This window comes from Pristiophorus japonicus, chromosome 10 (assembly GCF_044704955.1).
Source record: "Pristiophorus japonicus isolate sPriJap1 chromosome 10, sPriJap1.hap1, whole genome shotgun sequence".
NCBI lineage: Eukaryota > Metazoa > Chordata > Chondrichthyes > Pristiophoridae > Pristiophorus > Pristiophorus japonicus.
The window spans coordinates 136,924,980-137,069,158 of NC_091986.1; the positions used below are offsets into that span (position 1 = coordinate 136,924,980).

Here is a 144,179-nt window from a genome sequence, read left to right on the forward strand (position 1 = left end):
CACGGTTGACCACGAAGCAGAACCCATCATCCACAGCAGCCCAGCAGGGCCCAACACACCAGGCAGCCCAGCAAGGCCAGCTGCACAGCAGCCCAGCGAGCGCCCAACAAATGATTCAACAATACCAGCTTTCACACCGAGACGATCAACCAGGGCAAGAAGGGTCCCAGATCGACTCACATTGTAAATAGTTACATTGTTGACTTTGTGGGGAGAATGTTGTTATATATGTGGACTTGTATTTACTCCATACAGCCACCAGAGGGCTCATTCCCCGGAGTCCCAAGGGATCGCATAATTCCTTGGGAGCACAGATATTTAAGAAGGCTTCACAGGTTGGAGAGGCACTCTGGAGACCTGCAATAAAAGACTAAGGTCACACTTTACTTTGAGCTCACAGTGTTCAGTCTGACTCTTTCTCCATACACAACTCAATGGACATGTATCTGGAATTTAAAAGGGAGCTGTGTTAGACTTTTGGAGGAGAAATGTGGACAGAAATATCTCACTATTAGGCGCCTTTAGACTAAACTAGGGCCTTTTAGATTGAGTTTGGACATTTTAAATTGTATACTGGGTCTGCATAGGGCTGCTAACCCATCTGGGAGGCAGGCCCCAGGGAGACATCAGCAGTCTAACAAAAGCCCACTTACCAGAGAGCCAGATACATACATACGTTAAAATTCTTAAAACGGCTATACAGAAAAACCCTGGCATCAACAAAACACACAATGGACAGTATCAAGACCTGATTACATTTGAACAGCACCATTTGAAAACACCATCAACACCTTTGGGGATCTTGTATCATGTTAATGACCAAACAGCAATGCAACAAGAAGAACCTAACAAGAAGCCTCAGAGTCTCTGAAAAACCAACAATCATCCAGCACTGACTCAAGGAAAAAACATATTTACCATCACAATGTCGACCAGTGCTAATACCGAAGACACTGCAACCAACTAAAGAATCTACAAGATTGAGGAGAGAGAAAGCAGTGTGCAACTGGTCTAAACTGTGGAGAAATCCTTTGGTGAGCATAGTCCCTGCAATTTCAGAGCCTAACTTAGTGTAGTTGTGGGAGGTGTTTTTTTTTTTCACTGCATAACCTCTGTATCCGTTGCGTATACGTTTCCCCCTTTTTCTGTACATTTTGTTATATGCTATTAAGTTAATTAGTGTGGTGTGCTATTTTCTAAATAAAATATTTGTTCTTTGCACCAAACAGTTGTCTGTCTACATCTATCATATCCCCTAAATAATTCCAAGCCCTAGAACCAGGGAGTGGGACGATTCGAACCGTCAAGGTCAGAAAAGGCTGAAAAACTCACCACCCCCTACACATGACTGGTGCCGGCTGTGTTCAAGGCAGGCCAGTTTTGCAAAGGCATCTCAAACAGGCATGAGGCCCATTTATTTGCATAGGTATAGGGCTTAATGCCTGTTACAGGCTCAACCCCTGGACGTCTCTTTTTCTTCCTTTACAAATGTGGCAGGCAGAACACCTCCGGTATTGTATGTGCATGCACACATTGTCCACCATATTAGAAGCTTTGCCACCTGTTTCATTCAACAACTAAACAGAGTGACAATTTGCACTGTGTTTTTTCTGCCCCTGCGTCCTCTGGACTCCGCCCCCAATGCCTCTCGCACATGCGCAGACTCTATCGAACCCGAAACCGGAACTGGAGGTGGGGCCCCACAATAACCATGTTGTTCTGACCTGATCTTCCAACAAGTTCGCATGGATTCCGCAGCTGAAACATTTTCTGTCGCTGGAGCCTCGAGCTTGATTTGCTTGCAGCTTTTGCATCGTTTGGAACATTTTCGCAGCCTTCTGTGGGAGAGAAAACATGAGAGGTAGTTGGAGAGAGGAGGTGGGCTGGCGGGTGGGGGGGAGGAGCGTGGAGAGAGAGAGAAAAGGGGTGGGGGCAAGAAGGAGACGGGGGGGTGAGACAGAGACACAGGGAGGGGGGAGAGAGAGATCGACGGGGACGGGAGGCGAAGAGAGGCATGGGGGGAGAGAGAGACTGGGGCGGGGTGGAGAGAGAGGAATAGATGAGTGGGTCGAGAGAGAGACAGGGAGGAGAGGGAGATGGGGACATGGGGGGGGAGAGAGAGAGAGACGGGGGTGGGGGGAAGAGAGAAACAGATGGGAGGGGTAAGAGAGAGAGCTGGGGAAAGAGAGAGAGAGAGAGAGACAGGGGGGAGAAGTGAGAGGGGCGGGCTGAGAGACAGAGCGGGAGGCAGGAGGGGGATCGGAGGGGAGAGAGGGAACTCGAGGAAGATGTATCTCGTTCTTCCAACCCCTTTACATGATTTCTCGGAAAGATCAGTGCACGTGTTACAAGGGATATCGTTGGAGTAGATGAAATGCGAAAATCACGACTGTCACTATTCACTTCATACCCAATAACCTGTTAACAATCTGTGACCCATCTATGGCGGGGGATGGGGGTCAGAAACTTGGGCTGAGGATGTTAGGAACTTCAGCCGGGGGAGGCATGAACTTGGAATGGGTTCAGGAACTTTGGCTGGGGAAGGCATGAACTTGGAATGGGTTCAGGAACTTTGGCTGGGGGAGGCATGAACTTGGAATGGGTTCAGGAACTTTGGCTGAGGAGGCTTTTGCTGGTTTGGGGAGCTTTATCCTCTCTGGGTTCTAAAGTCACAATGGCTCGGATTACACTTTGCAAAGTCATTCAGAACTTGGGCTAGGCCATTCCAATTACACATTCCAGAGAAACTTTTGGATGTGGCTTAATGTTATATATGCAGACTATAGATATACTCTCTGTCTAGTCATTGCATAGTTGCAGAAGATGCAGACTTGTTACCTGATGTACTTTCAATGGGTTACACTGTGTATATACTATGCTGACATCACTAGAGGGTGCAACTGGTAGAGACCAGGATTTCCTGCACCTGTGGCAGAGGCTGTCCACCAGAGGGCACTGTGGTGGGAGACCTGAAGGTCACCTGCATAGATGTGCAGGGCCCAGTATAAAAGGTTGCTCACCATGCTTGTGCCTCACTCTGGAGTTACGAATAAAGGACCAAGGTCACTACAGTTTGAGCACAACACATTGCCTCGTGGAGTCATTCATAAGTACATTACAGACATAACAACTGGTATTTTAGAGAGATTTGTAGAGGGTGATGATTGGGAAGCCTTCGTTGAGCATCTCGACCAGTACTTCATGGTCAACAAGCTGGATGGGGACGATAAAGCGACCAAGCGCAGGGCGATTCTCCTCACTGTGTGTGGGTCCACAATATACGGCCTCATCAAGAATCTGCCAGCACTGGAGAAACCAGTGGAGCAGACATATATAGAGTTGTGTACGCTGGTTCAGAACCACCTCAAGCTGAAGCAAAGTGTCTTAATGGCCAGGTATCGCTTCTACACGCACCACCGCTCCGTGGGCCAGGACGTGGTGAGCTATGTCGCCAACCTGAGACGCCTTGCGAGAACTTGTGAATTTGCTGGATTTTGGGGGGAAATGCTGCAGGACTTTTTGTGTTCGGCATCGGCCCCGAGGTCTTTCTTCGGAAGCTGCTGTCCGCCGAATCCCTGGACCTGAGCAAGGCCATCCAGATAGCCCAGGCATTCATATCCACGAGCGATAATACCAGGTAGATATCTTGCCAGCATCGAAGCTCACCGGCAAGTACTGTGCATAAAATAACATCACTAGTAGGCAGAACTGCATGTGGCAGGGCCTACACGTCTGCAGCTGCAAGACCTAGGATGACTCAGAGTCCACCATCGGACGTGAATGCAAATCCATTAGCACCATGTTGGCGCTGCAGGGGTAATCATCGAGTCCATTAATGTCGATTCAAGCACTACGTGTGCAAAGGCTGCGAAACAATGGGGCACCTTCAGCGAATGTGTAAGAGTGCTGCGACTCACCAAGTGGCAGAGTCGGCAGAGGATGATCAATCCGGCGTGGATCACACAGAATAAACAAGAGAGGCAACTCAACCCGAGGAAAAAGTATATGGGGTATACACCTTCACCACCAAGAGTCCTCCTATCATGCTGAAATTCAAATTGAACGGTATTCCGGTATCAATGGAGTTGGACACGGGGGCAAGTCAGTCAATTATGAGCCAGAAGGCTTTTGAGAAACTGTGGGGCAACAAGGCACAAAGGCCCAAACTGAGCCCGATTCAGACAAAGCTGTGCACCTGCACCAAAGAGCTCATACCAGCCATTAGCAGTGTGGCAGTTAAGGTATCGTACGATGTAGCTGCGCATGATTTATCACTGTGGATTGTACCAGGCGATGGCCCAATGCTATTCAGCAGAAGCTGGCAGGGAAAGATTTGATGGAACTGGGACGACATCAAAGCACTATCTTCAGTGGATGATGCCTCGTGCGCCCAAGTGCTGAGCAAGTTTCTGTCGCTATTTGAACCAGGCATCGGCAACTTCACAGGCGCCTAGGTGCATATCCATCTAGTTCCCGATGCAAGGCCTGTTCATCACAAGGCTCGAGCGGTTCCATATATGATGAGGGAGAAAGTAGAGATCAAACTGGACAGACTTCAACGAGAGGGAATCATATCGCCAGTTGAGTTCAATGAGTGGGCCAGTCCAATTGTTCCGGTGTTGAAAAGCAATGGTGTGGTCAGAATCTGTGGAGACTACAAGGTAACGATCAACCGAGTCTCATTACAAGACCAGTACCTGCTACCTAAAGCGGATGACCTGTTCGCAATGTTAGCGGGGGGTGGGGCGGGGGAGTCATTCACCAAGTTGGACCTAACCTCTGTCTACATGACGTAAGAGCTGGCTGAATCTTCAAAAAGATTGACGTGCATCAACTCGCACAAAGGACTGTTTATATACAACAGGTGCCCTTTTGGGATTTGCTCGGCTGCTGCCATCTTCTTGAGGAACATGGAGAGTCTGCTGCAATCGGTTCCACGCACCGTTGTGTTTCAAGATGACACTGGTCGTGACACCACCAAACACCTGCACAACCTGGAAGAGGATCTAAGTCGACTAGATAGTGTGGGACTCAGGCTGAAATGCTCCAAGTGTGTTTTCCTGGCGTCAGAGGTCGAATTTTTGAGAGAAAGATTGCGGCAGACAGCATCAGACCCACGGACTCAAAGACAGAGGCCATCAAGAATGCACCCAGACCACAGAATGTGAAGGAGCTGCGTTCGTTCCTGGGACTCCTCAACTATTTTGGTAACTTTCTACTCGTGTTAAGCACTTTGCTGGAACCGTTGCACATGTTGCTACGTAAGGGTGATGACTGGGTTTGGGGTAAATCTCAAGAGACAGCCTTTGAGAAGGCCAGAAACCTACTTTGTTCTAATAAGTTGCTTGTACTGTATGACCCGTGTAAACAATTAGTGCTAGCTTGTGATGCATCTTCGTACCGGTCGGCTGTGTGTTACAGCAAACCAATGTATCGGGCAAACTTCAACCGGTTGCATTCGCGTCTAGAAGTCTGTCTAAGGCTGAAAGAGCTGACAGTATTGTCATGTATTCAACTATCATTGTAACCCATGTATAAGCTGACCTAAGTTGAACACCTTGAGAACATTGACCACAAGGGGGTGAACTTGTGGCAGACACTCCTAACCTGGACTTTCAGGTATAAAAGGGGAAACTCCACCCACCTTCATCACTTGAGGTCTTGGTAATAAAGGTAACTGGTCACAGAGTGACCTTCTCTCAAGTATGGGCCTCGTGTGCATTTATACTGTAAGGACATATTATTGGCGACGGGAAACTGGGATTTAAACCACGCGAGCATGGCCACTAGCAGCACAGAAGACAGGTACTGTGTTGGTGATGATTGGGACGACTTTATTGAGAGACTACAGCAAAATTTTGTCACTAAGGAATGGTTGGGACAGGATTTGGCCGACAAACGCAGGAGTCATCTGACGGTTTGTGGATCCAGAACGTATTCCCTGATGAAGGACCTCCTAGCGCCAGAGAAGCCGGCAGACAAGATGTTCGAAGAGCTCAGTAAGTTGATTGGGGAACACCTTTAACTGGCGAGCAGCATGCACATGGCATGACATCAGTTTTACATGAACCGGCGGAGAGAAGGGCAAAGCGTTCCAGACTTCATGGCAGATCTCCGGCGACTGGCGAGCTTATGTAAGTTCCGAGATGCATGCAGAGCGGAGATGCTGCAAGACTTTGTTATTGAGGGCATCGGGCCGCTGGGGTTTTCAGGAAACTGATTGCGACCAACGACTTGACCTTGGAAGCGGCGGCTCTGATAGCCTATACATTTATCTCAGGGGAGGAAGAGACCAGAATGATGTATGACAAAAATCTTGGCTCAAATGCGGCAAACGACCAGGGAGTCAACATTGTTAACGTGGCACACAGTTCTCTAGGCAGGCAAGGGCAATCGGACATGCCCCAGCATGCAGTCGAACCCAAAGGGGGATTCCAACAGAGACAATGGCTAGCTGAACGGCGATTCATGCCATCGCAATGGACAATGCGGCCAGTAATGGGGCCATCAACACCTGTTAATGGTGCGCTTAAGGATAGTCACAGAGACAGTCAGAGACGATCGACTGGCAATGGACCTTTTGTTTCCAACAATGGGGCCTCCAGCTCATGCTGGAGTTGTGGATGCAAACACCCAGCCAGAGCTTGCAGGTATCAGCACTATACCTGCAGAAACTGCAACGTCAGCGGTCACTTGGCGCGTATGTGCAGGAGCCTGCAGCCAGGTTGATGTACGAGAAGGATGGACCCAATGTAAGCCCTCCGAGGCCAAATGAATACTGGGGGAAATCGCGGGAAACTGAAGTTCAGCGAGTTCATGTGGAGCACATATACCGTTCATATACCAGGACACCACCGATAATGATGAAAGTGCTCCTCAATGGCATCCCAGTGTTAATGGAGCTAGACACGGGGGCCAGCCAGTCCCTGATGAGTATCAAACAGTTCAAAAGGTTGTGGGTGTCCAAGGCCAGGAAACCAAAATTATTGCCGATTGACGCACAGCTACGGACATATACAAAGGAGATCATTCCGGTGCTAGGCAGCGCCATGGTAGTCGTGACCCACAAAGATTCGGAGAACAGGTTGCCACTCTGGATTGTCCCGGGAGATGGTCCCGCACTACTGGGGAGGAGTTGGCTTGCTGTCATGAACTGGAAATGGGGCGATGTCAATGCAATTTCCTCTGTGGAGCGAGTATCATGCGCACAGGTCCTGGACAAATTTGACTCCTTATTTCAACCCGGCATCGGCACTTTCATGGGGGCCAAGGTAGTGATCCACATAAACCCGGACACCAGGCCAGTACACCACAAGGCCAGAGCGGTGCCGTACGTGATGCGAGAAAAGATAGAATGCAAACTGGACCGCCTGCTGAGGGAAGGCATCATCACGCTAGTCGACTTCAGTGACTGGGCGAGCCCGATCGTACCGCTGCTCAAGGCGGATGGGTCGGTCAGGATATGTGGCGATTACAAGGCCACCATTAATCGGGTGTCACTCCAAGACCAATACCCGCTACCGAGAGCGGAGGACCTCTTTGCGACGCTGTCCGATGGCAAACTTTTTTCAAAATTGGACCTGACCTCAGCTTACATGACCCAAGAGCTGGTGAGTGAGTCGAAGAAGCTGACCACCATCATGACACACAAGGGGTTGTTTGAGTGTAACAGATGTCTGTTCGGGATTCGTTAGGCTGCCACGTTCTTTCAGCGAAATATGGAAAGCCTCCTCAAGTCGATTCCAAGGACAGTGGTTTATCAAGACGACATCCTCGTCACGGGTTGCGATACTGAAGAACACCTCCACAACCTGGAGGAGGTGCTACGCAGACTGGACCGGGTAGGGCTGCGACTGAAAAAGGCTAAGAGCGTCTTCTTAGCTCCAGAGGTAGAATTCCTGGGGAGAAGGGTAGCAGCAGATGGGATCAGTCCTACTACGTCCAAAACGGAAGCGATCCAGAGAGTACCCAGATCCTGCAACACGACGGAGCTGCATTCGTTCCTGGGGCTCTTGAACTATTTTGGTAACTTTCTTCCCAAATTGAGCACGCTGTCAGAGCCGTTATACGTGCTCCTACGCAAAGGTCGCAATTGGGTCTGGGGGAACAGCCAGGAAAGGGCTTTTGATAGACCATGCCATTTGTTATGCTCCAACAAACTGTTAATGTAATATGACCCGTGTAAGAAACTGGTTGTAACGTGCGATGCGTCGTCCTATGGGGTCGGGTGTGTGTTGCAGCATGTGAATGCCAATGGTCAATTACAGCCGGTAGCTTATGCCTCCAGAAGTCTGTCCCAGGCAAAAAGGAGCTACGGGTTGGTAGAAAAGGAAGCGCTGGCATGTGTATATGAGGTAAAAAAAAATGCACCAGTACCTGTTTGGCAGGAAATTTGAACTGGAGACAGATCACAAACCCCTAACGTCCCTTTTGGCCGACAACAAGGCCATAAATGCGAATGCATCGGCCCGCATACAGAGGTGGGCACTTACGTTAGCCACCTATGACGACACAATTTGGCACAGACCAGGCACTGAAAACTGCGCCGATGCACTCAGCAGGCTCCCACCAGCCACCACTGAGTGGGCAACTGAGCATGCTGCTGAGATGGTCATGGCTGTTGAAGCTTTTGAAAATGAAGGCTCATCTGTGACAGCCCGTCAGATTAAAGTCTGGACAAATAAAGACCCGCTACTCTCTTTAGTCAAGAAATGTGTCCTGAATGGGGACTGGACAGCCACGTACAGGGCATTCCCTGAGGAATTTAAACCGTTTCATAGACGCAAGGATGAACTCTCGATTCAGGCCGATTGCCTACTGTGGGGAAACCAAGTAGTCATGCCCCAGATGGGCACAGAGATGTTTATCAGAGAACTTCACAATGAGCACCCGGGCATTGTCATGATGAAGGCAATTGCCAGGTCATACGTTTGGGGGCCAGGGATAGATGCAGACCTGGAACTTTGTGTTCGCAGGTGCAACACGTGTGTTCAGCTGGGCAACGCACCCAGGGAAGCCCCCCTTAGCCCCTGGTCCTGGCCCACCAAGCCATGGTCACGCATCCATGTGGACTACGCAGGTCCTTTCATGGGAAAAATGTTTTAGGTTGTAATAGACGCCTACTCCAAATGGATTGAGTGTGCCATTTTAAATTCAAGCATATCCTCTGCCACGGTAGAAAGTCTATGGGCAATGTTCGCCGCCCATGGTCTATCAGATGTCTTGGTCAGCGACAATGGCCCGTGCTTCACAAGCACTGAATTCCAGGACTTCATGGCAGGCAATGGAATCAAACATGTCAGAACGGCACTGTTCAAGCCGGCCTCAAACAGCCAGGCGGAACGAGCAGTGCAGATAATCAAACAGGGGATGCTCAGAATCCAACGGGGTTCCCTACAAAGCCGCTTATCACGCCTCCTGTTGGCGAATAGATCTCGACCACACTCGCTCACAGGGGTCCCACCCGCAGAGCTGCTAATGAAAAGGACGCTCAAAACCAGGTTATCCCTTATACACACTACCATGAAAGAAATCGTTGAGAGCAGGCGTTAGTCACAATGTGACTACCATGACAGGAATGCGAGGGCGTGATGTATTGATGTCAATGACCCTGTTTTTGTCCTTAATTACGCTGCAGGGCCCAAATGGCTCGCAGGCACTCTGATTGCCAAAGAGGGGAATAGGGTTTTGGTAGTGAAACTTACCAATGGACAAATCTGCCGCAAACACGTGGATCAAACTAAAAGGAGGTTCAGCAACCCCATAGAAGAAGCAGAGGAAGAACACGACATAGAGTTTACTCCACCACAGGTGACCGAACACCGGTGTCATGTATCTTACATTATTATATATAACTGTATTCCAACATGCTATACATGACTGTAACAAGATATGACTTGTAACCTCCAGCATACCTTACCACCAGGGGTGCACTTGCAAGAGACAGGTATATAAGGACAGGTCTCAGGCAAGTACAGCATTCCAGAGCTGTGAAATAAAGGTGCACGTCCAGAGTGACCTTGACTTCACTACATGCCTCGTGTGAATCTGTACTGAGGGGACAGGACTTTACAGTGGCGACAGGTTATGGGATTACAGAATCCACAGAATGGCGAACAACGGATCAGTTGAAAAGTACAATGCGGGAGACAATTGGGAGGACTTTATAGAAAGGCTCCAGCAAAGCTTTGTAACCAAAGACTGGTTAGGCGACGATAAGGCAGACAAGAAAGAGCCCATCTCTTGACCAGCTGTGGCTCGAAAGCATAGGCTTTAGTGAAGGATCTGTTGGCACACGAGAAACCAGCAAGCAAGTCGTTTGAACAATTGAACAGACTGGTAAGAGACCATCTGAAGCCAGTGAGCAGCCTACACATGGCCAGACACAGGTTCTACAACTACAGACGCTGTGTGGGCCAGAGCATACCCGACTTCGTGGCGTAACTTCGGAGGTTGGCTAGTTTATGTGAGTTCTCTGATGAACTGAGGAGAGAAATGCTGAGAAACTTTTTCATTGAAGGAATAGGCCACGCAGGCATATTCCGAAAGCTCATAGAGACCAAGAACCTGACCTTAGAGGCAGCAGCACTGGTTGCACAGACATTCTTGGTAGGGGAAGAAGAAACGAGGTTGATTTACAATGCAGGTACGACAACTAACGAAATATTGGAACAAGAAGTTCACAGCACTAAACAAGCTGCTACCCCCACACACAGACAAAACCGGGAGAACAGGCTCTCGATAGCAGGCAGAAGCCATCAAGGGCCACAGGAACGGCCGTTCACACCTCATCAACCCACAATGCGAGCAATCAACTACAAACTGAGAGAAGCTCAAGAGAGATCAGCCAGACACAGCTCATTCTTTGGGAACTCTTTGAACAATGGAACAGGTCTGTACTGGAGGTGTGGGGGTGGGCACTTGTCAAGGGGATGTCGATTTCAGCAGACTGTTTGCAGAAATTGTGAATATACAGGGCATTTGGCCCGCATGTGCAAAAAAACAGCAACTCGGCTGGTATACGAATCGGATGGGGTTGGAAAGTGGACCAGAAGATGATGGGGACAGCACCCAGGACACCGGTGTACAGCGGATCAACACGATCAATGGCCACTGCTCCTACAACAGGACGCCTCCTATAATGATGAGGGTCCTACTCAACGGGATATCTGTCAACATGGAGCTGGATACGGGAGCGAGTCAATCTCTCATGGGGGCTCAACAATTTGAACAACTGTGGCCGCATAAAAGGGACAGACCAAAACTCACAAGGGTCGACACCAAACTAAGGACCAATACCAAAGAAATCGTACAAGTTCTCAGCAGCGCCATGCTCTCTGTCACACACAAAGGGACAGTGAACCGACTTCCCCTGTGGATTGTCCCCGGAGACCCCCCAGCACTGCTGGGGAGAAGCTGGCTGGCAAAACTAAACTAGAAATGGGATGATGTCCATGCCATGTCATTAGAGGAACGGACCTCCTGCTCAACAGTTATAAAGCGATTTGAACATTTCTTTCAGCCAGGTGTGGGCACTTTCAAAGGGGCCAAAGTCAAAATCTACATCACACAGGAAGCTAGACCGGTCCATCACAAGGCCAGAGCTGTACCCTACGTGATGAGGGAAAAGATTGAACACGAACTAGACCGGCTTCTGCGGGAAGGCATTATATCACCTGTGGAATTTAGCGACTGGGCAAGTCCCATCGTCCCAGTCATGAAGCCTGATGGATCCGTACGAATCTGTGGGGACTACAAATCTACCATAAACAGAGTCTCCCTACAGGACCAGTAACCGCTGCCCAGAGCGGAGGACTTATTTGCCACATTGGCTGGAGGTAAACTTTTCTCAAATTTAGACCTCACATCTGCGTATATGACGCAAGAATTGACCGAGGAATCGAAGCTACTCACCACCATCAACACACATCGAGGCCTTTTCATGTACAATCGATGCCCATTCGGCATCAGGTTGGCAGCTACCATATTCCAGCGCAACATGGAGAGTCTGCTCAAGTCCATCCCGGGGACGGTTGTATTTCAAGACGACATTCTTATCACGGGCAGGGACACCGACTCCCATCTCCATAATTTGGAGGAAGTACTAAAGCGGTTGGATCGGGTGGGCCTACGAGTCAAGAAATCCAAGTGCCTGTTTCTCGCACCCGAGGTTGAATTTTTGGGCAGAAGGATTGCCGCTGATGGAATCCGCCTAACAGAGTCCAAAACAAGCAATTCGCCTGGCACCCAGGCCCCGGAATGTCTCAGAACTGCGCGCCTTTCTCGGGCTACTCAATTAGTTTGGGAACTTTATGCAGAACTTAAGCACGCTGCTGGAGCCTCTCCACATGCTACTCAGGAAGGGGTGCGATTGGTTTTGGGGGGACGCCCAGGAACGCGCCTTCAATAAGGCACGCAACCTTCTGTGTTCCAACAGTGTTTTGACTTTCTTTGATCCAGGTAAAAAGCTAGTTCTCACATGCGTTGCGTCAGCGTATGGGGTCGGGTGCGTTTTGCAACATGTCAATAGTGCGGGCAAATTACAACCCATCGCTTATGCCTCCAGGTCACTTTCACGGGTGGAGCGCGGGTACGGAATGGTATAGAAGGAGGCGCTCGTGTGCATGTACGGTGTCAAAAAGATGCACCAATACCTTTTCGGGGCCAAGTTCACGTTAGAAACCGACCACAAGCCCCTCATGTCCCTCCTATCCGAGAGCAAGGCAATAAACGCCAACGCCTCGGCGCGAATTCAATGGTGGGCACTCATGCTGGCATCCTACGACTATACCATAAGGCACAGACCAAGCACAGACAACTGTGCCGACCCGCTCAGCAGGCTACCCCTGGCGACCACGGAAGGGTCTGACGAACAGGACTGTGAGATTCTCATGGCAATCAATGCCTTTGAGTCCACAGGTTCACCCATGACGGCTCGCCAAATCAGAGCCTGGACGGCCAGCGACCCCACGTTATCATTAGTAAAAAGATGTGTCCTAACCGGTGACTGGGCAGAGGCTCGCGATGCCTGCCCAGAGGAATTAAAACCCTTTCACAGGCGCATGCATGAGCTATCACTACAAGCAGACTGCCTAATGTGGGGCAGCCGAGTAGTCATGCCTCTGCGAGGCAGAGAGGCATTTGTCCGGGAGCTCCACCGCGAGCACCCGGCGATCATTCTCATGAAGGCCATAGCCAGATCCCACGTCTGGTGGCCTGGTATTGATGCGGACTTGGAGCTCTGTGGCCGAAGGTGCACCATTTGTGCCCAACTCAGCAATGCCCCCAGGGAGACTCCACTGAGCCCCTGGCCTACCAAACCGTGGTCGCGGGTGCACATAAACTATGCGGGCCCATTCATGGGCAAAATGTTCCTCGTAGTTGTAGATGCATTTTCAAAGTGGATCGAATGCACTATTTTAAACTCGAGCACAACCTCCACCACTGTGGAGAGCCTCGCAACCATGTTTGCAACGCACGGAATCCCTGACATATTGGTCAGTGACAATGGTCCGTGCTTCACCAGCGCAGAATTCCAAGACTGTATCATTGACCACGGCGTAAATCACGTCAAGATGGCACCATTCAAGCCGGCCTCCAACGGCCAGGCGGAGAGAGCAGTGCAAATCATTAAACAAGGCATGCTTAAAATCCAAGGTCCCACGCTGCAGGGTCGCCTGTCGCAACTGCTTTTGGCATACAGATCTCGTCCGCACTCTTTGACTGGGATCCCCCCGCGCAACTGTTGATGAAAAGGACTTTAAAAACAAGGCTCTCATTAATCCTCCCAGACATGCATGAAATATTTGAGGCAAAGCGCCGTAAGCTGACTGAGTACCATGACAGAAATTCGAGGGGGAGATGGAATGAGATAGGGGACAAAGTGTTTGTACTAAACTATGGAAGGATTCCCAAATTGCTTGCAGGGGCAGTAATGGGCAAGGAAGGAAACAAGCTACTGGTCGTACAAATGGACAATGGCAAAATCTGCCGGAGGCATGTAGACCAAGTCAAAAGCAGATTTACCAACAACACTGCGGAACCAGAGGTAGACTACAATGTGGAACTCACACCACACCTGGTGGACAGACAGAGGGAACAACCTGAGGAAAGGGCAATCCCAACAGACAGCCCAGGTGAGTCAACAACAATCACACCAATCGAAACAGACAGCCCAGGCGAGATACCAGCAACCACACCCAAAGGAAAACAGACACCAAGGCAAACAACTGAACCACAACTCAGACGCTCCACGCGAGAGCGTAGACCACCTGAGAGACTGAACCTATAAAGACAATGAGACCTTGGGGGAGGGTGATGTCATGTATCTTACATTATTATATATAACTGTATCCCAACATGCTGTACATGACTGTAACAAGATATGACCTGTAACCACCAGCATACCTTTCCACCAGGGGTGCACTTGCAAGAGACAGGTATATAAGGACAGGTCTCAGGCAAGTGCAGCATTCTAGAGCTGTGAAATAAAGGTGCAGGTCCAGAGTGACCTTGACTTCACTACATGCCTCGTGTGAATCTGTACTGAGGGGACAGGACTTTACAACCGGACCCAAGTGGAGGAGAGCCCAGTCACTGTGGGCAGTCCGGACAGGCCTGAGGCACCGCAAACAGCAGACACTCAGGCCAGCGCCCAACAACCGGAGCCCCAACTACAAGGGAGCATAAACCACCAGAGAGACTTAACCTGTGATCCCAATACGACTTTGGTGGGGAGGTGATATCATGTAATCAACTATAATTGTAACCCATGTATAAGCTGACCTAAGTTGTACACCTTGAGAACATTGACCACAAGGGGGTGAACTTGTGGGAGACACTCCTAACCTGGACTTTCAGGTATAAAAGGGGAAGCTCCACCCACCTTCATCACTTGAGGTCTTGGTAATAAAGGTAACTGGTCACAGATTGACCTTCTCTCAAGTATGGGCCTTGTGTGCATTTATACTGTGTAGTAAGGACATATTAAGTATGGTCGAGAAAGAGGCATTAGCATGTGTATATGGGGTTAAGAAAATTCACCAATATCTATTTGGACTTCGTTTTGAGCTTGAAACCGACCACAAACCGCTCATTTCACTGTTTTCAGAAAGCAAAGGTATAAACACCAATGCTTCGTCCCGCATCCAAAGATGGGCACTAACATTGTCCGCCTATGGCTATGTTATCCGCCACAGACCAGGCACGGAGAACTGTGCTGATGCCCTCAGTCGGCTACCATTGCCCACTACCGGGGTGGAAATGGTGCAGCCCGCAGACTTGCTTCTGGTCATGGATGCTTTTGAGAGTGAGGGGTCACCTGGCACTGCTCACCAGATCAGGACCTGGACCAGCCATTGAGTCTGTGGTCATGGCCCTCCAAACGGTGATCCAGGATTCATGTAGATTTTGCTGGCCCCTTTCTCGGAATGATGTTTTTAGTTGTAGTGGACGCTTACTCTAAATGGATTGAATGTGTAATCATGTCATCCAGCACATCCACTGCCACCATTGAAAGCCTCCGGGCTATGTTCGCCACCCATGGCTAGCTCGACGTCCTTGTCAGTGACAATGGAACATGTTTCACCAGCTCAGAATTCAATGAGTTTATGACCCGCAATGACATCAAGCATGTCAGGTCTGCCCCGTTTAAGCCCACATCCAACGGTCAAGCAGAACGGGCAGTCCAAACTATCAAGCAGAGCTTGAAATGTGTGACGGAAGGCTGCTTGCAGACCCACTTATCTCGGATTCTGCTCAGCTACTGGACGCGACTCCACTCGCTCACTGGGATTCCCCCTGCAGAAAAGAGTACTCAAATCCAGGCTCTCCCTAGTCCACCCGGATCTAAATGATCCTGTGGAAAACCGGCGTCACCAGCAAAACATGAACCACGATCGCACGGCTGTATCACCTGACATTGATTTTAACAAACCTGTGTTTGTCCTTAATTACGGTCATGGTCCTAAATGGGTCGCTGGCACTGTCTTGGCCAAGGAGGGGAATAGCGTGTTTATAGTCAAACTATTGAATGAACAAACGTGCAGAAAGCATTTGGATGAGACCAAACTGCGATGCACCGACAACCAGGAACAACATGAAGAGGACATCACCATCATCGATCCATCAACACACACCCAACCAGCAATCGACCGCGCTGTCACTCAAGAGGATGAACCCACCATTCCCAACAGTCCTGTCAGACCAGTCGCGCCGCAGTGCAGTAATGGTCCAACCAACTCACCCATGCCAGAGTTTGAACTCAGATGATCAACCAGAAAGCGTAGGGCCCGGATCGTCTCAACTTATAAATAATTTGTATCAAAGACTTTGGCGGGGGGAGTGATGTTATGTATGTTAATATTGTAACTGTGTAAGACTTGCCACCAGAGGGCACAACTGTTGGAGGCCCAAGGGTCACCTGCACACCCTGTGCAAGGGAGTATAAAAGGTTGTCTGACATGCTGCTTAGGCACTCTGGAGTTGTATTTAAGGGCCCAAGTTTCCACAAGAAAAAAAACGGGCGCCCCTCCGAGCTGGGCGCCCGTTTTTCACGCCTAAAACGGCGCCTAAAAAAATCCTCGGTATTCTCCACCGACTTACAGGTCCTGTTGCACTCGGCGCAGCCGGCACGAGCTGTGGGGAGGGGCGGAGCCAGGTCCCTGCACTGAAAACAGTGCCGGGACCTCTGCACATGCGCGCTACAGTCGGCACGCAAGTGCAGTAGCTCCAGACGCCGAACTGTGTGGGAGGGGCCCGAAGCACGCAGCTCCTAGCCCTGGCCCAATGGCCTCACTTGGGGTTGCGTGAATGAGGCTCCTCCCACGGCCAGCTCCTGCTCCCCGCCCGACCAGACCCGACACTCGCTCCCCCCCCCCACCCCGCCGAGCATACCCGACTCGACCCTGACCCGACACCCCCGCTCCCCACCGACCCGACACCCGCTCCCCCGACCCGACACCCGCTCCTGTTCCCTGACCCTCCCCCGCTCCTGTTCCCCGACCCCTCCCCCGCTCCTGTTCCCCGACCCCCCCCCGCTCCTGTTCCCCGACCCCCCCCGCTCCTGTTCCCCGACTCCCCCCCAGCTCCTGTTCCCCGGCCCCCCCCCGCTCCTGTTCCCCGACGCCCCCCCTCCTGTTCCCCGACGCCCCCCCTCCTGTTCCCCGACGCCCCCCCCTCCTGTTCCCCGACGCCCCCCCCTCCTGTTCCCCGACTCCCCCCCCGCTCCTGTTCCCCGACGCCCCCCCCCTCCTGTTCCCCGACGCCCCCCCCGCTCCTGTTCCCCGACCCCCCCCCCGCTCCTGTTCCCCGAACCCCCCCCCCGCTCCTGTTCCCCGACGCCCCCCCCTCCTGTTCCCCGAACCCCCCCCCCTCCTGTTCCCCGACGTCCCCCCCGCTCCTGTTCCCCGAACCCCCCCCGCTCCTGTTCCCCGACGCCCCCCCCTCCTGTTCCCCGATCCCCACCCGCTCCTGTTCCCCGACGCCCCCCCCGCTCCTGTTCCCCGACGCCCGCCCCTCCTGTTCCCCGACCCCCCCCCCGCTCCTGTTCCCCGACCCCCCCCCTCTCTTCCCTCCCTCTCTCCCCTCCCTCCCCTCTCTCCCTCCCTCTCTTGCTCAGCAGCACGAACAGCTGCAGCATTCTCCCTGGCTGAAGCACTTTCACACAGGTAGGAAGATGGTTTATTTAATCTTTTATTGGCTTATAAATGTTTATTCAGGTTGGATTTACTTGTATAATATTTGTAGAAGTATAAATAAGGATTTATTGTCGAATTTAATGAGTTCCCTTCCTCCCCACCTCGTTCTGGACGCCTAATTTGTAACCTGCGCCTGATTTTTTAATGTATAGAACAGGTTTTTTCAGTTCTACAAAAATCTTCACTGGCGCCATTCTACTTCAGTTTGGAGTACATTTTCACTGTGGAAACTTTCAAATCAGGCGTCAGTGGCCGGACACGCCCCCTTTTGAAGAAAAAATTCTGTTCTAAACTAGAACTGTTCTACCTGACTAGAACTGCAGAAAAAAAAATGTGGAGAATTGCGATTTCTAAAATAGTCCGTTCTCCACCAGTTGCTCCTAAAAATCAGGCGCGAATCATGTGGAAACTTGGGCCCAAAGAGACTAAGGTCGCATCAATTTTAGCTCACAGTACTCAGTCTTGTGGAGTTCTTCCATACTTAACAGTTTATTTAAAGTAGATGCTGCATTGAGGGGCCTTAATTATAATTGGGCCTTTCTCAAAGTACACAGAACGTAATAGACAGCACTACTCCAAAGAGGATAATATTCTATATGAACTAAATTAAACAAAAGGTTCCATGTTTTTAAGTGATTTTAAACATATTTAGGACATTTCAGAATAATGGGGAAGTCAATAGTGACATTAAAAAAAAAGAATTAACATTCCTTCCATTATGTGCCATAGTGTAATTGTTGTGTATTATTCTTTAATTATTGTACAATTCAGTCAATGGCATGAGAAACCTACAGTCAGGTGTCTGGGTTCAGATGCCGCGATTATCGATACTTTCCTCACAAATTCAGGATATTGGAGAAATACAGAAGCAGATTTCTTCACTTTATTGATGCACTTAATACATTGAAATACTTAATGGCTGAGAAAAATATTGAAATGCATTGTGACGCATTCAATCAATATTTACTATTCATTTATTTATTCATGCAGTGTAATAAAAATGTTACTTTCAAATATATTTTTACAAGATGTAAATGATTACAACAAGCCAAAGTCAGCTTTGTATCAGATTCTGCACGTGGACCTCTGTTACTTCTGCCGGGCTGCTCAATTGGTAAAGTAATTTACAACCTGTCCCAAATGTTTAAATCTGTACCACATTACTTCTACAGTTAAAACTAACCTCCAATGTTCTTCCCCTAACAATAAAGTTCATGCTTTATTGAAATAATGTACATCACTAGGTTTTGGTATTTGAATGTTATCATATTATAGGTACATTTAATTTTGGTTGCTGATTAGATTAAAATACTAAATTTTCACTTGAAAACATCCCAGTGCATTCATGCAAACCCTCTGTGAATTTGTGAACATTTTGTAAACTGTTTTTACCAAATTGTCTAAATTGTCAAGCTCAATCACAGGAAGTATAATTATGGACAATTCGCGCAACAGTACGTGATAGCCAGGTTGGTTTGCTTTAATACAGCTGCAGTCAAAGTTGCTATAAAATCTTTTGCTGACCAATTTGCTTCACAGATCCTTTCCACACTCAGGACAAAGGATGTCATCTCGTTCTGTGAGGAACCCACGTCCTACTAGTGTTATAGAGCATTTTTTGCAGTTGAAGCAATCATTATGCCACTGCCGTTCCTCAAATGAAATGTACTTGGTTCCTCCAAGACCTGAAAAAAATTATTGCAGAAAGGAAGGTAAACAGATAGATTAGGTTTAACTATATTATACAGAGGGTGATATTATATGGAACAGATTGCCCAAGGAAGCAGTGGAGGGAGATGGTACTAGGGAACTGAATAGATATTTGACAAAATGCAATTCAGGGCTATTCTGTTCTGCTTTTATGAGAAATTTCATGGGCTAGACTTTCCACTAGGTGGCTAAGGCCCCAAAAAATGGGCCTTATTCCAGCGATGTGTGATGTATCGCCCATGCTGATCAGCGGCATAAGGCTAATTTTTTTTGCGATTTTCCACTCGGCCTTACCCCAGCGATGTCAAATGGGTGATCTGATTTCTCAATGATCTCATGATCACCCAAAAAAAGAGGAAGTGAAACGGAAGTCCAAAAAAAAAGCTTCCCTCGCAACCATATTGTGCGCATGTCTGGGAATTAGTTTTTTGGATCGATTTTTTTTGCCACGTTTGGAGAGTTCATGGGTCATCGCACATGCTCAGAAGGAAAGGGAGGGTCGATGAGAGCGGGAGAGAGAGGAGAGAGGAGTACATCGGTAGATTGTTATCAATTATCATTACAGACATTTCAGCAATGGCCATGTCGAATCCAAATCCAAATAAAAGTGAAAGTGAAAGAAGAAGGGCCAAAGCCTTCAGTGAGGAAACTAATGAGGCACTAGTCCATGTTGTATCAACAAGGTGGAAGGACTTGACACGGGGTGGCCTTGGGAAACCTCCACCCCGTGCTTACAGGCGAATCTGGCAGGAGATTGCCAATGTGGTGACATCGGCATCCCATGAGATGCGGACATCTGACCAGTGCCGCAAGAGGTGGAACAGCCTATTGGCAGCTGCCAGAGTAAGTTTGATTCCACTAGCTTTTAAAACATATATAAAACTCATGTTTATAAATTATTATTATGTATTATTTACTTGATGTTTATTAATTGCAAACAAATTCCTCAATTTCAATTATTTATAATGTGAAGTTTAAAAACTACATTAAATAAAAAAATGACACTACCAATTACATTTATTCACCCTAATACTAAGTTGCATGTTATAGTATTAAAAATAATTAATATGCGGCCACCATAGTAAGTTGCATTGTAATATTTAAAAATATTAATATTTTTTTTAAATTGTAATATTTAAAAATATTTAAAAATATTTAAAAGATATTTAAAAGTCATATTTAAAATCATACATACATATGTATTGTATACTTACTGTGTATAATTACAATAATATTAAAAATTATTCATATGCAATATGAGGTTATGTAATAATGGAACATTTAAATCAGTCTTCAATGTTTATTGTCAGGAAAGGTAGCTTATGCCATGCAACGTTAAATTATCATTTACAGAAAAAGATAAGTTTAAACCGCGCGGAGCAAGGAAGGACGGGTGGCAGCCCTGTGGCAGTGCACATTCTCAATCCATACAAGGAGCTTGCGGTGGCCCTGGTGGGTCCTGAAAGCCATGCGGTCAACACTCATGGCGTGGCCGAGCCCACCCTTGAGCCTGGTGAGTAATGCGGAATGTGCAAAGTATCAAACATTACTAATAACATACACAAAATATCGTAGTTACGCATTTGTTATGCAATTATAATTCATTAGTTCAGATGTAGTCTGATCCACGAGTGAGGTCATGTTAATGCTGATCAACCCTTGTGCATTTGTAGTTTTGCAAAGTATTGCAATGTTTTGCATTACATTGAAATTATTGATATTGAAATATTGAAATATATTGATATATATTGTTTTGAGTTGTTTAGAAATTTCATTCATCTTTCTAAGGTGAAGTGTCCATTGAGCACTGCTCGGTGCCACTCGCAGAGTCTGGTTATAACAGCTCACAGGAGGGTGAGACGGTGGAGGACAAGCAGGAGGAGGAGCAGGAGGAGGAGGAGGAGAATGATTATTTTTTTTTTGTGGGGGGGTGGGGTAACAACCTGCAGCCATCTCAGTTGAGATGGAAGCATTGGGACCAAGCGGTGTGCAGGTGGCAACGCCAAGGTGCGTCATATTGCAAACGCCGACCCCACGGAGGTCCGGTCAGCGTGGCGAGCAATTGCCTACCTTGAAGGGCCAGACAGAGAGTTAGATATCCCTGTGCAGGGAGATGCAATCGCGACCTTATCCAGGGGTTTGCGGGATTCTGTGTGAACTGGAGCCAGTTCTCTGCGAACTGGAGCCAGTTTCCAGCATCCTGGAGTGAGTTCTGCACAAACTTCTCGAACTGGTCTTCTGAGCAGTCACAAGACCAATAGCCTACGGCATGCGTTGCTGGCTGGACATGGCGCTGCACCCCAAGGTATCGTGTCTGCTCGCAGCGAGACCCCTAGCACGCAAGCGAGTATGGAGGACACAGTTCCTCCTGACTCGGAAGTGGAGCCTCAGGCTTCTGTTTCCGCTCCATCACCTCCACCGCGGCAGGAAGTCTTGCCATCCCACTCTGCACGATGTCTTGGTGTCAGTCTGCGTAGACCAAAATGGGCAGGTGGGATGCGAACACTGGGTGGGGCTGGATCTGGAGGGAAACGTGGCCGCAGGTAGGGAGGGGGCGTTTTTTCACAGTTTGTTCACTTGTTCAACTGTTCTTGTTCCTGTTTTGTTAGTTTTGTTTGTTGTTATTGGTTAATTGAAAATTGTTAATTGTTAAGATTTTGTATTTTGTATTTGAGGGAAGGGTGGGTTGGTGCAGGGGGGTTGGAGGGATAGTTTTTCAATTTTTATTTGCGTTTTTGTTAATAAAAAAAACATTTCTTTAATTCAATAAATTGTGTGTGTCTTCTCTCTTAGTTAGTTATCAACTATACAGATGTTATTCCATATCTGAGCATTCTATTAATATACAAGTACTTTAGTAACACCTTCTAATAAATTCTATTATATAAAACCTATTCACTAAAAACAACGTAATAATACCTATATGAAAAATTACAGCTCTCATCCTCATTAAATTCTATTATATAAAACCTAATTATATAAAACCAAGCGTAATGATAACTACCGGTATATGAAAACTTACAGCTCTCAGTAAATTATACTATATAAAACCTATTTAATAAAAATAACATAATAATACCTATTTATATTCCCTGTCTCAATATTCTGAGTACAACTAGCTCTCTAATTAAATCACAACTAATCCTCTACCCTTCCATTGAAGTCAAAATGGGGTCCATAGTGCCCATTTTCCTTTTCTTAGGTCCAGAAAAAACAACTATATCTCAGCAGTTTTTTGGGCCTTACATCGGCCCAGCGATGTGCATGCTAGGTGCTGAAACTTGGGATGGGCCTTGTGTGGGCTATAATTTTGGCGATCTTCTCAGTGATCAAAGTGGAAACTTAGGCACCTGTTTTTCGGGTGATATTTTGGGCCTTGTTTCCACGTTTTGCTCAAAATGGATGATAGAGGTCCGTTTTGGGCCATATATGGGCCATAACTGGACGATGTGAAGTGGAAAATCTAGCCCCATACATTTAATCCTAATTCCATGAGCCTCCCAGGTTACTTGTTCAGGCTGAACTATTCAATGCAAAACCCCCATATGTTGCTCAACTCTGAACTGAGCTTCAATCCAAAATTTCCTCCATTACCAAGACCATCTATTTCCATTTCCACCATATCAGCTGCCTCACCCCATCTTCACCGAATCTCCCATCCATATCTTTGTCACTTCCAGGCTTAACGGTTTCAATGCCCTCCTAGATAAAATACCTTTGGTAAAGATAATGGAATGGAAATTGCGGTGAATGGTCTTTTACGAACCTTGGGCAGTTACACATATATAAAGGATCTGGGTTTAGGAATCAAGAAAACAATATTGAAATGAGCTGCAGGCATCAATTTGGGGAGGGGGTAGGACATTTGAAAGACTGTAAGAGGACATTGTGGGAATATAGACAGTTGGTGGCAGATGCTATTATGCTATTCAAATACAGAAAAATGTCAAGTAATATATTTTGGAAGTAAGAGCATGGAAATAAAACAAACCTAAATTGTAAAATTTTAAATGGATTAGAGGAGTATCCCCTAGAGTTCCTCTATCTATGCTCGCATTTCTTTCAAAGAATTCTATAAGCAAAGTTCATGGGGCCTCTAATTTTCAAAACTCCAATTTGCCAAGGTTTAGAATATCAGAGAAGAAAGTTACATATATTGACAATTGGTGACATTGGGGTAATTCTAAACTCTAAAACAGGATTGTTTGGGTCGGGTGGGATGTTAAAATGTAAAAAATCCAAAGCCAAACCCAATCCTCCTTGTACCCGTTAGTGGGAGCTGGGTACAGACTAGCAAACATTAGTAGTGAGATTGGGGATAGAAACATAGAAAATAGGTGCAGGAGTAGGCCATTCGGCCCTTCTAGCCTGCACCACCATTCAATATGATCATGGCTGATCATGCAATTCAGTACCCCATTCCTGCTTTCTCTCCATACCCCTTGATCCCTTTAGCCATAAGGGCCACATCTAAATTCCTTTTGAATATATCTAACGAACTGGCCTCAACAACTTTCTGTGGTAGAGACTTCCACATGCTCTCAACTCTCTGAGTGAAGAAGTTTCTCCTCATCTCAGTCCTAAATGGCTTACCCCTTATCCTTAGACTGTGATACCTAGTTCTGGACTTCCCCAACATCGGGAACATTCTTCCTGCATCTAATCTGTCCAATCCCGTCAGAATTTTATATGTTTCTATGAGATCCCCTCTCATTCTTCTAAATTCCATTGGCTATAAGCCTAGTCGATTCAATCTTTCTTCATATATCAGTCCTGTCATTCCGCGAATCAGTCTGGTGAACCTTCGCTGCACTCCCTCAATAGCAAGAATGTCCTTCCTCAGATTAGGAGACCAAAACTGTACACAATATTCAGATGTGGCCTCACCAAGGCCCTGTGCAACTGTAGTAAGACCTCCCTGCTCCTATACTCAAATCCTCTCGCTATAAAGGCCAACGTGCCATTTGCCTTCTTCACTGCCTGCTGTACCTGTATGCCAACTTTCAATGACTGAGGTACCATGACACCCAGGTCTCGTTGCACCTCCCCTTTTACTAATCTGTCACCATTCAGATAATAATCTGCCTTCCTGTTTTTACCACCAAAGTGGATAACCTCACATTTATCTGAATTGTACTGCATCTGCCATGTATTTGCCCACTCACCTAACCTGTCCAAGTCATCCTGCAGCCTCTTAGCATCCTCCTCACAGCTGACACTGGCACCCAGCTTAGTGTCATCTGCAAACTTAAATATATTATATTCAATTCCTTCATCTAAATCATTAATGTATATTGTTAATAGCTGGGGCCCAGCACTGAACCTTGCAGTACCCCACTAATCACTGCCTGCCATTCTGAAAAGGACCCGTTTATTCCCACTCTTTGCTTCCTGAATGCCAACCAGTTCTCTATCCACATCAATACATTACCCCCAATACCATGTGCTTTAATTTTGCACACAAATCTCTTGTATGGGACCTTGTCAAAAGCCTTTTGAAAGTCTAAATACACCACATCCACTGGCTCCCCCTTGTCCGCTCTACTGGTTACATTCTCAAAAAATTCTAGAAGATTTCTCAAGCATGATTTCCCTTTCATAAATCCATGCTGACTTGGACAGATCCTGTCATTGCTTTCCAAATGCGCTGCGATTACATCTTTAATAATTGATTCCAACATTTTCCCCACCACCGATATCAGGCTGGCCAGTCTATAATTCCCTGTTTTCTCTCTCCCTCCTTTTTTAAAAAGTGGAGTTACATTAGCTACCCTCCAATCCATAGGAACTGATCCAGAGTCTATAGAATGTTGGAAAATGACCACCAATGCATCCACTATTTCTAGGGCCACTTTCTGAAGTACTCTGTGATGCAGACTATCAGGCCCAGGGGATTTATCAGCCTTCAATCCCATCAATTTCCTTAACACAATTTGCTGATTAATATGGATTTCCTTTAGTTCCTCCTTCTCGCTAGATTCTCGGTCGCCTAGTATTTCCAGAAGGTATTAGTGTCTTCCTTAGTGAAGACAGAACCAAAGTATTTATTCAATTGGTCTGCCATTTCTTTGTTCCCCAATATAAATTCCCCTGATTCTGACTGTAAGGGACCTACATTTGTCTTCACGAATCTTTTTCTCTTCATGTATCTGTAGAAACTAGTGCAGTCAGTTTTTGTGTTCCCTGCAAGCTTACTCTCATTCTATTTTCCCCCTCCTAATTAACCCCTTAGTCCTCCTTTGCTGAATTCTAAATTTCTCTCAGTCCTCAGGTTTGCTGCTTTTTCTTGCCCATCTATATGCCTCTTCCTTGGATTTAACACTATCCTTAATTTTCCTTGTAAGCCACGGTTGAGCCTTTGCCTATCCACCGTCAACCCTTTAAGTATCATTTGCCAGTCTATCCTAGCCAATTCACCTCTCATACTGTCGAAGTTACCGAAGTTCAAGTCTCTAGTCTCTGAATTAACTGTGTCACTCTCCATCATAATGAATAATTCTCTCATATTATGGTCATTCTTCCCCAAGAGGCCTCGCACGACAAGATTGTTAATTAATCCTCTTTCATTACACAACACCCAGTCTAGGATGGCCAGCTCTCTAGTTGGTTCATCGACATATTGGTCTAGAAAACCATCACTTATAGACTCCAGGTAATCCTCTTCCACCGTATTGCTACCTGTTTGGTTAGCCCAATCTATATGTATATTAAAGTCGCCCATGATAACTGCTGTACTTTTATAGCACGCGTCCCTAATTTCTTGTTTGATGCTGTCCCCAACCTCACTTTGACTGTTTGGTGGTCTGTACACAACTACCACTAGCGTTTTCTGTCCTTTGGTGTTCCGCAGCTCTACCCATACACATTCCACATCATCCATGCTGATGTCCTTCCTTACTATTGCGTTAATCTCCTCTTTAACCAGCAACACTACCCCACATCCTTTTCCTTTCAGTCTATCTTTCCTCAATATTGAATACCCTTGGTTGTTGAGTTCTCAGCCTTGGTCACCCTGGAGCCATGTCTCCGTAATCCGAATTACATAATATCCATAACAGCTATTTGCGCAATTAATTCATCCACCGTATTACGAATGCTCCTCACATTGAGACACAGAGCCTTCAGGATGGCATCAAACAGGAAATTAGGGATGCGTGTAATAAAGGTACAGCAGTTATCATGGGTGACTTTAATCTACATATAGATTGGGCTAGCCAAACAGGTAACAATACTGTGGAGGAGGATTTCCTGGAGTGCATAAGGGAGGGTTTCCTAGACCAATATTTCGAGGTACCATCTAGAGAGCAGGCCATCCTAGACTGGGTTTTGTGTAATGAGAGAGGATTAATTAGCAATTTGTCGTGCGAGGCCCCTTGGGAAAGAATGACCATAATATGGTAGAATTCTTCATTAAGATGGAGTGTGACACAGTTAATACAAATACTAGAGTCCTGAACTTAAAAGAAAGGTAACTTCGATGGTATGATACCTGAATTGGCTAGGATAGACTGGTGAATGATACTTAAAGAGTTGATGGTGGATAGGCAATGGCAGACATTTAAAGATCACATGGATGAACTTCAACAATTGTATATCCCTGTCTGGTGTAAAAGTAAAATAGGGAAGGTGGCTCAACTGTGGCTAACAAGGGAAATTAGGGATAGTGTTAAATCCAATGAAGAGGCATATAAATTGGCCAGAAAAAGCAGCAAACCTGAGGACTGGGAGAAATTTAGAATCCAGCAGAGGAGGACAAAGGGTTTAATTAGGAGAGGGAAATAGAGTATGAGAGCAAGCTTGCAGGGAACATAAAAACTGACTGCAAAAGCTTCTATAGATGTGTGAAGAGAAAAAGATTAGTGAAGACAAATGTAGGTCCTTTGCAGTCATAATCAGGTGAATTCATAATGAGGAACAAGGAAATGGCAGACCAATTGAACAAATACTTTGGTCTGTCTTCACTAAGGAAGCCACAAATAACTTCCCGAAAATACTAGGGGACCGAGGGTCTAGCGAGAAGGAGGATCTGAGAGAACTGAGAGAAATCCTTATTAGTCAGAAAATGGTTTTCGGGAAATTGATCGGATTGAAATCCCCAGGGCCTGATAGTCTGCATCCCAGAGTACTTAATGAAGTGGCCCTAGAAATAGTAGATGCATTGGTGGTCATTTTCCAACATTCCATGGACTCTGGCTTAGTTCCTATGGATTGGAGGGTAGCTAATGTAACCCCACTTTTTAAAAAAGGAGGGAGAGAGAAAACAGGGAATTATATACCGGTTAGCCTGACATCAGTAGTGGGGAAAATGCTGGAATCAATTATTAAAGATGTAATAGCAGCACATTTGGAAAGCAGTGACAGGATCAGTCCAAGTCAGCATGGATTTCTGAAAGGGAAATCATGCTTCACAAATCTTCTAGAAGTTTTTGAGCATGTAACTAGTAGAGTGGATAAGGGAGAACCACTGGATATGGTGTATTTGGACTTTCAAAAGGCTTTTGACAAGGTCCCGCGCAAGAGATTGGTGTGCAACATTAAGGCACATGGGATTGGGTGTAATATATTGTCATAGATAGAGAACTGGTTGGCAGACAGGAAGCAAAGAGTGGGAATAAACGGGTCCTTTGCAGAATGGCAGGCAGTGACTGGTGGGATACCGCAAGGTTCAGTGATGGGACTCCAGCTATTTACAATATATATTAATGATTTAGATGAAGGAATTGAATGTAATATCTCCAAGTTTGCAGATGACACTAAGCTGGGTGGGTGTGTGTGCTGTGAGGAGGAGGCTAAGAGGTTGCAGGGTGACTTGGACAGGTTAGGTGAGTGGGCAAATGCATGGCAGATGCAATATAATGTGGATAAGTGTGTGGATATCCACTTTGATGGTAAAAACAGGAAGGCAGATTATTATCTGAAGGTTGACATATTAGTAAAATGGGAGATGCAACGAGACCTGGGTGTCATGGTACATCAGTCATTGAAAGTAGGCATGCAGGTACAGCAGGCAGTTAAGAAAGCAAATGGCATGTTGGCCTTCAATGTGAAATGATTTGAGTATAGGAGCAGAGAGGTCTTGCTGCAGTTGTACAGGGCCTTGGTGTGACCACACCTTGAGTATTGTGTTCAGTTTTGGTCTCCTAATCTGAGGAAGGACATTCTTGCTATTGAGGGAGTGCAGCGAAGGTTCACCAGATTGATTCCCGGGATGGCAGGACTGACATATGAAGAAAGACTGGATCAACTAGGCTTATATTCACTGGAATTTAGAAGAATAAGAGGTGATCTCATAGAAGCATGTAAAATTCGAATGGGATTGGACAGGTTATTTGCAGGAAGAATGTTTCCGATGTTGGGGAAATCCAGAACCAGGGGTCACAGTCTAAGGATAAGGGGTAAGCCATATAGGACTGGGATGACGAGAAACTTTTTCACCCAGAGAATTGTGAACCTATGGAATTCTCTACCACAGAAAGTTGTTGAGTCCAGTTCATTGAATATATTCAAAAGAGAGTTAAGGGGATCAGGGGGTATGGAGAGAAGGCAGGAGTGGTGCACTGACGTTGCATGATCCGCCATGATCATATTGCATGGTGGTGTTGTGTCTCTGCAAAGCATGCACTCCCATGTTCTGCCACCAGGGTGCGCATCCCCTGAAGTCGCAGGGAATCCCAGCATCCCTGGGAGTACTGTTTATAAGCTGGCCCCTAAGGCCTGTTCCTCACTCTGGAGTGTCTTAATAAAGACTGAGGTCACTGTTACTTTAACCTCCCTGTGTGCAGCCTCATCTGTGTTAGGATCACAATAACTGGCGACGAGTATACGAATCCAACGCAAAGATGCAGCAAACTGTGGGCATCCTGGAGAAGTTCTCGGAGGGTGAGGAGTGAGAAGCCTACATCAAACAGCTAGACTAGTACTTTGTAGCCAACGAGCTGGACGGAGAAGGAAGCGCTGCAAAAAGGAGAGCGGTCCTGCTCACGGTCTGCGGGGCACCAACCTACAGCCTCATGAAGAATCTTCTGGCTCCGGAGAAACCCACAGATAAGTTGTACGAGGAGCTGTGTACAATGGTTCGGGAGCATCTTAACCTGAGCGAGAGCATGCTGATGGCGAGGTATCGGTTCGACACGTGCCAGCGATCTGAAGGTCAGGAAGTGGCGAGCTACGTCGCCGAGCTAAGGCGACTTGCAGAACAATGTGAGTTTGATGGCTACCTGGAGCAGATGCTCAGAGACATTTTTGTACTGGGCATTAGCCACGAGACCACCCTACGAAAACTTTTGACTATAGGGACACCGCCCTCAGTAAGGCCATTGCGATAGCACAGGTGTTTATGTCCACCAGTGATAACACCAAACAAATCTCTCAGCACACATGTGCTAGCAATATTCATAAATTAACTGGAACTGTGTTTGTGAGCAGAAATGTACAGGGCAGAAACCACGAGTCTGCAACTGCCAGCAGGCCTCAGGTGACACAAAATCCGCAATAAAGGATGAATGCAAGGCAATTCACACCTTGTGGGTGTTGTGGAGGCTTCCATTCAGCCTATTCATGCCACTTCAAAGGGTATGTTTGCAAGAGCTGTGGAATAATGGGGCACCTCCAATGAGCTTGCAGACGAGCTGCAAGCTCTGCAAAACATGCTAACCACCACGTGGCAGGGGAAGATCGGTCCATGGTGGATCAAAGCAATTTCGAGCCTCAGAGAGAGGAGGCAGATGCTGAAGTACACGGGGTGCACATATTTTCGAAGAAATGTCCACCTATAATGCTAAATATGAAATTGAATGGCTAACCCGTAGCCATGGAACTGGATACTGGCGCTAGCCAATCCATCACAAGTAAAAAGATGTTTGAGAGACTGTGGTGCAACAAGGCACTCAGACCAGCCCTGAGCCTCATCCACATGAAACTGAGAACGTACACCAAAGAGCTCATCACTGTCCTGGGCAGCGGCATGGTCAAAGTCACCTACGAGGGCACGGTGCACACATTGCCATTCTGGATTGTCCCGGGCGATGGCCCCACACTGCTTGGAAGGAGCTGGTTGGGCAAAATCCGCTGGAACTGGGATGATATCCGAGCGCTATCACATGTCAATGAGGCCTCATGTACCCAGGTTCTTAACAAATTTCCTTCCCTTTTTGAGTCAGGCATTGGAAACTTTTCCGGAGCGAAGGTGCGGATCCACTTGGTCCCAGAGGCATGACCCATTGACCACAGGCGCGAGCGGTACCTCACATGATGAGGGACAAAGTGGAAATCGAGCTGGACAGGCTGCAACGCGAGGGCATCATCTCCCCAGTGGAATTCAGTGTGTGGGCCAGCCCGATTGTTCCAGCATTCAAAAGTGATGACACGGTAAGGATTTGCGGTGATTATAAAGTAACTATTAATCGTTTCTCGCTACAGGACTAATACACACTACCTGAGGCAGATGACCTATTTGCGAAGCTGGCAGGAGGCAAGACTTTCACCAAGCTCGACCTGACTTCGGCCTACATGACGCAGGGGCTGGAGGAGTCTTCGAAGGGCCTCACCTGCATCAACAAGCACAAAGGACTGTTCATCTACAACAGATGCCCATTTGGAATTCGGTCGGCTGCAGCGATCTTCCAGAGAAACATGGAGAGCCTACTCAAGTCAGTACCATGCACGGTGGTTTTTCAGAGCGAAATATTGGTCACGGGTCGGGACACCGTCGAGCACCTACAAAATGTTGAGGAGGTGGTCCTCCAGCGACTGGATCACGTGGGGCTGAGGCTGAAGAGATCGAAATGCGTCTTCATGGCAACAGAAGTGGAGTTTTTGGGGAGAAATATTGCGGCGGATGGCACTCGCCCCACAGATGCGAAGACAAAGGCTATCAGGAACACGCCCAGGCCACAGAACGTCACGGAGCTGCGGTCATTCCTGGGACTCCTCAACTATTTTGGTAACTTCCTACCGGGGTTAAGCACCCTCTTAGAGTCCCTACATGTGTTATTGTGTAAAGGTGAGAATTGGATATGGGGGAAAAAACCAAGTAATTGCTTTTGAGAAAGCCAGAAATATTTTAAGCTGCAACAAGCTGCTTGTATTGTAAAAGACTTGTGCTCGCATGTGATGCGTCGTCGTATGAAGTCGGGTGTGTATTACAACAAGCTAACGTTGCGGGGAAGTTGCAACCTGTCGCCTATGCCTCCAGGAGCTTGTCTCAGGCCGAGAGGGCCTACAGCATGATTGAGAAAGAGGCATTAGCGTGTGTGTTCGGTGTAAAGAAAATGCATCAGTACCTGTTTGGCCCCTCATATCCCTGTTCACTGAAAACAAGGGATAAATACCAATGCCTCAGCCCACATACAAAGGTGGGCACTCGCGCTATCAGCATATAACTATACCACACGCCACAGGCCAGGCACCGAGAACTGTGCGGATGCTCTCAGTCGGCTACCATTGCCCACCACGGGGGTGGAAATGGCGCAGCCTGCAAACTTGTTGATGGTGGCGCAGCCCGCAGACTTGTTGATGGTCATGGAAGCGTTTGAAAATGATAAATCACCTGTCACGGCCCGCCTGATTCGCACTTGGACAAGCCAAGATCCTCTGCTGTCCCTAGTAAAAAAATTGTGTACTGCATGGGAGCTGGGCCAGCATCCCCGTCGAAATGCAAGAGCTAATCAAGCCGTTCCAGCGGCGAAAGGACGAGCTGTCCATTCAGGCAGACTGCCTGTTGTGGGGTAACCGCGTAGTGCTACCCAAAAGTGGCAGGGAGACGTTCATCTCGGATCTCCACAGCACACACCTGGGTATAGTAATGATGAAAGCGATAGCCATATCCCACGTGTGGTGGCCCGGTATCGACTCTGACTTAGAGTCCTGTGTATGGCAATGCAGCGTGCGTGCTCAGAGAGGCACCACCAAGTTTGTGGTCCTGGCCCTCCAGACCATGGTCGAAGATCCATGTCGACTATGCGGGCCCGTTTCTCAGTAAACTGTTCCTGGTGGTGGTGGATGCTTTTCCAAATGGATTGAATGTGAAATCATGTTGGAAAGCCATGTTTGCCACCCACGGCCTGCCTGACATACTGGTCAGTGACAACGGGCCATGTTTCACCAGTGCCGAATTTAAAGAATTCATGAACCGCAATGGGATCAAACATGTCACCTCGGTCCCGTTTAAACCAGCCTCCAATGGGCAGGCAGAGCAGGCAGTACAAACAATCAAACAGAGCCTTAAACGAATCACAGAAGGCTCACTCCAAACCCGCCTGTCCCGAGTACTGCTCAGCTACCGCACGAGACCCCACTCGCTCACAGGGGTGCCCCCGGCTGAGCTACTCATGAAAAGGACACTTAAAACCAGACCCTCGCTGGTTCACCCCAACCTGCATGATCAGGTAGAGAGCAGGCGGCAGCAACAAAATGTAAACGATGGTCGGGCCACTGTGTCACAGGAAATTGATCTGAATGACCCTGTGTATGTGCTAAACTATGGACATGGTTCCAAGTGGATCGCGGGCACGATGATAGCTAAAGAAGGGAGTAGGGTGTTTGTAGTCAAACTAGACAATGGCCAAATTTGCAGAAAACACCTGGACCAAACGAGGCTGTGGTTCACAGACTGCCCTGAACAACCCACAGCAGACACCATCTTTTTCGAGCCCACAACACACACCCAAAGGATCAACGACACCACCCCGGACCAGGAAATTTAACCCAGCACACCCAACAGCCCAGCAAGGCTAGGCTCACCCAGCAGCCCTGCAGGGCCAACAACACGCCAACCCAGCGAGGGCACAGCTAACACACCAGAACAGACATTTGTACCGAGGCGGTCCACCAGGAAAAGAAAGGCTCCCGACTGCCTCACGTTGTAAATAGTTTTCACTTTGACATTGCGGGAGAGTGATTTGTGTAACTTTAAAGCATGCACTCCCATGTTCCGCCACCAGGGAGCGCATCCCCTGATGTCCCAAGGGATCCCAGCAACCCTTGGGAACACTGTATATAAGCCGGCCCCTAAAGCCTGTTCCTCACTCTGGAGTGTCTTAATAAAGACTGAGGTCACTGTTACTTTAACTTCCCTGTGTGCAGTTAGGAACACAATAGATGGTGCAGGCTCGAAGGGCCGAATGGCCTGCTCCTGCACCTATTTTCTATGTTTCTATGTTTACCCGTCTACTTCTGGTTTTAACAGAAGCGGGATGTGGAGAAGGGGGCAACCAACCAACTCTCAGGTAGCGGGTCGTTCATTTAAATATTTTAATGAGCCTGCGTGCCTCAGACTTTAACTCTCTTCCAGCTTTAACGTTGGCCGGCCGGGTTTCTTGGGCCTTGGGAAACCCAGCAGCCAAAGAGAGGCGAGGACTGCTGAGCAGAAGAGATAAATGCTTTTCCAGCACTGCTTGTGGGCCAAGAGCAGCAGGAATGTTTACCCTGGCTCCCCAAGCTAACCTGTTTCCCACCCCACGTGATTGGACCCCCAGCCCATGATCACTGCCTCCCTATCCACGATCACTGGAACCTTCTCATTCAGTACAATCAGTTGATAATCACGTCTTTTTCAACAATAAAATGCTTCAGCTGGAATGGTGGTAAATGCCCAACTTCTGACTTATGTCCATTCACCTCTACAGCAAGTGCATATGTGGATGCCTGGTGGCAACAAGTGCTCAGATCGATGCTTTCACAGTCAAACAGCCTGCTGATTCTCATCATCAAAGCTCACATGCATTATGATACTTGGTTAGCTGTGAGTATATAACCTTCACTAACGGTATCTTACCCCAGCAAGGAATCGCACGCACACCTTCAACAAGAGAAAATTAAATACAAAAAAGGAGAAAGTGCAGCATGCAAACTAAACAATGGGGATAACTTACACCTTCATCACGTGGATGATAACCTGACAGCACATCGCCAACACATTGTAGAACCACTCCGATATTTATCCTATTGCTTTCAATGGGATGAAAATTAGGGGTGGAGTTCTACAACAAGTTGGGACTCTGACTCCTTCACCCAAGGGTGCTGAGCCTGTTTGTGACTCTGACTCCTTCACCCAAGGGTGCTGAGCCTGTTTGTAGAGCATTTGCCACCATTCCAGCTGAAGCACTTTATTATTGAATTGCTGCCCAGTTGATGAAGGTGAAAAGATCTCCCCATGCGTTTCAGGATTCACATTGGGTCTAAATATTTTTCTGCACCAGATGTCAAGTGAACATGTTTCACTAAGTAACCAGCATCAAGATTCCATTGAACTGTTGCCGATAGGATCCTCCTTTCACAATCATGTCATACTGAAGAACTTACCAGTGATTGCATTGGAACAACCGGCACATTTTTTGGCATAGAGGTTGCTGAAGCAATCCAGGCAGTAGGCAAATTCATCCCGTGAGGTGAAACGTTGTCCAGTCAGTGGCTTTTTACATCCGGTACAGAGAAAACACTCTTTGTGCCAGGGTTGATCATGGTAAGTGACTCCTCCAGTAGTAATAGCCTGGTTAGCAAGATAAAATACAGGCAAATCTTAGTTACTTTATCTTCAACAGGTAATGATTGATAACATTATAGCAGATCTTTAGTTAAAATATTAAGGAGGAAAAAAATGGGGAGAGGAAAAATTAGATATTTATTCTGTTGCATGTGAAAAATTGTTCATTACATACATAGGATATACAGCACAGAAACAGGCCATTCGGCCCAACCAGTCCGTGCCGGCATTTATGCTCCACTCGAGCCTCCTCATCTAATTCTATCAGCATAACCCTCTATTCTCTTCTCCCTCATATGCTTATCTTGCCTCCTTTTAAATACATCTATAGTATTCACCTCAACCACTCCCTGTGGTAGCGAGTTCCACATTCAACCACTCTCTGGGTAAATGAGTTCCTTCTGCATTCCCTATTGAATTTCTTGCTGACTATCTTATATTGATGACCTCCAATTTTGCTCTTTCTCACAAGTGGAATCACTCACTGTGTCTACTCTATCAAAATCTTGCAGAATTTTAAAGACCTCTATTAGGTCACTCAAAAGCCTTCAATTTTAAAGAGAAAAGAGACCCAGTGCATTCATCCTTTCCTGAAACGTATACGCTTGCATTTCTGGTATCATCCTTGTAAGCCTTTTTTGGACCCTTTCTATAATCTGGAGCAATACCACCAAACGATGTCTCCGCAAGATCCTACAAATTCCCTGGAAGGACAGATGCACCAACATTAGCGTCCTCGACCAGGCCAACATCCCCAGCATTGAAGCACTGACCACACTTGATCAGCTCCGCTGGGCAGGCCACATTGTTCACATGCCAGACACGAGACTCCCAAAGCAAGCGCTCTACTCGGAACTCCTTCACGGCAAATGAGTCAAAGGTGGACAGAGGAAACGTTACAAGGACACCCTCAAAGCCTCCCTGATAAAGTGCAACATCCCCACTGACACCTGGGAGTCCCTGGCCATAGACCGTCCTAAGTGGAGGAAGTGCATCTGGGAGGGTGCTGAGCACCTCGAATCTCATCACCGAGAGCATGCAGAAATCAAGCGCAGGCAGCGGAAAGAGCGTGCAGCAAACCTGTCCCACCCACTCTTTCCCTCAACGACTATCTGTCCCACCTGTGACGGAGACTGTGGTTTTCGAATTGGACTGTTCAGTCACCTAAGGACTCATTTTTAGAGTGGAAGCAAGTCTTCCTCGATTCCAAGGGACTACCTATGATGATGATGGTGATAACCTTTCTATAATATGGTGAACAGAATTGTACAAAGTACTCCAAGTGTGGTCTAAACAAGGTTCAATACAGGTTTAGCATAACTTCTCTACTTTTTAATGTTATCCGTCTAGAAATAAACCTTAGTGCTTGGTTTGCTTTTTTATGGCATTAAACTGTGTTGCTCCTTTTAATGATTTGTGTATTTGTACTCCAAGTTCCCTTTGCTCTTCTACCCAATTTAGATTCGGATTTTCCAAGTAATATGTGACTTCCTTATTTTTCATACCAAAATGTAACACCTTACATTTATCTGTGTTGAAATTAATTTTCCAATTAAATGCACATTTTGCAAGTTTATTAATGTCTTCTTGCAATATATTGCAATCCTCCTCAGTATTGACTATCTCCCTTAATTTGGTGTCATTTGCAAATTTAGAAATTGTGTTTTTGACTCCAAAGTCTAAATCGTTAATATAAATTGTGAACAACATTGGTCCCAGCACTGATCCTTGTGGGATTCCACTTTCCACCTTCTGCAACTCTGAATAGGAATGGGCAATAATGGCTGGCCTTGCCAGCAATGCCCACATCCCATGAACAAATAAAAATTGCTACCCTTTACTCCTACTCTCTGCTTTCTATCTTGAAGTCAGCTAGCTATCCAATCTGCTTCTTGTCCCCTGACTCTGCATTCTCTGATATTATTCATTCGTCTATTATGTGGTACCTTATCGACCGTCTTTTGGGAATCTAGGTAAATTACAACTATTATATTACCCTTGTCTACTCTCTCTGTTACCTCTTCAAAGAATTCAATTTGATTGGTCAAGCAAGACTTTCCCTTTTGAAATCCATGCTGACTATTCATTATTATATTTTTTGTTTCTAGATGTACTTCTATTTTCTCCTTTAGTAGCGATTCCATTATTTTTCTTACCACCGGTGTTAAGCTGACTGGTCTACAGTTCCCTGGACATGTTCTTTCTCCTTTCTTAAATATTAGTATTATGTTAGCTATTCGCCAGTCCTCTGACACCACACCTTTTTATAACAAATTATTAAATATGTATAATACTGCCTCTGCTATCTCTTCCCTAATTAAAAAAAAAATGCATGGATGTAATTGGTTTAGACTGGGGGTTTTATCCTCTGAGTTTGATTAGTTTATTTAATATTTTTCCTCTATTTATTTTAAATGCAGCCATATAATTTCCAATCTCATCTTCCAATGTCATGACCACCTGATCTGTCTCCCTGGTAAATACTGAAGCAAAATAATTATTTAATATTTCTGCCATTTCACTATTGCTGCCTGTGATTTTATTATGACCATCCCTGAGTGACCCTATTCCCAGCCCCCAATTTCCTTTTTTAGATTTATATGCCTGTAGAATATTTTACTATTTTGTTTTATGTTCCTTGATAATTTAATTTTATAGTTTCACTTTGCCTACTGAATTGTTTTTTGGACTTCTGTCTAATCTCTTTGTATTCGCTCTTGTCATGCTCTCCCCTGTTGTCCATGTACTGTGCATGCCTCTTTCCTTACCCTCAATTTTTCCCTCATGTCTTTATTCATCCATGGTGTCTCATTAGCATTTAGTTTGTTCTTGTTTTTTAGCGGAATATATTTTTCCTGGACTTTGTTGAACACCGTTTTAAATGTTTCCCATTGCTGTTTCCCATTGCTGTTCTACATCATATGTTGTTCATTTTATTTTCCCAAGTTCTATTCTCAGCCCGTCAAAATTGGCTTTTCTCCAATCTACTACCCCGTTTTTAATTATTATCTTAAAGCATTTTATATTATGGCCACTATTGCCTAGATGTTCCCCATCTATTACTTCTCTTATCTGTTCTGGTTCATTCCCCTTTACTTGATCCAGTAGCAAATCCTCCCTTGTTGGGCTTCTTGCGTGTTGGGTTAGAAAGGAGTCCTGTACAAATTGTAGGACCTCTGTTCCATTATCCCCTTTATCTACCTCTTCTGGCCAACTAATTTCGGGATAGTTGAAATCCCTCATGATTATTATTCTATGTTTTTTTTTACTAATTTCCCTAATTTGTTTACATTTTTCTTCCTCTACCTACCTTCCTTCCTCTATTAGGTGGTCTGTAGACTAGCCTATTAATGCAACTGATCCTTTATTATCTTTTATCTCTATCCTCATGGATTCTATTTTTGTCTAACTGATAGCTGCGTCGCTTGTTTCTACTACCATTGTTATCTCTGATAAGTACAGCTACTCCAGCTCCCCTTTTTTCCTCCCTATCTTTTCTAAATATGTTGTACCCTGCAATGTTTAATTCCCAGTCCTAATTTTTCTGTAGCCATGTCTCACTTATTGTATTATATCTGGTTCCTCGCAACATATTATTGCCACTAGTTCCCCTGTTTTATTCCAGACAACCATGTGCATTGCTATGCAGACAGTTTAACGCATTTTAAATAGCAGTTCCTCTCACTTCATTTTTAATTATTTTTTTACACTCCTGTTCTATAACTCTATTTATTCCCTGCCCATCTATGTCCTTCCTTAGTCTATTCTTTCCTGTGCTCTCCTTTTCTGTTTAGTTTAGGTTGGTTTCATTTCTTGTAGAACTCTTGTTATGAATGCTTTATGCATTCAGAAAAAGAGCCTTTAATTTTGCATTTTTACCGTTACTCCCTGCTTTCACCTAATTCGCTGATGCACTATTACCGTTAAACTCTCTGTCCCTTCTTGTTCCACTCAAATCGCAACACTCCTTCATTACCTTGACTTTTCTCTTTAGATTTCTCAATTTCCCCTTACCTGGCCGCCACCACACACAACCTTCCCCCACCCCACCCCACTCTTTTTAGTTTAAAGCCCTATCTATAGCACTAGTTATTCATTTCGCCATGACACTGGTCCCAACCCAGTTTAAGTGGAGCCCATCCCAATGGAACAGCTCCCTCTTTCCCTAGTACTGGTGCCAGTGCCCCATGAATCAAAACCTCTTCCTCCCATACCATTCTTTGAGTCCACATTTAACTCTCTGATCTGCTTGTCCCTATGCCAATTTGCATATGGCTCAGGTAACAATCCAGATATTATTACCTTTGAGGTTCTGCATTTTAATTTGGACCCTACCTCCTTAAACTCTCTCAGCAGAAACTCATGTAACAGAAGAAAAGAAAACTGAAATGAATTAAAAATTTACTTTTGTTTGTGGAAACAGAGTAATGACAGACTTTTATGATGTCATAACAACATTGGTAAAATGATTCAACATGCTATTTCACTACAATTAATAGTAAAATGTGACACAATGACTTGACACATATAAAATTCTTAAGGGACTTGACAATGGTTAATACTGGGAAAATGTTTCGCCTGGCTGGTGAATCTAGAATATGGGGTCACAGTCTCAGAATAAGGGATTGTCCATTTAGGACTGAGAGGAGGAGAAATGTTTTCACTCAAAGGGTTGTGAATCTTTGGAATTCGCTACCCCTGAGGCTGTGGATGCTCAGTCGTAGAGTATATCAAGACAGAGGTCGATACATTTTTGGGAACTATGGGAATTAAGGGATAGGAGATAGTGCCGGAAGGTGGAGTTGAGGTAGAAGATCAACCATGATATTGTTGAATGACGGAGCAGCTTGAAGGGCCAAATAGCCGACTCCAGCCATTTCTTATGCTCTTATGTTCTTAGAAATTTTAGCAAATGTTCTCAACGTATTACCAATACTGGTCAAGTTTTCATAGAAGAAAAAAATAGGCCATTCAACTCTACTGCATCATTGTTGGCTATGGCAGCTCTATTGCTTTAATCCCAATTACAAACTCTTTCTCCATATTCCTTAATACTGTGAGTATCTATCTCCCTCTTCATTACCATCATCTACATCTATGGCCTTCTGGGACAATGGAGTAATTTTCACTTTCGGCGCCATCTGCAGATTGATTGTGGAAAGGAAAATCAGGCAAGAGTGTAGAACAGGTGGCCAATCTGAAACTGCCAGTTTTCCATCGCACCAAAAGTGAAAATTAGCCCCAGTGAATGTAATAAATCTGAAGATTTTTTTTTCTGGATTTACTTAAATCAACTAACTTCAAAATTCTAAGATTGCATCCATTCGTTCTGGATTCACCAGCTGAAGGGACAACTCATTTCCTATCTACCATAATCAATTCCCTTCATTATTTTTAAAGTATCATTCAGTTTAGTCTTTAATTTCCTCAAGGTGCAGCACGAGCCGGTGCGTAAGGGCGACGGCTGTGAAGAGGGCGACTGGATTGGACATCACCATAACCCAGGTTGCTGATTGGAGTATGGGCAGGTACAGCAGGAGCGGCGAGGTTGGGGCAAAGGAGCAGCGAGAGATTGCAGAGCGACGTGATCGGGGCCCAGGAGAGGCGTGAGTTCGGGACCCAGAAGAGGCGAGGGCCATGGGGCAGCACGGGCCAGCCCACACAGCAATATGTGTGCGCGCTAGGTCCATGCAGCAGAGCTGGTCTCCAGTCACCTTGGTTACTTCTTGCCACTGGATCAAGACCTAGCTCTGTCAAGCCCGTGTGGTGGCTGGTGTGCAACGACCACCACACGTTAAAAAAAATCCACGCACAGGCATCTTCCACCCTTCAACATGTAGTTCGGGACCTGGAATATTAAGTCCTTCATTGAAACACCTGTGAACTCATCCATTTTTGGCGTGGAAGCAATTCATCCTCCATTCGAGGGACCATCTAAGAAACATAGAAACATAGAAAATAGATGCAGGAGTAGGCCTTTGGACCCTTCGAGCCTGCACCGCCATTCAACGAGTTCATGGCTGAACATGCAACTTCAGTACCCCATTCCTGCTTTCTCGCCATACCCCTTGATCCCCCTAGTAGTAAGGACTACATCTAACTCCTTTTTGAATATATTTAGTGAATTGGCCTCAACAACTTTCTGTGGTAGAGAATTCCACAGGTTCACCACTCTCTGGGTGAAGAAGTTTCTCCTCATCGCGGTCCTAAATGGCTTACCCCTTATCCTTAGACTGTGACCCCTGGTTCTGGACTTCCCTAACATTGGGAACATTCTTCCTGCATCTAGCCTGTCTAAACCCAGTCAGAATTTTAAACATTTCTATGAGGTCCCCTCTCATTCTTCTGAACTCCAGTGAATCCAAGCCAAGTTGATCCAGTCTTTCTTGATATGTCAGTCCCGCCATCCCGGGAATCAGTCTGGTGAACCTTCACTGCACTCCCTCAATAGCAAGAACGTCCTTCCTCAAGTTAGGAGACCAAAACTGTACACAATACTCCAGGTGTGGCCTCACCAAGGCCCTGTACAACTGTAGTAACACCTCCCTGCCCCTGTACTCAAATCACCTCTTTCCAAATGCGCTGCTATGACATCCTTAATAATTGATTCCATCATTTTACCCACTACCGATGTCAGGCTGACCGGTCTATAATTCCCTGTTCTCTCTCTCCCTCCTTTTTTAAAAAGTGGGGTTACATTGGCTACCCTCCACTTCATAGGAACTGATCCAGAGTCTATGGAATGTTGGAAAATGACTGTCACTGCATCAGCTATTTCCAAGGCCACCTCCTTAAGTACTCTGGGATGCAGTCCATCAGGCCCTAGGGATTTATCGGCCTTCAATCCCATCAATTTCCTCAACACAATTTCCCGACTAATAAGGATTTCCCTCAGTTCCTCCTTCTTACTAGACCCTCTGACCCTTTTTATATCCGGAAGGTTGTTTGTGTCCTCCTTAGTGAATACCGAACCAAAGTACTTGTTCAATTGGTCTGCCATTTCTTTGTTGCCAGTTATGACTTCCCCTGATTCTGACTGCAGACGACCTACATTTGTCTTTACTAACCTTTTTCTCTTTACATATCTATGAAAGCTTTTGCAGTCCATTTTAATGTTCCCTGCAAGCTTCCTCTCGTACTCTATTTTCCCTGCCCTAATCAAATCCTTTGTTCTCCTTTGCTGAGTTCAAAATGTCTCCCAGTCCCCGGGTTCGCTGCTATTTCTGGCCAATTTGTATGCCACTTCCTTGGCTTTAATACTATCCCTGATTCCCCTTGATAGCCACGGTTGAGCCACCTTCCCTTTTTTATTCTTTTGCCAGACAGGGATGTACAATTGTTGTAGTTCATCCATGCAGCCTCTAAATGTCTGCCATTGCCCATCCACTGTCAACCCCTTAAGTATCATTTGCCAATCTATCCTAGCCAATTCACGCCTCATACCTTCAAAGTTACCCTTCTTTAAGTTCTGGACCATGGTCTCTGAATTAACCGTTTCATTCTCCATCCTAATATAGAATCCCACCATATTATGGTCACTCTTCCCCAAGGGGCCTCGCACAACGAGATTGCTAATTTATCCTCTCTCATTACACAACACCCAGTCTAAGATGGCCTCCCCCCTAGTTGGTTCCTCAACATATTGATCTAGAAAACCATCCCTTATGCACTCCAGGAAATCCTCCTCCACCGTATTGCTTCCAGTTTGGTTAGCCCAATCTATATGCATATTAAAGTTACCCATGATAACTGCTGCACCTTTATTGCATGCATCCCTAATGTCCTGTTTGATGCCCTCCCCAACATCACGACTACTGTTTGGAGGTGTGTACACAACTCTCACTCACGTAGAAGAGCATCATTAATGCGTATAACTCACAGTTGTATGGTCTATGGTCAGTGCTTCACCGTATAGTTTTCTGTAAATCATTAAGAGCAGACTATCCTTCTTAAAGTGGGGTATCTAAAACCAAACACAACATCCTTGCGCCTCTTGTGATGAAGCCTAACATACTGGACTTAAAAAAAGATTTTACATCTCTGAGCTAGCTTTTAATGGTTTATGTACTTATACTTCTAATGCCTTTTGGTAACTTACACCCTTAAACTTTCCCTTCTAGATTGCATTTCTTTCTGCTATTGTTACCACACACTTTTTTGCATTAAACTGAATCTAACGTTGATTCACCCATTTACTTAATCCATCATTGCAATTTTCTGTTTTCTTTACAATTCACCATACATCTTAACTTAGGATCATGTGTCCTATTATGCACTTTCCTCCATTCACAAATCTAGGTAAAGCTAGGTAATCTATTCCCAACCAGCTCCACAGCAATGCCACATGGTTACCTCGATTCCATGCAGCTCAATTTTAGTTAGGAATGCCTTGGGCACAATAATGGGGCAGAAATCCAGGCCTCCCTGGGTCCTTATGGAGTGTGTATCCGGAAAGGCATCACAAAAGCTGGTTTTCGTCGCGCAATGCACATACGCCGAAAACCGGCTTTTCCGATCTGTCAAGCTCTGGCTTGACAGATCCTCCATATCCTCACAGCCAGGACATTCGCATGAGCAAGATTGCAGTATTTACACATATCTTGCCCAGTGAATGTCCTGAAAACTCTTGCGCCTGGTAAAAGCAGGCGCATATCCTACTTTTACCAGTGTAAGAGTTTTGAAACATATAAAAATAACACTTAAAAAATACATTTTAATGTTAAAAACTCTGTCCACTAAGGTAAGTTTATTTTTAACCCGAATTACAAAACTGAAAAAAAAAATCGGAAAAATATCTATTTTTTTAAGACATTTATTAACTTTAGTTTCAATTAATTTTAATTATGTGAGGTGTGTTTTTTATTTTTTAATTATGGTGTTTAGTGTGTTTTTTTTCTCATTAATAGAAATGAGAACTCATAGATACGGAGTTCTCATTGCTATTAATGAGAATGCTATGGAATACTTTACCTGATTGGTTGTATAGTCACACATGACTGCACTGTCTGTGTTGGAACCTGGAGGATGAGAGCGCGATAAGGCCTCCCCACCGGAATCCCAGGCACCTCCGGGACCACCAGGTAAATTCGTAAAAATTCTCCGGTCGGAGGTGTTCATTCAAAAGAAGCCTCTGACCGGTATTTCAGGGCCAATATCGGATGCTTTCTAAAATTCCTTATATTTGATATCCAAGATCCTCCTCTAAACACCCTTCAGTGACAATCAAATAACTTTTAGGTGAGTTAAACATGGCTGACCTGTACAAAATCATTCTGATTCTCCCCAATCAATTTATACTTTTCCAACTCACTAAGGCTTCTTCGACAGCACCTCCCAAACCTGTGACCTCTTCCCAAACCTGTGACCTCTGCCATGTAGAAGGACAAGGGCAGCAGGCATATTGGAACACCACCACCTGCAAGTTCCCCTCCAAGTCACACACCACCCTGACAGAAATATATCACTGTACCTTTATCGCCGCTGGTCAAAATCCTGGAACTCCCTCCCTAACAGCACTGTAGGAGTACCTTCACCACATAGACTGCAGCAGTTCAAGAAGGCAGCTCACCACCACCTTCTCAAGGGCAATTAAGGATGGGCAATAAATGCAGGACTTGCCTGTGATACCCACATCCCAGGAACAAATGAAAAAAAGTCTTTGAATAATGTGGTATTCTTAAGCTCACTAAATTATTCACTTTTCAGAAGAAGTATCTCTTGAACATTCTAAAGGCTATATAAATACGAACACTAACTGTCTATCTAAATTTGCTGGTTAACACCTGACCTTGCGGACCAACCAATTGGCTAACACTGGTCAGGTACAACATCCGACCCTGTGATAAAGACATTTCTGAGCATTGGCCAAATGGTTACATTTCATTAATAAATTTAATATTTTAAGATCAACATAAGGGAATATTAAAAAACAACAATTAATAATAACAATGCCGTTAAGACAGTCAAACATTGCAATCTTGCTCAGGTTGGGGATATCAAATCACACTAAGATGATGATCATCTTTTCTGCTGATTAGGCTCTGATGGATCCATATTTTGATAGTTTCTCTGTAAAAGTACTCTGTATTCACTGTTTGGAGCCAACCTTGTTTTATTCCTTTCAGTTTATGCTATTCTGTACTGTGCACTCAGCCAAAGCCGATTCACCTCCTTCACCTCTACATATGTTGCCCTCATATTCTTTTAGCTGATTTCATATTTCTCTCTCTAGTTTTACAGGAACATAGGAATAGGAGTAGGCCATTTAGTCCCTCTCTATCCACTGTCACCAACTTCAGCTGCCATCTATTCCAGCAGCATCGGTGCCCTTGAAAAAAATCTCACCTTGGTCCTCAGAACTCCATCACAATCAGCCCAACACCAACATCACTAAACTCACTAGCATCGGCAAACAACATCAACCTTCTTCGCAATCATCTGATGCTGCACAGGACACAGGGCATCAGCAGCCAACCTTATTGCTGCCCGGGACGCCAGGGATGGCCTCACCTTGGCCACATTTATTTCATTTGACGCTGCCACATGATGCACCAGGTTAGCATCACCCCACACCAGCACCATAAAGTATCCCTGCAATGCTCAAGCCATTCCTTTCATACTCATCACCATTATGTGGGGTATCTTTATGTCTGACCATTCACTACAACTCACTAAGCCACTTCCAAAGGTGCACTCAAATCTGTCCAAGAACACAAAGTGTTGAAAATATAGATTTCAATGTTTGACAACATATTAGCAAAAACTCTACATGAACATTGGCTAACACACTCAAGTGCCTAACCCCTGTGTTTTGTTAGTTGGTATGCTGGCACTAGGATGAGGGTGAGTGTGAGGGGTGGCTAGTGAGATGAGGATGTGATAATGTAGATTGAGAGAGAGGTATGGGTGGAGGTTCAAGGTAAGTTGGTGGGAGTAAGGATGTGCAGGAGTAAAGTCAGGAAGGCAGAGTGATGGGGATGTGATGAGTGGCACAGCAGGATGAGGTTGAGTGTGGCTTTGCAGTAATGTTACGTGATCTACTGAGATCATTGAAAGGTTTGTGGCACTGCAGCCAGGTCCTCCTGCTTGTGTCCTCCTGTGCAATGTGCAACCAGGCAGCATTGGTGTCCTGGGAAGGTCTCTTTCTCCCATTGGAAGGGAAGAGAACCTCCCTGCATGCTGTGACTCCCTCCATAAGCATCTGGAGGGAGTCATGGGAGAGTCTGGGTGCAGCCATGCATCTTTGTACAGTGCTTGTCAGGGCCTCGCAGGGCGTCCGTAACAAGCCCAATCAAGTTAAGATTGTTGTGAGAGGGTGGGCTGGAGTCGGGAGCGCCTTCCCCATGCACTACCAATGTCAGCTGCCCTGGACTTGCCGCCGTTGGCGAAATCATGACCTCACTGTCTAGGCTCACACATGAAGGCTTCCAGAGGTCAGTGTTGGGAGCATTGCTTTTCTCAATATATGTGAAAGATCTGGACTTGGGTATAGGGGGCACAATACCAACATTTTCAGTTGACCAAAAATAGGGAGCATGGTTAACTGCGAAGAGAAATTGTGGCTCACGTAAGATTGAATTTCAGTCAACCAGTCATGGCAGCATAGAGTCAGTGGAGGGATCAAGAAGTTATGGAGAGATAGAGCTGGGTTTCATTAACATAAATATGGAAGCTGATGCCCATGTCTGCAGATGATGTTGCAATGGGGTAGCATGTAAATAAGGAAGAGGAGGGGGTCAAAGATAGACTCCAGAGGTAACAGTGCGGGGTTGGGAATAGAAGTCATTGCTGGAAATCATCTCGCCACAATTGGATATGTATGATTGGAACAAGGCTAGGACAGGCCCATTGAACTTGACAGTGGAAGAGAGTCATTGAGGAGGATGGTGTGGTCGATCATGACAAAGGCTGCAAAGAGGTAGAGAAGGACAAGGAGAGATAATGCACAACAGTCACATAGAGAATGCCATTCATGACTTTGGTTAGAGCCATTTCAGTGCTGTGGGAGGAATAGAAATTTGATTGCAGAGATTCTAATAGGGAATTACAAGAAAGGTCAGCACAAATTTAGGTGGTGACATGTTTAAGGACTTTGGAGAGCAAAGGGAGATTGGAGTGGGGGGTAGTAGTTTTCAAGGACAAAGGAGTCGAGGGTGGATTTTTGAGAAGGTGTGTGAAGGCGGTTTTGAAAGAGGGGGACAGTACCTGAGTCGAAGGAACCATTTATAACTTACAGCTAGCATGGGGGCCAGGAGGCTAAGTTGGGTGGCCAACAGTTTAGTGGGGATGGGGTCAAGGAAACAGGAGCTGGGCTACATGGACAAGATGAGCCCAGAGAGGGCATGGGAGAGATGGGAAAGAAAGTAAGAATTATGTGGTTCTTGGCTAGGGTAAGGGGGAACTGAGGGAGGAAACAGTCGTGGTAGATGAATAGATAGTCCCTAGCTTGGTGGCAAAGAAATCCATGGGCTCCTCACACTTGTTGGAGATGAGGATGGATGTGACAGTAGAGAAGGTTTTAAGAAGATGGTTGGTATCTATTGCCTGTTGTTATTTTTGCTTCCAAGTGTTTGTTCAAATTTCCTACCTTTGAGTGTCAGCAGTCATCTGCTGCCTTGGCTAAGTAACGATTCTTCACTAGTAAAACCGAATAGTGAATGCCCGTGGTCTCTTCAACAATCGGTTTCATAAATTCCAAACTCAATTTTATCTTCTCTCAACATTTACATGCAGATTGCGAATAGGGATTTCTAACCAACAATCGGGAATGGGAATCCTGGAAGATTTTTCTCTTCCTTAGGTTCAGTGGTGCTGAAGTCAATTCTGGTGTCCCCACTCCCACTCCACTGTACTTAACTAACTTAAAACAAGGAATCCCTGAACTTTCCTGATTTGAATGGCCTAGTGCCCCATCACACAACTGGTTTAGATCTGTTGGAATAGTTATCTCCAGCAGACCTTGTAATAAGTGGCTCACCTTCTTGCACTGCACACAGTGCATGGCAAACTGCTTTTCATAACACGGCACACAGTAGTTCTCATTGTCCTTGGGAATGAAGCTCTTTGTGCCCATTGGCTGTTGGCAGCGGTGACAGATGAAACAAGTCTCATGCCAGCTGTTACCCTTATACTCCATCTTGCGAGTGCCTACGTTTTAGTAAGAGATGCAAAGAAAAGTTAAAATCCAGATGCTACTTCTTCTATTCCTACCAAATAATTAAAAAAAATAAAGAATATGCAATAGTTCCTCCTGCAGCAGCCTAGTGGAGCATGCTATACAAGCATTGTTATTAGATCTTGTCAGTTGATGCTGAAACGAGCTAATGACCTGCAACACAATACAATTAAAACATGTCTACTAAACTACATTTTGTCAGAATATAAGTGTCAGCTAAAGACATTAAACCATGAAAAAAATAATTCTCCTCCTGCCATCTGTTTGCAAGATATCAACGTTTACCTGGGAGAGATCAACTTTATTAACACTTTTTTGTGGCATCACACTGCTGACCTCAGCTTGTTCTTGGTTCGCTGACAGTCACAATGCCAGAACACTGCAGGAAAGCACTCTCTATCAGTGCATTTCTCAAATTAGTCTCTGTTGCAGACATCTTCTTCCAAAAAGATGACATTTGCAGCACAGTTTTTTTCATCATTGGATTTCTTCAGCTGTTACCTGCACTTGTGTGTTTGTGTGTGTGTGTGTGTGTGGCGGGTGGGCCGGCCAGGGGGTGCGGTTGATGGGGTTAGGGTTTCTGTGGAAGGGCAACTTTGAGTTTATGGCATTGATCATTCCTGTAAAGCACAGAATTTTCTCGTTTTTTTAGTGCGAAATCTCAGTCCCATTGACCTATCCATTACAGCAATGAGACTAAAATCTTCATGTGACAGCAATCTCCTTTATGATCATTCATCACAGCACAACAATCATTTTTGACAGATAACAGTCAGACCAAACTGTCATCACCTTTGTAGAATAGTTGGATACAGCATGCAGCATGCAATGGTTGCGCCACATGGTCATCACCTATCTGAGGCGTTTGAAGATGCAGCTAACAATCATATTAAATAAACAGTTAAAATCACCCTCTTAGTGAAGAAATGTATCCTCATTTCAGTCCTAAATGACCGACCCCCTTATTCTGAGACTGTGATCCCTGGTTCTAGACTTCCTAGCCAGGGGAAACATCCTCCCTTCATCTACCGTGTCAAGTCCTCGTATGTTTCAGTAGCAGGACATTTGGAAAAACAAAACTCAGTCAGGCAAAGTCAGCATGGATTTATGAAGGGGAAATCAAGTTTGACAAATTTGCTGGAATTCTTTGAGGACATAACAAACAGGGTGGATAGAGGGAAGCCAGTGGATGTGGCGTATTTGGACTTCCAGAAGGCATTTGACAAGTTGCCACATGAAAGTTACTGCACAAGATAAAAGTTCATGGGGTTGGGGGTAATATATTAGCATGGATAGAGGATTGGCTAATTAACAGAAAACAGAGAGGCGGGATAAATGATTCATTCTCTGGTTGGCAATGAGTAACTAGTGGGATGCCACAGGGATCAGTGCTGGGACCCCAACTATTTACAATCTATATTAACGACTTGGAAGAAAAGACTGAGTGTAACGTAGCCAAGTTTGCTGACGATACAAAGTTGGGAGGAAAAGCAATGTGTGAGGAGGACACAAAAAATTTGGAAAACGATATAGACAGGCTAAGTGAGTGGGCAAAAATTTGGCAGATGGACTATAATGTTGGAAAGTGTAAGGTCATGCACTTTGGCAGAAAAAAATCAAAGAGCAAGTTATTATTTAAATGGAGAAAGATTGCAAAGTGCTGCAGTACAGTGGGACCTGGGGGTACTTGTGTGCATGAAACACAAAAGGATAGTATGCAGGTACAGCAAGTGATCAGGAAGGCCAATGGAATCTTGGCCTTTATTGCAAAGGGGATGGAGTATAAAAGCAGGGAAGTCTTGCTACAGCTATACAGGGTATTGGTGAAGCCACACCTGGAATACTGCGTGCAGTATTGGTTTCCATATTTATGAAAGTATATCCTTTCTTTGGAGGCAGTTCAGAGAAGGTTCACTAGGTTGATTCCGGAGATGAGGGGGTTGACTTATGAAGAAAGGTTGAGTAGGTTGGGCCTCTACTCATTGGAATTCAGAAGAATGGGAGGTGATCTTATCGAAATGTGTAAGATTATGAGGGGGCTTGACAAGGTGGATGCAGAGAGGATGCTTCCACTGATGGGGGAGACTAGAACTAGAGGGCGTGATCTTAGAATAAGAGGCTGCCTATTTAAAACTGAGATGAGGATAAATTTCTTCTTCCAGAGGGTTGTAAATCTGTGTAATTCGCTGTCTCAGAGAGCTGTGGAAGCTGGGACATTGAATAAATTTAAGCCAGAAATAGACAGTTTCTTAACCGATAAGGGGTTATGGGTAGCGGGCAGGGAAGTGGAGCTGAGTCCATGATCAGATCAGCCGTGATCTTATTGAATGGCGGAGCAGGCTCGAGGGGCCGTATGGCCTACTCCTGCTCCTATTTCTTATGTTCTTATGTTTCAATGAGATCACCTCTCATTCTTCTAAATGCTAGAGAATATAGTCCCTAGTCTATTCAATCCCTCCCCATAGGACAATCCCCCCATCCCAGGAATCAGTCTGGTGAACCTTTGTTGCACTCCCTCTATAGCAAGTATATCCTTCCTTAGGTAGGGAGACCAAAACTGTACACAATACTCCAGGTGTGGTCTCACCAGGGCCCTATATAATTGCAATAAGACATCTTTACTCTTATACTAAAATCCACTTGTAATAAAGGACAACATACCATTTGCTTTCTTAATTGGTTGCTGTACCTGCATGTTAACTTTCAGTGATTCATGTACAAGGACACTCAGGTCCCTCTGAACACCAACATTTCCCAATCTCTCACCGTTTAAAAAGTACTCTGTTTTTCTATTTTTCCTACGAAATTGGATAACTTCATATTTCTCTACATTATATTCCATTTGCTATGTTCTTGCCCACCACTTAGCCTGTCTATATCTCCTTGAAGCATCTTTGTATTCTCGTCACAGCTTACATTCCCACCTGGCTTTGTATCATCAGCAAACCTGGATATATTACATTTGATCCCCTCATCCAATTCATTGATATAGATTGTGAATAGCTGAGGCCCAAGTACCAATCCTTGCGGCACCCCACTAGTTACAATCTGCCAACCTGAAAATGACCCGTTTATTCCTACGCTCTGTTGTCTGTCCATTAACTAATCCTCAATCCATGCTAGCATATTACCCCCAATCCCATGAGTCCTAATTTTGTTTAATAATCTCTTGTGTGGCACCTTATCGAATGTCTTCCGAAAATCCAAATATACGACATCGACTGATTCCCCTTATCTATTCTGCTAGTTACAACCTCAAAAAACTAACAGATTTGTCAAACATGATTTCCCTTTCATAAATCCGTGTTGACTCTGTCCAATCCTATTATTATTTTCTAAATGCCCTGTTACCATGTCCTTAATAATAGATTCTAGCATTTCCCCTACGACTGATGTTAGGCTAATTGGTCTGTAATACCCCGTTTTCTCTCTCCCTTCTTTCTTAAGTAGCGGGATTACCTTTGCTACCTTCCAATCCGTCGGACCCGTTCTAGAATCTATAGAATTTTGGAAGATGACAACCAATACATCACTTGGATTGCTTTCTGCAGGGTGACCATGATGTCAGCCGAGAGCAATTTGTGTAGGAGACCTTTGTGGCCGATTCCGATGACAAATATGTCCCTTAGTGCTTCATTAAGGTGGTCAGCAAAATCACTCGATGCAGCTAGTCTTCTTAAGTGTGCAGCATACTTAGCAATTTCTTGGCCCTCAGGTCGCCAGTAAGCGTAGAACCAGTGCCTGGCTGTGAGGATGCTTTCTTTCAGTTTTAGTTGTTCCTGCATGATTGTTACAAGTTGCTCATAGCTCTTGGTGGTTGTCTTCTCCAGGGCTAGTAAGTCCCTGATGAGACAATAGATGGTGGGCCAACAACTGCTAAGCAGGATGGCCCTGCGTTTGTTCGGTAGTGTGGCCACTGTGTCCCCGTCCAGGTCGTTGGCTATAAAGAAATGTTCCAATCTTTCCACAAAAGCATCCCAATCTTCCCCCTCTCTAAATTGCTGGAAGTTGCTGTAGTTAGACATGTTGAGCGTGTAATTCTTGACCTTGTATTCCCGTCGCCAGTTGTAGTGGATGTAGGCACCTTTAGTAATGACTCCACGAGGCAGGGTATGATACTTAAACTGTGTAGACCTGAGTGCAGCTCCTGAGTGCGGACAACAAGCTGTGAGTTCCTTTTTATTCTGGGTTACCTGCAGTGTGCCTTACCCTTAGGTCTCCAGCAGCAGCACCCTCTGGTGTACAGGTAAGGTGTGTACAGTATAAGGGTATATTCAGTGTGGCATAACAGTGTTACAGACATCACACAGTAAACAGGCATGCATACGCAACAACATCATCAACCAAATTCACCCATTTGAGTTTCTATGAAAAAACACATTCATGAAAGCAAAAACAAATGCATCACATGTTCTTAGATATTTGGAAGAAGGATAGCAAGCTACAGATAATTAGAAGATACATTTTTTAAATGTTCAATTTGCTGTCACTTCTGCAATGCTTAAATAAAAAATATAGCTCATCATAATTTAACATTTCACTTTCAACTCCATTGTCCTCAGACTGAAGATACCAGTTTTTAGGTAAGTGACTTTTATTTATGTCTCTTTTAGGTACAATAGGGTTTGCACTATAGGGCAAGACATCTCAGCATGCTGTGCTAATGTCAGTTGAAGGCTCTAACTGGTGTTAATAGGGTTGGAAGTGAAGTTAAATTCTGGTTCTAAATTTGAATGAAATCACAAAATCTAGGCTTATTCCCCCTCCCTTTACTTGGAAACAGTTATTATTTTCATAATTCTCAACAATCTTCAATAGCAGCCATATTTTATGGTTACCATCGATGGCCCAGCATGGTAATTATAATGCTGAAGTGTTAGACTCTGAGCGAACCAACTGTCAAACTTAAACAAAAACAGAAAATGCTAGAAACGCTCAGGTCAGTCAGCATCCATAGAGAGAACAAATCAGTTTTAGGTGAGGACCCTTCGTCAGAACTGATCCATGGATGCTGACTGATCATCTAAATGTTTCTGTTTTCATTTCAAATTCTAAAGGCTGATTTTCACTTTCGGCAATGGTGAAAAACATGCGATAGCAGATCGGCCAACTGTTAAATAACCCTCCCAATTTTCCTTTCCATTGAAGTCAGTTTTACCCATGACCAATCTGTCTTCCGTCACAACTGAAAGTTAAAATCAGCCCTCCAGTATTAGTCAACCATCAACTTTGCCTCCACCAGTAAAATGGGCTATTCTAGTTCTTGTCCTTACCACTAGGTGGCGCATCCTGTGGCAAGGGAATCTGTCTCAAAGAGAAGGGAAAAAACTATCAGGATCTGTTTTGTCCTGCTTTGTGGAAACCACGATCACCACGATGGTGGCCCAGGTGTTGGTCTATAGGCCAGCCTTTCCTGCCTGAAGATAGGATTGTGGTTGTGTGATGCAGCAATGAGTAAAGCAAAGTGAAAGAATATTTTTACTGTACTTACTGGTGTGAAGAATCAATCTTCTAACAGAACATACGTTGCAATGGGCCAAAAATTGTGCTTGAAGGCGTACCTCCGAAGTACGACTCCGACCCGTGAAAGAATTACACACTTCCGACTGGCAGCAAGGCTACGAAAACTTGCGGTCTGTGGATGCAAGGCAGAGGGCAGCGTAATGGCCCACAGATCCCAGAAACGCAGGCGGTGCAGAAGCATACCTGGGATCACGTGGACCTGTAATCACAAAGCAGGATTCCATATTAATAATTTCCGAAGGGAATCCCGTAATGAAGTGTAATGGAATCCCCAAATCTGATCTAATTACAATTTGCAGAATTGGAATTTAATTCCTAAGTAGCTTCATTGCACAAACCTCACTAAAAATTTAATTTTTTGTTAATCATTTTAGACATCATTAAAACTCTAATCCGGGCCAATATTTGCAGAAACTCATTTGATTTAATGTATCTGTATAATTTATGATATGAAAATGTTTCAATCATGCCTGAACAATCACCCGGTTTGCATCAACCATAAAATTTCCGTGCGTAATTGCTGGCCAGTCGGTGGGCAAATAGCGGCAGTAATTGCTTTTTCATGGTCTGGGCGGATGGCCTGTTGACATGTATGTTGACAGACTGCAAGTTCTGGATTTTGCACTTGTGTAAACTCATCAAAGGAGGTATGGCGGCATACTCTCAGAGTACTCAGCCATACCGACTGCAAAATCTGGGCCTTCGAATCAGATTGACTCTTGATGATTCAAGAGTTAATATATGTAAATTTTGTTCTAACCTGGAATTATTGTCTTCTTGCAGTCCTGACACTTGGAGGAATACTCATTTGAATAACAGTCTGTACAGAGCAATTGATCGTCCTTGGCAGCGAAAGGCTTATCCACCAGTGATCGTTTGCACTGGAAGCAATGGAAGCAGGCTTCATGCCAGTGGCGGTCCTTATAGGACAAGTCCTGTCAGAATCAAAAGATACAATAAAAATGCAAAGTTGAAGCATTTCAAATGGCAATTTAAATGTCACCCAGTTTATATTAGATTAATGTTCCCTGCTGCTTCCATTAGGGTAGGAGAGTACTTGATGTGTTCTGTAGATAACACAGATGTTTCTGGTTTACATTTTTGTTTGACAATTAAAAGCATGAGCTGTACAAAAATGATCTTGCACATATGCACAGGAAGTGCTGCACTAATAACCTAAACATGTAGAAGTACAATAACTCCAGTGGAGATTTATCTTGTGGAAAATGTGAGCAGAAGTTACCACCTCTTTATAAAGCACGATCAACCCACTGAAAAGTTAGGCTGGAAAGTAATTTTTCTTCAAGGCTGGTCCCTTTTATTGCAATTGTTTGCATTTACAGCACATAGTTATACATTGTTGGCATAGTTCATGTAGCTCAGTGTACATAATACAGAGATGGAGTGATAGGTAGTGAGCATTATGAGTGGATGGCCCAGGAGACTGCGTTGGTGAATTTGCTTGCTACCACTCAGTGGGATGTACTGCCAAGTTACTGTTGTAAGAACATACAAAAAAAGGACATGAAAAGACCAGCTGGTCCATCAAGTCTATCCTGCCCTATATGGTGCAACCTGCTCACACCATTAAACTCTGCTTACCACCACTCCCTCTACCTTAGCCGAGCAATCTCCTGAGAGAGGCAGAAAAGCAGAGAAATAAAACCTTCGGCCAAAATCTCTGTGAAATTCTTCTATGACCACCAGAAGCAATCAAGTAAACACCAACAGACCACTGTGATGGGTACCACTGTCCCCATTAACCCACCTACTTTCTATTACTTAAGTGTCATCCACTCACAGGAACGCGTCCAGCTCCATTTTGAACTCTTGCAGCAAATTACACTCACTGCTTGCACTAGTAACTTAATCCAGAGGTCGCTGACTCTGCGAAAAGAACATCCTGGCATCTATTCCATTCCAGGGACTTGAGCACATAAATCTAGACTGACACTCCAGTGCAGTGCTGAGGGAGTACTGCACTATCGGAGATGCCATCTTTCAGATGAGAAGTTAAATCGAGGTCCCGTCTGGCCTCTCAGGTGGACGTAAAAGATCCCATGGCACTATTTCGAAGAAGAGCAGGGGAGTTATCCCCGGTGTCCTGGCCAATATTTATCCATCAATCAACATAACAAAAACAGTTTATCTGGTCATTATCACATTGCTGTTTGTGGGAGTTGCTGAGTGCAAATTGGCTGCCGCGTTTCACACATTACAACAGTGATTACACTCCAAAAGTAGTTAATTGGCTGTAAAGCACTTTGAGATGTCCGGTGGTTGTGAAAAGTGCTATATTAATATAAGCCTTTCTTTCTTTTAACGTAACTCTATGTTTTACAAAGATATTGCACAAACAGGTCGAAGTTATTGGCACAAAAGGGAAACTTGCATTGTTACCCTGATGGCTTAAATAAATACTGTAAAAAAAATCAAACAATATCAATGGAAACTAATACTGGCATCAACTCCCAAATGAGAAATATAACTTGCGCTATTGCTTGTCTGGGTGAAAATGTACCTTTCATGTCTTGGCTTATTTTTTTTCCTTTCCACAATTGTTATATTAAGTTCAAATTGACATTAGGCAATTTTCCTATTAATTAAAAATTGGTTACAGTATTTGATTTTCAAATCACTGTCATGTATTCAACCAGCATTGTAACCCATGTATAATCTGACCTAAGTTATACACTGTGAGAACAATGACCACTAGGTGGGAGACACTCCTAACCTGGGCCTTCAGGTACAAAAGGGGAAGCTCCACCCACCTTCATCACTTGGAGTGCTAAGGAATAAAGGACAGGTCACAGACTGACCTTCTCTCAAGCATGGGCCTCGTGTGCATTTATACTGTATAGTAAGGACATATCAATGGCGATGAGAAACTGGGATTTAAATCACGCGAGCATGGCCACTAGCAGAACAGACGAGAGGTATTGTGTTAAGGAATGGTTGGGACAGAGATTCAACATTGTTAAAGCAGCACACAGTTCTCCAGGCAGACAGGGGCAATCGGGCATGCCCCAACATGTAGTCGAATCCAGAGGGGGAGTTCGACAGAGACAATGGCAAGCTGATCGGTGATTCACGCCATTGCAAGGGACAATGCGGCCAGTAATGGGGCCATCAACACCTGTTAATGGCACACTCAAGGACAATAACAGTGGCAGTCAGGGACGATCGACTGGCAAGGGATCTTTTGTTTCCAACAACAGCTCATGTTGGAGGCGTGGAGGCACACACTCAGCCGGAGTTTGCAGAGGTGAGCAAAATACCTGCAGAAATTGCAGAAATGAACGCTGGGGGAAATCGCTGGAAGCTGAAGTTCAGCGAGTTCATGTGGAGCACGTATACAGTTCATACACCAGGACGCCACCGATAATGATGAAAGTGCTCCTCAATGGCATCCCAGTATCAATGGAGCTAGACATGGGGGCCAGCCAGTCTCTGATGGGTATCAAACAGTTCGAAAAGTTGTGGGCGTCCAAGGCCAGGAGGCCAAAATTATCGCCGATTGACGCACAGCTACGGACTTACACAAAGCAGATCATTCCGGTGCTAGGCAGCGCCACGGTAGTCGTGACCCACAAAGATTCGGAGAACAGGTTGCCACTCTGGATTGTCCCAGGGGACAGTCCCGCACTACTGGGGAAGAGTTGGCTTGCTGTCATGAACTGGAAATGGGGCGATGTCAATGCAATTTCCTCTGTGGAGCGAGTATCATGCTCACAGATCTTGGACAAATTTAACTCACTATTTCAACCTGGCATCGGCACTTTCATGGGGGCCAAGGTAGTGATTCACATAAAACCGGACGCCAGGCCAGTACACCACAAGGCCAGAGCGGTGCCGTACATGATGCGGGAAAAGATAGAAGGCGAATTGGACCGCCTGCTGAGGGAAGGTTTCATCTCGCCAGTCGAATTCAGTGACTGGGCGAGCCCGATTGTGCCGGTGCTCAAGGCGGATGGGTCGGTCAGGATATGTGGTGATTACAAGGCCACCATCAATTGGGTGTCACTCCAAGACCAGTACCCGCTACCGAGAGCGGAGGACCTCTTTGCGACGCTATCCGGTGACAAACTTTTTTCAAAATTGGAGCTGACCTCAGCTTACATGACCCAGAAGCTGGCGAGTGAGTCAAAGAAGCTGACCACCATCACGACACACAAGGGGTTGTTTGAGTACAACAAATGTCCGTTCGGGATTCGCTTGGCCGCCGCGATCTTTCAACGAAATATGGAAAGCCTCCTCAAGTCGATTCCAGGGACGGTGGTTTTTCAGGACGACATCCTCATCATGGGTTACGATACTGAAGAACATCTCCACAACCTGGAGAAGGTGCTACGCAGACTGGACCGGGTAGGGCTGCGACTAAAAAAGGCGAAGTACGTCTTCCTAGCTCCAGAGGTAGAATTCCTGGGGATGAGGGTAGCAGCAGACGGGATCAGCCCTACTGCGTCCAAGATGGAAGCGATCCAGAGAGCACCCAGACCCCGTAACACGACGGAGCTGCGTTCGTTCCTGGGGCTCCTGAACTATTTTGGTAACTTTCTTCCCAAATTGAGCACGCTGCTAGAGCCGCTACACGTGCTCCTACGCAAAGGTCGCGAATGGGTCTGCGGGGACAGCCAGGAAAGGGCTTTGAATAAAGCACGTAATTTGTTATGTTCCAACACTCTGTTAACACTATACGACCCATGTAAGAAACTTGTGTTAATGTGCGATGCGTCATCCTATGGTGTCGGGTGTGTGTTGTAGCATGTCAATGTCAAGGGTCAGTTACAGCCGGTAGCTTATGCCTCCAGGAGTCTGTCCCAGGCAGAAAGGGGTTACGGGATGGTTGAAAAGGAGGCGCTCGCATGTGTATATGCTGTAAAGAAAATGCACCAGTACCTGTTTGGCAGGAAATTTGAGCTGGAGACAGATCACAAACCCCTAACGTCCCTTTTGGCTGACAGCAAGGCCATAAATGCAAACGCATCGGCCCGCATACAGAGGTGGGCACTCACACTAGCTGCCTATGACTATACAAATCGGCACAGAACGGGCACCGAAAACTGCGCTGATGCACTTAGCAGGCTCCCACTAGCCACCACTGAAGGGGCTACCGAGCATGCTGCTGAGATGGTCATGGCTGTTGAAGCTTTTGGAAGTGAAGGCTCACCCATGACAGCCCGTCAGATTAAAGTCTGGACAAATAGAGACCCGCTATTGTCTCGAGTCAAGAATTGTGTCCTGAATGGGGACTGGCAGCCACGTACAGGGCATGCCCTGAGGAATTTAAACCATTTCACAGGCGCAGGGATGAACTCTCGATTCAGGCCGATTGCCTACTGTGAGGAAACCGCGTAGTCATGCCCCAGATGGGCAGAGAGGTGTTCATCAGAGAACTCCACAATGAGCACCCGGGCATTGTCATGATGAAGGCAATTGCCAGGTCACACGTTTGGTGGCCAGGGATAGATGCAGATCTGGAACTTTGTGTTCGCAGGTGCAACACGTGTGCCCAGCTGGGCAATGCGCCCAGGGAAGCCCCCCTTAGCCCCTGGCCATGGCCCGCCAATCCTTGGTCACGCATCCATGTGGACTACACAGGTCCTTTCATGGGAAAAATGTTTTTGGTTGTAGTAGACTCCTACTTCAAATGGATCGAGTGTGACATTTTAAATTCAAGCACATCCTCTGCCATGGTAGAAAGTCTACGGGCAATGTTCGCCACCCACGGTCTACCGGACGTCTTGGTCAGCGACAATGGCCCGTGCTTCACAAGCACTGAATTCCAGGACTTCATGGCAGGCACTGGAATTAACCATGTCAGAACGGCACTGTTCAAGCCGGCCTCAAACGGCCAGGCAGAACGAGCAGTGCAGATAATCAAACAGGGGATGCTCAGAATCCAAGGGGGTTCCCTACAAAGACACTTATCACGCCTCCTGTTGGCCTACAGATCCCGACCACACTCGCTCACAGGGGTTCCACCCGCAGAGCTGCTAATGAAAAGGACGCTCAAAACCCGGTTATCCCTTATACACCCCACCATGAAAGAAATTGTCGAGAGCAGGCACCAGCCACAATATGACTACCATGACAGGAATGCGAGGGCGCGATATATTGATGTAAATTATCCTGTTTTTGTCCTCAACTACGCTGCAGGGCCCAAATGGCTCGCAGGCACTGTGATTGCCAAAGAGGGAAATAGGATTCTGGTAGTTAAACTTACCAATGGACAAATCTGCCGCAAACACGTGGATCAAACAAAAAGGAGGTTCAGCAACCCCATAGAAGAAGCAGAGGAAGAACACGATGTAGAGTTCACAGGTGACTGAACACCGGAACCAAAAGGAGGAGAGCCCAATCACTGTGGGCAGTCTGGCTAGGCCTGAGGCACCGCAAACAGCAGATACTCAGGCCAGCGCCCAACAACCGGAGCCCCAACTCAGGCGCTCTACAAGAGAGCGTAAACCACCAGAGAGACTCAATCTGTGATCCCAATAAGACTTTGGGGGGGAGGTGATGTCATGTATTCAACCAGCATTGTAACCCATGTATAATCTGACCTAAGTTGTACACTGTGAGAACAATGACCACGAGGTGGGAAACACTCCTAACCTGGGCCTTCAGGTACAAAAGGGGAAGCTCCACCCACCTTCATCACTTGGAGTGCTAAGGAATAAAGGACAGGTCACAGACTGACCTTCTCTCAAGCATGGGTCTCGTGTGCATTTATACTGTATAGTAAGGACATATCAATCACTGTGCTGGGAAAATTATTCAGGGCATACTCCAGAAATGGCAGATATTTTGATAAAGTTATGGTTTTGTTCAGCGTAAACTTAGCAAGTGCAAAAATAAAACATAATGCGAAGAAGTAACCGCACTGGTTTTGTGGGAATCTGCACCACGTGGTGTGGCACTGAACTATACTAATCCCTTGTTTTTAACCGTTCTTGACCAGAGCGACTGTGTGATTGGTAAAACTAGCCTCAACCTTCTTAGGCTAGGGAGGGAAAAATCAGCAAGTGTTTGTTTACTATCCAATGACTGTCCTGCTAAAAATGAGAATGAGTACAGGGCTGGCCTGGACTGTGATGTACTCTGTGATAAACCAGACTGCCCGCACTCAGTGTTGGACGAATATTTGGGTGACATACCAGAGGGCAGCCATGGTGAATTGTGAGTTGTTTTCTTAAAAAGAACGTGGTAAAGGAGAAAACCGGAGGGGAAAATTGGAAGAGAAAATAAAAATTGTACAAAAGATATTGTGCTCCTGCATAAATTGTGACAATATGGCTCTAACTTCGTACCCATTTTGATGCTTTAAATGTAATAAATTACTGTATTATAGGAAACAGAAAGTGGAGGTGAATGAGTTAGAAACAGTAAAACAAATCTTTGGGTTTAGATAAAAGTAGAAAAATATAAACTCCAGATCAGGAACTGCTTTATTGTGTAGGCTTAACCAGTCTACATTTAACAAGTGAAAATATATAAAAATAACCACATTTCCACAATATAATGTCCCAAGGCAAAGTACCCAGGGGAATTTCTTGGGCCAAAACTATCCATAATGACATACCAATAACTCAGTAGACAATGTATTGCATGGTGTAGTACTGAGCCCTACAAACTAGGAAAAGCCCCGGTTCAATCTTTGATCTGAGCTGAGTTCGCTGTACTCAGCTGGAACAATGATGGGGTCGCTGTACTCAGCTGGAACAATGATGGGGTCGCTGTACTCAGCTGGAACAATGAAGGGGTCGCTGTACTCAGCTGGAACGATGGGGTCGCTGTACTCAGCTGGAACAATGAAGGGGTCACTGTACTCAGCTGGAACAATGATGGGGTCGCTGTGTCCCTAGAATAGGCAAAGAAAAATAAAAAGCAAAATGTTCCTGTTGTTCATCGTTAGTGAGCATTTGTTGAACGGTGTGTGTGGGCGTGTGTATGTGTATTCATGTGTACATATGTGTGCGCATATGTTTATATTTTTGTGTATATGTGGCCATCAGGCTTGGTGACACTCACTTTTTGTGGTCAGAGTAGCTGCTGAGGCAAGGGACTGGAGAGTTGTGGCGGGCTTTGGAATTACACCCAATCATAACAACATAGAAACATAGAAACATAGAAAATAGGTGCAGGAGTAGGCCATTCGGCCCTTCGAGCCTGCACCCCCATTCAATGAGTTCATGGCTGAACATGCAACTTCAGTACCCCTTTCCTGCTTTCTCGCCATACCCCTTGATCCCCCTAGTAGTAAGGACTACATCTAACTCCTTTTTGAATATATTTAGTGAATTGGCTTCAACAACTTTCTGTGGCAGAGAATTCCACAGGTTCACCACTCTCTGGGTGAAGAAATTCCTCCTCATCTCAGTCCTAAATGACTTACCCCTTATCCTTAGACTGTGTCCCCTGGTTCTGGACTTCCCCAACATTGGGAACATTCTTCCTGCATCTAACAGAACAGTAATTTAGAAATAAAGATGAGAAAGAGGAATTTTTCTGGTTAATATGTCAAAAGGTTGTACAAAACAAGGCCATCCTGTGATCTGACAAATATCTCCAGAGATTTGTTCATCCTCACATTGTCAAATCAACATTTGGCCATGATTTACCCTCTGTGATTCCTCGTTGCAGTTTTAATTAGAAGTGGATAGTGCTGTTATTCAGCATTATTTCTTTCCAAACTCTAAAGGAAACAATTCGTCTGTATTCAGGGAAACAAACATATACAGGAACCTACTGATAAATGTGCCACTCCTGCAGTCACTCTGATAAAGACTGTCACATGGCTCCTGTGGCTTGTCTCAGCCAGCCAAGTTGCATTGTTTATGACAATATGTCAAAGAGTTATATTTGCTGAAAAGTTTATGATAAGTGATAGACTGATGCCAAAATATTCTTAACACGCATGTTGCAATCCCCTTTTATTTCATCATCTCAAGTCTAAGGCCTCATGTTGCAACCAATTTAAAAGCGTGACACGAATAGGCCTGTGTGGTTAACTTTTGAAGCAGTGCCATTAAAGAAGTATCATTTCTGAGTTTAGTCGACTAATACTATGAATTAAAATGATCTATTTCAGCATCTGCCATGGAAAATAACAAGTACAAATACCATGCAATAAAACGAATATGTTATGAAAACTGCAAAGGATGTTTCGCGCTCAGCAAGCTAGAGCGTTGTCATTGTTTAGCCACAAATATTTACTGTATTTTTGAGCTCCAAATCAATCAGAAAAGATTTTTTAAACCTAATAAACGATTCTTTTCAGTGGAAGAAGCAAAAATCAGAGAAGGTAAAATGCTGTTTTATAATTGCGTCTGATTCTTAAATCACTAAAAATTTGAATTATTAAGTGTCGTATATTTGCAGTAATAAGAAAATGGACCCATGGCTGGTAGACAGCTTTCTTCCGCATACCCAAGTTTTGAATTCTTTGGAAGGTAATTCATTTAAGTGTTATTCTGTAGTTAAAATTATTTTTACCAGTACAAGAATCAAAGAAAATGCAGTATTTCAACTACCAATAGAAAAATAATTTCCCTTCACCAATTAGGAGACACATTTGCATTCAGAATTCCTCTAACGAGTGAATCTTGCAAGAACTTGGGACACCTTATGTTAGGTATGTCATTGTGCACATTGCATATATGCATTATCACACAACATGCATACGAGATTGTGCAATGTGCATAGGTCATCACGCTATGTGCCTAGGTCATCACGCAATGTGCATAGGTCATCATGCAATGTGCATAGGTCATCACGCAACATGCATAGGTCATCACACAACATGAACCGGAAGCAAGGAAGATTCTGTTTTTCGAAAGTGAAAAATAGGAAAAAATTGAATTTTACCCATTTAACAATCCATGAAAATCCAGGAATTAATCAGTGGAAATTGGTAAAAGTAAAACACAATTTAAACGGTGCTATTCATGTCTGAGCCGAGACAGTGTCAGCAGGCTGTTCTACCCTGGAGGGCATTACAGCTAAGTCAATGCCTTCAGCAGAAATCCTCTTCCTTGGCCCACAAAAGCTCAGACCTTCTGCTGGCCTGTGCAAGGCCTCCTTCCCCCGCCCTACACCACCAACACCATCCAGTTCCTGGAGAGAATTCTGAAACCCAGGACCATCTTCCTGAAAGCTTTGTCATTAAGTGAGGAAATTGAAATATCCACACTGTCGAGCAGAAGGTGTGAGCAAGATTCAGGGCTAGGTTGCAGAGGTCGGATGGAGCTCGGCCATTAAGGATTTTTGGAGACAAAGACAAGGATTTTGAAATCAATAGTTTGGGACATGGGCAATCACTGGAGGTTGGCAGGACAGGGATAACAGGTGAGCAGTTCTGACCTGCTGAGTATTTCCAGCATTTTCTGTTTTTATTACGGGTAAGTGGAACTTAGTACGGAATAGAATTCAGGAGGCCAAGTTCTGATTGAACTCGAGTTTGTGTCAGATGGAGCTTGAGAGGAGAGCACTGCAGAAATCTAGCCTAGAAGTGAAAAAGTCATGGAAGAGGAGAAAATTGCAAGCAAATAAACAATGTCAGCAGTCTGAGACCTAGCATGTGGTTCATCAACACACCAGTCATTGAGTAATAATAAACACGCTTGTATCTGTGGTTTCCCAAGCACATTGATTTCCTTAACTTCATCAGGCCTGTCATAGGAAGTTGCCAAGCAGGTTTGGTGTTACTTCACAGGAAGATAATGTCAGTGAATTAGTTATTTGGGTCTAATTTTGTGTATGTCCTGGGAGTCATTTTTAACTTCATCGCCTGGGTGGTAACCTGACGGAGCAGAGTCTATGCCCTTTGTAGAACCTGCCCAATCTTCATTCCATTGATTGGAACAAAATCTCTGGCAGGTTCTGCAATGGGTGGGTGATCTGCTCCACCAGGTTACCACCCAGGCGGTGGCGTTGAACACACCTAGGCCACAGCTGGAGTACTGCATGCATTTCTGGTCACCATGTTACAGGAAGGATGTGATTGCACTAGAGAGGGTACAGAGGAGATTTACGAGGATGTTGCCAGGACTGGAGAATTTTAGCTATAGGAAAGATTGGATAGGCTGGGGTTGTTTTCTTTGGAACAGAGAAGGCTGAGAGGAGACTTGATTGATGTGCATAAAATTATGTGGGACCGAGATAGAGTGGCCAGGAAGAACCTATTTATCTTATTAGAGAGGTCAATAACTAGGGGGCATAGATTTAAAGTAAGTGGTCAGAAGTTTAGAGGGGATGAGGAGAATTGTTTTTCACCCAAAGGGTGGTGGGGGTCTGGAATTCACTGCCTGAAAGAGTGGTAGAGGCAGAAACCCTCATAACATTTAAATTGTACTTGGATATGCACTCGAAGTGCCATAACCTACAAGGCTACGGAGCAAGAGCTGGAAACTAGGATTTGGCTGGATAGCTCTTTGCCAACCGGCACAGACACAATGGACCAAATAGCATCCTTCTGTGTTGTAAATTTTTATGATTCTATGGTACCTCCCACCCACCCCCCCCCATCCCCCCACCCACCCCACCCCCTCCCCCCACCCACCCCACCCTGCCATATCTGCTTTGCAAACAATGTTGACAAGTAGGCATGGGGATTGATTGTCCATGTAGAACCTGCACAGTCCCATCAGCCTGTTAGCGGTGCAGGGTCCAAGGAGCAACCTAAAGAAGTTAGAAAAATGTAAAAGACGTGGCATGGGTAAAAACAATTGAGGAAAGGAGAAAAAAACTGGCTCAATGAGTAGCTGAAACATACAGACCAGAAAGTCTGTGTTGCGTTAACTGATCTCAGTTGAAACACTTGTTGAGGGATAGAATTGGCCAAAGTGCTGCTAGGTTCAGGACAGGAAACCCAGCCAGCGTGTCCGCTACTGACTGATATTCAATGAGCGCTGCTGGAAGTGCACTTGTCAGTATTGAATGGTGATACAATTGAAGTTGATGTGTTTGAAAAGGATTGCTGATGCTCACTGTTAATGCTCATATGTGAGTCTTAACGGTCGGTGCCTGGCATCCATGGAGTGGTGCCCCAATAAGGAGTCAATACTTTCATGAGGTGCAGGGGCGAGAAAGTTGGCTGGGAAAATTGGTGAGATAAAAAGAGCAACTGTTACCTGACAATAGAAGCTCTCAATTTAATTACAGTTGAATTTGTGATGTGTACCATGCAGTACTCAATGTACTGCAAATACAAACAACACCATAGCTTCGAGCATTGGAATACGAATGTACAGTGTCACGAACCAGGTTGATTGTTGATTCAATCCCCACGAACTAATTTTCCAAATAGGAGTTGTGCTAAGCTGGGGGCACAGAATGGAAACTGTGGCAGCCTCCTGTGGCACGAAGAGAAAGCCAGAAAGGAGAGTTACACCAGGGTGGTGCACAGAACCTCCTGACATAGGAACCATGGGCCAAAATTTCCCCATGAGTTGCACCGTTTTTTTGGTGTAACTTGATTTTTCTGGTGTATCTTTTTAATTGCAAATATGGCCATTTAATTTGCGCCAGTGTAAGTGAGTTAGTTAGGTTTTTTGTTAGGTCAGTTTTTTTTTTCAAAAGGGGGCGTTCCCAGCCACTTACACCATTTATGCCAATTTGGCCAGAAAAAAGTTGTACTAAACTAACTTAGGGCAGCGCATGTGTCCACTTTTGTCCGCACAGAAAGACCTTCCTTACAGTTAAGGAATCGGCGCAAGTAACTACATTTAAATCATCACCAAGCACCAAACAAAGCACAAAATTTTTACGAGCAATTAATTAACAAATAAAATAGAAGGAACCCTGCACCTAAAGCACCAAGACCAAAGTAATAAGCAATCAATAAATAAAAAATTCAAAAATAGAAGGAACCCTGCATCTAAAGCACCAAAATCAATCAGTAAATAACAAATAAAAGATAGATCTCCTACCTTAGGGAACGCAGCGGACCACCGATGAGGGAGCCCATTGGGCCAGGGCTAGGGACAGTGTGCCTCGGCCCCTCCCACACAGCCTGCAGCGCGCATTTGCGTTTGCAGACTCTAGCGCGCATGTGCAGAGGTCCCAGCACTGTTTTCAGCGCCGGGACCTAGCTCCACCCCACTCTCTTTCTTCTGCATCACACCAGCTCCACAGACGGCCAGAGAATCGCCCATAATCGCACGGATTTTTTGGGGCACTGCTTCTGAAGTAAAATGTCGGCGGGGAGGTGCACTGGAAAAACTGGAGGGCCAAATTTGGGCCCATAGGAATTACTAAATGAAAAAAGACTATGGTCCATCTAGGTTGCCATCTACCATCCTGGTAGTTGCATGATACAATGATAATAGAGTTGTTGGCTATGCATTGCAATCAATCTCTGTCAATTAGACCACAACAGACCCAGACATGATGTAAGGAGAACCCCAGTAGTGAAGAGCTTTGGAAACCAAAGTTCCAAAGTCACCTGTTCCTCCCAAATATGCAACACTTACCACATGTTATGTCTCAAATTACTTATATACTGACACCAACTATAAAGTGTTCAGTAGCAGTGGTCTTTGGAGCAGCTCATGCATCTGTACTGTCAGAAGCAGCACAAGAAAGCCAAATGGGTCTGAAGACAGTGGCTAATTTACAAAGAAAGAACATTACAAAAGAAAGTTTGAACAAAGCTGCAAATGCTAAGCCAACAAGATACAGTCTCCTCTTGATAATTTGAAGTAGTTGCTTGCTCTAAAAATATGAATTATCCAATAATTTGAATTAAGCAGCATAAACAACAGTGAGAATTTAGTATGGAAAAGATTTGAATTGTCAGATAGCTTGAATTAAGCAACTTCGAATTAAGAGGAATATACTGCAGTTGTGAAGATGCACACAGTGCTTCAGAAGTTGGGTATTTGATTTCCACAGGTGAGAAATTCCAATCTCGCCTGCAATATGTCTTGTCGATTTCTGCCCCCCTGGCAGAGGGGACATTCGTAAAATGGACAGTAATTCCTGTTGATTTTAATTATATTGAGCGTATCACAGTAATTAAACAGCTAACTCACACAGAATTAATATTATTATCATTTTCTGTGTGGCACTATTCATAACCCAACCCAGTGCACAGAACTGCAGACAGTATTGTTAAAACAGCAGACCCCAACATTTGCATTGTGTGGCAGTTACACCTCAGTGAACGAAGATAACAGATCATATACCTTATTGTCGCACGCAATTGGTTTCTTGCATTCCTCACAGGTATTTGAATAAAGGCTTTCATAGCACTTCACACAATAAGGGTTGTCCTCTCTCAGGATGTATTTCTTCCCAAAGAGGGACTCCTTGCAGTAGTGGCAGTCAAAGCGTTCTGCCATTGTGCTTTTTAGAAAGCTCCAAGCACCTAAAATTCAAAACAAGAGCAGGAAATTGAAACAGTCCTGATTATCTCAATGCATTTCAGCACATCTACAATTGACTCAGTTCAGTCATAACAAGAATAAAAGCATTTACAGATCAGCAGCACTCAGTGTGACATCAGAAATGTAAATTGTGACAGATTGTCGCAGTCACTCACTGTTCCAATGGTCAGACACAAGCTAAGGTGTTAGATCACCGGCCCCTAGAATTCATACAGTTTGAACTGCTGCACGCCTAGTATCTGGTGAGTGTCGTGTTGAAGCAATTGAGTGGCTGGCTGCCTAATAAAATCCTTGTGTCATTTTACCATATAAGGGTATAAAAGCTAGGAAATCATTCTCTCTCAGAGACTAGCTACAGCTGGCAGCTGACCCTCCTTCTCCATAGGTTTACTGCTTTTCTACACTGCCTTCTCTCTAATTTTTCCTAACGAGTAAGTCACTGAGCTCATTTTAACAAGCACAGAAACATAGCATGCCCCCACAAGGGGCTTGTAAATAAATCCCTAGATAATTTATTAAATAGACGAAGATACCATAAACTGTTATGATTGAAACAAATTTCATGTTCTGTGTGTACAACAAATAAGTATGTAGCCATTCAACTTTATACAAAACTATAATGTCGCACTGGAATTAAATTAAAATGCAGAATTTTGAGGAATTCTACGTTTTTTTTACTTTCTGTGTGGATAGATAAGTAAATAGATCAATGTACATCTACATGTAAGGTTATTGTTATTACCCTTTTCCAGAGTTAAACCTACTGTCTAATTATTGTAGTCCAATAAAGCACGAGATGCAAGACCCTGATACTTAATCTAATTCCTAAATTGTTCGGTCTTTATGTCGGGATCAATCTGCATTTGGTGTTAGGACAAAATGGGGAATGTGAGAGCATGAATGTCTAACAGAAAATGACTCTGGTACAATGTGTGCGTATAAATATTTATTTATTATCTCATAAGGGTTTGTGTCCAGTTCAAAATGACTTTAATTATAACCACTAAAGGAGCAGATTCACAGGACTGTGTCCCAAATGAGGTAAGCCATTCATACCTCCTACATTTGCAGTACTGTGTGAACTAACCCAACCTGTAGTAGCCTTAACTTTGTGCCACTAATGGTATTCACAAAGGATGGGTTGCTCCTTGTAATGGTCTGGATAGCAATCCAGGCTTTTCCTTCCAGCTAGTATATTAACATTTTGGGACCCCATTGGGGAATCTACCGTTGTCGTTTCTTCAGCTGCTGTACCAAGCTTGCTTAAGGAAAATATTAATTCATAATGTGAGGCCTTCTACATTCAGGCATTTGTTAGATCAAGCAGGTTTAATAGCACCTTCAATTTAATTAGTGGATAGAGTTTTCCTTCTAGTCCAACTTCTGGTGCCTTCAGGCTATTTGAGTGGGCGGAAGTTCCCACTGGAAACTCTGCCACCAAGGATGTCTATTCCCATTTGTTGCACCAGTGACCAGGTCATATCTAACATGTTTCTTGATATATATATTATGTACCAGTATTGAGATCCACTTAGTACTGATAAAATCATCTTCAAGCCTCTAGGCTACCCTGCTGTTCTAGACACTATCTCTGTTGAATGGTCATCAATATGTTGCTAATAACGAGCTGGTGGCCTGGTGCTGGGGCCCACGTGGCATCCCTTCATAATGACCTTAGGAAGGGAACCTGTAGTCCAAAATTGATAAAGGATCAGTACAAAAACAGTCACGGGTCAAATTGTGTACTGTTTGAATTATATGAAAGGTTTTGTTTCTTGGTTGAAAATTGCTTACGTTAGTCGTCTGCTGTGCTTTTGTGTTTCATTATATTTTATTTTGGTTTTATTTCGTAGGGTTGTTTTCATTATTTTGGAGGTTTTATATTTTGTTTTTTTGCATTTGGGCTTCAGTAGGTCTTGTTTCCTCCGATAACTGTGCCCTTCCTCCCCCACAACCATAAAATTATATATCAGTTGGTGGCACAATGTTACACAGATCTTTTGTCAGTTCTAAAAGCAGAAGTAACTACATTGCACAGCAGTCACAAGCTATCATCAGAGCAGCAAATTATGACTATGTATTGCAAAACTGTAAGATGTATTTTTTTATTTTAATTTTCAGAGCACGGAATAATAATTGTAGCCTGCTAGATGACAACTGTAGAGTTCTGCACAGTTTATATGCCTTGCAACGGAAGTTTCTATTGGAAGTGCTGCAGAACTGCTGATTGTGAAACATTCACAGCTGACTGATTTCCTGGTGGAATATTTGAATATGCAATGAAATAGCAAATGAGCATGCATAACTGATAAACGGTATCATAAATTCTAATGACTTTCTAATAATAGTGGAGTTGGCATTATACATGGTTCCAGATCTAAAATCTGTGGGAGAATTTTCCAGTGGTTATCCAGTGTGAGGACCTCTGAAATTATCATTGTCAGTCATCCACAATGAAAGACACAGTGGTAGGAATTATTGCATAAAGTGCTACCATAGAAAGAGGAGTAGGCCATTCAGCATCTCAAGCCTGTTCAATTAGATTATGGCCAATCTGTACATCAATTCCATTTACCCATCTTTGATCCATATCCCTTGATCCCCTTATATAACAAAAATATATCGATCTTCGTCTAGAAAATGTAAATTGATCCATCATCCAATCTATTGAAGGAGAGAGTTCCAGATTTCCACTACCCTTTGTATGGGAAAGTGCTTCCTGATTTCACTCCTATATGGCCTGCTATAATTTTAAGATTGTGACCCCTCGTTCTGTATTCCATCACCAGAGGAAATAATTTCTCTGTATCTGACCTATCAAATTCCTTTATCATTTTAAATACCACAATTTGATCACCCTTTAAACTTCTAAACTCAAAAGAATACAAGTCACTTTATAAAACCTGTCCTCATAATGTATCCTTTAAGCTCCCAGCTTCATTCTGATGAATCTGCGCTGTATTTCCTTCAAGACCAATATATCCTTCCTGACATGGAGTGCCCTAAACTGAATGCAGTACTCCAGATAGGGTCCGACCATGGCTCTGTACAATGGAAGCATAACTCCCTCCTCTTTGTATTTCAGACCCTTTGAGATAAAGGCCAATATTCCATTAGTCTTTTGATTACGTTTTGCACTATGCACTATCTTTTAGTGATTTGTGTACTTGGACAACCAAATCTCCTTGCTCCTCCACAGTTCCTAGTCTCTCACCATTAAGAAAATATTCGCTTTAGTCTATCTTGCATCCAAAGTAGATGAGCTATAACTTCCCCAAATTGAAATCCACCTGCCACAGTTTTGCCTGTCTATGTTCTTTTCTAACTTCCTGCTCCTATCTGCATAACTTACTGTGCCTGCTCATTTAGTGTCATCTGCAAACTTGGATATACTCTCTATTCCTTTATCCAAGCTATTGATATATAGTGAAACATTGAGGCCCCAGTATAAATCCCTCTAAACACCTCTTGTCAGATCCCTCCAATCAGAGTGCATTCCCTTTATCCTTACTGGAAGCAAGTCATCCTCGTTCGAGGGACCGCATATGATGATGATGACTCTCTGCCTCCCACCTCCCACCCAATTAGCAACCCAAGCCACAAAGTTACCTTCAATTCCGTGCACTTTTATTTTTGTCTTCTGGAAGCCCATATAGAAAACATTTATATCATACACAAGCAGTAGTGATGACTTTCACACACATTGGGCCCAAACCAATGAATTTTTTTTTGCGCAGTTGCAGAGGTACGTCTGATTTTTTTAGTGGCACGACTATGCCAAAAAAAAGTTCCAAGTTTCGCCGGCATAACCTTTCATTTTGGAGTGCCGCAGATTGTTCTTAAGCTCTGTTGGTGGAGCTTAAGGTCTGTGCCGAAAAACTGAGGTTGCCAGGATAACGAGGGACACACTGAAGGGCTGAGGCACAAATAAAGCATTTCCCCTTTGTAAAATAGATCACTATGTGAGACTTGGGACAACAGACTGAAATCGCAATATATGAAACAATATGAAATTCCTTTATTCCCTTTTAGCATTTATAGATTTTTTTCACCTATACAATGCCGGGGCTGCTGCAATCCCGGGCCAAAAGCACCCCCCACCCCCTCCCCCTGCCGGTGCCGCTCCAATCCCGGGCTGAAAAGCCCACCGCCCCCGGTGCCGTGTCTTCAGCGCCGCTAAAACAATGGCATCTTCTTTGCGCCAATTTTCTCATCTCTGCGCTGATTTTCTTAAGTGTAGGTAAGGTTTGTCAGATGGATGCAGTGCGCTGTTTTTGAAAAAATTCGTACTTGGCCAAACTTCTGGCTTAAATGGCCAGAAATGGCGCACCCGGCAGCTTCCGCCCCCAGTGGCGTCAAAACATCGGTAACTAAAAAAATCGGACGTTAGTACTTTAAGATGGCGCAGAAACTTTGGCGAAACTTGCAGATTTTATTCTGCTCCAAAAAAAACAGCATAAGCAAAAAAACGGCGCAGAATGGTGGCGAAAATTCAGCCCAAACCTCAATACATAATGTACTTCTAAGCAAACAAACATGTTTTCCAGAAATATGGTGCCCCTTTAAACCTAAAGGTAACCTTAAAATTGGGTGTCTTTTTAAGATGAAATACTTTCCCTTTTTAATTAGTTAAAAATAAATCTAATTATACAATGCCTTTTACATCCTCAGAATGTCCCAAAGTGCTTTAGAACCAATGGGTTACATTGGAAATGCAATAACTATTATTATATCAACCATAATATTGTTATTATGAAGCCAAATCCCACTAGCATTAGATGACTCTAATTTGTTTTTGATGGTGTTGGTATCAGGGGAACTTACTGCAATTCTTCAAAAACTGTCATGGAATCATTTATGCGCTCTTTAACAATCAGTCATGACCTTGATTAAGTGGCTAATCTGAAAGGCAACACCTCCAAACATGCAGCATTCCCTCAGTACTAAATTAAAGTGTCAACCTAAGTCATGTGCTCAAGTCCGTGTGGGGCTTATACCCTCGACTTTTTGACTTGGGCAAAAGTTCTGCCAAATGAGCCAAGCTGGTAATTGAAAAGAAACATTCAATCATTCTTCTACCAGTTAGGAGAAATGTTGCAGGCTCTTTAAATTACAGCCACCTAAATGAGGCAATCCTGTTGTTTCTGAAGGACCAGAGAACCACCTCAAGACTTGGCAACGCCATGAGCACATATAAACACTGCCATCCAATGGATTGCAGCACCGGCACTCCATTGTGTCACAGAATCATTTTTACTTGAAGCACATCTGTAATGTAAACGGGATTTCAGTTTTTAGCACCAAACCTTCAGCTCCTGAGACTTGCCATATGACACTGAGTCTCGATAAAACTGAAAAGAATTACTCTATGGTAGGATTGTTAATTGCTTCTCTAGTTTAGGTGCCAATCCAGAGGTATCAGCAAGCAATAAATGGTCAGGTACAACTATTATAAAAATGGTGCTTTTTAGAACCAATACTTCCTTAAGCCTGTCTACAGCAATAACAAAAATTAAACAAAGCAGAAGGAAAGTTGACTGACAGTATAAGAGTAGCTAAAAATAAAAATCCATTAACAGACTTCATTACTTAAATTCATTAACTTCATAAATGAATTATGACTAAGCACACCAAGGCGGATATTTTACTTGGGTACTGTGCAAGGGATAGTTCCTTCAATAACCGGTAAGGGAGGAAACACTGACAGGAACTAAGGGTCCTGGTGCACTTTTAAAAAAGGCTGGTATTCAACAACATGAAATATAGTAATGAAACAAAATGTTTAGCAGTCTAGCAATGAGTGTAGCAGCACTTCTGTTGCTAGATACCATTCAGAGGTGTTGTGTATTGCTGGAACTCTGCAGTTCCAAATTAATTGTGGCATCAGAGAATTATAATTTGATATAGAGAAGCTTGTAAACTGAGCTGAAGTACTCACCTTTCTATTTCATGCCTTAATTAGTGCTTTTCATAGTGAAATTTCTTTGTTACACAGAAAAATATCCTGGAGAGGCAGAAAGTCATTTTATAATGACTTCATTAAACGTTTCATTAAAACAAAAGGGCGAATTGCAACCCATACATCCCTCAGTGAAATGAGGTAATTCCCTAGATGCTGCAGCATTCTACACTGATATCATTGGCATCTCTGCAATGAGACAAATGCTGTGAAACGTGCTGGTACGTAATGAGACAGGGCGCAATCTAATTCTGGTTTGAACTTTCCATTTCCCCAAAGGACTTCTTGTTTCACATCTAAAAGGACAGTTTGCCAATAATAACCCAACAGGTGACAATGCTGTGTATTGAGTGTGCCCGCTGCCTCCTTGTGGTCTAAAGAGGTACGTCAAGATAAAAGAATGAATAATAGTATAATGGAAATGACCCAAGTGGGCCTAGTTCAGTTAATCTCATTCCTTTATATTATTTTTGAATGTTTTAAATATCTTCAGTGGAGTATTTTGTTGCAACTATTAACTTTTTGTACTTCCCCATTTTACCCTATATTTTCTTCTGAATTGTGAAGTTTGTCAACAATGTTGCTTCTTCTAGGGTGATGGATAGGATTTCCTCGGGTGCTCTGTGATCACCCAGCTAGTTAGCATCCGTGATCTGATGTGTGTCAGCCTGGTCTCTTCTCAAACCTTTAGAACTGAATTAAGACAATCAAAATCTTCCTTTTTAAAGTTGCTTCTACCTTCAAAATGGAAAGTTAAAAAAAAGAGAGCAGGGAATATGAGAAAGATAGATTGGAAAAATGATAACATACAGCACAAAATTAAAATGTTTATAATGTTTCCTTTTTAATTAAATTTTAAAGCATTTAATTTTGTATTTTAGATTTAATATTACCTTGCCTTAATTGGGAGCACTCCTTGGCCTGAACCTTCCCAGCCCTGTGAGTGTGGGTTTGGAGGCAGGGCCGCTGTCAAAATAGCCCTGATTGACAGCGGATCTGAATCCCGCTCTGAACCCGCCTCCGTGTCAGTTTCTTAACTGTCAGGTCTGCGTCACGATTCAGAAGAAAATATCGGCTAAAATGGGGGAAATACAAACAGTTAATAGTTGCAACAAACTACTTGACTGAAGACATTTAAAACATTCAAAAATAATATAAAGGAATGAGATTAACTGAACACCAAGTGGCGGACTAGTTAGTTAAGGTACATAACAGATAGTTGAATGCTATTTTAAAGGAAAAAAAGCAGGCACACAATTTTACCAACTTTTTGATGAGTTTGCCGTCCCTCGTGGAACATGCCAGGTAAGTGTGTCTGGTTTTCAATGACTCTCTATTGCTTTGACTAGTTGACAGCTGCAGAAGTGGTAAGAGCTATCATTTCACAGCTGTTTACTTTCCAATGTCAGAATCTGAAGCCTTCAGGATTTGGAAGATTTTTTTGAGCTGTTTGCAGCTGGAAGTTCTTATGTATGTAACCTTGTACAGCCAGCAGAGGGCTCATCCCCTAGAGTCCCAAGGGATCCCAGAATTCCTTGGGAGCACAGGTACTTAAGGAGGCCTCACAGGCTGGAGAGGCACACTGGAGACCTGCAATAAAAGACTAGGGTCACACTTTACTTTGAGCTCACAGTATCCAGTCAGACTCTTTATTCATATACAACAACTGCCGACGAGATACAGATGATGAACCCAACGATGCAGAGAACAGTGGGAATCTTGGAGAAATTCTCGGAGGGAGATGATTGGAAACCTTCGTGGAGCGACTCGATCAATACTTTGTGGCCAACGAGCTGGAAGGAGAAGCGAACGCTGCCAAATGAAGGGCGATTCTCCTCACAGTCTGCGGGGCACCAACGTATGGCCTCATGAAAATTCTGCTTACTCCAGCGAAACCCACAGAGAAATCGTACGATGATTTGTGCACACTGGTCCGGGAGCATCTGAACCTGAAGGAAAGCGTTCTGATGTTGAGGTACCGGTTCTACACCTACAAAAGGTCTGAAGGCCAGGAAGTGGCAAGTTATGTTGTCGAGCTAAGATGTCTTGCAGGACATGGTGAATTTGAAGCACATTTGGAGCACATGCTCAGAGACTTTTTCGTACTTGGCATTGGCCATGAAGTGATACTTCACAAACTTTTGACTGTAGAGACCCCAACCTTGAGCAAGGCCATAGCGATAGCCCAGTGACAATACTAAGCAAATCTCTCAGCACACGAGTGCTGCTACAAGTACTGTGAACAAAGTAATGCTGTTTTCAAATCGCAACGTACAGGGCAGGCCCCACATGCCTGCAGCTGCACATCCGCAGATGTCTCAGAGTCCACCATCAAGGGTGATGAATGCAAGGCCATTAACACCTTGTTGCCACTGCTGAGGTGATCATCGTTTTCATTCATGCCGCTTCAAAGGGTACATTTGCAAGGGCTGTGGAACAATGGGACACCTTCAATGTATGTGCAGGCGAGCTGCAAACCCTGTTAATCCTGCAAATCACAATGTTGCAGAGGAAGACAGATCAACGGCGGATCACAATGAACCAGAGCCTCAGACTGAGGAGGCAGAGGTATATGGGATGCACACATTTATCACAAAGTGTCCCCGATAATGCTGAAGGTTGAATTAAATGGACTCCCATTGTCAATGGAGCTGAACACGGACGCGAGCCAGTCCACTATGAGCAAAAAGACTTTCGAAAAATTGTGGTGCAGCAAGGCCTCAAGACCAGTCTTGACTCCCATTCACACTAAACTGAGAACTTACACAAAGGAACTGATTCCCATAATCGGCAGTGCTACTGTAAAGGTCTCCTATGATGGAGCGGTGCACAAGTTATCACTCTGGGTTGTACCGGGCAATGATCCCACACTGCTCAACAGGAGCTGGCTGGGAAAGATACGCTGGAACTGGGATGACGTCCGAGCGCTCTCGTCCGCTGACAACACTTCGTGTGCCCAGGTCTTAAACAAGTTCCCTTTGCTATCCGAACCAGGCATCGGGAAGTTCCAAGGAGCAAAAGTGCAGATCCACCTAATTCCGGGGGCATGACCCATCCATCACAAGGCAAGAGTAGTACCGTATATGATGAGAGAATTGAGCTAGACCAGCTGCAACGAGAGGGCATCATTTCACCGATCGAGTTCAACGAGTGGGCCAGTCCCATTGTTCCTGTCCTCAAGGGAGTTGGCACCGTCAGAATCTGTGCTGATTACAAAGTAACTATCAAGCGTTTCTCCCTGCAGGATCAATACCCACTACAAAAGGCTGACGACCTTTTCGCTACGCTGGCAGGAGGAAAGATGTTCACGAAGCTGGACTTGACCTTGGCCTACATGATGCAGGAGCTGGAGGAATCATTGTAGGGCCTCACCTGCATCAACATGCACAAATGTCTCTTCATTTATAAAGATGCCAGTTTGGAATTCGATCAGCCACGGCGATATTCCAGAGAAACATGGAAAGCTTACTGAAGTCTTCCAGGACGACATCTTAGTTACAGGTCAGGATACGGTCGAGCATCTGCAGAACCTGGAGGAGATTCTTAGTCGACTCAACCGCATGGGGCTCAGGTTAAAACGCTCGAAGTGTGCTTTCCTGGCGCCTGAAGTGGAGTTCCTGGGGAGAAGAATCGCGGCGAACGGCATCAGGCCCACCAATTTGAAGACTGAGCCAATCGAAAATGCACTGAGGCCACAGAACGTAACGGAGCTGTGACCTTTTCTAGGACTCCTGAACTACTTTGGTAACTTCTTAGCGGGTCCCAGCACCCTGTTAGAACCTCTGCACGCCTTACTGCATAAAGGAGACGAATGGTATGGGGCAAAAGCCAAGAAAATGCCTTTGTAAAGACTAGAAAATTGTTATGCTCAAACAAATTGCGTGTGTTGTATGATCTATGTAAGCGTTTGGTACTAGCATGTGATGCGTCGTCATACGGTGTCGGGTGTGTATTGCAATGAACTAATGAATCTGGTAAATTGCAACCGGTTGCTTATGCATCCAGAAGTTTGTTTAAGGTTGAGAGAGCCTACAGCATGATTGAAAAAGAAGCGTTAGCGTGTGTCTATGGGGTAAAGAAAATGCATCAATATCTGTTTGGGCTAAAATTTGAATTGGAAATAGACCATAAACCACTAATATCCCTGTTTTCTGAGGGTAAGGGGATGGATACGAATGCATCGGCCTGCATCCAGAGATGGGCGCTCATATTTTTTTTTTTTAATTCGTAGCCAATCGTTCCAATTCTTTGTCAAATCACAAACGCCAGAGGTCACCTTGCACACATCAAGGATCACTCTGCGCCAATGCTCTTAGCCAAAAGGCCTAGAGCCACTGCACCGTTCCTGGAAGTACTGCAATACCAGGTTCGTACCATGGAGGTGGATGGGTCAGGTCCCCCACACACCTCCGTGGAGGTGGATGGGTCAAGCCACCCCACCCACCTCCTATTTCCAAAAAAGCAAGCATATACCTTCCTGATCCAGGGAGAACCACCTTGGGGTTATGGTGGTTACTCCCCTGTCAGGTCAGTTACGCATGATCTTAGCCAAAAGGCCGAGAAGCGAGAAGCGCTCATATTTTTTTTTAAATTCGTAGCCAATTGTTCCAATTCTTTGTCAGATCACAAACGCCAGAGGTCACCTTGCACACATCAAGGATCACTCTGCGCCAATGCTCTTAGCCAAAAGGCCTAGAGCCACTGCACCGTTCCTGGAAGTACTGCAATACCAGGTTCGTGCCATGGAGGTGGATGGGTCAGGCCCCCCACACACCTCCGTGGAGGTGGATGGGTCAAGCCACCCCACCCACCTCCTCCAAGAAGCACTCATATTTTTTTTTTAATTTTTTTTTTTTTATTTATTTATTCGTGTCCAATCGTTACAATTCTTTGTCAAACGCCAGAGGTCACCCTGCACCAGTCAAGGATCACTCTGCGCCAATGCTCTTAGCCAAAAGGCCTAGAGCCACTGCACCGTTCCTGGAAGTACTGCAATACCAGGTTCGTGCCATGGAGGTGGATGGGTCAGGTCCCCCACACACCTCCGTGGAGGTGGATGGGTCAAGCCATCCCACCCACCTCCTGTTTACAAAAATGTAAGCATATACCTTCCTGACCAGGGAGAAACCACCCGGAGGTCATGGTGGCTGGTCAGGTTAGTTATGCAGATCTTAGCCAAAAGGCCGAGAAGCGAGAAGCACTCATATTGTCCGCATACAACTACGTCATCCGCCACAGGCCAGGCACAGAAAACTGTGCAAATGCTCTCAGTAGGCTGCCATTGCCCACCACATGGGTGGAGATGGTGCAGCCCGTAGATTTAGTCATCGTTATGGAAGCGTTTGAGAGTGAGCAATCACCCGTCACAGCCCAACAGATTAGAACCTGGACGAGCCAGGACCCCTTACTCTCCCTAGTAAAAAATTGTGTGCTTCATGGGAGCTGGTCCAGTGTCCCAGTGGAAATGCAAGAATAGATAAAGCCGTACCAGCGGCGCAAAGATGAAATGTCTATACAAGCAAATTACCTTCTGTGGGGCAATTGGGTAGTGGTCCCCAAGAAGGGCAGAGACACTTTCATCAGTGACCTCTACAGTACCCACCCAGGCATCGTAATGATGAAAGCGATAGCCAGATCCCATGTGTGGTGGCCCGGTATCGATGCGGACTTAGAGTCCTGCGTGCGCAGATATAACACATGTTTGCAGTTAAGCAATGCACCCAGGGAGGCGCCACTAAGTTTATGGTCTTGGCCCTCCAAACCTTGGTCCAGGGTCCATGTCAACTATGCAGGTCCGTTTTGGGGTAAAATGTTCCTTGTGGCTGTAGATGCGTACTCCAAATGGATTGAATGTGAGATAATGTCGGCAAGCACGTCCGCTGCCACCATTGAAAGCCTGCGGGCCATGTTTGCCATGCACGGACTATCTGATATCCTTGTGAGCGACAACGGGCCATGTTTTACCAGTGCTGAGTTCAAAGAATTCATGACCCATAATGGGATCAACCATGTTACATCTTCCCCGTTCAAACCAGCATCCAATGGTCAGGCAGAGAGAGCACTGCAAACTATCAAGTAGGGCTTGTAGAGGGTAACTGAAGGCTCACTGCAGACTCACCTATCCCCGCACGTGATCCCACTCACTCACTGGGATTCCACCTGCTGAACTGCTCGTGAAAAGGCCACTTAAGACAAGGCTCTCGTTAGTTCACCCTGATCTACATAAACAGGTAGAGAGCAGGCGGCTTCAACAAAGTACATATCAAGATAGCACTAATGTGTCACACGAAATTGAAATCAATGATCCTGTATTTGTATTGAATTATGGACAAGGTCCCAAGTGGCTTCCCGGCACTGTTGTGGCCAAAGAGGGGAGTAGGGTGTTTCGGGTCAAACTTTCAAATGGACTCATTCACCAGAAACACTTGGACCAAATCAAACTCAGATTCACGAACTATCCTGAGCAACTAACTTTGGATCCTACCTTCTTTGACCCCCCAACACACACACCAGTGTCAACCGACAACTCGGTTGGCCACGAAGTAGAACCCATCACCCGCAGCAGCCCAGCAGGATTCACCACAACAGGCAGCCCAGCAAGGCCAGCTGCACAGCAGCCTAGCGAGGGCCCAACAAACGATGCACCAAAACCAGTATTTGCACCGAGACAATCAACCAGGGAAAGAAGGGCCCCAGATCGATTCACCTTGTAAATAGTTACACTGTTAACTTTGGGGGGTAGTTTTGTTGTGTATGTAAACTTGTATATATCTTGTACAGCCACCAGAGGGCTCATCCCCTCGAGTCCCAGGGGATCCCAGAATCCCTTGGGAGCACAGGTACTTAAGGAGACTTCACAGGCTGACGAGGCACTCTGGAGACCTGCAATAAAAGACTAAGGTCACACTTTACTTTGAGCTCACAGTATCCAGTCCGACTCTTTATTCATACATAACAGAGGTGTTTGCAGTGAATTCTGTATTCACTATCACCTCCTTGGAGCAACCTCTCTCACCATTGACAGATCGCTTCTGTCATCTCTCACCTGCCATCCGTTCCAGCAACATAGAAGCTCTTGAAAAAATATCACCTTGGTCCTCAGAATCCCACCACAATCAGCCCCAACACCAACATCACCAGGTGCACGAGCATCACCAACAACAACACCAACCTTCTCCACAATCACCTGATGCTACTCAGGACAAAGAGCATCAGCACCCGACCACATTGCTGCCCGGGACGCCAGGAATGGCCTCACAATGGCCACATTTATTTCACTTGATGCTGTACACCCTTGCTTGCCGCATGATGCACCAGGTTAGCATCACCCCACACCAGCACCTAAAGCATCCCTACAATGCCCAAGCCATTCCTTTCACACTCATCACCATTGTCCAGAGTACCCTTATGTCTGGCCATTCACTACAACTCACTAAGCCACTTCCAAAGGTGCACACAAATCTGTCCAAGAACACAAAGTGTTCAAAATAAAGATTTCATTGTTTGACAACAAATTAGCAGAAACTCTATATAAACAGTTGCTAAAACACTCAAGTGCCTACCCTTGTGGTTTGTTAGTTGGTATGATTGGACAAGGATGAGGGTGAATGTGAGGGGTGGCTAGTGAGATGGGAATGTGATAATGTAGATAGAGAGAGAGGTGGATGGGTGGAGGTGCAAGTTAAGTTGGTGTGAGTAAGGATGTGCAGGAGTAGGGTGGAGAATGCAGAGTGATGGGGATGAGGTTGAGTGTGGTTTTGCAGTAACGTTTTATGATCTACTGAGATAATTGAAAGGTTTGCGCCACTGCATCCTAACAACATCCTAACAACTTCTAACAACATCCCTGCTTGTGCCCTCCTGTGCAATGTGCAACCAGGCTGCGTTGGTGTCCTGTAGGGTCTCTTTCGTCCATTGGAAGGGCTGTGATTCTCTCCATAAGCATCTGGATAAAGTCATGGGAGAGCATGGGTGCAGCCGTGCACCTTTGTGCAGTGCTTGTCAGTGTTTGCAGCAGCTCAATGCTGCAGAACATCAACAAATGAACTGTCAAAAAAAAGTTGGCCATAGTCCCTTTAAGGAACTGGCACAAGCATCCTGTTAATTGGCAGGGAACCTCGTAGGGTGGGCTTAACAAGCCCCATCAACGGAAGATTGCTGTGAGAGTATAGTCTGGAGACGGTAGCGCATTCCCCATGTGCCACCAATGCTGGCTGCACCCGATTCGCCACCGTTAGCCCTTGAGTCAGAAGATTATGAGTTGGAGTCACGCACCAGGACATGAGTGCATCGTTACTGCAGTGCTTTACTGAGGGAACCGTGCAGTGTTGGAGAGATATTAACCCAAGTTCCGCCTGTCTGTTCAGGTAGATAGTAAAGATCCTTCAGCAGTGAACAGCATTATTCAAAGAAGAGCATGAAGTTTATCTGGAGTCCTGGTCAACATGCTCCTCTCAACCAACACAACAAAATGCAGATTAACTGATCATGCATCTTATTGAGGTTTCTGCGTGTTGCTGAATCAGAAGGGCTGTTGCATTTGTCTACATTCCAACAGTCGTTACACTCCAAAAAATTATGTGTATAGTATGCTTTTGAGACATCTGACCAAGATGTAAGTATCAGTGCTTCTTTTTCTCTTTCAATAAATTACCTTGGATTAGCTCTGCAGCTTGTAATATTAATCTTTGTTTCCACGTCACAATACATGAGACTTACAAAACTTACATATCCAGGGAGGCTGGCAGTTTAAAGGTTAATTCAGTTATTTCATACTATAGGGTCCAATAATGCCTCTTAATCAATGGATCCTGCATATAGATTCAAAAGAGAAAAAAGCCACAAAAAGTCAGAACTAAAGAAAAGGATGTAAATGTTAATGAGAAATTTTTGTAGCCTTCGGTTTTGAAAAAAACATGTGAAAAGAGACATGCAGGTTTTAAAGTGAAGCACATTCGGATGCATTATTAAACTGTCATAGGAATAAAACATTAGATTGCCAGCAACTGCAGGGAAATGACTGCTTCCCTGGTTTTGTAAGTTTATACCTCATGCATTGTGACACAGAAACAAACACTAATATAACAGCAGAAGAGATAATCAAATGTCTTTTATTGAAAAGACAAATAAAGTACATATATTTATATAGTGTCTTATCATGTTGTTGAAAAGTTACAAAGGATTTCACACACTGAAGTTTTTTGGAATGCAGTTACTATTGTTATGTAGGCAACTGTAACAGCCATTCGGCAATAGCAACATCGCACAACAACAATGAGATAAATTATCAATTATTCTGATAATACGTGACACAGTACTTCTATAAAAGAAGTGAAAATTGTTTCCTTGAAAAGGCAAGATTAATAATCATTGGCATTTAATTACTGAAACATTGGAAATATTTCATTAATTTCATAATCTACTAGTAATTCAGATCTGAAGATGTTGCCAAATGATCACTGAGGGTGTTATAACAGTGTGATGGCTATTTATTACCAGGGATCAACTCAGCTAATAATAAGAGAAGTTTTATGTAGGACAAAAAAGTTATAGGCCAGCTTTCTGGACTAATTTTCGTGGATAAAAATAAGTTTTGCCCCAGTTGGAATAATTATAAAGAAAAATCAGTTGCAGATCTATTTTCAGTGCCTCGTCTCTAACCTATCCTGCAACTATTTAATAAATCTTTTGATTTGTTAACCTATTTATTAAATGACCCCATGGAGCAGTAGCAGCAATTTGCTGATATTTAATTAATCCATTTACCTAAGCTATCTATTTAGAAGGACAATGGAAGGAAAAACAATGAATGGATAAATTAATTACGGTAGAAGAAGTCAATTTGGAATAAGTATGGTTGGAGAGATACTAGTCCTTACCTCAAAGTTGATTGCAACTATCTTCACTTCCAAGCAAATGAATGATAGAACAAGACAAGAGGAGCCACTACTTTATTTGACTGTCGAAGCTTCATATTTGGTAGATGACACCAGCAATTAGGCAGTTAGGCATTCTTTTGTCAAACAGTCTATAAATACTGCTGCCCACCAGAGATAAGAACCACTATTGCTGTGCACAACTTCCTACCTTTTAAGGTATTAGAGATTTAAATAACACATGCAATGGAAAGTCTGCACTAGTAGAACATGTAACCACTTATCCTGTTAGCTCAAGGGCATGTTAAAGCTGGGAATAAATCATGGTTATGGTCAATTATAACTTGTCTTACTTCTATAACTTTATTGTTACACAAGCAACTGAATATTTTACAAAAGGAGTTCAATATCTGGGATTTAGATTCATAGATACAGAATAGTTCCAGATTAAAGGGCTCTGCTAGTTACCTTTAGATTGATTCTCCTATTCTCTACCGAGGCGTATGAAAGCATGGGCCTTACGCTAAACATCAGTGAGACAAAAGTCCTCCACCAGCCTGTCCTCGACGCACAGCACTGCCCCCCAGACATCAAGATCCATGGCGCAGCCCAGGATAACGTGGACTACTTCCCTTATCTTGGAAGCCTCCTATCAACAAGAGTAGGCATTGACATCGAGAGCCAACACCGCCTCCAGTGCGCCAGTGCAGCCTTCGGCTGCCTGAGGAAAAGAGTGTTTGATGACCAGGCCCTCAAAACTGTCATCAAGTTCATAGTCTACAGGGCTGTAGTAATACCCGCCCTCCTGATGGCTCAGAGACGTGGACCATGTACAGTAGACACCTCAAGTCGCTGGAGAACTACCACCAATGATGCCTCCGCAAGATCCTACAAATCCCCTGGGAGGACAGACGCACCAACATTAGCGTCCTCATCCAGGCCAACATCCCCAGCATTGAAGCACTGACTGCATTTGATCAGCTCCACTGGGCAGGCCACATAGTTCGCATGCCAGACACGAGACTCCCAAAGCAAGCGCTCTACTCAGAACTCGTCCACGGCAAATGAGCCAAAGGTGGGCAGAGGAAACGTTACAAGGACACCCTCAAAGCCTCCCTGATAATGTGCGACATCCTCACTGACACCTGGGAGTCCCTGGCCAAAGACCGCCCTAAGTGGAGGACGTGCATCCGGGAGGGCGGTGAGCTCCTCGAGTCTCGCCGCCGAAAGCATGCAGAAATCAAGCAGCAGGCGGCGGAAGGAGCATGCGGCAAACCAGGCTCCCTGCCCACCCTTTCTTTCAACCATTGTCTGTCCCACTTGTGACAGAAACTGTCGTTCTCGTATTGGACTGCACAGCCACCTAAGAACTCATGCTGAGTGGAAGCAAGTCTTCCTCGATTCCGAGGGACTACCTATGATGAATCAGCAGTCATGGCCATGTTCAGATTTAACAATTGTCCTCACAGTAAGATCACTATAATAAATTATAAATAACATTTAGCAGAAAAGTTAGCAAGAAAGAATCACAGAAACTGCAATAGAAGAAAATGTAGTTTAGTCGTACATTTTAATACAGGCCTGAAAGGTCACAGTCTTAAACTTACCAACCCATCTACAGCTGGATGGTATCTGTCATGTATTCAACCAGCAATGTAACCCATGTATAATCTGATCGAAGTTATACACTGTGAGAACAATGACCACTAGGTGGGAGACACTCCTAACCTGAGCCTTCAGGTACAAAAGGGGAAGCTCCACCCACCTTGATCACTTTGAGTGCTAGGAATAAAGGACAGGTCACAGACTGACCTTCTCTCAAGCATGGGCCTCGTGTGCATTTATACTGTATAGTAAGGACCTATCAATGGCGATGAGAAATTGGGATTTAAACCATGCGAGCATGGCCACTAGCAGAACAGACGAGAGGTACCATGTTAAGGAATGGTTGGGACAGAGATTCAACATTGTTAAAACAGCACACAGTTCTCCAGGCAGACAGGGGCAATCGGGTATGCCCCAACATGTAGTCAAACCCAGAGGGGGAGTTCGACAGAGACAATGGCAAGCTGAACGGCGATTCACGCCATTGCAAGGGACAATGCGGCCAGTAATGGGGCCATCAACACCTGTTAATAGCACACTCAAGGACAATAACAGATGCAGTCAGGGACGATCGACTGGCAAGGGATCTTTTGTTTCCAACAACAGCTCATGTTGGAGGCGTGGAGGCACACACTCAGCCGGTGGTTGCAGAGATGAGCAAAATACCTGCAAAAATTGCAGAAATGAACGCTGGGGGAAATCGCTGGAAGCTGAAGTTCAGCGAGTTCATGTGGAGCATGTATACAGTTCATACACCAGGACGCCATCGATAATGATGAAAGTGCTCCTCAATGGCATCCCAGTATCAATGGAGCTAGACACGGGGGCCAGCCAGTCCCTGATGGGTATCAAACAGTTCGAAAAGTTGTGGGCGTCCAAGGCCAGGAGGCCAAAATTATCGCCGATTGACGCACAGCTACGGACTTACACAAAGCAGATCATTCCGGTGCTAGGCAGCGCCACGGTAGTCGTGACCCACAAAGATTCGGAGAACAGGTTACCACTCTGGATTGTCCCAGGGGACGGTCCCGCACTACTGGGGAGGAGTTGGTTTGCTGTCATGAACTGGAAATGGGGCGATGTCAATGCAATTTCCTCTGTGGAGCGAGTATCATGCTCACAGATTCTGGACAAATTTAACTCATTATTTCAACCTGGCATCGGCACTTTCATGGGGGCCAAGGTAGTGATTCACATAAACCCGGACGCCAGGCCAGTACACCACAAGGCCAGAGTGGTGCCGTACATGATGCGGGAAAAGATAGAAGGCGAATTGGACTGCCTGCTGAGAGAAGGCATCGTCTCACCAGTCGAATTCAGTGACTGGGCGAGCCCGATTGTGCCGGTGCTCAAGGCGGATGGGTCGGTCAGGATATGTGGTGATTACAAGGCCACCATCAATCGGGTGTCACTCCAAGATCAGTACCCGCTACCGAGAGCGGAGGACCTCTTTGCGACGCTATCCGGTGGCAAACTTTAAAAAAAATTGGACCTGACCTCAGCTTACATGACCCAGAAGCTGGCGAGTGAGCTGACCACCATCACGACACACAAGGGGTTGTTTGAGTACAACAGATGTCCGTTCGGGATTCGCTCGGCCGTCGCGATCTTCCAACGAAATATGGAAAGCCTCCTCAAGTCGATTCCAGGGACGGTGGTTTTTCAGGACATCCTCATCACGGGTTATGATACTGAAGAACACCTCCACAACCTGGAGGAGGTGCTACGCAGACTGGACCGGGTAGGTCTGCGACCGAAAAAGGCGAAGTGTATCTTCCTAGCTCCAGAGGTAGAATTCCTGGGGATGAGGGTAGCAGCAGACGGGATCAGCCCTACTGCATCCAAGATGGAAGCGATCCAGCGAGCACCCAGACCCTGTAACACGACAGAGCTGCGTTCTATCCTGGGGCTCCTGAACTATTTTGGGAACTTTCTTCCCAAATTGAGCACGCTGCTAGAGCCGCTACACGTGCTCCTGCACAAAGGTTGCAAATGGGTCTGGGGGGACAGCCAGGAAAGGGCTTTGAATAAAGCACGCAATTTGTTATGTTCCAACACTCTGTTAACACTATACGACCCATGTAAGAAACTTGTGTTAATGTGCGATGCGTCATCCTATGGTGTCAGGTGTGTGTTGCAGCATGTCAATGCGAAAGATCAGATTATACATGGGTTACATTGCTGGTTGAATACATGACAGTTTCTGCGAACACTACCATAAACTTTTACTGGTGAAGAATCAGTTAGTAATGGTATGATAAAGAATATAGAAGAATGTAAGTTGCCCTTGAGCACTGGAACTTTCAAAGCATGCTAAAATGCGTCTTAGAATGTACTTTTCATCCACTGTTGACTCTCTGTAAGGCAAGAATCTGAAAGGGATCTAGCATTTTTGGGCACCCAAGGTGCACATATAGATACTTAAGCACAATAGAATATCTTTTAAAAAGCAGCACGATCACTGGATTCATATGTAATAACAGACAGCAATGGGACGGCTGTTCTAATTGCATACACTACATCACTTATTTTGCTTTACACAGATTTATCTTTGTTGTTTGGTACTCAGAAGTTTCTCTCTTTATATACTTGGTTCATTCAACCAATTATGTGGTGTTAGTATGGCACTCAGTAAACTATGTGACATATAGGTTCATACAAAGTTAACACTTTACATACAGAATGCCCCTTGTAGCTTTTAAACATATGATTAATATATACGCAATATATTATTTCTCTGTAACAGTTGAAACAAAAGTCTGTATCACCATAGTTTGAATCATGGGTGGTTACCATCTGGGAACTTGCTTCTCAATTTCACTATCTGTTTTTGGAAAACAATTAGTATTTCTTTGTATGAATCCAGTCAGTGGGATATCTGTCAGTTGTTTTTTCAACCATGAAGGGCATTATAGATGATCCCAATCCTTGGCCCCAGCCAATGTCCACAGACATTTTGCAGCAGTGGTTACTGGATAGTGATCAGGAAGTTAATCTTGGCTTATTTTATTTCTCTTTTAACCCAGGAGTGCTGAGGAAAATTATAGCACTCCCACCACTCCTTTGTTGAAGATTGACAGCAGTCCACTGATACCTTCACCCTAATGCCCTCCTTAGTTGAGTACACAGCTGACTCGCTTTCTAGGTTCACAGATAAAGAATGGCCTCGTGGGCAAGATAACTGAGGGTACCCAGCAACCAGCAAGAATCAAAAGAAAGAAAGACTTACATTTATATAGCACAGTTTGAGTTACTGATCATGTGATCAACTGTATCAGTAGTGAATGCAGAAAAGGTTGATGTTTATTAGGGGAGTATCACCTCAAATATTTCATACCTTCATACTAGAATGTGTTGTTCTAATTTTTTTTACAGTAATCCCAACTGCATTCCCAAGTTGTTGTGATGCACAACACTATGTGGAAGATGTAATGCTCACAAAGAGAAGATTATTTTGAGGACAGTTCTTAAAAATATGGAGGCCCTTTTTTAATGGTGGACAGATTTTTTTAAACTTGTGACTCATGCAATACTTTTAGGGGCTTATGTCCATTTAGATTATTGTGGGTTACCTAAAAAAAATCAAGAAATATTTTCAACCCAGTGGGAAGCTTTGAGGCAGTGCAGCAAGTCTGAAATTAGATTAAAAAAGAAAGCTTAAACAAAACCACAGTTGTTCATTTACTTTTTTCATTGCAGAAAAAATATAGAAGCTTTATTTTAGACATATTAATTTCATAATATATTTCAGGTTTCTAAGTTGTGAAAAATATCTGCAACATATTTTAATCTTAGTTCCAATTTGGATATTTAAAAGATTTGTATTGGCTGCTATAGAACTGAGGGCTCCCCACTGGGTTGAAAATATTTCTTGTTTGTTTTGGGTAACCTGCCCATAATCATCTAAATGGGCAAATTAATTCATGAACTCCTAAAAGTGTTGCACGAATCATACATTTAAAAATTTTGACCACTATTAAAACAGGGGCTCCATAATTTTAGATCCTATCCTCAATATTCTCTTCTTTTTTTTAGCATCACATTTTTCACATAGTGTTCTTGGCCACAACAACTTGGGAATTCAGTTAGGATTACTGTAAAACAAATTTAGAACAACACATTCTAGTATGAAGGTGTGAAATATTTGTGGTGATACTTCCATAATAAACATCAACTTTCTTTGCAGTCATTACTGATACCGTTTATCTCATGAACAGTAACTCAATCTGCAGTAGTTTACTATCCTGTACTGATCGTTGGACACTGCACCACCAATTCCCTTTCCAATGTAACTGCCAGTCCTTTGAACAGTGTTTAGAATTTCAGCCCCACTGGGAGCTCAACAAACATTGGAAGTGATGACAGATAAATTTCACATGTAATTGCTCAGCTTGTATCAGACAGAATGGCACGAGCGTGATTTAATTTTTCTGTCATTTTGCAGTGGCACATTATTTTATAAAATACTTCCTTCAAAAAAAGTGAGCCGGATCTTGCTGGAGTGCAGTGCTAGTTGAACTTTTTTCTGCTCCTTTCAGCTCGAAAAAATTCTGTGCCGCAAATTGTTGCAAGTGCAAGCTGTTAACAGTGTGGCAAGGGCAGTGGGGCATTTGAGATCGTAGTGTACAATGGGACCAACAATGCATCTTCTTAAGTAATGAGAATTAAGGATTGAGAAAGAAACAGAGGAAGAATGGAAAAGGAAATAGCGTGAATTCGAGTTAAATCATGTACAGAAAGAAAAATAAAGAGAGAGAAAGAAAGATTGAATTAAGAGAAAGAAAAAAAGACAGGAAGGAAAAATAAGAAAAAAATGTAAACATTTTAAATTTTAAAAATCTCTAAGAACAGATAACTACCTGTTTCAGTTTCAATTGTTCCCATTATATAATCATAGAAAGGTCCATCAAGCCTGTGCCAGCTCTCTGCAAGAACACTTCAGCTAGACCCATTCCCCCACCCTTTCCCCGCAGCCCTGCAATTTTTTTTCTTTCAGGTACTTATCCAACTCCCTTTTGAAAGCTGTGATTAAGTCTACCTCCACCACCTTTTCAGGCAGTCCATTCCAGATTCTAACCACTCGCAGTATAACTAAGGTTTTTCCTATGTCACCTTAGCTTCTTTTGCCAATCACCTTAAATCTGTGTCCTCTGGTTCTCGACCCTTCTGCCAATGGGAACATTTTCTCTCTATCTATTCTGTCCAGACCTCTCATGATTTTGAACACCTCTATCAAATCGCCTCTCAATCTTATCTGCTCTAAGGAGAACAACCCTAACTTCTAGTCTATGCACTAACTTAAGTCCCTCATTCTTGGAATAATTTTTGTAAATCTTTTCTGCACCCACTCTTTCACATCCTTCCTAAAGTGCGGTATCCAGAATTGCATACAATACTCCAGTTGAGGCCGAACCAGTGTTTTATAGACAGAGCGATTTGCACTAGAAAATGCTCTGATTGGCTCTCCATTATCACATGACCTGATTGCTGATTGGTCCCCTTGGAGGATAAGCCACACCCAGACGTTTCTCTGGAATGTGTAACTGGAACCGCCCAGCCCAAGTTTTGAGTGAATTTGCAAAGTGTAATTCGAGCCATTCTGACTTCAGACCCCAGAGAGGATAGAGCTTCCCAACCCTGCACGTTGCTGCCCCCCCAAGTCCAAGTTCATGCCACCCCCAGCTGAAGTTCCTGACAGCCCTTTGCCACTGCCTCCCTGCCTGCCCTGGCATAGCTGGGGCATTGTGTGTGGGTCACGGATTATTAACAGGTTTATTGGATATGAAGAGAATAATGTCATGACTTCCAGATTTCAACAATTCCAATGATGTCCCTTGTCACACACGCACCGAGCTTTCCAAGAAATCATGTGTGGGTGTAAAGGGATTTGGAAGAACATGATCTGTCACCCCTCAGATCCCCGCTCTCACTTCCCCTCTCTCTCCCCCTCCCTCTCTCTCTCTCTCTCTCTCTCTCTCTCCCGCCCCTCTCTCTCCCCGCTCTCTCTCTCCTCCCCCTCTCACTGCAAATGTAATGCCCCTATTTAAAAAAGGAAGCAGAAAAAAAGCAGGAAATTATAGACCAGTTAGCCTAACATCTGTTGTGGAAAAATGCTGGAGTTCATTATTAAGGAAGCAGTAACGGGACATTTGGAAAAGCATAATTCAATCAAACAGAGTCAGCATGGTTTTATGGAAGGGAAATCATGTTTGACAAATTTGCTTGAGTTCTTTGAGGATGTAACGAGCAGGGTGGATAAGGGAGAACCAGTGGATGTGGTGTACTTGGATTTCCAGAAGGCATTTGATAAGGTGCCATATAAAAGGTTACTGCACAGGGTGACCAAGGCTGGGAACTCAACATCCAGGGCTATTCAGTATTCAGGAAGGATAGACAGAAAGGAAAAGGAGGTGGGGTAGCGTTGCTAGTTAAAGAGGAGATTAACGCAATAGTAAGGAAGGACATTAGCTTCGATGATGTGGAATCTGTATGGGTGGAGCTGCGGAAAACTAAAGGGCAGCAAACGCTAGTGAGAGTTATGTACAGCCCATCAAATAGTAGTAGTGAGGTTGGGGATGGCATCAAACAGGAAATTAGAGATGCGTGCAATAAAGGTACAGCAGTTATCATGGATGACTTTAATCTACATATAGATTGGGTGAACCAAACTGGTAGCAATACAGTGGAGGAGGATTTCCTGGAGTGTATAAGGAATGGTTTTCTAGACCAATATGTCGAGGAACCAACTAGAGAGTTGGCCATCCTAGACTGGGTGTTGTGTAATGAGAGAGGATTAATCAGCAATCTTGTTGTGCGAGGCCCCTTGGGGAAGAGTGACCATAATATGGTAGAATTCTTCATTAAGATGGAGAGTGACACAGTTAATTCAGAAACTAGGGTCCTGAACTTAAAGAAAGGTAACTTCGATGGTATGAAACGTGAATTGGCTAGAATAGACTGGTGAATGATACGTAAAGGGTTGATGGTGGATAGGCAATGGCAGTCATTTAAAGATCACATGGATGAACTTCAACAATTGTACATCCCTGTCTGGAGTAAAAATAAAACAGGGAAGGTGGCTCAACCGTGGCAAACAAGTGAAATTAGTGATCGTGTTAAATCCACAGATGAGGCATATAAATTGGCCAGAAAAAGCAGCAAACCTGAGGACTGGGAGAAATTTAGAATTCAGCAGAGGAGGACAACGGGTTTAATTGGGAGGGGGAAAATAGGGTATAAGAGTGAGCTTGCAGGAAACATAAAAACTGACTGCAAAAGCTTCTATAGATGTGTGAAGAGAAAACAATTAGTGAAGACTAATGTAGATCCCTTGCAGTCAGAATCAGGTAAATTTATAATGGGGAACAAAGAAATGGCAGACCAATTGAACAAATACTTTGGTTCTGTCTTCACTAAGGAAGATACAAATAACCTTCCGGAAATACTAGGGGACCGAGGGTCTAGCGAGAAAGAGGAACTGAAGGAAATCCTTATTAGTCAGGAAATTGTGTTAGGGAAATTGATGGGATGAAGGTCGATAAATCCCCAGGGCCTGATAGTGTGCATCCAGAGTACTTAAGGAAGTGGCCCAAGAAATAGTGGATGCATTGGTGGTCATTTTCCAACATTCTATAGACTCTGGATCAGTTCCTATGGATTGGAAGGTAGCTAATGTAACCCCACTTTTTAAAAAAGGAGGGAGAGAGAAAGCAGGGAATTATAGACCGGTTAGCCTGACATCGGTAGTGGGGAAAATGTTGGAATCAATTATTAAAGATGAAATAGTAGCGCATTTGGAAAGCAGTGACAGGATCGGTCCAAGTGAGTATGGATTTATGAAAGAGAAATCATGCTTGACAAATCTAGAATTTTTTGAGGATGTAACTAGTCGAGTGGTCAAGGGAAAACCAGTGGATGTGGTGCATTTGGACTTTCAAAAGGCTTTTGACAAGGTCCCACACTAGAGATTAGTGTGCAAAATTAAAGCACATGGTATTGGGGGTAATGTATTGACGTGGATAGAAAACTGGTTGGCCGACAGGAAGCAAAGAGTAGGAATAAACGGGTCCTTTTCAGAATGGCAGGCAATGATTAGTGGAGTACCGCAAGGTTCAGTGCTGGGCTCCCAGTTATTTACAATATACATTAATGATTTGGACGAAGGAATTGAATGTAATATCTCCAAGTTTGCAGATGACATTAAGCTGGGTGGCAGTGTGAGCTATGAGGAGGATGCTAAGAGGCTGCAGGGTGACTTGGACAGGTTAGGTGAGTGGGCAAATGAATGGCAGATGAAGTATAATGTGGATAAATGTGAGGTTATCCACTTTGGTGGCAAAAACAGGGAGTCAGAATATTTTCTGAATGGTGACAGATTAGGAAAAGGGGAGGTGCAATGAGACCTGGGTGTCATGGTACATCAGTCATTGAAAGTTGGCATGCAGGTACAGCAGGCGGTGAAGAAAGCAAACGGCATGTTGGCCTTCATAGCGAGAGGATTTGAGTATAGGAGCAGGGAGGTCTTACTGCAGTTGTACAGGGCCTTGGTGAGGCCACACCTTGAATATTGTGTACAGTTTTGGTCTCCTAATCTGAGGAAGGATATTCTTGCTATTGAGGGAGTGCAGCGAAGGTTCACCAGACTGATTCCCGGGATGGCAGGACTGACATATGAAGAAAGACTGGATCGACTAGGCTTATATTCACTGGAATTTAGAAGAATGAGAGGGGATTTCATAGAAACGTATAAAATTCTGATGGAATTGGACAGGTTAGATGCAGGAAGAATGTTCCCGATGTTGGGGAAGTCCAGAACCAGGGGTCAAAGTCTAAGGATAAGGGGTAAGCCATTTAAGACCGAGATGAGGAGAAACTTCTTCACTCAGAGAGTTGTGAACCTGTGGAATTCTCTACCACAGAAAGTTGTTGAGGCCAGTTCATTAGATGTATTCAAAAAGGAGTTAGATGTGGCCCTTATGGCTAAAGGGATCAAGGGGTATGGAGAGAAAGCAGGAATGGGGTACTGAAGTTGCATGATCAGCCATGATCATATTGAATGGGGTGCAGGTTCGAAGGGCCGAATGGCCTACTCCTGTACCTATTTTCTATGTGTCTATGTTTCTAAAAGTTCATGGGGTTGGGGTAATGGATAGAGGATTGGCTAACTAACAGAAAACAGAGAGTCGGGATAAATGGGTCATTTTCCGGTTGGCAAACAGTGACTAGTGGGATGCCGCAGGGATCGTTGCTGTGTCATCAACTATTTGCAATCTATATTAATGACTTAGATGAAGGGACCATGTGTAATGTAGCCACGTTTGCAGATGATACAAAGATGGGTATAAAAGCAAATTGTGAGGAGGACACAAAAAATCTGCAGAGGGATATAGAAAGGTTAAGTAAGTGGGCAAATATTTGGCAGATGGAGTATAATGTGGGAAAATGTGAGGTTATCCACTTTGGCAGAAAATATAGAAAAGCAAATTATAATTTAAATGGAGAAAAATTGCAAAGTCTTGCAGTAGAGAGGGACCTGGGGGTCTTTGTGCATGAAACACAAAAAGTTAGTATGCAGGTACAGCAAGTAATCAGGAATGCAAATGGAATGTTAGCCTTTATTGCAAGGGGGATAGAGTATAAAAGCAGAGAAGTCCTGCTACAACTATACAGGGTATTGTGTATAGTTTTGGTCTCCGTATTTAAGGAAGGATATACTTGCATTGGAGGCAGTTCAGAGAAGGTTCTCTAGGTTGATTCCGGAGATGAGGGGGTTGACTCATGTAAATAGGTTGGGTAGGTTGGGCCTATACTCATTGGAGTTCAGAAGAATGAGAGGTGATCTTATCGAAACATATAAGATAATGAGGGAGCTCGACAATGTGGATGCAGAGAGGATATTTCTACTCATAGGGAAACTAAAACTAAGGGACATAGTCTCAGAATAAGGGGCCGTCCATTTAAAACTGAGATGAGGAGGAATTTCTTCTCTCAGAGGGTTGTAAATCTATGGAATTCTTTGTCCCAGAGAGCTGTGGAGGCTGGGTAATTGAATATATTTAAGACGGAGATAGATAGATGTTTCAGCGATAAGGGAATAAAGGGTTATGGGGAACGGGCAGGGAAGTGGAGCTGAGTCCATAATCAGATCAGCCAAGATCTTATTAAATGGCGGAGCAGGCTCGAGAGGCCAGGTGGCCTACTCCTGTTCTTATTTATTATGTTCCCATCTTCCCCCCATCGCTCAACTCCCCCATCTCCATCTCTCCGGCCCTCCACCGCCCCACCGCCCCGGTCACTCTCTCTCTCTCTCTCTTTGTCTCTGTCTCTCTCCCCCCCCATCTCTCTCTCTCTCTCTCCCCCTGTCTCCCTCTCTCTCGCTCTCTCTCCCTCTCTCTCCCCCCCATCTCTCTCTTCCCCACCCTCCCCGTCTCTCCCCCCCCACCACCATCTCTCTCTCCTCCACCCCATCTCTCTGTCTCTCTCCCCCCCATCTCTCTCTCTCTCTCTCTCTCTCTCTCTCCCCTCCATCTCTCTCTTCCCTCCCCCCGTCTCTCCCCCCCACCACCATCTCTCTCTCCTCCACCCCCGTCTCTCTGTCTCTCTCCCCCCCATCTCTCTCTCTCTCTCTCTCTCCCCTGTCTCCCTCTCTCTCTCTCTCTCCCCTCCTGTCTCCCTCTCTCTCTCTCTCTCTCTCTCTCTCTCCCCTGTCTCCCTCTCTCTCTCTCTCTCCCCTCCTGTCTCCCTCTCTCTCTCTCTCTCTCTCTCTCTCTCCCCTACGTCTCTCTCTTCCCCACCCCCCGTCTCTCACACCCCCTGTCAACTGTCTCTCTCTCCTCCACCCCCATCTCTCTCTCTCTCTCTCTCTCTCTCTCCCCCCCATCTCTCTCTCTCTCTCTCTCCCTGTCTCCCTCTCTCTCGCTCTCTTTCCCTCTCTCTCCCCCCCATCTCTCTCTTCCCCACCCTCCCCGTCTCCCCCCCCCACCACCATCTCTCTCTCCTCCACCCCGTCTCTCTGTCTCTCTCCCCCCCATCTCTCTCTCTCTCTCTCTCTCTCCCCTCCATCTCTCTCTTCCCCCCCCGTCTCTCCCCCCCACCACCATCTCTCTCTCCTCCACCCCCGTCTCCCTCTCTCTATCTCTCTCTCTCCCCTCCTGTCTCCCTCTCTCTCTCTCTCTCTCTCTCCCCTACGTCTCTCTCTTCCCCACCCCCCGTCTCTCACCCACCCCCCCTGTCAACTGTCTCTCTCTCCTCCACCCCCATCTCTCTCTCTCTTTCTCTCTCTCCCACTACCTCCAATGTTTTCTCTCCCACAGAAGGCCGTGAAAATATTCCAAATAATACAAAAGCTGGAAGAAAATCTAGCTCCAAGGTCCAGCGGCAGAAAATGTTTCAGCACGATGAGTTCCACGGGGGTTCGTGGTTTGGCTCCCACTTTCACCTTCCTCGTACGTCGCACTGCGCATGCGCGATTGAATCGTGGGCCCATGCTCAAAAAATGGGCGGAGTTCAATGCGCGTATGCACAGAAGGACACACAGAAAATGAATACAAATAGTCACTCTGGTGTTTTATATAGGTTCATCGCAATTTCCACGCTTTTGTACTCTACCTCTATTCATGAAGCATAGGATCCTGTAAGCTTTTTTAACTGCTTTCTCAACCTACCCTACACCTTCAACGATTTGTATACTTATACCGCTAAGTGTCTCTGTCCATGCACCCCCTTTAGGTTTGTACCCTTTCGTTTATATTTCCTCTCCTCATTCTTTCTATCAAAATGTATCACCACAATTTTCTGCATTAAATTTCATTTGCCACGTGTCCACCCATTCCATGTCCTCTTGAAGTCTATCACTATCCTCCTCACTGTTCACTATACTTCCAAGTTTTGTGTCATCTGCAACTTTTAAAATTGTGTCCTGTATCCACATCAAAATCATTAATATATATCAAGAAAAGCAATGATCCTAGTACTGACACTTGGGGAACACCACTATATTCCTTCCTCCAGTCCAATAAACAACCATTCACCATTACTCTCTGTTTCCTGTCACTGAGCTAATTTCGTATCCATGCTGCCACTGTCCCTTGCATGTGCTTCAACTTTGCCTATTATGTCGAACGCCATTTGGAAATCCTTGTACAACACATCAACTGCATTGCCCACATTAAACCTCTCTGTTTCCTCATCAAAAAACTCAATCAAGTTGGTTAAACACAATTTGCTTTTAACAAATACGTGCTGGCTTTCCTTAATTAATCCAGACTTTTATAAGTGACTTAGTTTTTTCCCCGATTATTGTTTCTAAAAGCTTCCCCACTACCAAGGTTGTAATATATGTACATAAGGACTGCCCACCAACAGGGGGCACTACCATCGGAGGTCCTAGGGTCATAGGTACACTCGTGCTGGGCCCGGTAGAAAACCTGAACTTCACCTTTGTATCTTCACTTCTGGAAGCCATTAAAGACTGACCAAGTTACACCTAATCACTGGCTCACAGTACGGAGTTCATTGTATCATTTCATATACCACTGAGATTAAACTGACCGGCCTATAATTGCTGGGTTTATCTTTACACCCTTTTTGAACAAGTGTGTAACATTTACAATTCTCCAGTCCTCTGGTACCATCCCCTGTCTCTAAGGAGGATTGGAAGAGTATGACCAGTACCTCTGCAATTTTTCCCTTCACTGCCATCAGCATCCTCAAATGCATCCCATCCGATCCTGGTGACTTATCTACTTTAAGTAAAGCCCGCCTTTCTAGTACCTCTTCTTTATCAATTCTTATCCCATCCAGTATCTCCTCTAGCTCCTCCTTTTCTATGTCTATGGCAGCATCTTCTTCCTTGGTGAAGACTGGTGCAAAGTACTCATTTAGTACCTCAGCCATGCCCTCTGCCTCCAGGCATAGGTCTCCTTTTTGGTCCCAAATTGGCCTTACCCCTTCTCTTGCTACCTATTTACTATTTATATGCCTATAGAAGACTTTTGGATTACCTTTTATGTTAGCTACCAGTCTATTCGCATACCCTCTTTGCCCTGAGGGTTTAAGTGGCATTGCAGAATCATAAATCTTGCCATTCAAAGGGTATTTATGCTGTTAAGTACCAGCCGTAACTTTCTGTGTCGTGTTTCATTGGTAATTAATGCATAAGTGGAACAATTTCTTGAGCTGCCGCTTTTGCGACGAAGCACAAATCGTCCAGCAACATGGTATCTCATCCTCACCTCAAATTGCTGCACAATTTACACCTTAATAATGGCAAAAGCATGAATGAGGATTTTGGCAGTAGATGGTCTGAGACAGGGGTGGAGACGGGTGAGGTTAAAGAGCCAGAAGTAGGCAGTCTTTGTAATGGAGATGATATGGAGTCAGTATCTAAGCTCAGAGTCAGAGAGGATGCCAAGGCTGTGAACAGACTGGTTGCACCTGAGACAGTGGCCAGGGAGGGTGATGGATTGGCGACAAGGGAACCGTGTTTGTGGTGGGGTGGCTAAAGACAATGGCTTTGGTCTTTCCAGTATTTACAAGAAGTTACATTGATATGAGGTTAAACAGAATGCAGGAACAAGAGAGGTGAAATTGCTCCTTTTAGTGACGGCCCTAATGGGGCGCAAAATGGTTTTCGCCTGGGTGCGGCACTAGAATCACACCCCACAGAATTGGCGGGAGGTTTTGCGGAGGCCACGTTCCTAACGGGAGCGCCCCACTTGGCCGTGCGCAGCAATGATGACATCATCGGCATGTGCATTGCCCTGTTAACGCCCTGGAAGTTAAGTTGCCCCGTGCAAGCTCCATGACAATAACCGCTGCAACTGTCAAGTTCCGGGAACCGGCTGGAGCAGCATTAGTAAAGGTGCCATTTTGAAAAAAAATTGCTGTCATTGTTGCTTTTTTCTGAGGCAGACTGGCTGGTGAACCGATAGCAGCGATTTTTTTCTTCAACAAATCTTCTGCCTCCTAACCATTCCCCTGTATAACTCAGGGCAGATTTGAAGTTACAACATTTCTCTCGCTTCATAGGGGCTGTGCTAGCACTCGACCTCCTGCTCCGACGTTATTGTCAGAGGATTCTTAGACGAAGACAAAGTGGCGACAATTACAGAGAGAAAGGCACAGAGAGAGGGAGAGAGAAAAGCACAGACAAAGACAGGGAGCAGCATAAGGAGAGGCCCATGGAGAGGCACAGGGAGCGGCACAGGGAGCAAGGCACAGGCGAAGGCACAGACAAAGCCAGGCAGCAGGACAGGAGAAGCGCAACAAAATGATGCCAGAGGAAGGCGGCGCCATGGGGCTGGCAACAGAAGTTATTACACTCCCCAGGTATTCCAGCAGCATTTCTCATACATCAATTTCACTGAGCAGGAGTGTGTGTAAAGGCTGCGTTTCAGCAAGGATGTAGTTACAGAGCTCTGCCATCTTCTGCAAGCAGACCTTGAACCTCAGGCCAGGGTGAGCACAGCTCTCTCAGTGACAGTCAAGATCACCATCAATTTCTACGCAAATGGATCTTGCCAGGGAGCAACAGGAGACATCTCCAACATCTCCCAGTTTGCCGTCCATTGTTCCATCCGTGTGGGCACAGATCCTCTGTACAGAAGGAGAAGGGACTACATCTCCTTCCCCCAGAGCAGAGAGAAGCAGCACAAGCATGCATGTGGTTTTGTTAGGATAGCGAGCTTCCTCATGGTGCAGGGCGCCATTGACTGCACCCACATTGCTTTGCGGCACCGCATCACAATCCTGAGGTCTTCTGTAACCACAAAGGCTTCCACTCATTGAATGTCCAGTTGGTGTGCGATGACACATGCAGAATACTAACCGTCATAATGCCACATAGACTGGTGTGCCAGCTCTCTTCCAGCCCGAAATGAAGCTCGCGGCTGCCTGCTTGGAGACGAGGGCTATCTGCTATCCACCTGGCTCATGACCCCCTCCACAACCCCATCACTCCTGCCCAGCACTCATATAATGCGAGCCATGACGCCACCAGGAACATTATTGAGCTGACCATCGGAGTGCTGAAGCAATGCTTCTGTTGCCTTGACCACTCGGGTGGAGTCCTCCAGTACTCACCTGAGTGGATGTCCCTATTCGTCATCATCTGCTGCATGCTGCACAAGCTGGCCATCATGAAGGCACAGCCATTGCCACCAGGCATAGCCGCACCACCTGGGAAGGAGTAGATAAGGACAAGGACGAGGAGGGGCAAGAAGAGCAGGAGCAGCAAGATGAATGACGGAGGAGGTCGCAAGGCCCTCGCACTGCTGCAAGGGAGGTGCTCGACCGTCTCATCAGTCTTCGGTTCCAGGGAATTCTATCCCCCTTCCCAGTTCCTCTGTACTTCCCCATGAAGATATCCATTTTCCCTTTCATTGCAAAGCCCCAAAACTAAAATGAGAGACAAGAGCAATGATTAAACATTCCAATCAAAATTTATATCATAATAACAACAAAGGCTTACATAATGTATTAACTAATCACCCTTGTGCATTTCCTTATATCCCTTCTTTGTTCCAACTAATCTAGTGCCTCCCCAGTGGCTGCAGCATGGCTGGTGGAAGGCTGCTGTGTGTCAGGGCCAGAGACTACAGATGGCCTTGCAGGACACCCTCGACCGGCTCTGGGTCTGGAAGGGCCTGCTATAGACTGCACCACCTCAGGCTGGGCGACAGCAGTCTGGGCTGGCTGGGTGATGGCCAGCGACAAGTGCAATGGTGGAATGGCGGTGGTGGGCTCAGGAATGCTGTCATCCTAAGAGAGGACAGCAGGTTCCTGCTTCACTGACCCACTGCCATTCCCCCAGGGCAGCACCTCAGCATCCCCACCAGTCTGCTGCAGAACAGCTTCGTGGGCTGCTGCGACATCATGAGATCCACGGTGGACTGTGATGGACCCAACGGCGAGGCTGGCTGTTGTGTATATGTAAAACATACACTCCCATGTTCCGCCAACAGGGAGCGCATCCCCTGAAGTCCCAAAGGATCCCAGCATCCCTTGGGACCACTGTATATAAACCGGCCCCTAAGGCCTGTTCCTCACTCTAGAGTGTCTTAATAAAGACTGAGGTCACTGTTACTTTAACCTCCCTGTGTGCAGTCTCATCTGTGTCAGGAACACAACAACTGGCGACGAGTATACGAATCCAACGCAAAGATGCAGCAAACTGTGGGCATCCTGGAGAAGTTCTCGGAGAGTGAGGACTAGGAAGCCTATGTCGAACAGCTAGACCAGTACTTTGTAGCCAACGAGCTGGATGGAGAAGGAAGCGCTGCAAAAAGGAGAGCGGTCCTCCTCACGGTCTGCGGGGCACCGACCTACAGCCTCATGAAGAATCTTCTGGCTCCAGTGAAACCCACAGATAAGTCATATGAGGAGCTGTGTACACTTGTTCTGGAGCATCTTAACCCGAGGGAGAGTGTGCTGATGGCGAGGTATCGGTTCTACACGTGCCAGCGATCTGAAGGTCAGGAAGTGGCGAGCTACGTCACCGAGCTAAGGCGACTTGCAGGACAATGTGAGTTTGATGGCGACCTGGAGCAAATGCTCAGAGACCTTTTTATACTGGGCATTGGCCACAAGACCATCCTACGAAAACTTTTGACTGTAGAGACACTGACCCTCAGTAAGGCCATTGTGATAACCCAGGTGTTTATGTCCATCAGTGATAACACCAAACAAATCTCTCAGCACACAAGTGCTAGCAATGTTCATAAATTAACTGGAACAGTGTTTGCGAGCAGAAATGTACAGGGCAGAAACCACGAGTCTGTAACTGCCAGTAGGCCTCAGGTGACCCAGATGACTCAGAGTCAGCAACAAAGGATGAATGCAAGGCAATTCACACCTTGTTGGCATTGTGGAGGCTTCCATTCAGCCTATTCATGAGCTGCAAGCTCAGCAAAACCTGCTAACCACCACTTTGCAGAGGAAGATCGGTCCATGGTGGATCAAAGCAATTTCGAGCCTCAGAGGAGGCAGATGCTGAAGTACATGGGGTGCACATATTTTCGACGAAATGTCCACCTATAATGCTAAATGTAAAACTGAATGGCTTACCCGTAGCCATGGAACTGGACACTGGCACTAGCCAATCCATCATGAGTAAAAAGATGTTTGAGAGACTGTGGTGCAACAAGGCACTCAGACCAGCCCTGAGCCCCATCCACACGAAACTGAGAACGTACACTAAAGAGCTTATCACTGTCCTGGGCAGCGCCATGGTCGAGGTCACCTACGAGGGCACGGTGCACAAACTGCCACTCTGGATTGTCCCGGGCGATGGCCCCACACTGCTTGGAAGGAGCTGGCTGGGCAAAATCAGCTGGAACTGGGATGATATCCGAGCGCTATCACATGTCGATGAGGCCTCATGCACCCAGGTTCTTAACAAATTTCGTTCCCTTTCTGAGCCAGGCATTGGAAACTTTTCCGGGGCGAAGGTGCAGATCTACTTGGTCCCAGAGGCATGACCCATTCACCACAAGCACGAGCTGTACCTCACATGATGAGGGAGAGAGTGAAAATTGAGCTGGAGAGGCTGCAACGCGAGGGCATCATCTCCCCAGTGGAATTCAGTGAGTGGGCCAGCCCGATTGTTCCAGTACTCAAAAGTGATGGCACGGTCAGGATTTGCAGCGATTATAGAGTAACTATTAATCGTTTCTCGCTACAGGACCAATACCCGCTACCTAAGGCAGACGACATATTTGCGACGCTGACAGGAGGCAAGACGTTCACCAAGCTCGACCTGACTTCGGCCTACATGATGCAGGAGCTTGAGGAGTCTTCGAAGGGGCTCACCTGCATCAACACGCACAAGGGACTGTTCATCTACAACAGATGCCCGTTTGGAATTCGGTCGGCTGCAATGATCTTCCAGAGAAACATGGAGAGCCTACTCAAGTCGGTACCACAAACGGTGGTTTTTCAGGACGACATATTGGTCACGGGTCAGGATACCGTTGAGCACCTACAAAACCTGGAGGAGGTCTTCCAGCGACTGGATCGCGTAGGGCTGCGACTGAAGAGGTCGAAATGTGTCTTCATGGCAACAGAAGTGGAGTTTTTGGGGAGAAAGATCACGGCGGATGGCATTCGGCTCACAGACGCCAAGACAGAGGCTTTTAGGAATGCGCCCAGGCCAGAAAATGTCATGGAGCTGCGGTCGTTCCTGGGACTCCTCAACTATTTTGGTAACTTCCTACCGGGGTTAAGCACCCTCTTAGAGCCCCTACGTGTGTTATTGTGCAAAGGTGAGAACTGGGTATGGGGAAAAAACCAAGTAATTGCTCTTGAGAAAACCAGAACCATTTTATGCTCCAACAAGCTGCTTGTATTGTATAACCCGTGTAAGAGACGTGTGCTAGCATGTGATGCGTCGTCGTACGGAGTCGGGTGTGTATTACAACAAGCTAATGTTGCGGGGAAGTTGCAACCTGTCGCCTATGCCTCCAGGTACTTGTCTAAGGCGGAAAGGGCCTACAGCATGATTGAGAAAGAGTCATTAGCGTGTGTGTTCGGTGTAAAGAAAATGCATCAGTACCTGTTTGGCCTCAAATTTGAGCTGGAAACCGATCACAAGCCCCTCATATCCCTGTTCGCTGAAAACAAGGGGATAAATACTAATGCCTCAGCCCGCATACAAAGGTGGGCACTCACGCTATCAGCGTATAACTATACCATCCGCCACAGGCCAGGCACCGAGAACTGTGCGGATGCTCTCAGTCGGCTACCATTGCCCGGGGGTGGAAATGGCGCAGCCTGAAAACTTGTTGGTGGTGGCGCAGCCCGCAGACTTGTTGATGGTCATGGAAGCATTTGAAAATGATAAATCACCTGTCACAGCCCGCCAGATTAGCACTTGGACCAGCCAAGATCCTCTGCTGTCCTAATAAAAATCTGTGTACTGCATGGGAGCTGGGCCAGAATCCCTGTTGAAATGCAAGAGCTAATCAAGCCATTCCAGTGGCGAAAGGATGAGCTGTCCATTCAGGCAGACTGCCTGTTGTGGGGTAACCGCGTAGTGCTACCCAAAAAGGGCAGGGAGACGTTCATCTCGGATCTCCACAGCACACACCCGGATTTAGTAATGATGAAAGCGATAGCCAGATCCCACGTGTGGTGGCCTGTTATCAACTCTGATTTAGAGTCCTGTGTACGGCAATGCAGCGTGTGTGCTCAGTTGAGCAACGTGCCCAGAGAGGCACCACTAAGTTTGTGGTCCTGGCCCTCCAGACCATGGTCGAGGATCCATGTCGACTATGCGGGGCCGTTTCTCGGTAAAATGTTCCTGGTGGTGGTGGATGCTTTTGCAAAATGGATTGAATGTGAAATAATGTCGGGAAGCACTACCACCGCCACCATTGAAAGCCTGAGGGCCATGTTTGCCACCCATGGCCTGCCTGACATACTGGTCAGTGACAACGGGCCATGTTTCACCAGTGCCGAATTTAAAGAATTCTTGACCCGCCATGGGATCAAACATGTCACCTCGGCCCCGTTTAAACCAGCCTCCAATGGACAGGCAGTACAAACCATCAAACAGAGCCTTAAACGAGTCACAGCAGGCTCACTCCAAACCCGCCTTTCCCGAGTACTGCTCAGCTACTGCATGGGACCCCACTCGCTCACAGGAGTGCCCCCGGCTGAGCTACTCATGAAAAGGACACTTAAAACCAGTCTCTCGCTCCAACCTGCATGATCAGGTAGAGAGCAGGCGGCAGCAACAAAATGTAAACGATGGTCGTGCCACTGTGTCACAGGAAATTGATCTGAATGACCCTGTGTATGTGCTAAACTATGGACATGGTCCCAAGTGGATCGCGGGCACGGTGATAGCTAAAGAAGGGAGTAGGATGTTTGTAGTCAAACTAGACAATGGACAAATTTGCAGAAAGCACCTGGACCAAACGAGGCTGCGGTTCGCAGACTGCACTGAACAACCCACAGCAGACACTACCTTTTTCGAGCCCACAACACACACCCAAAGGATCAACGACACTACCCTGGACCAGGAAATCGAACCCATCATGCCCAACAGCCCAGCAAGGCCAGGCTCACTCTGCAGCCCTGCAGAGACAACAACACTCCAGCCCAGCGAGGGCACACAGCCAACACACCAGAACAGACATTTGTGCCGAGGTGGTCCACCAGGGAAAGAAAGGCTCCCGACCGCCTCACCTTGTAAATAGTTTTCATTTTGACTTTGGGGGAGAGTGATGTTGTGTAACTGTAAAGCATGCACTCCCATGTTCCGCCACAAGGGAGCTCATCCCCTGAAGTCCCAAGGGATCCCAGCATCCCTTGGGAGCACTGTATATAAGCCGGCCCATAAGACCTGTTCCTCACTTTGGAGTGTCTTAATAAAGACTGAGATCACTGTTACTTTAACCTCCCTGTGTGCTGTCTCAACTGTGTCTGGAACACAACACCAGCAGTCAGAGCGCACGTGGCATCCATCTGAGACTACATGAGAGCAGTCGAAGCTTCCATGCCACCGACCAGTGTCTGCATTACAGTAATGAGACATTGAATTACTTCTGCCTGTGCTGCAATGGAAGCTACCACATCATCCATGACATGCGTCGTGAGGTCTGGATCCGCACGGTCTCTCTGCGGGGCCACCATTGCCTGCAGACTGGCAATGATGGGCTCCATGGTGTGTGCAGAGCGCTCTGCAATGCTGGAGGTGGACTCCTCTACGTTCCGTACCACTCCTGAGAGCCTCTCGGGCAACCGTGCCATTGCATCTATGAAGACAGGGTGCGTGGCCATCACCCTTTGTGTGAACACTTCCCCTTCGAGGTCCTCATCTGATTCCTGTGGAGCAGAATTCGCGCACGTACTCCAGGGAGATGGCACTCGTGGTTCCCTTTCCGTTTAGCCTTGCTGCAGCCCACTATGCCCCAATGCAGACCCCTCTGCTAAGCTAACCTCTAAGGAACAGGTAGTGTCAGTCTCTGAGGTGGTGCCTTTAGGGGAGAGATGCAATGATGCAGTGCTCAGCTCCTTATCCTCCTCCGATTCCTTTTCCACTTCTTCTCCCTCCAGAATATGTTGGGGAGCTCAGGTGCAGGCTGCACAGCTTCTGCCTGGTTATCTGAAAGCATAAATGGTATAAGACTCGTGTTATGTCTCAAATAAAGCAATGTGACTCAGTACTGTAGACTTGAGTAAGTGTGACCTTAGTCTCTTTATTCTGACTCCAAAGTGCTGGCACAGTATGGGAGGCCTGCTTACCTGCAGTGCTCCCAAGGGATGCTGGGATCCCTTGGGACTCCAAGAGATGCGCCCTCTGGTGGCAGTAAAATGCTGGTTACAAGGTGTTGCATACATAAAATCACTCCCCCGCCAAAGTCAATAGTACACTTATTTACAGAGTGAGACGATCTGGGGCTTTTCGCTCCCTAGTCGACCGTCTCGGTACAAACACAGGTGCAGGTGAGTTGGTAGGGCCTTTGCTGGGCTGCTGGGCAGCTGGCCTTGCTGGGTTGCTGGGGATGATGAATTCAGCTTCGTGGTCAACCGTGATGTCGGTTCCCACTGGTGTGTGTATCGAAGGGTCGAAGCTGGTGGTGTCCTCTTCAGGTTGCTCGTAGCTGTCTGAATCGCAGCTTGGTTTGGTCCAAATGCTTTCTGCAAGTTAGTTCATTTGCAAGTTTGACCTCAAACATCCCACTCCCTTCTTTGGCTATGACAGTGCAAGCAAGTCATTTGGGACCATGTCCATAGTTGAGTACAAATACAGGGTCATTGACTTCAATATCACGTGACAAATTTGTGCGATCATGGTACATGCTTTGCTGATGTCGCCTGCCCTCAACATGATCATGGAGAACAGGGTGGACTAGAGAGAGCCTTGTTTTGAGTGCCCTTTTCATGAGCAGTTTGGCTGGGGGAACCCCGGTGAGTGATTGGGGTCTGGTGCGGTAGCTGAGCAGGACTCTGGACAGGTGAGTCTGCAAGGAGCCTTGCGACAAGCGTTTACAGCTTTGCTTGATGGTTTGGACTGCCCATTCTGCCTGGCCATTGGATGCGGGCTTAAATGGGGCAGATGTGACGGGCTTGATCCCATTGCGAGTCATGAATTCCTTGAATTCAGCGCTGGTGAAATATGGCCCATTGTTGCTGACAAGGACATCAGGCAGGCCATGCGTGGTAAACATGGCTCGTAAGCTTTCGATGGTGGCAGTGGACGTGCTTACAGACATTATTATACACTCAATCCATTTTGAATAAGCATCCACAACAACCAAAAACATTTTGCCTTGAAATGGGCCAGCGAAGTCAACGGGGATCCTAGACCACGGTTTGGAGGGCCATGACCACAAACCTAGCGGTGCCTCCCTGGGTGCATTGCTCAGTTGAGAGAAAGTGTTGCATTGGCGCATGCAAGACTCCAAATCTGAGTCGATGCCGGGCCACCACACATGGGATCTGGCTATAGCTTTCATCATTACTATGCCTGGGTGGGTACATTGTAGGTCGTGTATGAACGTTTCGCGGCCTTTCTTCGGCAAAACTATGCGATTACCCCACAAAAGACAGTCCGCCTGTATGGATATTTCACCTTTGCGCCGCTGCAACGGCTTGATCTCTTCATGCATCTCCGCTGGGACGCTGGACCAGCTCCCATGGAGGACACAGTTTTTTGCAAGGGACAGTAAAGGATCCTGGCTGGTCCAGGTCCTGATCTGGCGGGTCGTAACAGGTGACTTTTCATTTTTAAATGCATCCATCACTAAGAGTAATTCTGCAGGCTGTGCCGTTTCCACCCCGGTGGTGGGCAATGGTAGCCGACTGAGAGCATCAGTGCAGTTCTCTGTGCCTGGTCTGTGGCGAATTACATAGTTATATGCAGACAGCGTGAGCACCCATCTTTGGATGCGAGCAGAGGCATTGGTATTAATATCTTTGCTCTCTGAGAATAGCGACATGAGCCGCTTATGGTCAGCTTCTAACTTGAACTTAAGCCCAAACAGATACTGGTGCATTTTCTTTCACCTGTAAATGCATGCCAGAGCTTCTTTTTCAATCATGCTGTCGGCCCTTTCGGCCTTGGACAAACTCCTGGACGCATAAGCGACCGGTTGCAATGTTCCCAATTCATTTGCTTGTTGTAACACATAGCCGACCCCGTACGAAGACGCATCGCAAGCTAGCACTAAACGTTTACATGGGTTATACAGAACAAGCAGTTTGTTGGAATGTAACAGATTTCTGGCTTTCTCATAAGCAGTCTCTTGTGATTTCCCCAATACCCAGTCATCTCCCTTGCGTAGCAACACGTAGAGGTTCTAGTAAGGTGCTTAACCCGGGTAGGAAATTACCAAAATAATTGGGGTGTCCCAGGAACGACTGCAGCTCCGTCACATTCTGTGGTCTCGGCGCGCTCTTGATGGCCTCCATCTGGCTGTCGGTGGGTCTGATGCCGTCTGCCGCGATTCTTCTCCCTAAGAACTTGACCTCTGGCGCCAGGAAAACACACTACGAGCGTTTCAACCTGAGTTCCACACGATCTAGCCGACTTAGAACCTCTTCCAGGTTCTGCAAGTGCTCGATGGTGTCCCGACTTGTGATCAATATATCATCCTAGAAAACCACGGCGCACGGAACCGACTTTAGCAGACTCTCCATGTTCCTTTGAAAAATCTATTGTAGATGAACAGACCTTTGTGCGTGTTGATGCAGTTGAGGCCTTTCGAAGATTCTGCCAGCTCCTACGTCATGTAGGCTGAGGTCAGGTCCAACTTGGTGAACATCTTCCCTCCTGCCAGCGTCGCAAATAGGTCGTCTGCCTTGGGTAGTGGGTACTGGTCCTGCAGCAAAAAACGGTTAATCTTTACTTTATAGTCCCCACAAATCCTGACCGTGCCTTCACCCTTGAGAACCAGAAGAATCGGACTGGCCCACTCATTGAACTCAACTGGCGCAATGGTATCCTCTCGTTGCAGCCTGTCCAGCTCGATCTCCACTTTCTCTCGCATAATGTATGACACTGCACGTGCCTTGTGGTGGATGAGTCATGTACCGGGAATCAAGTGGATCTGTACCTTCGCTCCAGAGAACTTTCCGATGCCTGGCTCAAACAATGACGGGAACTTGCTCAAAACCTGGGCACATGAGGCACCGTCAATGGACGAAAGCACTCGGATGTCATCCCAGTTCCAGCAGATTTTTCCCAGCCAGCTTCTGCCGAACAGTGTGGGGCCATCTCCTGATAGAGTCCATAATGGTAGTTTGTGCACCGCTCCATCATAGGAGACTTTTACTGCTGCACTGCCAATTATAGGGATCAGCTCTTTAGTGTAAGTTCTCAGCTTGGTATGAATAGGGCTCAGCTTGGGCCTTTGTGCCTTTTTGTACCACAGCCTCACGAAGGCCTTTTTGCTCATGATACACTGACTCGCACCCGTGTCTAATTCCTTGGATACTGGAATTCCGTTCAGTTCAACTTTTATCATGATCGGTGGACAACCCGTACACTTCTGCTTCCTCGATTCGAGTCTCTAGTTCAGTTTGATCTGCCATGGATTGGTCTTCCTCTGCAACGTGGTGGTTTGCAGGGTTTGCAACTCATCTGCACATTCACTGGAGATGTCCCATTGTTCCACAGCCTTTGCACGCATTGTGTTTGAAGCGGCATTGATGGACTCGATGATCACCTCCGCAGCGCCAACAAGGTGTTAACTGCCTCGCATTCACACTTGATGGCAGACTCTGAGTCATCTGAGGTCGTGCAGCTGCCTGAAAACGACGTTACTTTGTGTACAGTACTTGCCGATGCATCTTTATGCTGCAAAATTTGTTTGGTGTTATCGCTGGTGGACATAAATGCCTGGGCTATCGTTATGACTTTGCTCAGGTTCGGTGTTTCAACAGTCATTAGTGTGCGAAGGATAACCTCATGGCCAATGCCAAAAAAGTCTCTTAGCATTTGCTCCAGGAATCCACCGAATTCGCAATGTCCTGCAAGGCGCCTTAATTCGGCAACGTAGCTCGCCACTTCTTGGCCTTCAGACCGTTGACATGTCTAAAATCGATACCTTGCCATCAGAACGCTCTCATTCAGATTTAGGTGCTCCCGGACCAACGTACACAGTTCTTCATGTGATTTGGTTGTTGGTTTCACCAGAGCAAGAAGATTCTTCATGAGGCCATAGGTTGTTGCCCCGCAGACGGTAAGGAGGATCACCCTTCGTTTGGTAGCATTCTCATTCCCTTCCAGCTCGTTGGCCATGAAGTATTGGTCAAGTCGCTCCACAAAGGCTTCTCAATCATCACCCTCTGAGAATTTCTCCAGGGTATCAACAGTTCTCTGCATTTTCGCATGATGGTTCGTTATCTATTACTTGTTGCCAGTTGTTATGTCTCAAATAAAGCAACGTGACTGAGTACTGTCGACTTGAGCAAGTGTGACCTTAGTCTCTTTATTCTGACTCCAGAGTGCCGGCACAGCATGGGAGGCCTGCTTATATGCAGTGCTCCCAAGGGATGCTGGGATCCCTTGGGACTCCAACAGATGTGCCCTCTGGTGGCAATAGAATGCTGGTTACAAGGTGTTACATACATAACAACTCGCATTAAGGTGAGGGCAGTGGGGCAGGAATGCAGCAACGAATGTAGACAGTATGAGGAGCTGAAAAGTGATATAGCCTTCTGGTACGAGGGTGGGGTGGGGGAGAAGTGGTATAAGAGAAGGAGCATAGATAAAGATACCATTGTTGCCCCCAGCGGGGTCGACGTCTCCCCCAGCCACGGCGCCCATCACCTGCAGCATGAGCCCCAGCACTCGTTCCTCAATGTCGGAGAGGGGTCGCAGGTCAGGTGCCCCATCTCCAGTCCTTTGCTGCTCCTGTCTGTTATGTACCATCTTGGCCTGCAAAAGAAAGGAAATGGTGTGAGAAAGAGTCCATCAATGTATGTGGAAGATATGCCTGCCATGGATGAATAGCTGTGAATGTAGGCAAGGTGTGAGATGAGGACGTAAGTCTCTGCAGCTGTTTGGTGGTTGAGTGGTGTGGAAATGCTGGTTGGCACAGTGTACGCTGACAGAGGTTGAGAGGCTGGTATGGAGGTGGTGTGGAAGCTTGTACTCACTTTGACCACCTGACATAGGTCATTGAATTTTTTGCGGCACTGGGTCAGGCTTCTCTGCACCATAGTGCTGGCCGACACCTGCTGGGCCATCACTTGCCACATGGCACGGGACACCTGTGGTAATGGCCTTCTTCCTGAGGCAGGGAAGAGGGAGACCCTCCTGGTTTCTAGTGCCCTCACCAATGCCTCCAGAACCACATCACTGAATCTGGTGACCCTCTCCCTTGAAGGGGGATTTGCAGCAGCCATTTCAGCTCCTTCCTGGATTCCACAGATCAGTGAATGAGTTGAACGATGCTGAAAATGAGCATCAGCAGGTTCAAATGACTGCCCCTTTAAGAGCCAGGTGGAGCTGGAGTTAAGGATTGAAGGCTAATTGATGAATGGAACTCAACTGAAATGGGTAAGTGGCTGTGAAACTCTTTTGAGTTTACCTGAAAAAAAACATAAACATTAAACCGTGCCACCCGCCCTGGATGACACAGCAGACATTTTCAAGGCCCCTTTTTTTTTCCTATTTTTGTGTTTTTTTTTTTTTCTTTTTTTTTGGTTTTTTTTTTGGGCGCTAAAATCACATTTTTCCAAGTGCCCCCTATAAAAGGGGAGGGGGACACTAAAAGCACCGGCAATTAAAACAAATTAAACTTTAAAACGTAAAATCAAATTAAAATTTGGTTGCCAGGCGTGATGATGCACTCCAGTCCCTCCGGTGCAAGTGGCTGTGAAACTCTTTTGAGTTTACTTGAAAATAAACATAAACATTAAACCGTGCCACCCGCCTGGGTGACACAGCAGACATTTTCAAGGCCCCTTTTTTTTTTTCCTTTTTTTTGGTTTTTTTTTGGGGCGCTAAAATCAAATTTTTTCCAGTGCCCCCTATAAAAGGGGAGGGGGACACTAAAAGCACCGACAATTAAAACAAATTAAACTTTAAAACGTAAAATCAAATTAAAATTTGGTTGCCGGGCGTGATGATGCACTCCAGTCCCTCCGGTGCAAGTGGCTGTGAATAGCACCCTTGCAACGCCCAGCTGAGGCCATTAGCACCTCATTTAGCGCCCCCCTCCCACCCCACTCCTGAGCGAAAAAAATGCCCAATTTGCCATAACTTGGCAACCCATCTCGCTGGGCGCTAAATTTGATCTGAGACAAAAATTACCGCCCCAAACAGGCCGCTGGCCAATTTCGCCCCAAGATCTTGCATTAAAGGCTAGATAACTATTCAGCATAGAGTTTATAATTGTCATTAGGGTATGTATCATTTTATTTATGTCAAAATAACATTTTATCATTTATTTTCAGACGCTGAGAGTATCCAACCTGCTTACTACAGAATAGGAGGAAAGTCAGAGAGAAAATCGCCCAAACACACATCCTGGTAGTCAGAGCAAAATCAGCATTAGCAGAATTTAGGAAACTGGTCTCCTGCTCCACTTTGGTGGAGAGAGATCTCAAAAGATATTTTTGAAATGTTTCTTTGAGTCCATAAAGGAGAGGGATGTTAATGCTTGGAATGAAATAGTCATATTTTAAGCACCCAGTTTAGGGTTGCAAACACTGTTTCGATGTATTCCTGGAGGTTTCATCACTAGACCTCCCATCAACTGTCCCACCAGTCAAATGGCCTTTTGTCCCTCCAATATTTTTATAACTAACAAATCAGAGCATTAAAAGGAAATGAAAAAGGTAACAATTTTTTTAATGCACCTATGATTTTTCTCTTGGATTGTTGTAGCAGTGTCCAGGATATTAGGGGGCGAAATTGCTCCTTTTTAAAGCACTGTTAGCGCCTCCGTGGGGGCGCTAATGGGGCAAAGGAGATTTTCGGCCGGTGGAGGGGCGCTACAGCCTCCCAGGAAATTGCCCGGAAGTTTGCGGAGGAACTGCCATGGCAGCAGCGCATCCCGTGGTTCATGCCCTGGACCAATGATGATGTCATCGCCTCACCACCCTGCACCGACCCCTTACCTTCCTGCGGGGGAAATTGCCCCGCGTGCCGCGAAGCTGGCGCAAATGGTGTCAACGCCAGCTTCGCGGCTCACAAAGCTGGCCGAAATCTGCTCTCGGGGCGCTATTTAAAGGGGACGGTGCCAGCGCCCCAGGCCGTTATCTTAATTGGTTTACCGACTCTTGGGCTGGCTCCACAATGGCGACCCTAGCGTTGTCCAGGCCGCTATCATGCAGCCAGCACTCCGTTTTGGATGCCGGGCTGCATGCCCGGTCCAACGCTGCCCGGGTGACCTAGTGGAGGCCATCATAAGCCTTGCAGAGTGCACAGTGGCCCTCCCCTTTAAGCGAAGGGAGGGGTGTTGAAGCACGTCAGCACTACATAGAGCATCTGCATTGTGCTCCCCTCACTGCCTCAGTAATGTCCCAGTAACCGTCCCCAAAGGAAGTGAAGTGCACGAGATTGTGCTCCACTTCCTTTGAGGGGTGGTAAGCCGAATTCAGCGGTGGGCAGGACTTCTGCACAAGGCGCAGAAAGTCCTGACCCCAGATGATTACCGCCCCCAATTGGGGGGCAGGGCAATTTTGCCCCCTTTATCTTTAATACCTGCAGACTCCAGGCTAATCCTGGAGGGTTGGCAACAGTGTTCCCTTTAAGCGGTGCGGCCGTACATTGCTCTGCAGCTCCTGCGCAGCCAGATCGCCAGCTTTTAAATGGGAGAAACCACGCATGCGCGATATTTTGAATGGGCCGTGCACCCGAAAAAAAAAATTAAAGGGAACATTGGTTCACAACCGTACAATCTATGTTAGCATTACAAGCAGCTAACTGCAGAAAAATCTCCTCTTACTCTGACCTAATAATGGACATGTATTTAAAAATGCTGATCCTGTCTAAGTGGCTCTTGGCTTCAGAGGAACAAGTGAGATGTGGGGGCTGAAATTCAGGCAAGCCAGAAACTGGTGCACCTATGATTTCATACCTGGTTTTACCGCCGCATGAGAAGAGGTCGCCTCCTGATCAATATTCAGGTCTTTGTCATTTTTTTTTCGACAAGACTGTAAGTCTGTCATAATGGGAGCAGAAGTGCGGCGGTAAGTCCTGGTGAGGGGAGGAAGTTGGGGCGGGACCGAGTCTCCGCTACTGTCACTCAGCGGCGGAGTGGTGGTGACGTCATTGCGCGTGTGTGTCATCACACCTCTCCCCTCATTTAAAGGGGAGAGAATAGGCGATTCTGTAGGTTCGGCCACTGGGCCACCAGGGAGGGTTTCGGCCGGGCCAGCGGCCTGGCACCCAAGAGGGAGTGCCAGGCTGCCACTGGTGGCCCAGCCGAACCCTGGGCAATAATTGGCTGGCCGATTGAGAAGTCGGCTGGCAAAAATTAAAAAATGGTGGCCGCAGCACTGCGCCCTCCCCCTTGAAGGGCCGCCGCGCTGCCGTGCTGCACACACACAGAACAAGGTGCACCGACAGAAAAAGTTTTTGTGGGCACCACGCATACCATAGGAATCACCCAATTCAAAGCCATCATTAGCCATATTCATTAATCTAGTTCACAATAGGACAGACCTGGAAACAGCTGAGCTCATGGATTTTGAAACTTAGACTAGAAAGGAATTTAGGGCTCCGGTTTTCATGAGCTGCAAGGCCCACCCATTTGTCGCCCAAAGAACCACCGATGGCCGCCAAGATACCGGGCGGTACTTTGCCTGAAGGATTCCTCTAAAAGAGGTGGTAGTGCCGCCTGGTGGCAAAATAACGGCAGCAGGCGGGAGCGCTCAACCTCGACGGCAAAGGAGCTTGCCGCCTAAGTGCTGCCGAGGTTGGAGTCGAGCCCAGGGAGGGTGGAAGACCTGAAAAGTAAAAACATAACAAAAAGAAATCACCGGAACACCTTCAGGGGACCCCATCCAGGTAAGTCGCTGTAAAAAATGTTTTTTAAAGATGTTCACTAACCTTCTTTTGCAGGTCTTCATACATACTGTCGGGGTTGGAACAGCCTCCATGCAACAGTCCTTCCCCCTGCTGACACGACATCCGCCGACTCCTGCCCACACCAATCTGGCATCTCGCCGGGCGGGAGACCACTTACGCCGCTTGGTCGCCAGAGGACATCAGCGGGTGATTCTCAGCGGTGCTCCCCTCCCGCCCGCTCCAGCCCAAGTAGAAACTGGGAGCGAGAGGAAAACGGCAGGAAAATTCGGCGGCAGTCGGCGGCAACAGGCGGCAGTGGGTGGTAAGGCCACCAATATCGGGCCTAGGATATTTTAGCTTACAAACCACCACAACAGTTTATGTTACTGCTTACATTCAATCTAAAACGTATTAGGTTAATCAGAGAATGGCTTTGCTGTATTTAGATGTAGTGTTATAATATGATTTTGTCTGCAATGTTAAACCAGACACATTTATGGCTTGGTGCTGTAGTGTAGTTTTAGTGCTTAACCTTAAATGGGCCTCTCCCTGTTTGTCCTTTAAGTATTTGATGAGAACTTCCCTTCCGCTAATGTGGGAGGCTGATAATCATGTGGAGGCTTAGCAACAATATGCTTTCCCTTTAGATACCAGAGACCTACAAAACAATCAAACACAGCAGCAAATTTAATCCAATGGAGCAGTTTTCTGTTCCTAAGTATTATACTATCACATTTGATATCATTCTTAGCCTAAGTGTAGTTATCAGCTCTCAGTAATGTGCAGTTTATATTTCAATAGAGTATTCATTGGCATTTACTTTAGAAATAAACTCCAGTTTTCCAGTGGACTCCAACAGTGAGTTAAAGATCCCTTGTTACCATCACTGAAGAATGAACAACATTGCAATTCACTGTTTCTCCTTTAATTGTCTATTGGTCACATTATTTATTTGTGTGGCTCTATTAAAGGCAATCATTTGATTACTACTGGTGAAGTTTGAATGTTTTCTACATACATTAATTTATTACCCTTTATTAAATATTCACAATATAACCCCATAAGTGACCTTAGGCCCGAATTTGATGAAGGCCTCTGCCTGGATAAGTACCGCCCAAAGGACCGCCGATGGCTGCCGAGGTTCTTTGGGCAGGATTTTTATCACCAAGGTCCCTCGAAGGTCGGCAGGCAGCAAATGAGAAACTTATGTCCCCAGTTTGGGCAGCAGCTGGTGGGAGCTCTCATTTTTGGCAGCAGAGGCGCTTGCCGTCCAAGTGCCGCCGTAGATGGAGTCGGCCCACGGAGGGTCAAAGACCTAAAAATAAAAATCATGAGCAAAAAATGAAGACCGTCAGGGGACCCCATCAAGGTAAGTCGCTGTGGAGAAAAGCAAATAAAAAATGTTCACTAACCATTTTTCCACGATCTTCCTACTTACCATCGGCAACAGATGAGCTTCCAGCCAGTGGTCCATCCCCGTTCTGCCGCCGACTCCCTCCGACTCCTGCCTGCATGAATAACACATCTCGGCGGATAAGAGTCCACACTTATGTTACTCGGCCATCCTCTGACGTCGGCGGGCGCTTCTCGGTGGCTCTCCCCTCCTGCCCGCTCCAGGCCACGTCAAACGTGGCACTGGGCGGATGTTGCAGAGGAATGTCGGTGGCAGTGGGCAGCAGTCGGCGGCAGTGGGCGGTAAGTTCACCAATTTCGGGCCCTTAAGAATTTAACCTACAACACTGAAGGTTACATTACTGCTATTATTATCCTAACTCTTTGCGATTGGAAAAGTGCAACATCCCCACTGGTACCTGGGAATCCTTGGCCCAAGACTGCCCAAAGTGGAGGAAGAGCATCCTGGAGGGCGCTGAGCACCTCGAGTCTTGTCGCCAAGAGCATGCAGAAAGCAAGCGCCGACAGAGGAAGGAGTGTGCGGCAAACCAGGCTCTCCACCCACCCTTTCCTTCAACCACTGTCTGCCCCACCTGTGACAGAGACTGTAATTCCTGCATTGGACTGTACAGCCACCTGAGAACTCACTTTTAGAGTGGAAGCAAGTCTTCCTCGATTTTGAGGGTCTGCCTATGATGATGATGATCTTTGTGATTAAATAGGCTACTTCATTCTATAACCTGACTTACCAGCCTTAATAACAGTGATTCCTTAATCATGTTTGGTTTGCATACTCGGTTTGATCACAAATAACTGAAGGCCATCAAACTCTCCGACAGAAACAGCTACTAAAATTTCTACTTCAAAAATAAATGAATCTACTTACCAGTGCAAATTGAACCATTTCCAAGCACTAACCAGGTTTGGATTTCTGTCTCGAACTTGGGCTTGTCTTTTGTTGACATAGGGCCAGATTTACCTGGATTTTCTGGTGCCTGTAACCGCGTACCCAGTGCATTCATGGCCATAAGTGCCCCGCAAGTTCTGGGTATTTGTGCACGATGCACGTGCAGAAAACTCGGAACTTGAGATCTGTCAAGTCTTAGTTTGCCCTTGAAATTTTTACGCCTTCTTTTACCAATGTAAGGGCTGGATTTTCAGTTCATTTGCACCTCGGTTAGCTTCCTGGCGGGGGTTAAATGCTGTTTTCGGGTGTAATGCCAGACGTCCAGGATTTACCCCCCCGGCCGGTAGATTTGGCGACTGGTTAGCGCCGGTGATCTGCCATCCATTTTGAATGAGATCATGACATCAATCGTCATGCAATGCTGAGCTAGTGCCCTGGATGCAACATTCGGGCCTTATGCCTCATTTAACGCCTGCCCCAGGAAACATCTGAAAAAAACAGGCGGTCCCAGAGTGCAGCAGGCGGTATTGGCACATAACGAGAACTTTTATCTGCCATTACAGTGCCCTTACAACTTCAGTGAGAAAATATAATGGGGGCATTAATAGTTCGCCAGCGTATCATGCTCCATGTTATTGCCGGGAGGTGTCAAGCTAGGAGAAGGACTCTTGGCCATGTCGACCCACGGATGAGGAGAGGCCGAAGATGTCTGGGGAGGAGGGCATACCCTCCACGAGTTTACAGGCACCACGCTCATACCTCCAGCTCTCTGAGGAGCAATGCGTGAGAAGGCTGTGCTTCCAAAAGGAAGTGCTGACAGAGATATGCCATCTCCTACAGGCAGACAGATCCCTGGACCATTCTGGAGGCAGCCTTCAACACTCCCCTCAACAGGTATCAGAATTCATTGTGGTGTATTGCCTGCTGCACAACTTGGCCACCCTGAGGGGATTGCATGCCCACCTCAGGAGGAGGAGGAGGACGAAGAGGAGCCTGGTGAGGCTCCCATTGGATAGCCATAACATTTACAGGGGAGGCAGTGTGGAGGTGCTGCCTGACCAAGAGTCGTATGTCGCAAGCTCGTAATGGACCTCATCTCCTAAATTGAGGAAACTGAGGGATCGAGCTAATACTGGACACGCTATGTGCCCCCGTAAAGGCACATCTCCGGTGAACGTTGGAATGATGCACAAGACGCCAATGGCAAATAATGATTCATATATTTTAATGCAACAAAATTACAAAGACTCCCTCCACTAAAATGAAACCATATAATATACAACATTATGCTGCAGGGCACTAAATAACAATGAAACTTCTTTACCGCCGCAAGTTTCCTTTCGGGCGCACAAAGTCGGTTGTGCAATGCTTGCTTTAACACCAACGCTCCTCCAACTTATATTTTGGTTGAAACTTGCAGTGAAGGGCGCAAACTATTTTCAGGCACTATCTTTAACGCCCCACCACGATTAACGCTCCGAAATCGGAAAAGCCCAAAATCCAGCCCTATGAGTTTAAATAAATACTTAAATACTTTTTAACAATTATTTAAACATAGAAAAACCTTTAAAATTAGTTTAGGTTATTTTTAGCCCCTTTAAAACATTTAAATTAATTTTTCAAATAATTAAATTTTTGTTTTAAATTTTTTATTCAATTGTATTTTAATTAATTTTAAACATGTAATGATTTATTTTTATTTAACTGGTGTGTCATTGTGTTTTTTAGGGATTCCTATTCATGCTTATGGGGATTCTGTGCGTAAATCAAATCCCCATAAGCATAATGGGGATCCCCCTTTTGATTGGTTGAGCCGGCCCACGTGATCCCATGGGCGCTTGCGAACCACGTGCGCCCCTGGGATATATGGGCCTTTAGTCAAACCTACATTTAGAAGCCCAGGAGCGCAAGTGTCCGAGCTTTCGGGACCATCAGGTAAATTCGTATTTTTCTTGCGGTTCGGAGGTATTCGCCCGCAGGAAGCATCCGACCGCAAATTAAGGCCCAATGTTTTGGGTGCTGACGGGTGGTAGCACTGGAGAACCAACGTAATATATCATAGGGTAGGAGAAGTGATCCCACCACTCTGTTGAATTCCCATTCTTAGCTATCCTATTCATGAGAGGTGACAGAAAGCCCTCGGTCACAGAGACAGGGCAAATCAGAAGAAGAATGATATAAAGATCACTGTTGCAGAGTGGCTTTGGCAAAATCGAGCTCCCCAGTTTGCTATAAAGTCAATTCCCTGTACAGACTCATTCTCGTCAGTTTTCCTGATATTCTTTTATGCTCTCTCATAACATCAGAGGAACACAGATATCACCTTTGCACCTTTAACTTTAAACCACCATATTTTTATATTCATTATTTAGTTCCTCACATCCCACGTCCACCGTATAATTTTTCCCCATGTGTAATACTACTCCTGCTTCAATCCTGGCTCCTTTATTAGCTGATCACACTTGTTTCTATATAACTTACCGTAGCCTAGAAAAAAAAGACTTTCACAATTCACCAGGTACGTATCTTACTATTTAGCCTGCCATTATAATGGTGCATCTAGCTTTTTCATTACCTGTACAAATAATTTTACCCTAGATATCAATATTGTTTTACCTTCCCCTACTTAATTTGGTTATCCTTCTCTGTACTGTCTCTATTTATCTCATCCACATCCACAGCAGGAATCTATTACTATAAAAATTCCTTCTGGGAATGTGCTTTTGGCCTCAAGTAACCTCTGCTGCTTCTGCAGACTTTCTAATTCTAATTTTGACACCATTGTTTATATTTTTCCAGCGATGTGCATTTAAAACATACAAATTCTGTGCCTTTTTACACAAAATTGATCCCCTCTCATTTACAAGAGTATGAATGTATATGATCTTTTTCCACTTCACTGAGTCTTTTTATTCTCAGTATTACCATATTGTCCAGCACATAGACTACATTCGATATTTCAGCACTCCAACAAGAATACAATTCTTATTAACTCATATATTGATTGCACCATCAATTTAAACTCATCTATATTATGCTGCTGTATCGTGCCTTGGGATTTTTTTTAAAATTAAAGGCAATGGAAATGAAAATTGGGAGAGATGTATAAAGGGTGCTTGAATTGATATCGGCAGTTTTACACTATCACCCACAGCCAAAATTACACTCATTGAATGGGTAATAGTCCTTAACATGTTTAGCCCTTCACTCTGTCAAAGAGGCTGTAAAGTATTGAAGACACAGTTTTACATTCTGGTCTTTATATTAGAGATTTACATTCTGGTCTTTATATTATATACATGGCCCTTCCAGCCTACTTTCCCCATAACTCCAACAGTAATCTGGTGGAAGAGCTACAAGTTAGGCTAAGGCCAGAATATATGAGATCCTTGTCTTCCCTGGCAGTTTCCACGGGTCCACTGGCCGCACCAAACAAGTCCAACAGCATAGGAAGGGGTACGGCAGAGGAGGACCATCCCAGGCTGGGTGTTCCTGAGTCCCCTAACTGGTAGGACATTGATGTTCAAAGAAAAAGCAAGTATGCCAGCCTGCCAATTGGCAGAGTAAAACCCATCTTGGGGGTCCAGGCCTGGATCATGGAGATCCTAAAAACATTGGCAGTATTTCTCAGTGGGCCAATGGGCTATGTAAAGGATGTTTCCAGCAAACCCTCCCTAAGTTCTGTTACTGTTTGCGACCTCCTGCGACAGGCATATATCTGAAGTGCACCCCGAGTGCTACAGACACCTATCAGTTTTATTGAAGTGAAGTCACTTTCTTCTGACCCCATCAACTTTGGGCAGATATATTTCATCACTTAATCCACGTGCTTGGGCCATGGATTTTCAGACCATTGTTTTTATTGTTTTACTTAGATGATAAGGTAAACAACCAGCTGTCTGAGTTGTTTTTATAATATGATCCACAAACTTACCATATCAAATGCTGATTTGTTATAAACTGCAGTGTTATTATTGGCTACAAATTTGTCCATGAATTACTGTTATCTCATGAGTAGTCACAATGCCCATGAAATATTTTTAACATATGGAGGAATTTCTAGTTGTACATAATAATTGGCAAATTATTTTAATTATAGATAAGTGTGAAGTGGTGCATTTTGGTGGGAAGAATAAGGAAGCCACATACTCTTAAGAAAATAAGAGTATAAATGGGGTTGAGGAGCAAAGGGATTTAGGGGTACAGATATACAAACCATTAAAAGTAGGTTAGAAAGACCATAAAAAAGCAAACTATGCAATGGGGTTAATTTCTAGAAGAATAGAATTGAAAAGCAGGTCAGTTATGTTAAATTTGTATAGAACCTTGGGTAGACAATTGTACTCAATTCTGGCCTCCATATTATAAAAAGGATATAGAGGCACTGGAGAAGGAACAATACAGATTTATAAGGATGATACAAAAACTGAGAGGCTATACATATCAGGAAAGATTGAACAGGATGGGGCTTTTTTTCTAGAAAAGGGAAGGCTGAGGGGTGACCTGATCGAGGTCTTTAAGATTATGAAAGGGTTTTGTTATGTATGGAGAAAGAGTCAGACTGAACACTGTGAGCTCAAAGTGAAGTGTGACCTTAGTCTTTTATTGCAGGTCTCCAGAGAGTCTCTCCAAGCTGTGAGGCCTCCTTAAATACCTGTGCTCCCAAGGAATTATGGGATCCCTTGGGACTCCAGGGGATGAGCCCTCTGTTGTCGATGCCTGGGTGGGTACAGTGGAGGTCACTGATGAAGGTGTCTCTGCCCTTCTTGGGAACCACTACTCTATTGCCTCACAGAAGGCAGTCTGCCTGTATAGACATTTCATCTTTGCGCCACTGGAACGGCTTTATCTCTCCCTGCATTTCCACTGGGACACTGGACCAGCTTCCGTGAAGCACACAGTTTTTGACTAGGGACAATAGGGGGTCCTGGCTTGTCCAGGTTTTGATCTGCCGGGCAGTGACGGGTGATTGCTCACTCTCAAATGCTTCCATAACCATGGCTAAATCTGCGGGCTGCTCCATTTCCACCTCCGTGGTAGGCAATGGCATCCTACTGAGAGGATCGGCGTAGTTTTCTGTGCCTTGCCTGTGGCGGATGGCGTAGTTGTAGGCGGACAACGTGAGCGTCCATCTCTGGATGCGGGCCGATGCATTGGTATTTATCCCTTTACTCTCGGAGAACAGGGATATAAGTGGCTTATGGTCAGTTTCCAATTTGAATTTTAGCCCAAACAGGTATTGATGCATTTTCTTTACCCCATAGACACACGTTAACCCTTCTTTTTCAATCATGTTGTAGGTTCTCTCAGCCTTAGACAGACTCCTGGATGTGTAAGCAACCGGTTGCAGTCTCCCAAAATCATTAGCTTGTTGCAATACACCCCCGACGCCATATGACGATGCATCACATGCTAGTATGAAACGCTTACATGGATCATACAACACAAGCAATTTGTTTAAGCATAACAATTTTCTAGCTTTTTCAAAGGCATTTTCTTGGCTTTTACCCCATGCCCATTCATCCCCTTTACGCAGTAAAACATGCAGTGGTTCTAACAGTGTGCTGAAACATGGTAAGAAGTTACCAAAGTAGTTTAGGAGTCCTAGAAACAAATGCAGCTTCGTCATATTCTGTGGCCTTGGTGCATTCTCGATTGCCCCCGTCTTCGAATCGGTGGGCCTGATGTCATCCGCCGCGATCCTCCACCCCAAGAACTCCACTTCATGTGACAGGAAAACGCACTTCGAGCATTTCAACCTGAGCCCCATGCAGTTGAGTTGACTAAGAACTTCCTCCAGATTCTGCAGATGCTCGACTGTGTTCCGACCTGTGACGAAGATGTCGTCCTGGAAGACCACCGTGCGCGGGACTGACTTCAGTAAGCTTTCCATGACTGGGACGATAGGACTAGCCTACTCATTGAACTCGATCGGGGAAATGATGCCCTCTCTTTGCAGCCGGTCTAGCTCGATCTCTACCCTTTCTCTCATCATGTACGGTACTGCTCTCGCCTTGTGATGGATGAATCGCGCCCCCGGAATTAGATGGATCTGCAATTTTGCTCCTTGGAATTTCCCGATGCCTGGTTCGAACAGCGAAGGAAATTTGTTTAAGACTCGGGCACACGAAGTGTCGTCAGCGGGTGATAACGCACGGACATCGCCCCAGTTCCAGTGTATCTTTTCCAGCCAGCTCCTGTGAGCAGTGTGGGACCATCGTCCGGTACCACCCAGAGTGCACCACTTGTGCACCGCTCCATTGTAGGAGACCTTTACGGTAGCATTGCCAATTACGGGAATCAGTTCTTTTGTGTAAGTTCTTAGTTTCGTATGAACTGGAGTTAACACTGGCCTTGAGGCCTTGCTGTTCCACAATCTTTCGAAAGTCTTTTTGCCCATGATGGACTGGCTCGCGCCCGTGTCCAGCTCCATTGACACCAGGAGTCCATTTAGTTCAACATTCAGCATTATCGGGGGACACTTTGTGGTGAATGTGTGCACCCCATGTACCTCTGCCTTCTCAGTCTGAGGCTCTGGTTCGTCATGATCCTCCGTGGATCAGTCTTCCTCTGCAACATGGTGGTTTGTAGCATTTGCAGATTTGCGGCTAGCCTGCACATATGTTGGAGGTGTCCCATTGTTCCACAGCCCTTGCAAACGTACCCTTTGAAGCGGCATGAATGGAAACGATGATCACCCCCACAGCGCCACACAGTATTGATGACCTTGCATTCATGACCCTTGATAGTGGACTCTGAGACATCTGCGGACGTGCGGCTGCAGACATGTGTGACCTGCCCTGTACGTTGCGATTTGAAAACAACATCGCTTTGTTCACAGTACTTGCAGCAGCACTTGTGTGCTGAGAGATTTGCTTAGTATTGTCACTGGTGGCAATGAATGCCTGGGCTATCGCTATGGCCTTACCCAAGGTTGGGTCTCTACAGTCAGAAATTTGCGAAGTATGGTTTCATGGCCAATGCCAAGTAGGAAAAAGTCTTTGAGCATGTGCTCCAAATGTCCTTCAAATTTGCAATGTCCTGCAAGGCGTCTTAGCTCGGCGACATAACTCGCCACTTCCTGGTCTTCAGACCTCTAGTAGGTGTAGAACTGGTACCTCGCCATTAGAACACTTTCCTTCAGGTTCAAATGCTCCTGGACCAGTGTAAACAAATCATCATATGATTTCTCCGTGGGTTTCACTGGAGTGAGCACATTTTTCATGAGGTCATACGTTGGTGCCCCCACAGACGGTGAGGAGAATCGCCCTTTGTTTGGCAGCATTCTCTTCTCCATCCAGCTCATTGACTACGAAGTATTGGTCGAGTCACTCCACAAAGGTTTCCCAATCATCTCCCTCCGAGAATTTCTCCAGGATGCCCACTGTTCTCTGCATCTTTGGGTTCGTTATTTGTATCTCGTCGCCAAGAGTCAGACTGAACATTGTGAGGTCAAAGTGAAGTGTGACCTTAGTCTTTTATTGCAGGTCTCCAGTGAGTCTCTCCCACCTGTGAAGCCTCCTTAAATACCTGTGCTCCCAAGCAATTATGGGATCCCTTAAGACACCAGGGGATGAGTCCTCTGGTGGCTGTACAGAGTATATACAAGTTTACATATATAACAGATTTGATATTACTTACCCAATATCTTCGCAAATGTTGTGAGCACATGGGCCAACAGAGAACCCTTGTCAGTGTATTTTGGTGGACAAAGCACATGGCATCACATAGTTTCCTCTTCTTTGGAAAGGTGGAAGATACGTCTTGGCAAGTAACATTTGACCTGGATTGTGCTATTGATGGCATTGTAATATTTGTTCCTCTTGTGATGCCCCAAGGAACTGCTAGCTGCAGGATACCAGTGAATGTTGGCCTTATAACCTCATGGCACAGAGCAACACTCACTCCAGCTGTAGAAAATGCCAGTGCAGGAATTTCCACTCAAGTGATTCAGATTTAAATTTGGGCTAAGGAGCACCAGATGAAGCATGCAATATGGGTGGGGAGGATTTTAATGTCTCAAACAAAGCAAGGTGACTGAGTACTGTAGACTTGAACAAGTGTGACCTTAGTCTCTTTATTCTGACTCCAGAGTGCCGGCACAGCATGGGAGGCCTGCTTATATGCAGTGCTCCCAAGGGATGCTGGGATCCCTTGGGACTCCAAGAGATGCGCCCTCTGGTGGCGGTAGAATGCTGGTTACAAGGTGTTGCATACATAACATCACTCCCCCGCCAAAGTCAATAGTACACTTATTTACAGGGTGAGACGATCTGGGGCTTTCCACTCCCTAGTCGACCGTCTCGGTACAAACACAGGTGCAGGTGAGTTGGTTGGGCCTTCGCTAGGCTGCTGGGGACGATGAGTTCAGCTTCGTGGTCAATCGTGATGTTGGTTGCTACTTGTGTGTGTATCGGCGGGTCGAAATTGGTGGTGTCCTATTCAGGTTGCTCGTGGCTGTCTGTGAATCACCGTTTGGTTTAGTCCAAATGCTTTCTGCAAGTTAGTCCATTTGCAAGTTTGACCTCAAATGCCCTACAGTTATGACAGTGCCAGCAAACCATTTTGGACCATGTCCATAGTTGAGTACAAATACAGGGTCATTGACTTCAATATCGCGTGACAAATTTGCGCAATCATGGAACATGCTTTGTTGATGCTGCCTGCCCTTGACATGATCATGGAGATCAGGGTGGACTAGAGAGAGCCTTGTTTTGAGTGCCCTTTTCATGAGCAGTTCGGCAGGGGGAACCCCGGTGAGCGAGTGGGGTCTGGTGCGGTAGCTGAGCAGAACTCTGGACAGGCAGGTCTGCAGGGAGCCTTCCAACACTCATTTCAAGCTTTGCTTGATGGTTTGGACTGCTCGTTCTGTCTGGCCGTTAGATGTGGGCTTGAACGAGGTAGATGTGACGTGCTTGATCCCATTGCGGGTCATGAATTCCTTGAATTCAGTGCTGGTGAAGCATGGCCCATTGTCGCTGACAAGGACATTGGGCAGGCCGTGTGTGGCGAACATGGCTCGTAGGCTTTCGATGGTGGCAGTGGACATGCTTACAGACATTATTACACATTCAATCCGTTTTGAATAAGCATCCACAACAACCAAAAACATTTTGCCTAGAAACGGGCCAGTGAAGTCAATGTGGATCCGAGACCACGGTTTGGCGGGCCATGACCACAAACTTAGCAGTGCTTCCCTGGGTGCATTGCTCAGTTGAGAGCAAGTGTTGCATTGGCACACGCAAGACTCTAAATCTGAGTCGATGGCGGGCCACCATGGCTATAGCTTTCATCATTACTATGCCTGGTTGGGTACCGTGTAGGTCGCGTATGAATGTTTCCCTGATTTTCTTAGGCAAAATCACGCGACTACCCCACAAAAGACAGTCCGCCTGTATGGACATTTTGTCTTTGCGCCGCTGGAATGGCTTGATCTCTTCATGCATCTCTGCTGGGACGCTGAACCAGCTCCCATGGAGAACACAGTTTTTTACAAGGGGCAGTAAAATATCCTGACTGGTCATGGTAATGATCTGGTGGGCCGTAAAGGGTGACTTATCATTTTCAAATGCATCCATCACCAAGAGCAAGTCTGCAGGCTGTGCTATTTCCACCCCGGTGGTGGGCAATGGTAGCCGACTGAGAGCATCAGCGCAGTTCTCTGTGCCTGGCCTGTGGCGAATTACATAGTTATATGCAGACAGCGTGAGTGCTCCTCTTTGGATGCAAGCAGAGGCATTGGTATTAATACCTTTGCTGTCTGAGAATAGCGATATCAGCGTCTTATGGTCAGTCTCTAACTCGAACTTAAGCCCAAACAGATACTGGTGCATTTTTTTCATCTCGGAAATGCATGCTAGAGCTTCTTTTTCAATTATGTTGTAGGCCCTTTTGGATTTGGACAAACTCCTGGATGCATAAGCGACCGGTTTCAATGTTCCCGATTCGTTTGCTTGTTGTAACACACACCTGACTCCGTACGAAGACACATCGCAAACTAGCACGAGAAACATACAAACATAGAAAATAGGTGCAGCAGTAGGCCATTTAGCCCTTCGAGTCTGCACCACCATTTAATAAGATCATGGCTGATCAATCACCTCAGTACCCCTTTCCTCATTTCTCTCCATACCCCTTGATCCCTTTAGCCGTAAGGGCCATATCTACCTCCCTCTTAAATTTATCCAATGAACTGGCATCAACAACTCTCTACGGTAGGGAACTCCACAGGTTAACAACTTTCTGAGTGAAGAAGTTTCTCCTCATCTCAGTCCTAAATGGCCTACCTCTTATCCTTAGACTGTGTCCCTGGTTCTGGACTTCCCCAACATTGGGAACATTCTTCCTGCATCGAACCTGTCCCGTCCCGTCAGAATTTTATATGTTTCTATGAGATCCCCCTCTCATCTTTCTAAACTCCAGTAAATAAAGGCCCAGTTGATCCAGTCTCTCCTCATATGTTAGTCCAGCCATCCTGGGAATCAGTCTGGTGAACCTTCGCTGCACTCCCTCAATAGCAAGAACGTCCTTCCTCAGATTAGGAGACTAAAACTGAATACAATATTCCAGGTGAGGCCTCACCAAGGCCCTGTACAACTGCAGTAAGACCTCCCTGCTCCTATACTCAAAACCCCTAGCTATGAAGGCCAACATACCATTTGCCTTCTTCACCGCCTGCTGTACCTGCATGCCAACTTTCAATGACTGATGTACCATGACACCCAGGTCTCGTTGCACCTCCCCCTTTCCTAATCTGCCTTCGTGATTTTGCCCCCAAAGTGGATAACCTCACATTTACCCACATTAAACTGCATCTGCCACGCATTTAGCCACTCACCTAACCTGTCCAAATCATCCTGCAACCTCTTAGCGTCCTCCTCACAGCTCACACTGCCACCCAGTTTAGTTTCATCTGCAAACTTGGAGATATTACACTCAATTCCTTCATCTAAATCATTAATGAATATTGTAAATAGCTGGGGTCCCAGCACTGAGCCCTGCGGCACCCCATGAGTCACTGCCTGCCATTCTGAAAAGGACCCGTTTATCCCGACTCTCTGCTTCCTGTCTGCCAACCACATCAGTACATTTCCGCCAATACAATGTGCTTTAATTTTGCACACTAATCTCTAGTGTGGAACCTTGTCAAAAGCCTTTTGAAAGTCCAAATACACCACATTCACTGGTTCTCCCTTGTCCACTCTACTAGTGACATCCTCAAAAAATTCCAGAAGATTTGTCAAGCATGATTTCCATTTCATAAATCCATGTTGACTGGGACCGATCCTGTCACTGCTTTCCAAATGGGCTGTTATTTCATCTTTAATAATTGATTCCAACATTTTCCCCACTACTGATGTCAGGCTAACCGGGCTATATTTACCCGTTTTCTCTCTCCCTCCTTTTTTAAAAAGTGGTGTTACATTAACTACCCTCCAGTCCATAGGAACTGAGCCAGAGTCCATAGACTGTTGGAAAATGATCACCAATATATCCACTATTTCTAGGGCCACTTCCTTAAGTACTCTGGGATACAGACTATCAGGCCCTGGGGATTTATCGGCCTTCAATCCCATCAATTTCCCTAACACAATTTCCCGCCTAATAAGGATATCCTTCAGTTCCTCCTTTTCACTAGACCCTCGGTCCGCTAGTCCTCCCGGAATGTTATTTGTGTCTTCCTTCGTGAAGACAGAACCAAAGTATTTATTCAATTGGTCTGCCATTTCTTTGTTCCAAATTATAAATTCACCTGAATCTGACTGCAAGGGACCTACGTTTGTCTTCATGAATCTTTTTCTCTTCACATATCTATAAAAGCTTTTGCAGTCAGTTTTTATGTTCCCGTCAAGCTTCCTCACATGCTCTATTTTCCCCCTCCTAATTAAACACTTTGTCCTCCTCTTCTGAATTCTAAATTTCTCCCAGTACTCACGTTGCTGCTTTTTCTGGCCAATTTATATGCCTCTTCCTTGGATTTAACACTATTCCTAATTTCCATTGTTAGCCAGGGTTGAGCTACCTTCCCCGTTTTATTTTTACTCCAGACAGGGATGTATAATTGTTGAAGTTCATTCATGTGATCTTTAAATGTTTGCCATTGCCTATCCACCGTCAACTCTCTAAGTATCATTTGCCAGTCTATTCTAGCCAATTCACATCTCATACCATCGAAGTTACCTTTCCTTAAGTTCAGGACCCTAGTCTCTGAATTAACTGTGTCACTCTCCAGCTTAATAAAGAATTCTACCATATTATAGTCACTCTTCCCCAAGGGGCCGCGCACATCAAGATTGCTCATTAGTCCTTCCTCATTACACATCACCTAGTCTAGGATGGCCAGCCCTCTAGTTGATTCCTTGACATATTGGTCCAGAAAATCATCCCTAATACACTCCAGGAAATCCTCCTCCTTCGTATTGCTACCAGTTTGGTTAACCCAATCTATATGTAGATTAAAGTCGCCCATGATAACTGCTGTACCTTTATTGCACACATCCCTAATTTCCTGTTTGATGCTGTCCCCAACCTCACTACTACTGTTTGGTGGTCTGTGCATAACTCCCACTAGTGTTTTCTGCCCTTTGGTATTCCGCAGCTCCACCCATACAGATTCCACGTCATCCAAGCTAATGTCCTTCCTTACTATTGCGTTAATTTCCTCTTTAACCAGCAACGCTACCCCACCTCCTTTTCCTTTCTGTCTATCCTTCCTGAATGTTTACATGGGTCATGCAGAACAAGCAGTTTGTTGGAACATAACAGATTTCTGGCTTTCTCAAAAGCAGTCTCTTGTGTTTCCCCCATACCCAGTAATCTCCCTTGCGTAGCAACACATATAGAGGTTATAGCAAGGTGCTTAATCCGGGTAGGAATTTATTAAAATAATTGAGGAGTCCCAGGAACAACCACAGCTCCGTCACGTTCTGTTTTCTCGGTGCGTTCTTGATGGCCTCCACCTTGGCGTCGGTGGGTCTGATGTCATCTGCAGCGATTCTTCTCCCTAAGAACTCAACCTCTGGCACCAGGAAAACACACTTTCAGCATTTTAACCTGAGTCCCACATGACCTAGCCTACTTAGAACCTCTTCCAGGTTCTGCAAATGTTCGATGGTGTCCCGACCTGTGATCAATATGTCGTCCTGGAAAACCACGGTGCGCGGAACCGACTTTAGCAGACTTTCCATGTTCCTTTGAAAAATAGCCGTGGCCGATCGAATCCCAAACAGACATCTATTGTAGATGAACAGATCTTTGTACGTGTTGATGAAGGTGAGGCCTTTCGAAGATTCCACCATCTCCTGCGTCATGTAGGTTGAGGTCAGGTCCAACTTGGTGAACGTCTTCCCTCCTGCCAGCGTCGCAAATAGGTCGTCTGCCTTGGGTAGCGGGTACTGGTCCTGCAGTGATAAATGGTTAATTGTTACTTTATAGTCCCCACAAATTCTGACTGTGCCATCGCCCTTGAGAACCGGAACAATCGAACTGACCCACTCACTGAACTCCACCGGTGTGATGATGCCCTCTCATTGCAGCCTGTCCAGCTCGATCTCCACTTTCTCTCACATCATGTATGGCACCGCACATGCCTTGTGGTGGATGGGTAGTGTACTGGGAACCAAGTGGATCTGCACCTTCGCCCCAGAGAACTTTCTGATGCCTGGCTCAAACAACAATGGAAACTTGCTCAAAACCTGGGCACATGAGGTGTCGTCAATGGACGAAAGCACTCGGATGTCGTCTCAGTTCCAGCGGATTTTTCCCAGCCAGCTTCTGCTGAACAGTGTGGGGCCAACTCCTGGTACAATCCATAATGGTAGTTCGTGCACTGCTCCATCATAGGAGACTTTTACTGCTGCACTGCCAATTACAGGGATCAGCTCTTTAGTGTAAGTTCTCAGCTTGGTATGAATAGGGCTCAGCTTGAGCCTTTGTACCTTGTTGCACCACAGCCTTTCGAAGGCCTTTTTGCTCATGATAGACTGAATCGCACCCGTGTCCAGTTCCATAGATAATGCAATTCCGTTCAGTTCAACTTTTAACATGATCGGTGGACATTTCGAAGTGAAGGTGTACTCCGTACACTTCTGCCTCCTCGGTTTGAGTCTCTAGTTCAGTTTGATTCGCCATGGATCGGTCTTCCTCTGCAACGTGGTGGTTTATAGGATTTGCAGCTCATCTGCATGTTTGCTGGAGATGTCCCATTGTTCCACAGCTTTTCCACGCATAGTGTTTGAAGCAGCACTAATGGGCTCGATGATCACCTCCGCAGCGCCAACAAGGTGTTAATTGCCTCGCATTCACACTTGATGGCGGATTCTGAGTCATCTGAGGTCGTGCAGCTGCAGGCGTGTACGTTCTGCCATATGCATTTCTGCCTGAAAATGATGTTACTTTGTGTACAGTACTTGCCAATGCATCTTTATGCTGCGAAATGTATTTGGTGTTATTGCTGGTGGACATAAATGCCTAGGCTATCATTATGGCTTTGTTCAGGTTCGATGTTTCAACAGTCAGTAGTTTGCGAAGGATAACCTCATGGCCAATACCAAGCACAAAAAGTCTCTTAGTATTTGCTGCAGGAATCCACCGAATTCGCAATGTCCTGCAAGGCGCCTTAGTTCGGCGATGTAGCTCGCCACTTCCTGGCCTTCAGACCATTGCCATGTCTAAAATCTATACCTTGCCATCAGAACGCTCTCCTTCGGATTTAGGTGCTCCCGGACCAGCGTACACATTTCTTTATATGATTTGGTTGTTGGTTTCATCAGAGCAAGAAGATTCTTCATGACGCCATAGGTTGTTGCCCCGCAGACGGTGAGGAGGATCACCCTTCGTTTGGCAACGTTCACATTCCCTTCCAGCTCGTTGGCCACGAAGTATTGGTCGAGTCGCTCCATGAAGGCTTCCCAATCGTCACCTTCTGAGAATTTTTCCAGGATACCAACAGTTCTCTGCATTTTCGCGTGATGGTTCGTTATCTATTATTCATCGCCAGTTGTTATGTCTCAAATAAAGCAATGTGACTGAGTACTGTAGACTTTAGTAAGTATGATCTTAGTCTCTTTATTCTGACTCCAGAGTGCTGGCACAGCATGGGAGGCCTGCTTATATGCAGTGCTCCCAAGGGATGCTGGGATCCCTTGGGACTCCAACAGATGCGCCCTCTGGTGGCAGTAGAATGCTGGTTACAAGGTGTTGCATACATAAAAAGGATCAAGTGCAGTTGGTCGCAGGTCAGGCAGGATCAGGATCTGGCCAGGGATCCAGCTTAATTCCACTCTCAGCTTTAGCTCTTGGATTGGTACCATCCAGGGCTGGTATATAAAGGAATGCACTGCCCTTCACATTGTTTTAGCTAGTGTGGAAGGAGTCTAATCGTTATATCTGTGCAGTGGTGTTTAACTATATTACAGAACTGCAGTCAACTCTGTGGAATGTGATACCTCCTGGGCCATCTGCAGTGGAGCCCCTTAACACAGTTCATAAGCATAGCTGTGAGTTCTATCAGGAATGCCTTGCTGTCCCACTCAAACGATTACTGCGGAGCCAGAAAGAGGGCAGACCCGACCACAGTGTCAGACATGGTATCAGCAGTTTTAGAGACATTTTACGATGCCGTTAAAGTGCTACCTCCATCCTTGGAATCACTTTGAGACATCCATTAGGGTATAATAGTGTAGTGGCTATGTTACCAGGCATGTTACTGGGCTAGTAATCCAGAGGCTGAATTAATAACCCAGAGAACACGAGTTCAAATCCCACCATTGTAGTTTGAGAATTTGAATTCAGCTTTAAAAAGCTGATACCAGTAAAAGAGTCCATAATCCTGTTGGAATGATGTAAAAATCCAACCAGTTCACCATTATAGTTAAATGGAGTTGTGAAATTTCCTTTGAGAGCAAAATTATGCAGCACACTACATGCCACTATTATATTGGATACCTTATAAGAGTTGTACAACAGGACACCACCAGATTTGCCCAAGCAGTAGAGTTCTTGCTCCAACATGCCTACGAAATGCTCTAATTGTTTTCTTATATGGGCTTGTGCATCACTATATTTTCTTTCAGCTGTAGTGCACAGATTCAAGGGAACATCCCTGCTCTTCTCGGTACTCTTGAAATTCTTTTAAATGACAGTGGCAAAGTCAACTGACATAGGATAAATGCATCATTGCAGTCTCCAAGCTATTTGGTCTTCACCTGCAAAAGTATGGTGCTGATGGTCATATACAACCTATAAGTTAATTGAATGGAACCTCTTCCAATCCATAAACACAGAGGATTGTTGACAGGGTCCTGTATGGCTAAATGGGTCATCAGTGAGGCTCTGCACTCCTGGGAACATGACCATCCTGAAAAAAAGTGTAGAGCCCTTTCCTGTTGCTGGTGACTTTCCTTCAGAAAAGTGATGAAGTAATTAGTCCTGGCAAACGAGACACCAGTGACCTGATATCTGCAGTGATCCATTGCAGACTGGCTGATCTGACAGAAGCCACCAAAGTCAGCTTGAGACATCTGTATAGAACTTAAAGGCAGTGATGAATTTTGCTGCATTGTGCAGGGTTGTCCCTTTCATGGACAATGTTTGCAGGCCAGGCTGCAGGAGATGGCAAAGTTTCAACACTGTCCCCCTGGTGAAGTATAAGTAGCAAAGGCAGATTTCCTCAGATGCGATGGGGTCTATAGACCTACCTCCTTGGGTAAGAGCAAGGTGAGTCAGACTGCCTTCAATGCAGGAACACCTATCTTTGTGAAAGCCAATGGATCTCTTCTTCATTCTCTAGCCTCCTAAGGGCAAGAGGAATCATCAGAGGAATGTCTATCTTACCAGTGTGGGGTAGTTAAAAGGAGATTTAAACTCCCTTCAATGGTAGGCGATGAAAAAAGAAAGTAAAATGAAACAAAAGTAAACAAAACAAAAATACAAAATTTAAACTCGCTCACTCAGAAAACCGTTAACTTTAATTGCTTACAAAAGCCTATTTCTCAATGGAGTCTCTGTTATAAAAGCTCTCCTTTGTGGGTACACTTGGTTTCCTCTGTAACAAGATCAAATGACAAAATGTTGCACCTTCAAAGCAGCAGGTGGAACATGTCCATTTTAAAACATGGGTGGGGGGTAGTGAATTACATATTGATTCTCAGATTCCCCTGCTGTAACATTGGCAGAAGAACTGTGTAAATCCCAGAAAAATGACATAAACACTCGTTACGATGTTTTAACAGTATTTCCACGATACTTCTATTGAAATTATGCTGAGCGAGTGGGAGAATCGTAGAATCATAGAATGGTTACAGCACAGAAGGAGGCCACTTGGCCCGTCGAGCTTGTGCCGGCTCTCTGCGAGAGTACGTCAGCTAGTCCCACTCTCCCGCCCTTTCCCCATAGTCCTGCAAATGTGTTTCCTTCAGATATTTATCCAATTCCCTTTTGAAAGCCATGATTGAATCTGCCTCCACCATCCTTTCAGGCAATGCATTCCAGATCCTAACCACTCGCTGCGTAAAAATGTTTTTCCTCATGTCGTCTTTGGTTCTTCTGCCAATCACCCCAAATCTGTGTCCTTTGGTTCTTGACCCTTCCAACAAAGGGAACAGTTTCTCTCTATCTACTCTGTCCAGAACCCTCATGATTTTGAACACCTCTATCAAATCTCCTCTCAAACTTCTCTGCTCTAAGGAGAACAACCCCAGCATCTCCAGTCTATCCACATAACTGAAGTCCCTCATCTTGGAACCATTCTTGTAAATCTTTTCTGCACCCTCTCTAAGGCCTTTACATTCTTCCTTAAGTGCGGTGCACAGAATTGGACACAATACTCCAGTTGAGACTGGATCAGTGCTTTATAAAAATTCATCATAACCTCCTTGCTTTTGTACTCTATGCCTCTATTTACAAAGACCAGGATCCTGTATGCTTTTTTAACTGCTTTCTCAGCCTTCCCTACTACCTTCAACAATTTGTGCACATATACCCCCAGGTCTCTCTGTTCATGGGCCCCATTTAGAATTATGCCCTTTAGTTTATATTACCTTTCCTTGTTCTTCCTACCAAAATGTATCACTTTGCCCTTTCTGCATTAACAGAACCTTCGTGTAATTCATCCCCGATCTGTAAATTGCTTAATTGGAAAAATGAGATGGTTAAATGGCTCAAGTGAGTAAAACGATTCTGAAATCTCTGCAGTAGTAAGCCTGTCACAGAGAAGGAAAACATCTCAGGGACTTTCCTCGTGAAATTTGATTAACGACCTACAGCAAGACCTGATAGGACCAATAGAAGGATAATTTCAAATACAATTTCAAACTTAACCTTTTTGTTTCCTGGGCCACTGGACTCTGCAAAATAAAACTGCTGGCCATTAAAAATTTCAGAGGAGGGAACAAAGAAAGGAGCATGTATATCACAGTAGAGAAACTAGATAAGACTATTTTAATTATACCATACACTTTCAGTAACAATATACAAAACAAGATTATTAGGGACCAGGTTCATTAAGCAGGTATAGACTACATATGGGGCTAGAAATCCGGAAGCGCATGTTTTTCGGGCACTAAATGGCCTGACTGCATTCAGGAAAACCAGGCCCCACAAGCAGCAATGAGATAATGACCAGATAATCTGTTTTAAGTGTTGGTTGAGGGATAAATATTGACCAGCACACCGGGGAGAACTCCCCTTTTCTTTTTCAAATAGTGCCATGGGACTTTTTGCATCCATCAGAAAGGGCAGATGGGGGCCTCTGTTTAACATCTCTCCAAAAGATCACACCTCCCACAGTGTAGCACTCGCTCTGCACTGAAGTGTCAGCCTGGGTTATGTGCTCAAGTTTCTGGAGTGGGACTTGAACCCACAACCATCTGATCCAGAGGGGAGTGTGCTATAACTGAGCCAAGGCTGACATTTTCCTCCCAACCCCACGTTCAAACAACGCAGGCCACTACCAGAAGCTCCCTTCCCCTTTTTGGCATAGATATTAAGTTTTCTCTCCAATCGCCAGCACTCCCTCCCGACCTCATCAGCACTGTTCCCAACAGAGTCGCCACACCCCTCCTTTCCCATACGGTCACCCTCTTCCTCACTTACCTGAGGGCTGCTGCGATGCCAGCAGTGAACCGATCTTCAATCATGCTTCGCTGGTGAGCTGCCTGCTACTCTCCGGCTCAATGGAAATGAGGCCGAAAGCCCAATATTGGGGGCGCCATGAGCTTCACCATTCAGGTGCAGGGATTGTTCTCTGCGTTCACAAAAATAGGCACGTAATATATTGCTAAACCATTATATTAAGTATGTAAGTTATTTATCATGCAAGACACTTTAGATTTTGCATGTTCTTAAGATTGTATTGGTAGTTAACTTGTTTGCTATGCGTGGGTAATGAAGCTTATGTTACTGGTGACTGCAGTAGGCAAACCAACAATTAACACACACTACTCAATTCAGTTTTCTTGGGAGGGACCCTGAATTACAAGTGTGTTATCAAAAGAGTAATTGATTCTGAATTTAAGATGTGTTATGCGCTTGGGGGTTTGTAAATGTTCCAAATTTCAAAATCAAATTTGCAGACAATCAGCCAGAACTATCTCTGAACAAAATGCTGCATTCAAGCACATAGTCATGATACTATCTATTAAGGTCAGCCCTTATTCAGGGACAAAACTTTATTCTGGCTTAGGACACGAGCTTTCTGTTGACAGGCTCAGGATGCAGAACAATTATTCTGGAATGATTAAACATATGCATTTTATTTTAAGTATCATATTTTTATGAAATAATGTTTTAAGAATAAAAATAGTGATGAAAAGCAAAAAGCTGGACAGTATCTAATGGATTGATATAGTTAAGATACATCTTACAATCTACTTTGCACAACTGAGTGTTGTGATAATCAGCTATGATAAAAGCTGCATGTGATCCCCTCAGGGGAGGTTGGCAATGCAGTGTGATTATAATAGAGCAGAACAGCCAAGCTGTTCCCATAGCAACAAGGTTCACAAGACCGCAGTGGAATGTGAGTCTGCCTTAATCTTCACAGCAGTGATATTCTTGAACAATTTTAGCACTGTGATCTTCAGCTGGAATCTTCTGCATGGAACACAGACCTTTGAAACATTTTATAAAATAAAACCATTACTGCAAAGGATTTAATCAATGCATTCTCAGCAACTTGCAATTCTGTAATCAACCACTTTATTAATAAAATAGACATTTTTGGCTTGCAAATCAAAATTTGCTGTCATTGTCATTTTGTAAATATTCAAGGTTAGAAGTCACTGTTAGCAACGTCATCGCACAAACATTTAAAGCGCTGTCATCAAATTCCTCTCTCCACTATTTTAATGGAGGTGTTACCTCCTTAGCATCCTCAACAGTAATTTCCAGGCTTTAGTGTAAACAATTGAACATAGAAACATAGAAAATAGGTGCAGGAGTAAGCCATTCGGCCCTTCAAGCCTGCACTATCTTTCAATAAGATCATGGCTGATCATTCACCTCAGTACCCCTTTCATGCTTTCTCTCCATACCCCTTGATCCCTTTAGCCATAAGGGCCATATCTAACTCCCTCTTGAATATATCCAATGAACTGGCATCAACAACTCTCTGCGGTAGGGAATTCCACAGTTTAACAATTCTCTGAGTGAAGAAGTTTCTCCTCTTTTCAGTCCTAAATGGCTTACCCCTTATCCTTAGACGATGTCCCCTGGTTCTGGACTTCCCCAACATCGGGAACATTCTTCGTGCATCTAACCTGTCCAATCCCGTCAGAATTTTATATGTTTCTATGAGTTCCCCTCTCATCCTTCTAAACTCCAGTGAATACAGGCCCAGTTGATTCAGTCTCTCCTCATATGTCAGTCTTGCCATCCCGGGAATCAGTCTGGTGAACGTTCGCTGCACTCCCTCAATAGGAAGAACATCCTTCCTCAGATTAGGAGACCAAAACTGAACACAATATTCCAGGTGAGGCCTCAACAAGGCCCTGTACAACTGCAGTAAGACCTCCCTGCTCCTATACTCGAATCCCCTAACTACGAAGGCCAAAACTTTCAAACATGAATAGATTATTTGATTTTGTCCTTTTAACATAAATATTAAGTTTTCAAGATGCTTGTCTATTATTAGTCTAAGACCAAACTCTATAGTTTCACAATGGTCCACGAGTGTCCTTTAGGGAAGGAAACCTACCTTCCTCACATCAGTCTGGCCTATAAGTAACTCCAGTTCCACACTAATGTGGGTATATTAACTGACCTCTGAAGTCACCAAGCACAGGGGTTCACAATCTTTTTTGTTTCTGAGGCCCCCCTCCCGTGTTATAAAAATGCCACAGACTTCCTGTAACACAGCACAACCAATTTTTAAGAGTGACTCCTGTCAAATAGTAAAAACCAGCAGCAAATTCACACAGATCAAGATCCCACAATAGAAAATCAGATGGATCACTATATACAACCTTAAACATTCATTCCCTCGACCACTGGCAGGCCGTGGCTGCAGTGTGCACCATCTACCAGATGCACTACAGCAACTCGCCAAGGCGTATTCGACAGCACCTCCCAAACCCACTTGTAGCAATCCAGAGAAGGAGTAATCTCGGGATTGCTACCAGTGCCACGTGCTAGTCAGAGTAGGAATCGCAGGATAGCTCAGGTGAATATGTGGCTTGAGGAGTGATGATGAAGGGAGGGATTCAAATTCCTGGGGCATTGGAACCGATTCTGGGGGAGGTGGGACCAGTACAAACCGGACGGTCTGCACCTAGGTAGGACCGGAACCAATGTCTGAGGAGGAGTGTTTGCTAGTGCTGTTGGGGAGGAGTTAAATGAATAGGGCAGTGGAATGGGAACCAAGGCAGGGAGACGGAGGGAACAAAATGGAGACAGAAGCAAAAGACAGAAAGGAGATGAGTAAAAGTGGAGGGCAGAGACACCCAAGGCAAAAAACAAAAAGGGCCACTTTGCAGCAAAATTCTAAAGGGTCAAAGTGTGTTAAAAAGGTAAGCCTGAAGGCTCTGTGCCTCAATGCGAGGAGTATTCGGAATAAGGTGGATGAATTAACTGCGCAGGTAGCAGTTGGCGGATACGATGTGGTTGGCATCACAGAGACATGGCTCCAGGGTGACCAAGGCTGGGAACTCAACATCCAAGGGTATTCAACATTTAGGAAGGATAGACAGAAAGGAAAAGGAGGCGGGGTTGGTGTTGCTGGTTAAAGAGGAAATTAATGCAATTGTAAGGAAAGACATTAGCTTGGATGATGTGGAATCGGGATGGGTGGAGCTACGGAATACCAAAGGGCAGAAAACGCTAGTGGGAGTTGTGTACAGACCTCCAAACAGTAGTAGTGATGTTGGGGAGGGCATCAAACAGGAAATTAGGGGTGCATGCAATAAAGGTGCAGCAGTTATCATGGGTGACTTTAATATGCACATAGATTGGGCTAACCAAACTGGAAGCAATACGGTAGAGGAGGATTTCCTGGAGTGCATAAGGGATGGTTTTCTAGACCAATATGTCGAGGAACCAACTAGGGGAGAGGCCATCTTAGACTGGGTGTTGTGTAATGAGAGAGGATTAATTATCAATCTCGCTGTGCGAGGCCCTTGGGGAAGAGTGACCATAATATGGTGGAATTCTACATTAGGATGGAGAATGAAACAGTTAATTCAGAGACCATGGTCCAGAAATTAAAGAAGGGTAACTTTGAAGGTATGAGGCGTGAATTGGTTAGGATAGATTGGCGAATGATACTTAAGGGGTTGACAGTGGATGGGCAATGGCAGACATTTAGAGACCGCATGGATGAACTACAACAATTGTACATCCCTATCTGGCGTAAAAATAAAAAAGGGAAGGTGGCTCAACCGTGGCTATCAAGGGAAATCAGGGCTAGTATTAAAGCCAAGGAAGAGGCATACAAATTGGCCAGAAATAGCAGCGAACCTGGGGACTGGGAGAAATTTAGAAATCAGCAGAGGAGGACAAAGGGTTTGATTAGGGCAGGGAAAATGGAGTATGAGAGGAAGCTTGCAGGGAACATTAAAATGGACTGCAAAAGTTTCTATAGGTATGTAAAGAGAAAAAGGTTAGTAAAGACAAACGTAGGTCCCCTGCAGTCAGAATCAGGGGAAGTCATAACGGGGAACAAAGAAATGGCAGACCAATTGAACAAGTACTTTGGTTCGGTATTCACTAAGGAGGACACAAACAACCTTCCGGATATAAAAGGGGTCAGAGGGTCTAGTAAGAAGGAGGAACTGAGGGAAATCCTTATTAGTCAGGAAATTGTGTTAGGGAAATTGATGGGATTGAATGCCGATAAATCCCCAGGGCCTGATGGTCTGCATCCCAGAGTACTTAAGGAGGTGGCCTTGGAAATAGCGGATGCATTGACAGTCATTTTACAACATTCCATAGACTCTGGATCAGTTCCTATGGAATGGAGGGTAGCCAATGTAACTTCACTTTTAAAAAAAATAGGGAGAGAGAAAACAGAGAATGTTGAGGGAGAGAAGGAAGGCTTCTTTTCCCATGAGCGGGCCCACTGATATAGAGGGTCGACGCTCGCCCCCGCTCACGTAGCAATTCTCGAAGTTAGCAGACAGAGACGGATGGCAAAGCATAACGATCTTTATTATGAACGTCCGGGAACACCTCTTATCACAGCTGCCTGTGAGTGGAGATGCTCTCCGAACAGCACAATCATACAACTTTTATACGTTTCAAAAACCCCTCCGTTCCCTAGTAAGACCTCCCTCGATTTCTAATTGGACTACCTTATCAGTGCTACTTCTCTAATTGGACTACCTTATTAGTGCTACTTTGGATTGACAGGCCAAGACCCTCGTGACCACCTTAGGCCGTGACTAGAATGACTTCATTCGGTCAGAATTTGTTGATTCTCCTTGGTGCCCGTGAGTCCGCCTCGAGCCTCTTCGCAAGGTCTTATCAATGTCTGTTTAGGTTCTCATATCATATCCTGTCGGAATATTATTGAATTGATAACTTCTGGAGCCTTGGTACAAGGCCGAAGAGAGGCCTGTTACGTCCTTATAGGTCGGTGTAGGAACCAGCACTTTAACCCTTGTCCCGCTGGTACCCCTCATGCCAAATTTCTCTTACAGGGAATTAAAGACCAGTCAGCCTGACATCGGTAGTGGGTAAAATGATGGAATCAATTATTAAGGATATCATAGCAGCGCATTTGGAAAGAGGTGACATGATAGGTCCAAGTCAGCATGGATTTGTGAAAGGGAAATCATGCTTGACAAATCTTCTGGAATGTTTTGAGGATGTTTCCAGTAGAGTGGACAAGGGGGAACCAGTTGATGTGGTGTATTTGGACTTTCAGAAGGTTTTCGACAAGGTCCCACACAAGAGATTAATATGCAAAGTTAAAGCATATGGGATTGGGGGTAGTGTGCTGAAGTGAATTAAGAACTGGTTGGCAGACAGGAAGCAAAGAGTAGGAGTAAATGGGTACTTTTCAGAATGGCAGGCAGTGACTAGTGGGGTACCGCAAGGTTCTGTGCTGGGGCTCCAGCTCTTTACATTGTAATTAATGAGTTAGACAAGGGGATTAAATGTAGTATCTCCAAATTTGCAGATGACACTAAGTTGGGTGGCAGTGTGAGCTGCGAGGAGGATGCTATGAGGCTGCAGAGTGACTTGGATAGGTTAGGTGAGTGGGCAAATGCATGGCAGATGAAGTATAATGTGGATAAATGTGAGGTTATCCACTTTGGTGGTAAAAACAGAGAGACAGACTATTATCTGAATGGTGACAGATTAGGAAAAGGGAAGGTGCAATGAGACCTGGGTGTCATGGTACATCAGTCATTGAAGGTTGGCATGCAGGTACAGCAGGTTAAGAAAGTAAATGGCATGTTGGCCTTCATAGCGAGGGGATTTGAGTACAGGGGCAGGGAAGTGTTACTACAGTTGTACAGGGCCTTGGTGAGGCCACACCTGGAGTATTGTGTACAGTTTTGGTCTCCTAACTTGAGGAAGGACATTCTTGCTATAGAGGGAGTGCAGCGAAGGTTCACCAGACTGATTCGCGGGATGGCGGGACTGACATATCAAGAAAGACTGGATCAACTGGGCTTGTATTCACTGGAGTTCAGAAGAATGAGAGGGGATTTCATAGAAACGTTTAAAATTCTGAAGGGTTTAAACAGGTTAGATGCAGGAAGAATGTTCCCAATGTTGGGAAAGTCCAGAACCAGGGCTCACATTCTAAGGATAAGGGGTAAACCATTTAGGACCGAGATGAAGAGAAACTTCTTCACCCATAGAGTGGTGAACCTGTGGAATTCTCGACCACAGAAAGTTGTTGAGGCCAATTCACTAAATATATTCAAAAAGGAGTTAGATGTCGTCCTTACTACTAGGGGAATCAAGGAGTATTGCGAGAAAGCAGGAATGGGGTAATGAAGTTACATGTTCATCCATGAACTCATTGAATGGCGGTGCAGGCTCGAAGGGCTGAATGGCCTACTCCTGCACCTATTTTCTATGTTTCTATGTTTCTATGTCCTCTAGCATCTAGAAGGACAAGGGCAGCAGGCGCATGGGAGTCCCATCACCTCCAAGTGTTCCTCCAAGTCACAGACCATCCCGACTTGGAAATGTATTGCCGTTCCTTCATAGTCGCTGGGTCAAAATCCTGGAACACCCTCCCTAACAGCACTGTGGGAGTACTGTAATAGAGCTCCCCCTAGTGAACTACAGCTCCACCTAGTGGACTACTGATATACTGCAACTACTGATGTAAATAATAAAGGATCATTTGGCAAAGTCACATGAGGAGAGTTTTCTGTTAAGAGCCAACTTGTGTGTAGTATGCTTCATAGTGATGTCGTAAGATTATATTACATTGGCGATGAAGGTAGGATTTCAGGATTCCCTAGCTGAAATTTCTGTGGTGGATGTTCCTGCCAATGAACAGAGATACTTTGAAAGGTTCTTTGTTTTGCAGAACAGCTAAAATTCCAAAATAAATTTCAAGCACATTTGGCTGAACTGTTGACTTTGCCAGAGTCCAGATGGCTGCGTCTATGTGAATAATAGGGTGCTTGGATGAGTTCCATCATGACCAAGAAACATTCGGAGCATATGTGGAGCAGCTAGAAATGTTTTTCACCATGAAGTCCCTGATGATAAAAACCATAACTGGGTGGTTTTATAAAGAAAATGGGCTATTTTCTTGACTGAAAATGTGCTTGTTTCCATCAAGCCAAAGGACTCCGTCATTGACGGAGACAGCACTACAGTCCTGAGCCCCTGGAAATTGCTGAAAGTTATCGTTTTGGAATTTGAGATCAATTAATTGATAGGTTATCAGAGAGTACATTGTAGCTTTAAAAAAGCTATTCATTCGCTGTCATTTTGGAAACTTTCAGCACGAGCATTGCGTGACCACTTTATTTGTGGGATGAAAAATGAAGCAACCAGAAGAAAGTTGTTAACAGCCCCTAACTTAACTTTTGATTT

The 144,179-nt window shown here is 45.4% G+C and overlaps 1 protein-coding gene and 2 pseudogenes across 6 annotated transcripts; all 3 read right to left on the reverse strand.

Annotated features, from left to right (window-relative positions):
• Nucleotides 1-18,563: 18,563 nt before the first annotated feature.
• LOC139275104 (four and a half LIM domains protein 2) lies at nucleotides 18,564-83,917 on the reverse strand. Of its 6 annotated transcripts, XM_070892103.1 has the most exons (8): nucleotides 83,809-83,917; nucleotides 74,824-75,005; nucleotides 74,472-74,668; nucleotides 67,771-67,952; nucleotides 54,345-54,519; nucleotides 47,864-48,033; nucleotides 34,707-34,893; nucleotides 18,564-19,381 (listed from the first exon to the last, which is right to left on the reverse strand). In XM_070892103.1, the coding sequence occupies exons 4-8, from the start codon at nucleotides 67,924-67,926 to the stop codon at nucleotides 19,230-19,232; spliced, it is 840 nt and encodes a 279-aa protein (XP_070748204.1). In that variant the 5' UTR covers nucleotides 67,927-67,952; nucleotides 74,472-74,668; nucleotides 74,824-75,005; nucleotides 83,809-83,917; the 3' UTR covers nucleotides 18,564-19,229. The 6 variants fall into 6 exon arrangements, with proteins under 6 accessions (XP_070748204.1, XP_070748205.1, XP_070748203.1 ...); XM_070892104.1 differs by lacking the exon at nucleotides 74,472-74,668 and having other exon boundaries at nucleotides 74,829-75,005; XM_070892102.1 differs by lacking the exon at nucleotides 74,472-74,668.
• LOC139275398 (U2 spliceosomal RNA) lies at nucleotides 78,260-78,498 on the reverse strand (annotated as a pseudogene).
• LOC139275422 (U2 spliceosomal RNA) lies at nucleotides 78,895-79,125 on the reverse strand (annotated as a pseudogene).
• Nucleotides 83,918-144,179: the final 60,262 nt, after the last annotated feature.

Excerpts from the sequence above, each read along its gene's own strand:
- LOC139275104 (XM_070892105.1), bottom strand. The coding sequence starts at position 67,926 with ATGGCAGAACGCTTTGACTGCCACTACTGCAAGGAGTCCCTCTTTGGG. Across the intron at positions 48,034-54,344 it reads CAAGAAGACAATAATTCCAG|GCACTCGCAAGATGGAGTAT; the intron begins GTTAGAACAAAA and ends ACTAAAACGTAG. Across the intron at positions 19,382-34,706 it reads TTGTTCCAATGCAATCACTG|GTCTTGGAGGAACCAAGTAC; the intron begins GTAAGTTCTTCA and ends AATTTTTTTCAG.